The sequence below is a fragment of the Hyperoodon ampullatus genome (assembly GCF_949752795.1).
Source record: "Hyperoodon ampullatus genome assembly, chromosome: 18".
Lineage (NCBI taxonomy): Eukaryota > Metazoa > Chordata > Mammalia > Artiodactyla > Ziphiidae > Hyperoodon > Hyperoodon ampullatus.
The window spans coordinates 19,953,743-20,097,921 of record NC_136931.1 but is presented as its reverse complement, the minus strand read 5'-3'; the positions used below and the strand labels follow the sequence as shown (position 1 = coordinate 20,097,921).

General features: G+C 43.0%; 4 protein-coding genes and 2 pseudogenes across 7 annotated transcripts; 3 read left to right on the top strand and 3 right to left on the bottom strand.

The window, feature by feature from the left end:
* Nucleotides 1–14,198: 14,198 nt before the first annotated feature.
* On the bottom strand, nt 14,199–35,782 carry DYNC1LI2 (dynein cytoplasmic 1 light intermediate chain 2; the record flags this gene model as incomplete). The annotated part of the gene is made up of 13 exons (XM_079723885.1): nt 14,199–14,325; nt 15,964–16,080; nt 16,907–17,024; nt 17,429–17,470; nt 18,224–18,283; nt 18,927–19,038; nt 21,199–21,334; nt 22,551–22,644; nt 23,356–23,525; nt 28,816–29,046; nt 33,333–33,449; nt 35,472–35,545; nt 35,676–35,782. The coding sequence occupies 13 exons, from the start codon at nt 35,780–35,782 to the stop codon at nt 14,225–14,227; spliced, it is 1,479 nt and encodes a 492-aa protein (XP_079580011.1). The 3' UTR covers nt 14,199–14,224.
* A 3,716-nt stretch (nt 35,783–39,498) lies between these two features.
* TERB1 (telomere repeat binding bouquet formation protein 1) lies at nt 39,499–81,746 on the bottom strand (the record flags this gene model as incomplete). The annotated part of the gene is made up of 17 exons (XM_079722892.1): nt 39,499–39,686; nt 42,851–42,916; nt 43,665–43,814; nt 48,758–48,853; nt 49,145–49,209; nt 50,542–50,894; nt 61,342–61,499; nt 62,636–62,761; nt 64,268–64,399; nt 65,806–65,958; nt 70,383–70,505; nt 70,609–70,724; nt 70,819–70,879; nt 72,018–72,149; nt 74,327–74,455; nt 74,642–74,752; nt 81,716–81,746. The coding sequence occupies 17 exons, from the start codon at nt 81,744–81,746 to the stop codon at nt 39,499–39,501; spliced, it is 2,190 nt and encodes a 729-aa protein (XP_079579018.1).
* Nucleotides 54,501–55,025, top strand: LOC307065892 (inhibitor of growth protein 1-like; annotated as a pseudogene). The gene has a single exon. The product of its transcript is annotated as an inhibitor of growth protein 1-like (transcript).
* Nucleotides 55,497–56,022, top strand: LOC307065891 (large ribosomal subunit protein eL20-like; annotated as a pseudogene). Its single transcript has one exon. The product of its transcript is annotated as a large ribosomal subunit protein eL20-like (transcript).
* A 5,282-nt stretch (nt 81,747–87,028) lies between the features above and the next one.
* NAE1 (NEDD8 activating enzyme E1 subunit 1) lies at nt 87,029–112,309 on the bottom strand (the record flags this gene model as incomplete). 2 transcript variants are annotated; one of them, XM_079723510.1, is made up of 20 exons in its annotated part: nt 87,029–87,269; nt 89,809–89,858; nt 89,947–90,061; nt 93,260–93,352; nt 94,179–94,265; nt 95,522–95,561; nt 95,801–95,876; nt 97,901–98,034; nt 98,128–98,187; nt 100,422–100,513; nt 101,386–101,449; nt 101,846–101,908; nt 102,814–102,923; nt 104,785–104,894; nt 105,497–105,576; nt 105,831–105,902; nt 106,638–106,668; nt 108,392–108,452; nt 108,539–108,642; nt 112,257–112,309. In XM_079723510.1, 20 exons carry the CDS (start codon nt 112,307–112,309, stop codon nt 87,160–87,162), a joined length of 1,605 nt encoding a protein of 534 aa, XP_079579636.1. In that variant the 3' UTR covers nt 87,029–87,159. The 2 variants fall into 2 exon arrangements, with proteins under 2 accessions (XP_079579636.1, XP_079579637.1); XM_079723511.1 differs by lacking the exon at nt 105,831–105,902.
* A 13,898-nt stretch (nt 112,310–126,207) lies between these two features.
* On the top strand, nt 126,208–134,150 carry CA7 (carbonic anhydrase 7; the record flags this gene model as incomplete). Its single annotated transcript, XM_079722975.1, has 7 exons — nt 126,208–126,247; nt 128,731–128,928; nt 131,739–131,857; nt 132,583–132,678; nt 132,780–132,842; nt 133,370–133,525; nt 134,028–134,150. 7 exons carry the CDS (start codon nt 126,208–126,210, stop codon nt 134,148–134,150), a joined length of 795 nt encoding a protein of 264 aa, XP_079579101.1.
* Nucleotides 134,151–144,179: the final 10,029 nt, after the last annotated feature.

Below are 144,179 nucleotides of genomic sequence, written 5' to 3'. Positions count from 1 at the left end.
TGGGTCTTCGTTGCTGTGTGTGGGCTTTCCCTAGTTGCGGCGAGCGGGGGCTCCTCTTTGTTGTGGTGCGCGGGCTTCTCGTTGCGGTGGCTTGTTGCACAGCATGGGCTCTAGGTGTGCGGGCCTCAGTAGTTGTAGCATGCAGGCTTCAGTAGTTGTGGCTCGTGGGCTCTAGAGCGCAGGCTCAAACCCGTGTCCCCTGCATTGGCAGGCAGATTCTCAACCACTGCGCCACCAGGGAAGCCCGACTTTTCTTCTTTTAAAGGGCTCTGTAGGACTTCCCTGGTGGCACAGTGGTTAAGAATCCATCTGCCAATGCAGGGGAAATGGGTTCGAGCCCTGATCTGGGAAGATTCCACATGCCGCAGGGCAACTAAGCCCATGCGCCACAACTACTGAGCCTGCGCTCCTTAACAAGAGAGGCCGCGACAGTGAGAGGCCTGCGAACCGCGATGAAGAGTGGCCCCCGCTCGCCGCAACTAGAGAAAGCCCTCGCACAGAAACGAAGACCCAACACATCAAGAAAGAAAGAAAGAAAGGAAAGAAAGAAAGAAAGAAAAGAAAGAAAGAATAAAATTTTTTTAAAAAAAGAAGAAAAGTCTCAGAGCCCCCAAAAGTATATCTGTGGATGCCTAGGGGGTCCCCAGACCTATTCAGGGAAAGCCTGGGACAGCCAGAAAAGCTGTTAAGGAGTTCAGCAACCTGGTTCTTGGAGGGGGCATGGAGGCCCCCTGGATCAATGGGCACTGGAGCTAAGCGTCAAAAAACAGACAGGACTTAGGTAAGTGATCAGAGTGGGCAGGAAAGCATGATGGTAGGACACACCAAGGGTCAAGTCTGGGAAGCCAGGAGACTAGGGGAGTAAGAATGAAATACAAGCTGAGAAAAGCACAAGGAAGTCATGACAGTGGAAAGGTTTTAGGAGTTACTGTGAGTGGTCTGAATGTCACACCACCTGGCTCTTCAGTCCATATGCATGCGTAGACTCAAAGGTGGTTGGTTTGTTTTAATTAAATGTATTTATTTGGAAACAGTCTCAAAAAAAGAGTTGTAAGTGCAGAACGAAGAACTTTTTCCTCTAAACTATTTGAGAGTAAGTTGCCAACCTAATACTGTATCACCCCAAATAGTTTAGTATTTATGCTTCTGTCCTGTCCTCCTAAAGGAGGATGTTCTCCTTTACCAGAATACGACCATCAAAACCCAGAAGTTACTCATGTTGCATTACTACCATCTAACCATTGGATCCCACTCAAGTTTTGCCAAATGTCCCTGTGTCTTTGTAAGAAAATGATCCCATTGAGAATCACGTGTTACCTTTAGTTGTCATGCTTCTTTAGTCTCCTTCAGATTGGAAGAGGTCCTCACACTCGCCTTGACTTTCACAACCTTCACACTTTGGAATATTACAGCCAATTATCTTGCAGAACGTCCCTCAATTTGGCTTGTCTGATGTTTCCTCACCATTAGATTCCGCTTATACACTTTTGGCAGAAATACCCTACATGTGATGTTGTATTCTTCTCAGTACAGCCTATCAGGAGGCACAAGATTTCTGTTTGTCCTATTGCTAATGGCATTCACTTTTGGGGATTAGGCTTATGTCTCCCAGGCTTCTCCATTACTCTTTTTTCCCCCTTGTAATGAACAAACCTGGGACAAAGTGAGCAATCAAATAAGTATTGATTGTAATGGATTATAACCCATCAAAGAAATCACATCAACTGAAATTTTGATGAGGCAGGGAATGCTGTTTCTCATTAAACTTTCAATTTATTTCATTAGATCAATATAGACTCACGACTTCCTTTTCTTTTAATGGGTTGTAATCCATTACAATCTTTTTTTTTTTTTAATGCTCAAATTTTTCCTCAAATCTGGCCACTGGGCTGCTGTGTTTTTTTGACATGTCTCCATTGTTCTCTGAGCCCTTTCTTACTTTCTAACACAGACATTCCAAGCTTACTTATACTGTCCCTGGCCCAGCCCTGGAATCAGCCATTTCTCCAAGGAGCCCTGATTTATTTTATTGGAGATTGGTACCTAGAAACTGAGTCTAGGCATGAGGTGTGTTCAATGGGCCGTTGCTGCTCCTAGGTCTGAGCTCTCAGTGCAGATAGGGAATATATGTATATAAACACACACTTACACATGCACCTCTTTACATCTACATATTTTTTCTCTGTGTGTGTGTACTGAAAATCATGAGTTCACACTAATACCTCCAGCTCCAATTCAACATTCCAGTTTTCTCTTTCCATTCTTTGTAACTCCCTTCTAGGGCAGTGAGAAACCTGGCTATTGTCTTTCATACAGTAATTTGCTTGATCAATGCCTCTGTATTAATCCCTTTTCCATCTCCACCATCACCCCATCCCTGCACAGATGCCCTCCTACCACATGACCCCAAACTGGGCCACCCCTCTCTTGTGGAGGCTCTCTTCATCCAACTCAGGTTCTGACACCCCCTCTGGATGCCTTCCTCAGCCCACCCAGGCTGATAGCCTGAGTCAGGTCAGCCCTCTATGGGTTTGCTCTCTTCACCCAACTTGGGCTCTGACACCCTGTGTCCCCACCCCCCCCAACCCCTGCCCTGCACAGGAAGCTGCCCTCTTCACCCTGCTTGGGTTAACACTCCATGCCAGGCCATTCCCTCATCCCTACCCATAGCTGGGATTCTCTTCACCCAGCTCAGTTTCCAAAAACCAGCTCTGGGTCACCACAGCTCCCCACCCCACCCCACGCCACCCCAACCTATCATGTTCTGCCCACCTAAAGGGTTTAGGGCCAAATCGGTGGGGAAGAGGAAGAGCAGCACAAAGACCTCATTTTTTAATTTGGGCAGAGAAGCTGACTGTGGTGTTAGGGACAGCAGTTGGCTTGTCTGTTGCTCCCGGAAGACTACAAGCCCTGCAGGGGAGGACCCACCTGGTTCACCTATCACCAGCATCTTGAATGTCACCCACTCCTGCCCACAGTTCCTTGGAAGAGGACAGTGGTTGCTGAGGAGAGGCAGGGAGGAGGCCCCAGGAGGCCACATACCTCAACCATGTATTCGGATGCCCACGCATGCAGATAGTGGAGAGCTGCCTTGTCCAAGAAATCAGGCAGTTGCCCAGGTGATGGAGTTTATGGTGTGCTGAAAGCCTGTCTGCCCTAAAATAGCTCTTGCTCACAGTCTAAACTAGCAATTTATTTCTTCAGATTTAAGACTTGGTGTTTAGCACTCCCCGGGCTGGGGAAGGGTATGCAGATTAGGGAGCAGAAGGCAGGGAAGGAGCAGCAATGACACTTGGACTCTCAGTCCCAACTCTGCTCCTTTCTGTGCGACCTTCATAAGTAATTTCCCTCCCTGGCCTTATCTCCCCATCTTGAAAGTGGCGATTTCTAAGATCCTTTCAAACACTAAGGTCTGTCTCTCACACAATTAGTTCCGGGTTGGTTCAGTTTCAGGACTGACTGCACACCAGGCACTGTGCCGTGCACCCATCTCAATGCATCCAGCCTCCCTGTGAGGTAGGTGAGATTGTCCTCACCACTTTCCAGGTGAAGATGCTAGGATTCAGAGGTTAAGTTACTTATTTGTCACCCAAGTCCACTAGACTCGAGGTTCTCAGCTGAGACAGCCCAGGCGTCCGGGCTGGAACTGTGGGCAATGGTTTTCCCTTTTATGTTAGAGCAGTTCTAGTTCAGCTCAACGCCAGGAACTCTTCTGGTTCCAAGTGCGGGCAGACTAGCTGGTATGAAGCTGTGTTTGGTGATGCCTCCCTTAAGGACCCAGAGCCAGCAGCAGGGTGGTGTTTGCTGGCCTCCTTTGTGTCTAGGACCAAGCCACCCATGGGAGTCACTGGAGAAACCTGCTCCCAGGGGCAAAACCTCCTAGGGGTTGTCCTAGTTACGGCAAACCCACCAATTTACAGAAGCTCATTTCCCCTGGGGTAGCGAGAGGGAAGAGAAGGTGGGGACAGGAGAGAGGATACTGAGAGGCTATACACAAAGATCACCAGAGTCCAAATTCCAAGAATCATGAAAACATGGGCCTTGACCAAGCCTTAGAAACCCTGCGTGTGGATGTTCTCAAAGGGCATTCTGTGGAACCTAGAGGATGTCCAGTCACAGTCGGCTGGGAAAGCCCACACTTGAGCCCTTCTGAATACTCACACGTACGCAGTCACCCATAAAACAAATCAAAACAAAAACCTGTTTCATGTAGTTAAAACTTGAGTCTTCTAATCCTTCTTAACCACCTATATGATATGCCCAGAACACACTTTGGGAAACCTAGATTTAGGCTTCGACAAATGCGAAGAGGAATGTCAAGAGCAAGGCTGCTGGAGAGGGCCAGAGCCTGCCCAGAACCAGGGGGTGTGCTGGCGCAGCTGCTTTACTACAAAGCAAAGCCTTGCAGTTTGCTCACCTCCTGTAGCTCTGCTGTAAGAGAGAAAAGATCCTCTCAGATGGGTCTTCAGGGTGCAAAGCCACCTAACATTAATTGGAACCTCTGAAATACCTTCTCAACATGCACATATCATCTGTATACGTAGTTTAAACAATTACAGTGGTTAGTTTCCCATGTACTCCAAAGTCTAATTCCAGGCTAGCATTTGTTAGATGACTGAGTAGGTCAAAATGGATTCACAGTAAAATGGTGCCAAATATTTTAAATATCAGGGACAGATGTACCACGCCACGGCTGCTGACAGATGTACAAAGCACCCCACTCTTTAAAATAAATAACTGCCTTAAAATGGGACATAGTTAAAATCATTAAATTTTTCCCCAAATGAAATTTAAGATCTTATAATCTGAAGTTCATATCTTGTTTGTCTAGAACTTTAAAACAGTTCCATGAAGAAGCTGATTGGGTGAGGTGGGTTTGCGGGGAGGCAGGGTGAGGAAGACAGTGGAGGCTGATGATCATTTAGGAATGTTAACTCAGTTCTACACAAAAAAGTTCAATTATATGTTCTAGGAAAACATCATACAATTGAATACCTCATATCACTCTTGAGATCTATCTTGAGTTGCTTGATGAAAACAATCAAGATGGAACACAAAGTTAAACGTTCACACTACTGGAAAAAATTTTTACTTTACCCACATAGGAATTTCTTAACAAGATCAGAAACACTTGACAGGCTAGGCTCCTCGTCTGAAATGCTGCCCAAGGATGGGGAAAAGATGTCATGACCTCTCAACCCTCCCACACAGAACCCTGGCACCCAGTGATCTGGTGACCACCCCACGCCCCATTCCTAGCCTCTCAAACCCCTGCCATCTCAGCACAGTGTCTCCTCTCCCTTCAAGCTGTTGAGTCCCTCAGAGCCCAGGGAGAGGCTTCTGGGCTGTCTCAACTGCGGCCTGGCTCTCTGCACCAGTGGGGCGCAATGTCCACCCAAAGTGGGAGTTCCGGCTTCTTCCTCCTGCTCCCAACAACACTGCCACAGGCCTGTCATCTCCATCTCCCCCTAGTCAGAACTCACCATCTGCACCTCATCAACCAAGTCAGAAGGAGCATCCAGACAGCACTCTGCATCCTCGTGGCTATCTGCAGGCCTTTACAGGGTAAGGAATACAGTACTAAGTAACAAGCACTGTCCCTGCCTCCAGAAGCCAGGGCTCAGGCGTGGGATCCCATGGGAACTGCACCAGGTGAACGGTTAGAGGATGGATATCCATCCCTCCAGCCTCTATTTTCTTTAGAGATGAGATGATATTTAGACTACTAACCGTGAAATGCCACAAATGGAAAGGGTAGATTCTACAGGGGTACAAATGGGGTTGCTGGGACTTCCCTGGTGGCCCAGTGGTTAAGAATCCGCCTGCCAATGCAGGGGACTTGGGTTTGAACCCTGGTCTGGGAAGATCCCACATGCCACGGAGCAATTGAGCCCATGTGCCACAACTGCTGAGCCAGCACTCTGGAGCCCGTGAGCCACAACTACTGAGGCCCGCACGCCTGGAGGCCGTGCTCCGCAGCAAGAGAGGCCACTGCTGTGAGAAGCCCGCGCACCGCAACGAAGAGTAGCCCCCACTCGCCGCAACTAGAGAAAGCCCGCGCACAACAAAGACCCAACGCAACCAAAAATAAATAATAAATAAATAAATTTATTTAAAACAAATGGGGTTGCTGGAACAACATTAACTGAAGAGTTTCCTAGAGGTATTTTCAGGGTCAACCATCACACTGAAGACCTACCATATGCCGGGCACACGTGCACCTCCTCTAATGTTCACAATGACAGGAAAGAAATTTTATCCCCACTTTACAAAGAAAGGAGGCCTAAAAGAAGTGAAGTTCCCCAATTTTGACTGTTTTCTTGTTCTACTTCTTGATCAATTTCTCACCTGTCTAAACTGTACTTGCCTGATTCAAAAGTAATGAGACTTCCGTAGGTCAGAGAAAGCACCAGGATTGGAACCCACTGGAGCCCATGCCCTCCCCCTTACTTGTACATTCAGGAGTATTTGTACTGATGAAGGTCTACATCTCAGGCCCTGCCAAGAGCCCTTACCACAGATGACCCCCAAAGCCATTCATGCCTTAAGAGGCAGAGATTCTTCCAAGAAGGAGAGTGGCAGGCATCCCAAGCTGCCTTTCTCAACAAAGTAACTGACTGCAATCCCGTCCCCCTTTGCCTAGGTGATTGTACACCTTCCCTTTGGGTACATTCTCTGCCATTTTTCTCCCACCTAACAAGAATGGCTCCTTCATCCCCGACAGAAAGGGGAAAAGGTTGAACAGGAGCACCATGTGTGCTTAAGACCACAGATGGAAACACTTCCAATTGCTTTTATTTCCCCCCATTTGCTTTAAAAATGAGTACAATGAATACGAGCACAGCACCGCTGACTGGGCTCAAATTCTGGCTCTGACCCTGGTAGCTGCCTCGCCTATCCATCTTTAGTTTGCCTCACAGGGTCTTTATAAAGATTAAATCAATTTACATACAACATCTAGAGGAGTCACTGATTTCTCCTTGCTAATAGAGGAGATAGCAATCTCTAATATAAATATTTGCCATGACAATGTTACTGCTAGTACCATCAAATTAAGTAATCTCTAAAGTAAGTATTTATTCACAAAACTTCCTAAACTCAATTTTAAGGCAAAATATAACAAGTTAATAATTTCCACGACTGCTGATAGGTGTACAGAATGATGTGATCTTTATGGAAGGGATTTTGAAAACATCTAACAAATAGATGTTTCCTAAAAATATAACTACCACATGACCCAGCAATCCCACTCCTGGGAATATACCCGGAGAAAACCATGATTTGAAAAGATTCATGCAGCACTATTTACAATAGCCAAGACGTGGAAGCAACCTAAATGTCCATTGACAGATAAACGGATAAAAAAGATTTGGTATATATATATAGACAATAGAATACTAGTCAGTCATAAAAAAGAATAATGCCATCTGCAGCAACATGGATGGACCTAGAGATTATCATACTAAGTGAAGTAAGCCAGACAGAGAAAGACAAATACATGATATTGCTTACATGTGGGATCTTAAAAAATGATACAAATGAACTTATTTACAAACAGACTCAAAGACACAGGTTACCAGGGTGTAAGAGGGTGGGGAGGGATAAATTGGGAGACTGGGATTGACATATACACATTACTATACATAAAATAGATAAGGATCTACTGTATAGCACAGGGACTCTACTCAATATTTTGTAATGGCCTATATGAGAAAATAATCTAAAAAAGAGTGGATATATGTATATGTATAACTGATTCACTTTGCTGTACAGCAGAAAGTAACACAACATTGTAAATCAACTATACTCCAATTAAGAAAAAAAAAAAAAAAAAAAAAAAAGGGAGGACTTCCCTGGTGGTGCAGTGGTTAAGAATCCGCCTGCCAACACAGGGGACACAGGTTCGATCCCTGGTCCAGGAAGATCTCACATGCCACGGAGCAACTAAGCCCGTGTGCCACAACTACTGAGCCTGCGCTTTAGAGCCTGCGAGCCACAACTACTGAGCCCGTGTGCCACAACTACTGAAGCCCATGCACTCTAGGGCCCTCGTGCCACAACTACTGAACCCACATGCTGCAACTACTGAAGCTTGTGCGCCTAGAGCCCATGCTCTGCAACGAGAAGCCACCGCAATAAGACAACACGCACCACAACAAAGAGTAGCCCCTGCTCGCCACAACTAGAGAAGCCCGTGCGCAGCAATGAAGACCCAATGCAGCCAAAACAACAACAACAACAACAAAAAAGGGAGTATTGCAATAAAGGAAGTCACACGAAATTAAAAACAAAACAAAACAAACTACATTTACCTTTTGACAAGGAAGACCCATGGCTAGGAATTTACCCTGAAGATACATCTCCCCAAAGAAAAGCAACACATGCACAAGGTTATTCATTGCAGCATTATGTAAAAACAAAAGACTGGAAATGTCTTAAATGTCCATTTAAGAGACTGGTTGAATAAACTATGGTACATCCACATAATCAAGTACTATGCAGCCATAAACAAGATTATACAGCCATAAACAAGAATAATAAACTGAATTGATATATAAAATAACTTTTAGGCAATGTTCAGTGAAAAAGTACATATTGCATGTCCACTGAAAGGGCCTAGATGCAACAGCACCCAGTAACATTAAGCATGCCTACAGTCCAGATCTTGGTTTCTAAATACCAATCCCCACTAAAAGAAACCAGGACTCGCTGGGAAAATGGCTGATTCCAGGTCAGAGGCAGGGGATATGCAAGGTGGGCCTGGAACATCTTTTTGTGCCAGGAAGTAGGGAAATGTTCAAAGAACGATGGGGGCGAGTCAAAAGGACACAGCTATATCTGTAAGAGTCTAGTATCCAGAATATATAAAGACCTCTTACAATTATGCAGTAAGACAAATAATTTTAAAGTGGGCAAAGGATATGAATAGACACCTCTCCTAAGAAGCTATGTAAATGGCCAATAACAACATGAAAAGATGGTTAACATCATTAGTCACTAAGATACCATTTCACTCACCAGGATAACTATAGTTAAACAAACAAAAAACTCCCAGAAAACAAGTGTTAGCCAAGATATGGAGAAAGAACATTATACATTGCTAGCAGGAACATAAAATGGTTCAGTTGCTATGGAAAAGTTTGGTGATTCTCTGCTAAGATAGAATTATCATATGACCCAGCACTTCCACTTCTAGGTATCTGCCAAAAGAACATATGTTTACACAAAAACTTATATATGAATGTTCACAGCAGCCTCATTCATAATAACAATTGGAAATAACCCAAATATACATCAACAGATGAATGGATAAACTAAATATGGTTTTCCATGCAGTGGGACATAATTCAGCTACAAAAAGGAATGAAGTACTGACACAATGCTACAACATGGATGAACCTAGAAAACATGCTAAATGAAAGAAGACAGATACAAAAAGGCCACATATTGTATGATTCCACTTATGTAAAATATCCAAAATAGGCAAATCCACAGATAGAAAGATTTGTGGTTGCTAGGAATGGCGGGAGGGAAGAAATGGGACTAATAGGTATGGAGTTTCTTTTTGGGGTGATGGAAATGTTATGGAATTTGATGGTGGCAATGGGTGCACAACAGAGTGAATATACATACTAAAAACCCCTGAAATGAACATTTTAAAATGATTTTATATTGTGAATTGTATCTCAATAAAAGGGAAAAAAAGGGGCTTCCCTGGTGGCACAGTGGTTGAGAATCTGCCTGCCAATGCAGGGGACACGGGTTCGAGCCCTGGTCTGGGAAGATCCCACATGCCGCGGAGCAACTAGGCCCGTGAACCACAACTACTGAGCCTGCGCGTCTGGAGCTTGTGCTCCGCAACGAGAGGCCGCGACAGTGAGAGGCCCGCGCACCGCGATGAAGAGTGGCCCCCGCTTGCCGCAACTAGAGAAAGCCCTTGCACAGAAAGAAAGACCCAACACAGCCATAAATAAATAAATAAATAAATAAATAAATAAATAAATAAAATAAAGGAATTCCCTCAAAAAATATATTAACAAAAAAAACAGGGGAAAAAAGGACACAACTGGTTGAAAAGGCTCCCACTCATCAAATCTGGAGCAATTTGAGCATCAAAAAGAATGTTATTAGAATATAACACTTTGAATTAAAAAAACAAAACTGTAAATTCATAGTGAAAATAAGTACCCAAAAAGGGTAGAGGAAAGAAAACTCTTCTTTATAGATGAATGCCAGCTAATACATGTAGGGGAATGATGGGATAAGAATATTACCATTTAAGAACTACTAATGTGGAAACTGATTTAGGTAAGATCATCAGTGGATGTTATAAAAATGATGTGTAAAAGGTGGCTGAAATCCAGCATCTTCAATGGTATCACCCCACTTTGATAGATATGGGGGACGCTACCTTAAACAAGGCATCGAACCCAGCATCACCAATACAGGGACAACTTGATGTGCAATACTAGAACATACACAATCTCACTTATAGCATTCTTACAAAAAATGTTTAACCTAAATGAAATCATGAGGAAACAATAAGACAAATCCAGATTGTGGGATATTCTATAAGACAACTGGCCTAGACTCAGCTAATATATTTAGGGGTGAAATGCCCTGGTGTTTAAAACTTATTTTAAATGACTCAGGGGGAAAAAAGTATATGTGTGTGTATTGAGACAGATATAGGGAAGGAGAGAGGGAGGAAGAGAGGGACAGAGAAAGCAAATATGAAAAAAAGTTAGTAACTGGTGAATCTATGTAAAAGAACATGGGTATTCAATATATTCCTCTCCCAACTTTTCTGTAGGTTTACAATTTTTCAAAATAAAAAGTTGGGGAGAAAATCTGTGTAATAAATCAGCTTTAAAGAACAGAAATTCAACATGCTTAAAGTGTAATAATCAGAAACACAATTCATCTCTAATATAAAGTGTCCGATTTTCTTAAACATACTTTACTGTTGCCCATTTCAGCAGGTGAGAAGCATTATGGTACAGCTGCTCTGAAATTCCTCTATGAATCCTCAAGGCTTCTAAATTAGTTAAGTGAAAATTTCTTACCCAATTCAGATAATCAAGAACTTATCTAATAGACAAGAAAATATGTTGGACAACTCACACCCCTTGTACTTTACTTACAGCCTGGAACTCCACATATATCAAAATATGGTTTTAAAATATTCTTTAACAGAATTTCTGATAATTTCAAATGAGAGAGGTATACATTTTCAGCTACATGGTAGATACCTTATATGACTAGCAGACAATTCAGTGTATCTCCAGTGGGATGATTTATCATAAAGAAAGTCACCAAAAATTGTAAGCAGTCTGGATTTGTGTTTATTGAAGCCAGTAATTAGAGACATCTTTTCCAGCACTAGAAAGCAAGGTTCCACATGACTGCATACTGCATCTGGATAGAGCCACACCCCTGGACTAAGGCTGGTGGGAGAATAATCTGCAGTCCTAATTTTAAGTTAAAAACACCAATAAGCCTAGTATAGAGACAACAGTGAACTTTCACTTACAGCATCAACATTGTTAAGGTCATGATGTACAGAGCAGTCACTTTCAACTTTGTTAAACTAATAAAACACATCTTCAGTTTAAATACTGGTTTAAAAATGCCAATCCAAAAAAAAAAAAAGTGCAAACAAAATTAAATAATTCTAGCAGCATACCCATTGCATTTTTAGGAAAGACCAATTCATGGCCTTTATCGTGGCCTTATCTTCAAGGTTGGGCTTATTTCTTTGATTTTTCCATTTTAAAGACAAACAGCAGACGTAACCACTACAATGTACATAAATAGTCATAAAATTATCTTTAACAGTCTACCAAAAAAAACAAAAAACAAAAAAAACAAAAAGTCTACCATACAAGTGTATTCTGCAAATGAAATGAATTTTACTTTAAAAAGTAAAGGCTGTTTATTGTTTGGCCTTTGGTTCCAATGCACGAAAATCCCAAAATAACAAAAAATATGCTCCCCCCTCCCACCCCCCCCAAAAAGAACCCTGCAGCTCCCCAAAGTTGGTAGACTTTGGCAACCACTGAGCACATGACACTATACATCAGTTTCTTCTGATCCTAGGAGTATCCACTTGTTATGAGAAACTAAAGTGATCTCCAAGAAACCTTCCTTCACAAGACAGGTGTCTTAGCATTTCTTCGGTTTTAGTACATTTTATATTGACACAAAAAGTGCTTATCAGTTTAAATGATAAAAAATAAACAAAAAGTAAAGTTTTGCATTAAAATTTAAAATCACACTGTATCCCTCTTAGGCATGTGCCGTTCGAAGAATTCTTTCTTATTTCTGAGGTCACTCATTTTGTGCCCCCTGCCCCTGCCAGCTGCTATGGAGGGATTAAGTGACCCCATCATTCGTGGGGCCACAAGCTGTTTGGCATCTATTGGTCATTATACTACAACCATCATTCCAAGTCAGTTTACTGTCATTACCTGGAAAATCTGGTAACTGGAAGCCATAACACATTAAAAAAAAAAAAAAACTGAATTAAAAAGCGGGGGGAAAAGTGTATTTTCAACAATATGACTGGCACAAGAAACACATTTTTGTTTGTCAGAAAGGCAAGTAAATACTCAGCTTTCTCCTTAACAGTGTTCAGACCTTTACAGAAAAGCAACTCAAGACAGTCTTAGAGTCTTGTTATATAACATATGATATTAAGTTATGCCCAGTATGGTTAGTGGTCAGTCAAATCTGGTATGTAAAAGTAATGACATTAGGGAAGTTATGCTTAGACACAGTACAACAAACATTCATATAAAAAAAGTAAATTCCACATAAGTGAACTGTAGTTTTTCCCTTGATTTGACAACAAATGTTTTATATATTAAATTAATGGTAGTGTTTGCATTTCAATGTTCTGTGTCATGTATAAAATTAAAAGTGCCATTTTAAATCCACAGAAGTCACTTCCAGGATGATGCTGTGACATGACAATGTGCATGAATTTGCCCTAAATGGAGACACCTGAAACACTTATTTCCATAAGAAAAAAATGCTACAGTTTATGAAAAACATAAAACAAGAGAAATTTCCATTTTCAATATAAAACATTCACACTTATTTGTCCATCTGATAGCACTGATCAGACCAGGGAGCTAGGACAAAACCCTTGTGCATCAATGGAACTCCACGAAGGTTTCCAATGACCATAAGGCAGGGACTGGTGTAAGCCAATTAACTGGAGTGTATTTACATTAAAAACCTCCTTCAAACTTTCTGTAGCACACTGCATTATGGTAAAATGAGAGGTTGGTCACCCATTCTCTACTAGTAGGCCAGCCTGTGGTAGTTAAAAAAAAAAAATTTTTTTTAAAAACAAAGCAGAAGCTATTTAGAAAACACAATTCAAAGTAAACTAATTTTGTAACTGCTGACTTTAAACATACCCCACAGTGACTACCCCACGACGCACACGCGTGGAGCCCAACATCTCCCACGAGGACATGGCCTGGGCTAAGCACGTGAGTCCTGGGCAGCTGCCATCTTCCCCACCCCCATACCGGCTCCACCTGACTCAGGCATCCCCACACTTAACACATCTTTCATAAGTTAAAGATGCATTCAGAACAAGTCCAATTCCCATTTTGCTTAGTGTTTAGTTTGGAAATGCTTCTGATTTTAAGTCTTAAAAATGATTATTCGACTTCTACTGAACACACTGTATTTACTAACACTGCTCATCTCCTCCTCCTCCTCCACTTTCCGCAACATTCAGCTTCCCTACCAACACTTCTCTCATTCCTCCTTTCAGTCTTTCTCTTTCCTGGACTTTCTGCTACTTAATCTGCTTCCCAAGAACAAGTGAATCTGTTAACACGCAACTGGTCAGACTAGCTACCATCTGATCAATGACTTCCTGGTCTCATTGGCTCCACCCTGAAAGTAAGTGGGCCCTCTTTCTCTCCATCTACCTTCCCTCCCCAAGAAGCCCAGCTGCACTTGCTGCCCATCAGAGAGCCACATGCCTGAGAGTCCAAGGGTTATCCTTCACAAAGGGGTCTGACACATAACCTTCCTAAAGGTGCATTTCACACTCGGACAAGCCAATGAAGTATTTTTTTTTTTAAGTTCATCTCCCCTGCCCCAAAAAACTGATAGCATGTGCCATATCAGAAAAATCCTGGTCTTAGAGCAGATCAATATAGTTATTTGGTCATTTTACATATGCAATTTTTAAGGAGGATCAGGCTTCATTTTCTGTTGAAGAGTTTGTTACCATGGAGTCTGGTTTTCGAGTCATCCTATCCAGTTCTTCCTGAACATTTGTCAACACAGTCTTTTGTCCTTTAAAGAAAAAAAAAAAAAGCAGCAGTGATGAGAGCAGAAAAAAAAATTTTTTTAAGTAACATTTAAAATTATACAGATTTCCATAATCATTTTTGGTGATAATAACTCCAATAAGAATGAGGAAAGTCTTTTTTCATTGCAGTGGTTATAAGGAGACAGACTCTAATTCAGCCCTTCTTAATTCCAAATGCCACAGGTCTGGGCTCCCCGACTACATTACTGCCCCCTGCCTGGGGATGCCTTTGTGCCAAACACAAAGGCCTTTCTGAAAACCCTCTCACCCCTATGCACTCTCATCACCATCTTCCTAGAGGTGGTATCTGAGTTTCTGGCATGCAGCAAACGACTTTCTGTGCCTCAGACAGAACAGGTGTTTATGTTTTGTTACTAATTACAACTGACTCACATGGATATCCTGGAACACCGTATTTCAATAAGAATATAAGACTAAGGTTGGCCATTTCGATACAGCACAAAGTTGGTGCACATATTTTTTGTTGTTGAACACTAACGGGGGCCTAGGAGTGACCCCTATTTCCTCCCAGGGAGTACCAGTTTATAGCCTGGGCCAACAGATCAGACAGACTCTGAGTCTCCAAGAACTCCAGAGCACCTGAAGGCACAGGCTGACCTGACGATGGAGTGATTTCTTGAGGGTTTCCTTTGATTGGAAAACACCAATTAAGGAAAATACTGTATTAATATTCCTTATAGCCAATGGAAAATTAAAACCCTTTGGAAATGGCCTCAAGCTTTCTGGGAAAATTTGTAATTCCCAAGGAACCTGGTTCTTTTGTTTCAGAGACCTCCAAGACACAGACTTGCCCTATGTGCCCACACGGAAGAACAGATGGGTGGGCTGTCACAGAGATGTCTATGTGGGACAAGGGTGGGGAGCTTCATGGAGGAGAAAATGACGACCCTCCAGTGAGGCAGTGAGGGTTCACAGGCAGCGGACGGCAAGACTGGAGGCAGTAGAGTGAGCAAAATCCTTATAAAGCAACACAGGATATTACAGACTAAATAAAATGTCAGTGGTACACTCCAGACCATGACTTCCAACGGGCAGAACTTCTACACCCAGGCCATGTACTGGGTTGACCAAAAAGTTCGTTACGTAAGATGTTACAGAAAAACCTGAACGAACTTATTTTTTGCAGTACGCGGGCCTCTCACTGCCGTGGCCCCTCCCACTGCGGAGTACAGGCTCCGGACGCGCAGGCTCAGCGGCCATGGCTCACGGGCCCAGCCGCTCCGCGGCATGTGGGATCCTCCCGGACCAGGGCACGAACCCGTGTCCCCTGCATCGGCAGGCGGACTCTCAACCACTGCACCACCAGGGAAGCCCCCGAACGAACTTTTTGGCCAGCCTAATGTTTAGGATCTACCTCAACTCACCCAACAGTCAGTTCTTGAGAGCCTGAATATACATAAATCCCACCTTAAATGTACCAAGAAACACACATGGTAATAAGGTAATCCTACTGTAAAGTATACTGCTCAGTATAAGGTGGAAATCTGTTCAGAACATCAAGGGGTCTGCAGGTCAGTGAAAGCAGACACTCCTGTCCACCACCCAACCTTCCAGCACTCCCCGATCACAAGGGTCCTAAATCTTTGGGGGCCCTTCAGTACCTGACTTCTTGGCTGTGCCCTGTACCCCACCAGCACCAGGACTTCCAGGAGAGCCTGTTTTTTTACTCAACAGACTATTGAAGAAGCTGGCCAACACCCCTTCACTTGCTGCATTATCTAAGGAAACATTAAGAAAAAAAACATCACACAAACTGAATGACTCAATTAAACAGCAACAAACTATTTTTCAGCTTGGAATTATCCATTTGTGGTTATGATCCTCCTAGGATACTGAGCAGAGTCATTCACTATGATGCCTTATACATTGCCACTGCTAAGGCTGATTATGTGTTAGCATAATTAGTAAGTGGAAACCTGTTTAGATTTCCCACCTGTTCAGAGGCATAATAGATAACCTGTGCTCCACATCATCTCCCTGTCCATGAGGCAGTGTTTTTCAAAGTTTTATAAGCCCGTAACATTCCAAAGCTGCTGTGAAAAGCTCTCATTCAGAATAGAAGACAGTCATCGAACATGCAAGAATTAAATATAATTTTAGGATTTTACTGCAGCCAACATCTTGGGGTATTATTAAGTCACTGGGGTGAGGGCTACTTAAACCAGTAAGTAACTGAGCTTGACAAAACAAGTGACAATTCATAAATGGTAATAATATAAACCTAATAAGCAACAAAACTGAGAACTCAAATTATACATTTTAAAGTGACTTCTTATGCTGTATTCTTCTCTGAATATAGAGGCCTAACCAGGGTCTTAAACAAAGCCAGGTGCAAGGGCCACCAATTCCAACAAAGGAGCAGGCCTTGGTCTCTGCCAACCATGAACTCCCTCTCTCAGAAAGAGGAAGTGGAAAGCAGCCCTTCTTGGGAAAGAAAACAGCTCAGCTGCCTTGAGTCTCCACCTTCCAAACCCAGCTACTCAGCCCCTAAAGTAGGAATGAGGCCTAGGACTAAACCACTCTCCAAAGAGATAGGATACATACTTTTGATGTTTGGGTCCGGCTTCTTTACTGACGTGCCTGGGGAGGCACTAGGCACGCTGGCTGGCCCTCCCCGGCCCTGGGTTCTTGGAGAGCCAGAGGGTCCTCTTGCAGGGGATTCCTAAGTCCAAAACCAGCCCAAGTCACACACAGGCATAAAAATAACAGAAAGTACATATCCCAAAAATGAAGACAAGCTTCTGCAGGGTATTTGTCACAGTCTAGGGAGAAGGGTGGCAGGAATGGGAGTTTGTGCCCAGCTCAGTCCCTTTTTTAGATCCCAATTTCTCCTGAGAGAAGAGATACCAAGATAACAAAACCTGTTGACTCTAATTCCCAGAGCTGTATTACTTCATCAGACGTTTTCTGAGTTCCTACCATGTACCTGGCCCTGGGCTTTTAGGGGGACCAAATTCCCTCTGAATATACAAAAGCTCACACAAATGTAAGCTCTCACAAATAATGGTATAAAGTTTGAAGACATGACATTGGGCCTTGACCCTCTGTTTAGTTTAAGGTACTCACGGAGGCTCTCGTGGGTGTGGCTGGCTGCTTGGCAAGGAGTGACTGCAAAGAGAGGGACACACCGACCATTAACCAAGGCCTGCAGAGTGCACTGAAGGTCCGGAGAAACACTTCCAAGTATTCCACTAGAGGGCACCATTAACAACAACCAAGTCAGAGGTTCTACACTATAAATGCAAAATATTTAAATTGAGCAATTTGGTATACGGTGAACAAAAAATACTCCCAGTAACCAGTTTTGAAGCTAAAGCAGCAAGGAGAGCAGAAAAGGAGAAGCTGGCAATAAAAAACATCAACGGCCCCCTGCTGACCTGCCTGCATCATCAGGCAAACCCGTGATGTGTCTAACAACACTCTCAGTGAAACAGAAAGGTGGGACTGGGTCTGCATTCTGAACTGTCAGCTTGGGTTTACTCTCCTCACCTACAAAACGTGTATATCAGCTCACCTGCCTTCACGCACAGGGCTGTGTGGGGCTATGTGAACTAACGGAAGTGAGGTCAGGGCGTTTAGTAAACTGTCAACATGGGAAATACTATGCCAGAAAATCTACATTTGCAGACAGAACAGGTACTTAATGAGATACTAAGCCTATCATTGTAGGAGAATCTGCAAGGCAGGAAGGGTATCCTCTGAGGGGCCCCCTACCCTGTACCAATCTTAGAAATGGGAGAGAACAAGAACTGGTGGCAACCCCTTTGTCCCTGCAAGCTCTTTGTGATACCCCCACCTCATGCCAGGGTGGTGGTTTCATTCGTGAGAAGGCCTCTGCTCTGGCCTCACTGGTCTTCTTACCTGTTGCTTCATTAGGAACACCTGCTCATCCTCCGCTGCCAACTCTTTGTCGTGGACCAGCTGTGAAGTGAAGTGACACACTCATTCGTGGTCATAGACCAAGAACACCCCAAACTACTTGTCAAAATTCATGCTGAAAGGAGAATCTTGTGCTCAAGTCTCAACATGGGTTTGGGGAGTCCCTGCAGAGACTGAAGAGGTCAAGTCTTTCTAGCCTGGCAAAGACCCTGTTCCAAGACCAGCCTTGGCATATGGCCAAATGACATTTTTAAGTCTGGCAGGTTCTAAACAATACCTCCCAGATCCGGGTCTGCAGGCGATCACAGGAGCAAGTGGATTTACTCACAGTAATCCAGAGGCAGCAGTGGCAGTCCATCACACATGCTGTGCCACCCGGAGCCAATTACATAACACGATTTCATCTAAAGACTTTTTCTAAAAGGCCCTTGGATTATTTTTTTTTACCCCCCCAAATGGTTCAATGTGTGAGACTTGTTTCTTTATAAGTTTCTTTTCCCATGAAAAAACCCTACAACTACTTCTTTATTTTTTGGCAGGGAGGCCACGCTGCGCAGCTTGTGGGATCTTAGTTCCCCGACCAGGGATCGAACCCAGTCCCTCGGCAGTGAAAGCACAGAGTCCCAACCACTGGGCCGCTGGGGAATTCCCCACCTGCAACTCTTAAAGTGACTGATTTGGGTACCTTTCTCACAGGAGGTTTCACAATAAAGTCTTCATATGCATCTTCTGGCTTCACGGTTGTGAAATTTTCATGTAAAATAGCTATTTTCTTTTCATTGTCCCAGCCTGCAGGTCTAAAGGCAAAGACACAGAGACTGACTTGCTTTTCCTGGGACTGCCTTATGGAATACTCAGCACACTCTGGGTTAGAGAGGACTCCCAGCTGAGATCCTTTCCCACAAGTTCTGGTCTGCAGTTGCTGGGCCGGCTTGTAGCTTTTGGCAGACAAGCCAATATTCACTGCGAATGTAGTCCATCAGCTCAGCCTCACAGGTCCTGCTCCATACTGAGTTCATGAGGCCCAAGGCCTAAGGAGCCAGAGCGAGATCTTACTGACTATACATGCTGACCCACAGGAAGTGTTCAGAGCTTTTCCATAACTCTGCCGAGAAGAACAAGGACACAATGGGGCCCTGTTCTGACAGAGTGGAGAATACAGAGCAACACATAGGACATAGCTCAGGATAGGGCTGTTTCTCTGGGCTTTGGTATGAAGACACCCCTGTGAGCTGTTTCTCTGAGAACTCTTCTTTCTGACAACAGTTTTCTTATGGATTGGTTAATTTTACTGATGTGTGTATATGTACCCTGGAGCCAAGGGGAGTAGCAGGACCTGCACTATCCTGGGCCTCAAACCAGAGGGACACAAGGAGTTCTTGAGGATCCTATGTGGGAGCTGCCCAGCTTGACATTGCAGGGCAGGATGGCACCCAGGTTCCATTACGCTAAGCTGCAGCCTAGGGTAAGGAACAATTGTAAAATGCCCTACATGACAGTTTTATCTAGAAGCTCTAAAAGATGGCAACTGATCGTTCCCACAGGCTTCTCATTCTCTATCCAAATCCTGCTCCACAGCTCTAGAACCAAGAAGGTGCTTAGCCAGGGCTCCCCACCCCAATGGCTCCGACGACTTCACCGGCTCCCCAACAGGCAACTACCAACAGGACCAAAGGTGCAAAGGGACAGAGCATGACCAAGATACTGCCATGACTCGTGTCACCTTCAGAAGCTCTGAGCTTCTTCTCCACTCCAGACCAGCCCTGAACACATCCAGTCTCCCTGATCCTCCTTCTCCTCAGGATCACAAGTGATTTGGGCACTGACTGACTCCAAAAGCATACCACTCACTGAGAGCTTGTGGCTTTGGTGCTGGCCTGACTGCTCTAGACAACGATTCTCTAAAATCAGTCTAAGTCTCTATGTCTGCTGTCTGGGAAGAGCCCAAGTGAGGCTCTCCCTAAATGTTGAGGAGGCAGCCTATTCGGTCCCGAGAGCTCTCGGCTTTCACACCTTCAGTCTTCTCCCAGACTCTCCCGCTCTTCCACTCCTTCTGGCCTGCCTGGGACGCAGCACTCACCCTCCCAGCATCACTCCTCTGCTCGCCCTGCCACACTGCCTCTACTACCCCAGTACTGCCCTACCCCCCCCTCGCTGTGTGTGTCCCTTAAAGTGCCATGTGCAGGGACCACATCTCATTCATTTCTGCCCTCAGCATAGAACCTGGTCTCCGAGGAAGTGCTCAGTATTTGCTGAACGAACTGTAATTCTTTCTTAAGAGGATATCTAAGCCTAAAAACATGATACTAGCACAAGTCCTCTCAGAGACCACACCTTCAACATTTACTTATGCATGCACAACACCCACCATTCTCCACTGAGAGAATGACACGAATTAGGACTAACAGGTATCCAAGTCTCTGCCCAGGACAATCAGCCCCAGTGGCTCCTCAAATGTGAAACACCGGAAACACAACAGGCGTTCAGTACAGCCAAAGCCCAAGCTGATGCGGCGCGAGGGAGGGCGTAGGCAGTCATCCCTGCCAATGGATGCCAATAAACCAGATGCTTCAACAGAAAACGTCCAGGATCCTCAAAGTGCCAATTCCCTATACTGCGACTCCCTCACTCAGCCGGCATTCTACCAGAGTTGACAGTAAGTGGCAAAAATGTTTTAGCAACTTGCTCTCCATGAAGAAAGGCAGCACCCCTAACCTCACTCCACCCAGTTCCCTCAGACTGGAAGCAGAATGGCAAGTAATCTGGAAAAGAGCAGAGATGGAAAGGTGGGTGTATATATGCCCTATGAGGTCCAACTCCAAGCACGTTGCCCCAAGGTAGTAGAAAGCTGGCTGTATAAGAAAGAGACAGAGCCATCTTACTTGGAAGGATAAAATGTAAAGAGCAAATGTACCAGGAAGAGAAGCGTTTGAAAGCATCACCGATAAAGAACTCACATAAAAACTGCTTCCTTTTCCACAACTAAGGCAGGCGTGGTAAAGTGGAAACCATATGTTTTATGAACAATGTACTTATACAACAAGTCGAGGTTTTTCTCTTCCTTCACTGATGTGTAAATCAAGGCGGCTCCATCTAATCAATCTGCTTAAGGAAAACCAATTCACTGCAAGAGGAGACAAAAGCAAATACATACAAGCACAATCCTCAAAGTACTAGTCACAGGATACTCAGTTTTTGATCAACACACAATTAATATAAAGTGTTAAAATTTTAAGAACTAAAAAGGTAATAGTAGCAGAAGAAGCAGGTCAAAAGCATAAAGCATGTTGATGATAGCGGGCCACGTAGTTCATTTCTGAACATGTAAACTTGTCTTCTGACCCATCAGGTTGCGTCCCAAGCAGTCAACTTAATGGTTCTGAGGGTAGCCCAGGAAAACCCTCAGCATATCCAAGGTACACATATTCTTTCCTAGACAGATGCCCACATGTGATCAAGTTGGTCATTAAGCATATAAGAGTTGGGTACCTACATGTTATTGGCACCCTCCACTGAGCTGGACAAGCTTAAGAGCCCAAAGGAAGTAGTGGAACCCACCCTTACCCTCCCCCGCCCAGGATGTGGGATGATGGCACCAACTGCTATTGGATTTTTACAGAAACAACACTCAAAAGTCTGCTGACACAGCCTCTCTCTCACGGACAGCACAAAACATAAACATAAAGGAAACCCTGTAGCACCCAAAACACTATCATGTTGGGTAATTAACCTTTTCTATAAAAAAAGCAAAGTTTAAAAAGATTTTCAAGATATGATAAAAATAATTTGCAATAAAATTATCACATATCAGCTTTCTTCTTAATACAAAAGTCTACCAATGTACACCATTAAAAATAAAAAATAATCAAAAATAGGCACAAATTATTAAGTCTCAAATTCCAACACAGTAAACTTTTAGAAAGTAAAATGATGTATACCATGGGTCCCCAACCCCAGGTCCACAGACAGGTATTGGTCCTCGGCCTGTTAGGAACCGGGCCGCAAAGCAGGAGGTGAGCGGTGGGCGAGCGAACAAAGCTTCATCTGCCACTCCCCATCGCTCGCATTGCTGCCTAAACCCTCCCCCGCCCCCCGTGGTCCGTGGAAAAACTGTCTTCCACGAAACCGGTCCCTGGTGCCCAAAAGGTTGGGGACCACTGATGTATACAATTTCACCCTGGCAAAAAACTATTCTGGATTCAGGAAGTACTTTATCTCTTTGAAGAAGCCCCATTTGGAGGAAGCCTGGATTAGCACACATAGAGGGGAGCCTGTGCCCCTGGGCCCCAACACAGCACCCCAAGGATACACTGGAGGCAGAACCTCCGTAGGTGTGACTGGATGAAGTCAAAGTGCTCGTCCCTGTAATCATGCTCCTTCTCCAGGACACTCACCGCATCACACTGCAGGTACGACAGAAAGAGAAAGGAGTCATCTTTTTGCCTCTCTGCCTGCTAAGGATGGGAACACTGTCTTTATCAGTAATAAAGTATCATGGCTTCAAAGAAGGCAGCCATGGGACTTCCCTGGTGGTGCAGTGGTTAAGACTCCACGCTCCCAATGCAGGGGGCCCAGGTTCAATCCCATGAACATCCATGCTGCAGCTAAGAGTTCACATGCCACAACTAAGGAGCCCGCCAACCACAACTAAGATCCAGCACAACCAAAATAAATAAATAAATAAATTTTTAAAAAAAGAAGGCATCCACAGCCCAAAGTCCAAGTGTTAATTAAATAAATAGACAAGAGTGAAAAGCAACTGGTGATTCTTCTTTCATCCTGGGCCTCAGTTTCCACATCTATAAAGCAGGGATATGATGGCCCTGATCACCTCACAGTTGCTCTAAGAATCAAACAAGGTCACATCAGGAAACAGGCCCACTGGACATGGCTGTGCACTGCACACTCCACAGGGCTCCATTCTCACAGAATATGATGTGAATGGCACATGCTGCAGTTGGGCAATCTAGTGGCTCTGACTAGGATCAAAGAACTTTTGAAACCCCCCATTTTTTTGTTTGTTCTTTATTGGATTTTTTTTTTCTTAATGAATTTTATTTATTTATTTGCTGCACTGCCAAACCCAGCCAAGCGTACAATTCCCTGGCACACACCTTTGTGCACACCACCAACACTGGGATCCCCAGGTTATGAGTCAGCACGTTGTTACCAAGAGGCAGGGCAACATTTTCTTCATCAGGACCTGAGGTCAGAGGCCCTCTTCTCTGTGGGGAACCTTGACAACCTTCCTCAGGCTCAACATAGTCTTGAAAATCTTTCACAACTACAGGTGAAAAAGAAAAAGAAAATTACACACACACACACAATAAAAAATGCACATGCCAGCTTTAGAAAACTGAAGCAGGTAGTAATAAGCACAAAACATAAAGAGTTGTGACAAACTTCCTAACTGCATCTGACTTAACTGCAATATTAGGGATTTAGGGGTGGTGATACAAAATCCCAATTCTGACATTTTCAGTCAGTCTGAGCAGTATAACTTCAGAGCAGTAAAGATATTCCCCTGGTCATCTTTAATTGCATCTAACTCTTAACAATTAAACAGGTTTTTAAAAACTCCTAAGGCTTCAATAGTTCCTACTATGAAAAACAAAACAAAACACTTTTTTGGGGGCCATGCTGCAAGGCTTGCAGGATCTTAGTCCTGCTACCAGGGATTGAACCCAGGCCATGGCAGTGAAAGAGCCAAGTCCTAACCACTGGACCACCAGGGAATTCCCAACACTTTTCCTACATATTTTACATTTTCAAAATATTAGGATAGTTGAACTGTGTTACTTCAACAGACACGACCACTAGAATAGGTTACAACTTATAAAACTCCTCAGAGTTCTCATTAGAACCACCTGAATTACCAAGAACATGCTGTTTCCATACAGCTGAGGTGCGTCCGTGCTAAAGAGAGAGGCTGGACTTGCCAGCACCATCTGCATCTCCTCATCATCCTCACTCTTGTGGACTCAGTTTCATCTTTAGGAGATCCTGAGCCACATGTGTCACGGACCTATTCCTGCCTAACACAAGAAGGGGTGAGTGATATAACATCTAGTTCTTGGCACTATTTTGGCCATGGGTGCAACCCCACAGGAGGGCCTTCAAGCTGAGAGTGGTCCATGGTCTTGGTTAAGGCAAGTGAACACAAAGTCTACAGACCTGCACCTTTTCCTGAGAGCTTCAAGGTTACATGTCAGGCCAGAGAACAAGGACACGATGATTAAAGCTCCTGTGAGCCGGCAGCTCTACTATTCTACACACAACATGACTAAAGGACCAAAAGGACTTTTACTCTCATCCACAACATGCTCACTGAGAAAACACAGACAACTAGATTAAAGAGAATCTAGAGAAAAGTGCATGTACTCTTCTTCACCCACAGAACAGGTTTTAAATATTTTAAAACAGTGAGTCCTAATTTACAAAGACTTTAGGTTATTGTTATATAAGCTTCTGGAATTATCTGGGAGCACAATGTCTTTCATATAATACTGGGAAAAAACCACTGCCTAAACCCTAAAGCGCAGATATAATATTTCATCTCTACAACTTCTCTTTAATTAAGCTCATTCATATAATTTCATTGCCAATATAAATAATCTACTCATGGGACTTCCCTGGCAGTCCAGTGGTTAAGACTCCACGCTTCCAATGCAGGGGGCGCAGGTTCAATCCCTGGTCGGGGAACTAGGATCCTGCATGCCACGTGGCCAAAAACAAACAAAAAACACACAAAAACAATCTACTCAAGAGATTTTTTTTTTTTAACCATCAGTGCAGTTTATTTCTTCAGATTCAATAAATGAATACTCAAGAGATCTTTACTGCATTGCATTTTGGACAAAAACAGAGAAGGGTTTTCTGATGATTGTTGAAGGCTCTTAAGAAATCAAAGGCTCCCACATTTTCTCTTTTTTTTTTTTTAAATCTGCTTTACTTTAGCTTTATGGAGCCAAGACTGACATACAACAAACAGCGCAATGTTTAAAATGTAAATCTGATTTTTTTTTTTTTTCTTTTTGGCATGCCTCACGGCTTGCAGGATCTTAGTTCTCCGACAGGGATTGAATCCGGGCCACGGCAGTGACAGCCTGGAATCCTAACCACTAGGCCACCAGGGAACTCCCTAAATTTGGTATTTTTGACATATGAATACACCCATGAGTCAGTACCACAATCAAGACAGTGCATTTATCTATCACGCCCAGAAGTTTCCTTGTGCCTTTTGGTAATCTATCTTCCCCACCTCTCCTCAACACCATCCCTAACTCCAGGCAACCACTGATCTGCTTTTTTTAAAAATACAGATTAGTTTGCATTTTCTAGAGTTATAAATGTAATTTACATGTAATTACATTTACATATGTAATTACATTTATAATATAAATATAATTGAGAATATGTACTCTTTTTAGTCTTCCCACATTTTCTCTTTAAAAGCATTTTAACAAATCTTCAAGTCAATGAAAAATACAATGGCTTAACTGTCTGGGTAATATCTATAATTGCCTAAGGTCACGTGAGGCACTCAAACAGGCTTCCAAGACAGTGAGCATGGCAGAGCCTGGAGCAGGTTACAGGTAAGCTAAGTGACTGTGGGAAGGAAGGCAGGGGTGGGGCAGCTCCAGCAGTCTGCTCCACGAACCTCCACTACCCAGCATGCTGTATAAATTGTGCTGTATTCTACACAGGCCATGATATGAAAATGGTTGGGAAACCCTGGGCTAGGCTATTCATTCTCTGAAGGAATGACTTAATTACAGCTATCCAAAAACAGTAGGAAATGCACATGTGTTTTTAATAACTCAGCATTTTAGAAAATAAGTTGGAAGGCACAGCAAATATTCATAACAGAGGTGGTGAAAAGGAATGATAAAAACATAGTGAGGACTGCGTAATCTGGATAATAAAATGTGCATTTCCCTTAGGATACACACATACCACAGTATTAGCAGTTTCTCTCTAGGTGGTGGGATGGCCAGTATTTCACAGCAGGGGCCATCAGCCCACCAGGGGCTCCCCTTTAGCATCAGATGGGAGTGGCTATGGGAAGGAGACTGCAGAGCGCCGCCTCTTTCTCTTCTTTTCCCTCCTACCTCATTGATCACCCGTTAGTTCCACAGTTCTGAGAAGACCCAAGAGATTGCACCTAATCTTTTTCCTCTACTTGATAAGCAAGTGAAACCCCAGACACAAAGCAGGAAAGATAAGACTAACCTACAAACAAGCACCACCTTCTGGCAGCTTTAGGGGTTGTTCTGCCCTCTCCCTCAGACAAACCCTGCAGCCAAGCAGCTGCCACAGATTCAGGACCACTGAGGAACCTAATCCAGAAAGAGACTGGCTGGCCATGGAGCAGCTTTCCAAACTCAGCAGACTGGACACTGGTGTTGGATCAGAAAGCAGGTTGGGTGACAGCTCTTTGCTCATTCAATACAATACCTAGAGTCCAATTAATCTGGAAAGTGGGAGTCCTCTAAGCAAGAGGACGGCCAACCACTTTATTAAAATGTAACCTAAAACTAGCACTAACAAAGGCACTCCTTTAACGGGTAACAGAAAGGTGTGAGTACCATTCCAAACACCTCAGAGGAAAGGTGGTGAACACAAGAGAGGCTCTCAGAAGGTTAGCCAGAGCCATGAGGCACGGATGTGGTTCCAGCAATCACCAGCCGCCCTCCAGTGTCCTCTCCTCTTCCTCCTTACAACCAAACCGAGCACTGATACTTAGAACACACAGCCACACAGACTGCATTTCCTTAGGAAATGTCTCCTTAGGAAGACAGCAGGCACACACCCTTCAGCCCTTCTTTGCTTTTCCTCCATCCTGCTGCCTGCAACACAGATGTGAAAGCTGGAGCTCTGGTTGCCAAGAGGAAGAGAACCACACCCTAAAGATGACAAAGCAGTAAGCACAAAGGAGCCAGGGTCCTTGACTTGTCTTCCTCAAGATGCTTTCCAGGCCTGAACTACCTCTGGATTTCATTCACAGGAGAGAGAAATAAAACCCAGTCTTGTTTAGGCCACTGTTATTTTGGGTTTGTGTCACATGCAGCTCAATCTAATCCTAAGCAACACAAACATCAATGACTAAGACCACAAAATAAATTCAGTGTGTCATGGGAGCACAAGCTCCCCAGAAGCGGGCACCTTGTCTGCTGTATGTATCCCCAATGCCTTGAACAGATCTGGCACCAGGCAGACAGCCTCCCTGTCTGGGAAAGAAAAATATCCTTGGCTCAATCTCTTCCTTTTTTTCTGTTTTAACAAATCTTTACAAGGTTATAACTCTAGGAAAACAGGTTCAGAAACTGAAATCTCCTGTGCATTAACCCACTAGTCTGGGTACGATGGTAAATGCACAGTGAAAGGAGAACAGCTCTTCAGGCTCTGAACTATTCCCAGAAGTTGTCTTTAGGGTCTCTACTTCAGGGGAAAAATAGGCTTTATCTAGAAAGGTCAGTGTTTGAGGACAGATGCGCTGAGCTGCATAATAATCACTGCAGCATATGTGGGTGTCCCAGGAAACACACATGCACACAGCAAACTGAAGAATTCTATGTTAAACTCCCTGTTTTAGCTAATGTAGTCAGGAGCAAGTGAAGTTATGACAGGAAGACACACAGCAAGAAATCTGATTTGAAGAGCACATCAAAATTTCTGAATCCTTCTGCCAGTAAGTTTGAAGGTCCTGTGTGCCATGGTCCAGAAGCCCTCATTAATTCACTAAAGGGAATGATGTCATCCCGTGGAAATAAGCCAGGCTAAGCCAAGACTGCCCTGGCCAAGACAGCACTGCTGCTGCCACAGCTCCAGCCCCTGCCCCTCCCATTTCCCTGGCAAGTGAACAGAAGTTGATGTAACCGCACAGAAGCAACGAAAAGGAAAAAACAAGCTTCTGAACCACATTAAGGAAAAAAAAACAAAACAAAAAGAACTTCCTTTAAAGTTCTCTGTTCTCAAATGGGCTTGGATGCCCTGAGTCTTAAAATATCCTTTCATTTTAATGAAAAAAAAAAAAAAAAAAGAATTTCTGATTTCTAACTAAAATCATATTTGCTGTATCTCCAAAGGAACTAAGGTAGGAACTGAAAGATTTATCTTTTGTGGGTCTTCCTTTAAACTTGTCAACAAGAGGGTCCATAGGACCTCAATGGAAATACAGGGAAATGGACTCAAGCTGCAGAGATCCCAGTAAATCTCTACACCCACTGATACTAACTCAGCAGACCACGAGTTAACAGAACAGCAAAAAGGCTCACAGAACTGATCACATTTTGGGGGTGAGGGAAGAACCCTTATTATAAAAGAGAACCAATGAAAATAATATGGAATACTGATTTACTTTCTTCAACTGTGACAGCTGAGATAAAGACTGCTTTGAAGACTTTCTGACTACTGAATCTACAAAAGCAAATCTGAAATAAACGGTGCAAACAAAACACAAACACTCTGTAAGGGAAGCTTTGCAGCCTCTTGACACTGTGAAAAGGAAGGTGGCTGGAACCATCCAAAAAGACGAGTGAATTTTCCAATTAAGAAAATCCTGTTTTACTTACACTTCCGTTCCAGCTCCCTCATTTCTTCTGGTGGAATTTTCATTTTATCAATGTGCTCACGTAAAACACTAGCCCATTTCTGTAGAGATTCCATCATAGTCCAAGGCCTAGACATGTCTGCAACAAAAATCACCAGGGTCTCCGGCAAGAATTCAGCAGAAACTGCAAATTTCAGCAGACCTTTGTGATACAAGTCTCCATCCAGAATCCACACATTGCAGCGTGTGTGATCTAAGAAAAGAAGTGAAGCTAAGTTACTGACAATGACCATCAGCACAGCTGAAAGAGCCACACAAGGAAGAACTTAAAGGTGACAGCCACAGAATTCCACACAGAACAGAGACAGAAATCCTAACCAGAAAAGGGTCCAAGTGCTCAGTGGACAGCAACTCTTCATCAAGGTGCCTTGTGAACTGTCTAAACTATAAAATTTTTTAACAACCATAATATACTGTGTCCACATCCAAAAAGATTCCAGCAATGTCTGAGGAGTAAAGAGTGAAGGACATTTTAGCTTTCAATAAGAATCAAAAGATACTAATAGGGCTTCCCTGGTGGCGCAGTAGTTGAGAGTCCGCCTGCCGATGCAGGGGACATGGGTTCGTGCCCCAGTCCGGGGAGATCCCACATGCCGCGGAGCGGCTGGGCCCGTGAGCCATGGCCACTGACCTGCGCGTCGGGAGCCTGTGCTCCGCAACAGGAGAGGCCACAACAGTGAGAGGCCCGTGTACCGCAAAAAAAAAAAAAAAGATACTAATAAAAGCTACAAATGTTCCCTGGACGACTGTGCCATAGTCTAAATAATCCATTCTTCTAAGATATCAGCAATCTGTGAGGCAGCAAGCTGTGTCGAAGAGCCTATGGTTAAACAAGCTCTTCTTGTGTCAGGCACACTAAACAGCGTGCTCACATACTACAAAGGGTGCCAAAGAGACAGGACCTTTGTATTTAAATGCCAAGATAAACTCATTACTTATATAAACTGAGATATGAATTACGGGGTGCCTGATAATATTAAGGAACTACACTTATTTTTGATATGATAATGTTTTTTAAAATCCTAATCTTTTAGACATACATATGGAAGTAGTTACAGATAAAAAGATATAATGTCTGAAATTTGCTTTAATAATCCAATGTGGAGTGAAAAGAGAAGAGGGTGAGAGTACAGCTGAAATAAAATTGACCTAGAACTTTTAACCTGAAGGCAGGTGATAGATATATTGGGGTTCATCAAAATAGTCTATGCTTTTATGTAGTTTTGTTTTCCACAGTAAAGTTAAAAACATATACAGACAAATGTGCAAGTGCTGACATTTAATGAAGCATGTGATTCTAAAATTATATCTGGATGATCAAACTGTAGAAGATATTTCTCCAAATTAATAATATACTTTTAAAAAAATTTTAGACATCTTTTTGAGAATTTTTTTTAATAAAAGCACCATGAGGGAGAAATCCTACTATCAAAAATATCACTTCATTAACTTCTTCCCCAATAAACTGCAACTTACCCTTTAAAAACCTGTCTTCTGTTAGCTACCTTTTTTTGGGTACCATCAATTCACTAACATGCTGTGAAAAATTTTATATTCATGACTTTATTTCAACAGCACAACAAAGGTATCTACATCTAGCTATACTTTCAAAACTCTAATGCATTTCAGATAGCGGTTTTGACTTGGATTCTACAAATGCCTTCAAAAATACTGCACTGTTGGGACTTCCCTGTCGGTCCAGTGGTTAAGACTCTGTGCTCCCAACGCAGGGGACACGGGTTCGATCTCTGGTTGGGGAACTAAGCTCCTGCATGTTGCACGACGTGGCCAAAAAACAAACAAACAAACAAACAAACAAACTGTACCTGAAGTCTACAGATTTTAATGTCTGCCCCTCACCAGACATGGTTCTTTTTTTTAGCCTTTCTTCCCACCGCCCACTACATATAACTCACCCACGTGCATGGAGATTACACATACCACATGTGGCATTAAATGGATGCCCTCAACCCTTAAGGGGGAAGTCCTTTGACATGCCATGTCCTACCACAAAACAAGGACAAGCCAGAACCTATTTTCTCTACCTGGGTGATTGCCTGCAAAATGTATATTTATAACCTAGTCACACCACACAATAAAAAATACTGGGGCTAAAAGATGTTTAATTAACCACAGGTAAGGGCAACTCTTTCATCAAAGAGGAACTTGCAAGTAGGCAGCTTACAAAAATCCCATAAATGCAGAGATCTAAGTTTTTAAGGCAACCTTAAGGAATCTGAAATAAAAATTAACATGTATTTTAACTCAAAGGTAAGTGAATATAGTTACTTTGATGCTTGGCATGAAATATGTTTATGCCCCTTTGAAACAAGCAGCTATAGCAATGTCAGAGTATCTACACCATGTTTCATATACTTTCAAAAGGGTACTAGACCTACCACCTGTCTCAAGCACTCAGCTACACTTGACACATGCCACCTCTCATTCTGTCAACCTACAAATTGGTACCATTGCCCAATACTACAAATGAGGAAACTGAGGTGTAGAGTGGTTAAGTCAGTCACAACTAGTGACTACCGGAGTGGGTTCTGAACCAGTTCTGCCTGGCTCCAAAGCCCAAATTCCTTCCACAATAATCATCAAAGGGGCTTCCCTGGTGGCGCAGTGGTTGAGAGTCCGCCTGCCGATGCAGGGGACACGGGTTCGTGCCCCGGTCCGGGAAGATCCCACATGCTGCAGAGCGGCTGGGCCCGTGAGCCATGGCCGCTGAGCCTGCGCGTCCGGAGCCTGTGCTCCACAACGGGAGAGGCCACAACAGTGAGAGGCCTGCATACCGCAAAAAAAAAAAATCATCAAAGACAGGAAGCAAAACACTCAGACATATGAGGCCCTCTAGCCCAGCTCAGTGACCCCTGAGTCCCAACCCTACCTACACAAACTCCGGTGGGCCTAGGTGGGCACTGGAAAGCCTCTGCTCTCCTTACACAAGGAGAGCCCTTAGCACCAGGTCTACCTCCTACCTTTCTTTCACATCCTTCAGAGAATGTTCAGTATGGCAAAGGAAGCCGGGGAAGAAGGAGCAGGAATAAAATCTTGGGGTTCTAAGGTGACTACTAAGTTAAGATTAAAGGGTTTTTCCCCTCTATTTAAATGATTCTTGGAGCTCGAAGAATTAAGGTGCAAGGAAGGACCTGGGTTCAGCTTCTTCATTTTAGCAATAAGGAAATGGGGGACCAGAGGTGGTGGGATTTGCCCCCTTATATAATCACCCCTACATCATGGTCCTTACTGTACAAATGGGTAAACGCAATTTGAAGAAAGTAATTTAATGAAGATATTTCATCCTTAGGTTACACGGTAACTTTTCTACAAATAAAAAAAGCTAGGCATTAATTATTATTTACTTTAGAGCCATTCAAGACCTAACACAAAGCCTAAAAGTTTACAAAGGAGGTATTACTGACTAGTGGTAACCAAAAACCATTATTCCAATCCAACTCATAATCGTACTTATCACAATTTAAAATGATATCTAATCCTTATAATAGAGCTTACCATGCACTTTTTTTTTTTTTTTTTACCATGCACTTTTAACCATCCCAATTACCCAGAAGGTAGAAAACGATTATTATCCACGTTCTAGACATGAGAAATTAAGAGAACATTATTACCTCTGGGCCTCTATTCTCTCCACTGGGGGAAAAAACAAAACAAAAACCCACAAGCAATCAGCATTTCTACACTGTCACAAAAAGACTCAAGACTCTCTTGTGAATATCTGTTAAGCTTTTATACTCTAAACCACATCAATTTCAGATTATCCACTAAAACCATGCAGAGTAACAATGGTGCCCAGATCAGTCTGCCAAGTGTTTCTCTCATAGAAAAGTCCAAAGCACTTAAAAACTTCTTAGTTTCTTTTTTTTAAATTAAATTTTATCTGTCTATCTATCTATCTATCTATCTATCTATGGCCCTGTTGGGTCTTCATTGCTGCGCGCGGGCTTTCTCTAGTTGTGGCGAGCAGGCGGCTGCTCTTCGTTGCGGTGCACTGGCTTCTCATTGCGGTGGCTTCTCCTGTTGCAGAGCACGGGCTTTAGAGGCTCAGGCTTCAGTAGTTGTGGCGCACGGGCTTAGTTGCTCCGCGGCATGTGGGAGCTTCCCGGACCAGGGCTCGAACCCGTGTCCCCTGCGTTGGCAGGTGGATTCTTAACCACTGAGCCACCAGGGAAGTCCAAAAACTTCTCAGTTTCTTACTTTTATGTGCATTTGAAACTTTGCCCTCAGTCTCTCCTTTTAAGTAAGGGCTACCCAGAGCAGCAGGTAACAGGGCCATTCCCCATTTTGCTAACATACTCTGTAAAGAAAAATAGGTAAAGTCCTACAAAGAGATACACTTCATCTATTCCCCTGCGACTAATTCTCTTAGACCTAAAGAGAAAATTGAGAATGCCTGGGCATGTTGCAGGAGTGGCAACCGAGGAGTCAGAGACTTGCATGGATCAATGCTTCACTCACCATCTCGGTCCTCGTCGTGGACACTGAGGTAGAGATACTCTAGGCCTCTTCCTTTTTTGCCATGCTCAGCTCCTTGAAGTTTAGTCATGAGGGTTGTTTTACCAGAACCATCTTCACCTATAAGTGATGCACGTAAGAAGACAAAGCGTACCACTTATTCTAGGCAAGGATGGGGAGTCTGGACATTCACACAAGGAACTTTCATGTAGAGCTTGCTATTGAGGTCTCACCTGTATTCATAAACAAAGCAGGACCTGCTGTAAGAGTGGTCAGGGTGGGGAGAGGTGATAAAGGCGGCAATTTCCAAGATCTAAAATGACAATCTACTGCAGTCATCCTTACCTCACAAGGAAAGGAAGAAGGCAGGCCCGCAGGCCCTACCTATAATTTATAAGACACGCATCTGGAAAAGTGAAAGTAAAAGGTGGGGCTAGTTTCTCACAAAATAAACTTTTACCACAAGGAAAGCAAGAAATCTTCAGAATATAATTAACCTTAAAGCCTACGGACTCTGAACTGAAACAGTCTGATCCTGCCTCATAATCATAAAGAATGAAGCTGTTATTCACCTTTGATTTTAGTACATTTCTTTCATAAGCACCCTGAAGGCTAGGAAACTATGGGCTATGAAAATAATTACAGACCTAAGCAAAACTCTTAAGCACTATTTTCGTAATTACCAAGCGACTCCTCATCCCCCTCTACCCAGCTAACAACTCTCCCTCCCCACAAAAGAAACCTTAAACATCAGAAAGAGCCACCACCAAAAAACACTACTAAGCACCCCTGGGATTTAGTAATATGGAATTACAGAACATGAGAACTGAAAGGCATCCCACAGGTCAAAGTCCTCCTTTCCACCCTCAATGCCACTACCTTACTCAGGCCCTCCACGTCCCATGTGGACATGGTGAGCACTCAGCCTGACTTCAGTACCTGCTCATTTTGAGCCACCTGCCACTCTGCTGCCAGCATCCCCTTTCTAAACACAGATCTGGTGCCCTCGATCCCCCAGTTCGCAAAGACCTCTAAGGGTCTTCTGTTCTCTGTTGCAGTGGTCATCAACTAAAGACCAGCCACTCCCCTCAAAAACAGTGGGAAAACCACCCTCACAGTGATTCCCGTGAGAATCAGAGGACGGAGGTAAAATAAAAGGCCCTTGAGAATTGGGTGCCTTCAGGAAAAAGCATCGACTCTTCAGCCTTCCCCCCATCTGCCTCAAACTTACCTCATCAGACACGTTCCACAAGGAGGCTGTGGTGGCTTCCAACACCCCCCCCCCGCCTTGTCACCTCTGTGTTCCTGCAAACACGAACCCTCTGGGCCCCTGCACGTTAACACCTACCCTTCAAAACACCTAACTCCAAACAACATCAAGCCATATGACGTGCCCCCAATCATCTGTCTATACCCAACATGGTGTAGTGCAATCACCAACACATCTATCTCTGTCTCACTAAACTGACATTCTTGTGTAGTGTCTGAGGGGTGTCTGTGCTGTCTCAGCGCCCAACCGACAGTAAACGACCCACTCAACAAATGGCTCTCCTGTATGAATGAACCCAGCCAAACTCCCTTACTTGTATGAGGAAAGGAGACCACAGACGCTGAGGGCCTAACCCAGGTAACCCAGCAGTGAAGGCTAAAATAATGTAGGAAAAGTCCCCGGGGAGGACTCCAAGGCCTGCTGTCCTTTGCAGCGCCCCTCCCACCATGCACCGCTCATCAAGATAGAGAAATGGCTCCTGTGGCATCTCCCCACAGCCCGACGACCCCCAGTCACCTCGTTCGCCCGCCTCCTCCGCTAACCTTATCTACTCCCTCCCCTCTCTACGCCCGCAGTTCGGTGAACTTCGTGGCTATGAGCGCAGGAAGTCAGGGACATTTAAAGCAAAGCTGATGTTGCGGCCAAAAGACTAAGGAATGTGCCGACGAGCACTTGCCAGCATCCCTGGGCTCTCGAAAAGGGGCAACGTCCTGACCTCGGCCGTGGTGGACTTGGCCACTCTCAGGCTGTCCAGCCAGGGTCTCCAGGCCCTTCCGGGCAGGCGGCAGGGGAGAGGAAGGCTGGCACCAGTGAGAAGGCGCCCGCCTCGCCCACCCCAGCTCCCCGGGCAACGCCCCGCCACCGGCGCTCACCGAAAACCAGGATGTTCTTGCCGGACGGCAGCTTGGACCTGGCGCGGGTGGACACCTCGCTCAGGATCGAGGACCTGTGGGGACAATGGCACAGCGGTCGGCCCCGGGGCCAGCCTGAACCTGACTGGCCCGCGACGGCCCGTTAGTCTGTCCGACAGTCCGGCCCGGCCCGGCCAGCCCAGCCCGGCCGCCTCGCGGTCTCACCATAGGCTCTGGCCCTCCTCCTCCTCAGTGGTCAGGTCGCCGGCGGCCGCCACCGCGGGCCCGTTAGGGCCCAGCAGCAGCTTCTTCTCCACCCCCACCGGCGCCATCTTGCCAACTGCAGCCACAAAGAGGGCCCTCCCCCGGGCCCGCCGAGGACCCGCGAGGACCCCGCCGGCCCGCCCGCGCCTGCCGCGCCCCCACCTGCCCGCCCCGCAGGGTCCGCGCCGCCCGCCGCGCTCCACCGGGCTTGCGATGTCCTCGGGCTCCCGCAGGGTCGTGAGGGCAACTTGGTGGCGGGAGGTGGGCGGCGGTCAGGCGGCCGCCGGGGCAGCCCTGCTCGGGGAGGCGGCGGCGCGAGCGGGAGCCACCCGGGTGGAGGGCGCGCTAGCGGCCTCTGCCGGTCGAGGGGCGCAAAGACACCCGTTCCCGGTCCTCCGTCAGCTGGCTGCTCCAGCTGCGCCGTCTGGGGCCGAGGCAATCGACGGACTGCAGCGAAAAGCTCAGGCCTTGGAATGAGTTCAGTACAGGATATCTCACTGAATCTTATCTAACTCTTTTACAGGTGAGGAACCTGAAGCTCAGAAATCTTGAGAAACCTGACCAAGGACCCAGTGCTTTCTGGCTATCTTCTGATAGCATCCCGGTACTTCCAATTTTATCGATCTTAACCTATTCTATCATGAACTTTGCTTAATCCTAATCGAACCACGAATTGAAAGACCGGCCTTAAACTAGACCCCCAAATCCTCACAAATATGCTGCTTTTCACCTCCTCCTTCCTTGACCCTATTAAGACCACGAGGTAGTGATCTTTACTGTAGTGAGTAATTCGCTTGATTTTACTTATTAACAGGTGTTTGGTTTTTTTTTAATGATATTTTCTGGGAGCCAGCATTTGACACCAGAAATAGGAGGCTTTAATTTCCTTTCTTCAGGAAAAAAGAAAGAAAAAGAGAAAGGAAGGAAGGGAGGGAGGGAAAGAAAGGAAGGAAGGAAGGAAGGAAGGAAGAAAGAAAGAGATATGAAGGGGAAAGGGACAGGGGAGAGAAGGGGAAGGAAGAGGGTAATGGAAGAAAAGGAAAGAAAAAATACACTTCACCTATCGAGTTTCACTTTAGGTCTGGCTGCTACCTGAGGGCTCTTGCTAGCCTCTGCGGAAGCAAAGGCATTTTACAAGGCATTTCTAAATATCACAAGAAAGTAGGATATGTCAGAAAAGCAACCATGCATGTGGGATTCAGATGAGTAGGATTCTGATCCTGGCTCTGCCAGAATTTTGGCAGCATGAATTACAGATCCAACAAATGGGCATATCATCTGCCAACCTGAATGTAAGGTTCAAACAAGACAATGGGAGTGAAAACCTATTAAGAATTATACCCTGGAAGTCTAGGAAGAGCAGGAAAAGTGCTGTAAGTCATAAAAAGGTAAGCAGTGTCTGAATTTTCACAGGACAAAAGATGGAGTTGAAAACTACAGGCCAGTGCACTTCATCAGCCCTAGGTGAAATTCTCTGATGTGACCAGTTGGAAAAGGAAAAGATAGCACCAGATTTACACAATTTCTATTTTGCAGAAATAGCAGGTAGGAGGATGCTGCAGACCTGGAAAATTCAGATTTCAACGGGGCATTTGCCAATGCACATCATAGACAAGAAAGTGAAATGTAGGCTGGATGATAGTGTTGAGGCTTGTTAAAGACCAGGCCCAGAGGGGGCTGATGAGCAAGGACCACCAGAGGAGGCTGCTAGGGACCCGCCCCAATCTGCCCTGACCCAGCCAATTCAGGGTGCCATCCATGACTTGGATGAGAATGCAGCAGCACACTCATAGAAGCTGTGGATGACCTGAAGCAGGAAGGGAGGCCTAACACACTGGATGACAAACTGAGTACAGCCTAATTCTAACAAGATTAAATTTAACAGGGGCCACTGAAGTCCTGTAGTGGAGTTAAAAATAAATGTGTAAGAACAAGATAGGAATTAATAAAAGTTGTAAGTCTTAACTATATCAACTATAATCGGAGAGTTGGTCATGTAGAATGCCAAGGAGTATCTTAGGTAAGGTCCATAAAACCTCTTTGGTCCTAGCAAAGAAGCTGATCCCCCTACTCTGCCAGTCAGGCCACATTTCTTTCTGGACACAGTTTATAAACAAAAAGGTATCCAGTGCTCAGTGACTAAGCTCACAAGGGGACATGACACTGTTCAGCTGAAACAGGAAGTAGCTGAGGCTCATCAGCATGAAGGATAAAGGATGTAGAGGGGAAAGTGATAGATATCTATCTGTAACTCTCTCAAGGGCTGGGATGTGGAAAAGAGATTCAACTTTTGTGGTTCTGCAGGAGGTACTCCAGAAAAGTATATTTCATTTTAGCATAACAAAGAACTGACCATCAATTATCACCCTGTGAAATAGTAAATTCCAGGTTTCTGAGGATATATGCAAAACTAAAGATAGCCAATGTCCAGATCGTTGTACAGCAGTTTATGCCTCCGGCAGGGAACTATAACTGAAGTCAGCCCCAACTCCAAGGGTCTGACATTATTGAAATCCCTTTTTATTCCCTGTTGAACTGGCCAGGTCTGAGTCCCTAAAGTCAAACAGTCCTCTAATATGTGATCATTCTTTGGCTTTCCTTTTGATGTGTATTCACTTACTTTATTACCAAATTCCATTTGAGGGAAAAAAGCAGTTCACATTAACCAAAAGTGAGCCAAGGGTTAGGATAAAATTTCAAGGTTTCAGAAGGCAGTATAGGTTATTTTAAATATAGTGTCAGTGACTGACACAAAACAGTGTCCCAGCTACAGTATGTCATACTCTTGGGGATGCTCTGTAAGCAGTATTTGATTTCCTGTTACATAGATAATTTCCAATCAATCAAAAAAAAAACCTATTGCCAGTAAGGCTGAGGAAACAGACAAAATATTTTCCCCTTTGACCTAAAACAACATTCATACATCTTGAGAAATATGCATCAAAATAACCCAGCAGACCATTTAAATCATCCCCATAGTGCTTAGGAAATACTGACAGATAATGGACTAGAGTCATTCACACTTTAAATGATGCAAAGAATTTTCTTAATTGTAAATTATTCTCATGCTTAAAATTTTTCTGCTTATTAACCCTCTGGAATTTTCACTGTGGATCAGAATAAAAGATATTTAATAAAAATTCTGCTTTATCTAAGTAGACATAGTCATGATCTGAAAGGGTGAAAGAATACATGCTTATAGGGAAATACCCTTTGGTATTTATATGAATGACATGAAGCAGTGACCCAATGAGTACATAAGCACAACTGAGCTTTCATGCCCTGACACTTGATCACTTTGCCATAGCAACAGCATTTTAGGTATAATGGAGGATGCATCAGCATGATGGAATATAAAAAGAGTAAGAAAAATAGAAGTTTGAGATCTAATAGTTTGGTTTCCAACTAGAAGAAAACTAACTTAAAAGCAAACGATAAAAAGTTGTTTTAAACAATTTTTGTTGTTGTTGTTATTGTTGTTGTTTTGGCCGTGCTGCGAAGCATCTGGGATCTTAGTTCCCTGACCAGGGATCAAACCCATGTCCCCTGCATTGGAAGTGTGGATTCTTAACCACTGGATCACCAGGGAAATCCAAAAGTGTATTTGTTTTATAAATTATTTAAATAGTTTGATGAGCTACAGCATCACAAAAAGTAATTAAAACAGTATCCCCATTGCCACATTTCCTGTCTCATAAGAGTTTATAAGAATATTTTAAATTTTGTATTTTCAACACACTGTATTTTAAGATATCAAACTAAAAACTGACAAGTCTTCTTCCAATCAAGGAGTCACACACTTGGGGCGTTTGATCAGCTTGTGGTATTTTTGAGCAAGGTCCACAGCCTTCCGTCCTTGCTGAAAGGGGAAAGACCACAAAATTAAATTCCAGTGATTTCCCATTTTCTTAGCTCCATTGAAAAGGTAATTTACTTCTTCTTCAGTAAAGTTTTTACGAATTCTTCTTTTTTCTGTAATTAATGAGAATTGTAGAATACATTAGTACTTGCTGAAAAAAGAGTTCTTGAGACCCAAATAAATACTTAACTTATTCTAAGGATATGGATTACACAGTGAGAAAACTTCATGCCTGGACTACTCATCATATAGAAATCCACTTCAATTAACACAAAACAAAACTGAGTGCTTACTATTAAACTAGATGCTATCACTGTGATCTCTTCAATAATTGTAACAATCCTATTGCAATAATATTCGCAAAATCCTTCAATCAAGAAACACAAAATTTTATAAACATATGATTGTTAATTCTCTCAACATTCCTGTGAGGACAGTTAACAAACAGCTTACCTATCTTACAGATACAGTCTTCCCAAAGGGCTCCATAACTTCATAGAATAGAATCCGCGTCCCCTGCGTTGGAAGGCGGATTCTTAACCACCGGACCACCGGGGAAGTCCCTTAAGCTTTTTAATTCACTGTTAATTCACATTATCACTGTGGGTAGATACAGATGAGGAAGAGTTTTTGTATTTCCAATTAATGCTGCTATTTACTTTAGTAGGACCTTGAATAGCTATGCCGGGACAACCTTCGAAAATCTTGCCTTTGCATGTCATGACTGTTAGTCCATCTCTCCTCAGATAGGAGCCATAGTTCAGATCTTTTAAAGCAGGAGGGAAAAATCTTACCAGCAGAAGGCCAAGAAATCAATGAAAATAATGTCTAAATATTACTTAATGGTATTCCTTAGAATGCAGGCTCCGTGAAGACTGGAACTTTTGTCTGTTTTACTCCCCATGTGTCCCCAGTGCCTAAGACAGTGTCTGACACATAGTAGGTGATCAATAAATATTTGTTGACAGAAAAATGTTACTACCAGTAAAAACTGTTTTAAAACTTATCAATGAAGATTACGTCTTACTTGGGCCTACTGGAAAACTGCCGTTATCTGAGAAATAGATGATTTCAACTTCACTTGCTAAATGATTTGAACTCATTATAATCAGGACCAGATGGGTTATTATAACATTCAAAATATTGGGTCCTGGGGTTGTTAATGTAGAGCCAATCCCCACTTTTCCCCTGCAGTTGCCATCTCACTGACTTCTACACTTAAATTAGCATCTGTGCCAAATACCTCAAAGGTTACCACAGCAGCATAGTTGGCAGACTAGAAGGAAACAGCTCTCTACACCACAAGACTCTCTTCTGTGACTTCTTTAGTGCTCCTCCTAATACTGATAGGGCATTAGAAAAAAGCAGGGAAAAATAGGCAAGAGGGCTCAGTCCTAGAGACTGTTATTTTTCAAACCCTCTCAAGATATCAATCCATCCTAAGAGAGCCTTGCCCCCAAGGCTCTTTAAATACTTAGATGCTGCAAATGGTCCCTTCTCAAAAGAAGAGTCTCAAATTTGAGTGTAACCTATAACCAAATGAAAGGTGATGAATGTCTCTAGTATGAAAGGGAAATTTATTAAGAGGGGGAAAAATGGCAGTACATCAAATATTCCTGGCCTGCTTGTAAAAGAGATGTAAGACCAATCTAATCACTACCTCCTCAAGATGCCTTTTTAAATTTGAAAAAAGCAGGCCAACTTATTAACTATTGGATTTTAGCTAAGCAACTCGAACCTACAAAAAAGATGTAGGTATTTACGAGCTGAAAGTGACTTAACAGTATTTAGGATCCCTCTGTATAATCAATATATAACCATAATTATGTATATTTCATGATGCTCTGCAAATGATTTTACTATGAAAAATGATTATAGAATACTTTTAGTTGTTATACATTTGCTTTTAAGACATGTTGCTCAAGAAATTCTATTAGTGGGCTTCCCTGGTGGCGCAGTGGTTGAGAGTCCGCCTGCCGATGCAGGGGACACGCGTTCGTGCCCCAGTCCGGAAAGATCCCACATGCCGCGGAGCGGCTGGGCCCGTGAGCCATGGCCGCTGAGCCTGCGCGTCCGGAGCCTGTGCTCCACAACGGGAGAGGCCACAACAGTGAGAGGTCCGCGTACCGCAAAAAAAAAAAAAAAAAAAAAGAAATTCTATTATTAATTTGATGCCAACTCCTTGTCAAAAAGATTTCCAACTGCAACGTTTCTATGGAAAAATACCCTTTTTCTAACAGTTTCTACAGAAAATATTAACTTCAAAAAGTGGGCTACCCTGTAGTGGTACTGCGCTTAATTTTAATTTGTATGCAGAAATTTTAACCTAGAAAAAGACCTAGTTATAAAAAGTAAATTTGAAATTTCTTTCAAGGTTTTGGCAGTGAAAATGGCCAAACAAAAGTATGTGGCAAAATGTTTCCTGGATGGATCAAGTCCAAATGTCTTCACAATAAATAACAGGATGGCTCTACAGATATTACTAATTTCAAGGTGACTTTGACAAGGAGTGTACTCAACTGCTTAGTCTTACTCTGCACATACTAACTCCATGTGAACAGAAGATAATGGTAATGTTCTTTAAGTCTTGTGATAAATTTGAAATGGTGATAAACCTGAAATGGTGATTAACCCTGTAGTTAAAGAAAAACTCCTGTAAATTAACTCATAGTTTAGAAGTATTTTAATTTTTAAACAGGGCTCTAAGGTTTATACTATTTGTCTCTTCAATTTTGATTGTTCAAAGTGCTACAGATGTGAACCAAAATCTTCTGCAAAATTTGTCTGAAGCACTTGTGCACAGGAGAATAATTTTGCTCTTAAAACAGAAAAGTGATCCAGAGGATAGAAAAGGGAGAAAGACAGGCTTGCATTTGAATCTAAGTTCTGCCATTTGCCAACTCATTGGCAAATTTCAGCTATTTTCCTACTGCTATGCAACCTAAAAGAAAACAAATTAAAGTGGGAATAAAATAATAGCTTATCTTACGTTATTATATGAAATACAGCAAATAACATGTATAAAACATCTAACACATAGGAGGTTCTTAATAAATGTTAGTTTTCTCCTGCCCCTTCCCCAGCTGGAAAGTAACGGATGAGCAAGCAACATGAAAAAGGGAAGAGGGAAGCCTCTTTTGTCAGGAAGTATGACCCTCATCAGAAGCAAGGGTTATCATTTAAAAGCCATTAATGATGTGACTGAGAACAATCATTCAGCTGTTCTTTTTCAGGAATATATGAAATTTATATTTATTTTTTAATTAAATATATTCACTTATTCCTCCAGGGGTAGTAGATTCATTATTGAGTTTTTGTCTTCTACGTGGGGTCAGCAGAATTTCTGAAAAATACAGAAAACATTTAGTGTACTTAGAGTATCAGTCTGAGTAGTATCACATCAATTCCATTAGTATGAGATTCCCTTTTTCCCCCTTTTAATGGGAATCCTTAGGTGGATTAGGAAGAATTTTTAAATTACTAGAGACTAAATCTACTCCATGGGAACATTTTAAATCACAGTTGCTCAGAGACAGATTTTCTTTTCAACATTATTTTACCCTTTATCTTTTAATATACTTAATGTTCTAGATCATAGTTCAGAAGGTATGGTTATAATTATAGTTTTGGTTTTTTTTAACATCTTTATTGGAGTATAATTGCTTTACATTGTTGTGTTAGTCACTGCTGTATAACAAAGTGAATCAGCTATACGTATACGTATATCCCCATATCTCCTCCCTCTTGCGTCTCCCTCCCACCCTCCCTATCCCACCCCTCTAAGTGGTCACAAAGCACCGAGCTGATCTTCCTATGCTATGCCGCTGCTTCCCACTAGCTATCTATTTTATATTTGGTAGTGTACATATGTCCATGCCGCTCGCTCACTTCGTTCCAACTTACCCTTCCCCCTCCCCGTGTCCTCAAGTCCATTCTCTATGTCTGCGTCTTTATTCCTGTCCTGCCCCTAGGTTCTTCAGAACCTTTTTTTTTTTTTTTAGATTCTATATACATGTGTGTTAGCATATGGTATTTGTTTTTCTCTTTCTGACTTACTGTAATTACAGTTTTAAAATTGCTGAATTAATTACTTTTGTTACAGATAAGTGACTTCCTTAGTTCACTTTTATATCTGTCTTCAGCTTCCACAATGACTTTGTGACGATCACATTGGTACAGGCAAGAGTGTAAGAGCTTGCTAAAAGTTCGGCTATTCAGGGATTTTCCTACTGCTATGCAACCTAAAAGAAAACAAATTTAAGTGATGTATAGATGTTACAAAAAATCCAATAACAAATTTATGAAAGCAAATATCTTTATGATGGTAACTGAAGTGAAATCAGCAAATTAACTATAAATACATCAAGAAACTCCAAGTCATGTCATGTGAGAGAGTAAAGACAACAAATATAATACAATGAAATAAGTGTTGCCATAGCAGTGTGAACAGAGTTATGGTGATATAGAAAAGCAGCATCTACCTTGGCCTAATTCTGAGCAGGAGTCACTATCAGGGAAGATATCCAAAGGAAGTGACCCTTATGCCCAGTCGTCTTCTTTTTCTTTTAGTGTTTTACTATGGAACATTTCAAACACACAAGAATAAAGAGAAAAGTATAATTACCCACCACGTATCCATCATCCAGCTTCAACAATTATTAACTCATGGCCAGTCATATTTCACCTTCCCCCACCTACTCAGCTCTGCCCCCCATGTACACACTGGATTATGAAGGCTGCAATGTGCATTCTAGTATCATTTCATCTGTAAATACTTCATATGCATTCTTAACAGATAAGAACTCTTTTTTTAAAAATCACTTACTTTGTTTTATTTTTTTAAATGGCAAAACCACTATACACCTAAGAAAATTATGCTTAATACAATCTAATATCCAGTCAGTGTTCAAATTTCCCCATCATTTCAAAACTTTCTCTTTACAGTTGGTTTATTTGAATCATGATCCAAACAAGGTCCGCCATTACATTCAGCTGATATGTCTCTTGAGTTTCTTTTAATCTACGAATTCCCCTCTCTTCCTCTTTGTCATTTACTTGTTGTAGACCCTGGGTCATTTGTAATGTGCAGTTTCCCAAAGGCTGGGTTTTGCTGATTACAACCTAGTTGCATCCTTTAAAATATTCCTGAGTGCCCAAGAAACTAGTAATTAGATCTAGATGATTGATCAGATTCAGGTTCAATTGTTTTTAGTAGAACTCCTCACAGGTAGTATTGTGTACTTCTTACTGCATCACATTAACAGGAACATAAAGTCTGACTATCTCTCTTTTTATGATATTAAGATTGATCAGTAGGTTCAGGTAATGTTAGCCACATCCATCCATTATAAAGTTCTCTATCCACCTGTCACCTACAGGAAAAGTTAGCCAGGCAGAAAGTTGGCAAGGATGAGGACATTTCAAGTACAAAGAACACGTGCAAAAGCACAGAAGAGTAAAAAAGCATAGTGTGTTCAGAGAATCACAGGTACTGTGTGTGGCTGGAGTATAAGGTATGAGAGAACTGTGGGAGAAAAGTTGAGGTTGGTAAGGGATGCAAGGGGCCAGGTCAAAAATGGTCTTGAAAGTCATCTTAAGGATTTTTAACTACTATCTTCAAGTCAATGGGAAGAACTGAAGGATATTTATTAAGCAGGGAAATGACAAGATTTGTCTACAGAAAGCTCAACTGAAGGTAAGAGGATCAGTTGAGGGGTAACTTAAACAGTCCAGATAAATGAGGGGATTCTGAAACACAGCATTTGCAGGGAGAATGCAGAGATTTCTGAGGTAAAATTGGTGAATAATGAGCTGTCGGGGTAAGGGAGACGTTTAGGACAATTCGATTGTAATGGATCGAATGGCAAAGTTTGGAATAAGCATGGCACATTTCTGGTGGACTTAAACAGAACAAATTGCAGTAAAATTTAACAAGTGGAAGCAGGACAAAGTTCCACACAATTCTAAAAGCCAGGCAGAGAGTTCGATTTAGTGAGTTACAGAGAAGCACTGAGGGTTCTTTAGCATGGTGACATGATACAAAGCACATATGAGGAAGAGAAGTTAATAGCAATACACGTTACTTGGGGGTTGGTGAGACTTGAGACTGAAAGACTGCTAGTAATTTAGGCATGAAGGAAAAGGGGCCTGTGTGGGAAAGAAAGAAAGAACCAAATATGATAGACTAGAAATAGGGGATGTAAGGAGAAAAGATAGTTATAGATGATTCAAGGTTTGAAATCTGGGGGGCCAGAAGAATAATGGCAACACTAATAAAAATGGAGTGGCTGGAGGGGGGCAGTTTAAGAGGGAGAAAGATGTTTTGTTTTGAATACATTAAGCTTGAAATAACAAAATATTAAAGTGAGTATGTCCTAGGTACAGCTGGAAATGCAAGAATGAGGCTATAACCCGAGGTAGAAGTGCAGTGTGGAGATACAGATTTGAAAATCATTGGTAAAATGATAGATGATGCCACAAAAGTAAATGCTGCAGCAGAGTTGAGTAGACTATATATTGGGGGGAGTATCTGTAGAAATTTGGCAGGAAGATAAGATAAAGGAATAAAGGTGATAAAATGGAGAGCTTTATAAACTGTAAACTTCATGAAGTGAGGACTGAGTTCTATTCATCTCTGATTCCAGTGCCTGCTGCAGAATAAGCACTCCCTAAGTGTCTGCAAAATGAATGGTCACTGAGGGAGCAAAGCAACTAGGAAGGAACTATCTCAAACAAACTAAGGGATGAAAGGGAGTTAACAGTTATAGAGCATCCATTCTCCAAACTGGAATATTTTTGACCAGAGGTTCCCAACTGTCTTGCTCTGTGGCATCTTTAACATCTTGGTGATTGGGACTTCCCTGGTGGCGCAGTGCTTAAGAATCCGCCTGCCAATGCAGAAGACTCGGGTTCGATCCCTGGTCCAGGAAGATCCCACATGCTGTGGAGCAACTAAGCCCGTGCACCACAACTACTGAGCCCACATGCCGCAACTACTGAAGCCCCTGCACCTAGAGTGCGTGCTCTGCAGCAAGAGAAGCCCGCGCACCGCAACAAAGAGTAGCCCCCACTCACTGCAACTAGAGAAAGCCCACGCGCAACAATGAAGACCCAACACAGCCAAAAAAATATTAAAAAAAAAAAAAAGATCTTGGTGATTTTTTCACAGCACCCTTAGGCCAAAAGAAATACCAAATGTTCTGTTAGGTCCAAAACAACTCAATACGTATTTATGTTCTAACAACTTGGTAGCCATTTAAAAAAATAATAGACCTAAATTTGAAATATATATATATTTGTATTTCATTCTTATTAATTACAATTACTTCCTAATGGGATTTGTGCAACAATTGGGTACAGAACAAGTTCTCAAAACTTGTAATCAGACTGGACACTGCCACCCTCATTTCCTGTTCCACACTGATTTTCACGTGGTGCTTGCTTTTTAAAAATCACAACAACTGGGACTTCCCTGGTGGTGCAATGGTTAAGAATCTGTCTGCCAATGCAGGGGACACGGGTTCGAACCCTGGCCTGGGAAGATCCCACATGCCACAGAGCAACTAAGCCCGTGTGCCACAACTACTGAGCCTGTGCTCTAGAGCCCACGTGCCACAACTACTGATGCCCACAACAAGAGAAGCCACCGCAATAAGCCTGTGCACCACAACGAAGAGTAGCCCCCGCTCGCCACAACTACAGAAAGCCTGCGTGCAGCAACAAAGACCCAACGCAGCCAAAAATAAATAAATTAATTAATTAAAAAAAATCACAACAACCACTGAAAACCCAGCTCCACAAAGACGTGACATCATCAAAAGAGATGTAGTACAATCTAATGGTGAAACTGTGAACTACTTTGAGCTAGTAGTTTACATGGTGTCCAGAAGATGTTGACCATTTTGTGTTTCACTTATAAAATTTTAAATATTGTGTAGTGCCCATGTGAGTTCACTGCAGAGCCCCAGGGAGCTCGGGTGGACAGTTTGGGAACTATGGTTTTCAAATGAGAGGAGAGGATTTCAAGGAATGGTAGTTGACAGTGCAGAGATACTAAAGACAATAAGAATCTTTTAAAAAGTCATGGTTTGGGGTTAAAAAAGAAGTTTCAGGTAACCTTTAACATTAAAGTTTAGTAGAATGGCAATAAAAGAAGCTAGACTGCAGGGAGTTAAGAAGGGAAAGAATATGCTGAAAGAGAAGGGAACAAGAGCAGGAATCTGGTAATAGATGGTGGAAGAAAGAATAGATGAATACTTGAAGGGATAGCAAATCACACAAAGTATTTGGGTATTTTTTAAGATGAGGAGAAATGAACATAGTTTAAGTTGGGACAAATGGAGTTAATGAATAGAAAGGGACTAAAGAGAAAGCCTACACAAGTATTATTATAAAATGGGGAGAAAACATAGATGGGATTTGGATTATAGCTAGATATCAGTTTTAGAGTAAAAGAGATAAACCCTTCATCTAAGACAGAAGAATAGTAATATTTTGAGCCTAATGTGGAATAGCCTCAGTTTTCTCCAAAGAGCAGGGTGCAACAGTAAGAGTAAACAAAGAGCAAATACTGGGATATGAAGGAGAAGAAAGGATGGAATAAGCACTGTGGAATTCTGGATTATTCATAATCCAGAATATATACCTATTTATTGGCTCTCTGAAAATATAAAAAATGTTTACCTTACTCGGTAAAGTTAAACTTATAGATGGTGACAGAAAGAGAATAATAAAGTAATTTTTTAAGAGTATTAGCTGCTGAACCGGTTTGCAGGGCAGAAATTGAGACACAGATGTAGAGAACAAACCTATGGACACAAAGGGGGGAAGCGCTGGAGGGGGGTGGTGGTGCTGTGATGAACTGGGAGATTGGGATTGACATATATACACTAATATGTATAAAATGGATAACTAATAAGAACCTGCTGTATAAAAAAATAAATAAAATAAAATTCAAAAAAAGAAAAAAGAGTATTAGCTGCATTGATTCATATGAGCAAATATTGGGAACACAGACTAATGCAGATAGAAGGTATTAATTTGAGTGTTTTATGAGACCCCAGATTGTTATTTCTCCAAAGGGAATGAACTTTAAATCACACAGGTAGAACTATTACAAATTCTAGTTAATTAATATCATATAAAGCTTTAATTATGAAACAACTACAATTAAAAAAATATTTACCTGAGCATCTATACTTCAATATTTTGGAACAATTGTCTGTTGCTAGAAAACCAATGACTTCTTTATTTATTATATCTGAACATAATGTAAATGGATCTGGGGGAAAAAATTGCAAAATGAAAGATATTTTGATTAGTGAAAAGGACCTGATGTTTATAAGATTTATTAATTCTCAAGAGTTTCATAAACTGTAGCCCAGTACTACACTTCCAGTCATCCTAGTGGATATACAGAAAGGATATCAATAAAAGGTGACTGAGGCATTTAGACCAGAAAGAGAGTCAAAGCCATGGCTTATATGTTAGAGGGAAGATATTACTTTTAGCCATATTAATCACCTAAATATGTTTTCTTGAACAATCAAAGAAGAAACATTTTTAGTCATACCTGTTACTGGTAACTGCTGCTTTGTGTTTTTGGCAATAGGAGTTGGATGTTTAAAAATATGGTCACTAAAAGAAAATAGACACCAGATTAATAAAAGTAAACATATTGTTTGGTGTGTGAACAAATCTTTCTGTAAGCAGTAGTGTGATTCTGATGTTTGACAGGCAGAAAGAGCTGGAGTCAGGATCTACCAAAATCTACCAAATTCTGCCAAAGTATGGTATGCAATGGTTATAGCCTTGTTTCTAAAAGTGGAGTTAACTACTATATATAATAAAAAATAGATAAACAATAAGGACCTATAGTATAGAACAGGGAACTTTATTCAATATCTTGTAATAATGTATAATGGAAAAGAATCTGATAAAGTATATATATGTGTGTATGTGTGTATGTGTGTGTGTATAAATATATATATATATATAACTGAATCACTTTGCTGTACACCTGAAACATTGTAAATCAACTCTACTTCAATTAAAAAAAAAAAGTGGAGTTAAACAAGACCTCAGAGGTCAATAATACTGATGCCAGCAGAAACATGGAAGAAAAAGTTATAAAAGAGGAAAACAGGAAGGAAGGAGGGCAAAAAAGAGGAAATAACAAATTCATTGGGCCAGAGGGCAAGAAGGTTGGCCCAAGAGCATATCCCACTACTTCCCAATTCTATATCCCTGAGAAATCGGGTTAAAATTACATGAAGAACAGTTTTGAAAAGGAAAAAGGGGGTGTGATGATGTAATCCATCTGTCGAACACTTAGTTTACCCTGCAGCACCCCCAGAACACAGCACCATTCTCTTCAGTTTCCCTCCTAGCCCAGTAACTATCAGAAGAGCAGAACACAAGAAAGGCTTTAGGAAGAAAAGCTGCAGTTCCAGGTCCAGCCCCACAGGCTACCCATGAGCGAGAAAGGACATATACTGGAGGTGAGGTACAGGAAACAAATGAAAAGACAAGCCTAAACCAGATTTTCATCACACCTTACTCCCTTTTATCAAGTTAAACTTACAAACTGGCTTTTGCTAAATTGTTGATGGATTATCAATACGTGCATTGTTATTTCAGCCACAGAGGTTCAGTTTAAGTTTTCTGAGTATCCCTTCTAAAATTCAAATCTGATCGTGTCACTCAATTTAAAATCGTCAGCAGCTCCCTACACTCTATAAGTTATAACAGAAAATCTTGAGTAGTATTACATGCAAGGCCCTAGATGAACTGGCCCATACTGGCCCATCCAAACTCCTTTCCCAACATTTCCTACATTAGCTTCCTCCTAAAACCATGCTTATCATTTCTATATCCCAGTGTTTAAGAGTATGGCACATAGTACTACACACACACACACACACACAAATGCTGAATAAATAAAAGTTAGAAACAATTATTAAACTATACCTTGATTGAGAAACAAAATTCTTTTTTTCAAAGGTTGTTTCTTCACGTAAGTTTTGATTGCAGTTTGAATTGGCTTTACATAAAGTCTTATTTTGCCCACTCTCCCTATAACAAGCATTAACTGGATTTGCACTCTTTAACAGGCTCTTCATTTGATCATCATCATTTGTACATGCTTTAGACATGACTTCATGGGACTTATAACTCTGAAGCTTTCTAGACTGGCTTTTATCCCTATCTTCTGCTTTGGGACCTCCACCACTGCTATCTGCATGGAGGTGTTTCAATGTATTTTGAATATTTATGTTCATAGATGAAACATAATCCTCATATTTTTCTCTTTGTACTCTTTCCTGTAATGTAAAAATAAGTAAATAATTTCAGAATAATCATTTGCTTTATAATTCAATTTACACTCCCTTTAAATAATGCAGAAAAAGTTTATGATTGTCAATAGAATATACATTATAAAGGGGGTGGTTTACATTAGGAAGGAAGGGGAGAATATTCATTAAGTGATTTGGGGCCATTGGGTAGTCAACTGGGGAAAAAGATAAACTGAATACATATCTCACAATATATATAAAAATTAAGTAAAAATTAACTAAATATTTAAATATAAAAAAATGAAATTGTATATGTTCTAAAAGAAACCATGATGTTTCAATATTCTCAATGGGAGGAATACCTTTCCAAGTATTACAAAAAATCAATAAATCATAAAAGAAAAACCTATATTTTACCACATAAAAAAAGTTTTTTAAGTTCTGCTAGAGATGGAGAATATTGGGGGGTGGGGACCCAGAGGAAAAAAGGGCCAAAAGCAAAATCAAATACAAATCAAAACAGCTAGAAAGAATATGTATGTCATATCTTGAGCTACAGTAGAATTTTTCTAGTAACATTTATAAAAAGCTACTACAATGAACTATGAAAAAGATCAGTAACAGTGTAGAAACATAGGCAAAGGAGATGAACAGTTCACAAGAAAGGAAATATAAATAACTAGCTCTTACACATATGAAAAAGGCTCCATCTCACTTTAATAAGAGAAATAGACATTAAAGGTAAATGAGATATCTTTCTTTATTTTATTTTTTTTACTTTTTGGCCCCACCGCACAGCATGTGGGATCTTAGTTCCCCGACCAGGGATCGAACCCGCGCCCCCTGCATTGGAAGTCCGGAGTCTTAACCACTGGACCGCCAGGGAAGTCCCATAGGCATCTTTCTTCATCTATGACATTGGCAAAGATCAAAAGGGTATAGGGAAACATTCTGTACATTATGGGGGAGAGTGTAAACTGGTACACCTCTATGGAGAAACAATTTGACAGTATCTTTCATAATAAAAACTGAGGGACTTCCCTGGTGGCACAGTGGTTAAGAATCCGCCTGCCAATGCAGGGGACACCGGCTTGATCCCTGGTCTGAGAAGATCCCACATGCCACGGAGCAACTAAGCCTGTGTGCCACAACTATTGAGCCTGAGCTCTAGAGCCCATGAGCCACAACTACTGAAGTCCGTGCGCTCTAGGGCCCACGTGCCATAACTACTAAGCCCACGTGCTACAACTACTGAAGCCCACGCACCTAGAGCCCGTGCTCTGCAACAAGAGAAACCACCAAAATGAGAAGCCCACGCACTGCAAAGAAGAGTAGCCCCCGCTGGCCACAACTAGAGCAAGAAAAGCCCACATGCAGCAATGAAGACCCAATGCAGCACAAAACAAACAAACAAACTAAAAAAACACTGTGTATTTCTTTTTTAAAAATCCTATAGATATACTTTTACATGTGCAAAATGTTAATGTTATTAACTGCAGTATGGTTTGTAATAGCTAAAAGTTGGAACCTGAAAGTTCATCTCAAGGGGAACTAGCATATCCATCAGTGGAATACTCTGCAAGTGTAAGATATATAGGTAGACAGATAGATAGGGCTTCCAGGTAAAGACGATGACTTTAACACCCATATTTATTTTTGTTCCTTCCAAAAAAACAATTAGAACAACAGTTCTTAAAAAGGCATAGGTGGACTTCCCTGGTGGCGCAGCAACGAAGACCCAACACAGCTAAAAATAAATAAATAAACAAATTTATTTAAATAAATAAATAAATAATAAAAAGGCATAGGGATTTCCTTGGTGGCACAGTGGTTAAGAATCCGCCTGCCAATGCAGGGGACATGGGTTTGAACCCTGGTCTGGGAAGATCCCACACACCGCGGAGCAACTAAGCCCATGTGCCACAACTACTGAGGCTGCGCTCTAGAGCCCGTGAGCCACAACTACTGAGCCCGCGTGCGCCTAGAGCCCGTGCTCTACGACAAGAGAAGCCACCGCAATGAGAAGCCCACGCACCGTAATGAAGAGTAGTTCCCACCTGCCGCAACTAGAGAAAAGTCCGTGTGCAGCAATGAAGACCCAATGCAGCCAAAAAAAAAAAAAAAAGGCATAAACCCACAAGGAGAAGCATAAATTCCACAAGGAGAAATGGAAGAAGATACAAATGCAACAAAATTTTGGAATTGAAAAGCAGATAGGTGAATGACAGCCTATTTAGCAGACTTGATAAAGTTGAATTTAAATAAATAAAGCAGGGCTTCCCTGGTGGCGCACTGGTTAGGAATCCGCCTGCCAATGCAGGGGACACAGGTTCGAGCCCTGGTCTGGGAAGATCGCACATGCCACGGAGCAACTAAGCCCGTGCGCCACAACTACTGAAGCCCACGCGCCTAGAGCCTGTGCTCCACAACAAGAGAAGCAACCGCAATGAGAAGCCTGCACACTGCAACGAAGAGTAGCCCCTGCTCACTGCAACTAGAGAAAGCCCACACGCAGCAACGAAGACCCAACACAGCCAAAAATAAATAAATTTATTAAAAATAAATCAAAATAAAGCAGACTTGAAAGCTGACAATGGGAAAAGCCAAGGAACTAAAATATGCTGCCAAACTCTCAAAAGACTTAGGAACTGGAGGTAGGGTGAAAGTGGGGTTAAAAACAGGAAGGTTGGATGAAAGTTCAAGTAGTTGGATTGCTAGATCCTGACCCCCACATACACACACTCAGCAGGCAGCTGATGGACACCAGAGGGTCCACTCCCTCCCCAAAGATGCAAGTTTAATCTCTGAGGGGGATAAAACAGTCTCTACACTGGAGGACACCAAGCAAAGCTGAAGGCAGAATACTATCACAAAACAAAGACTAAGAAAATATTTACATACTGAATACTAAGACTCCCAAGCTCCTTTTCTCCATTTTGACTCCAGAATATTGGTTCATGATTTCTAGGCAGGAGATTAGACATTGGAGTTTCTCCAAAAAATGACCCAAGTTAATTCTACAAGAATCCAGAGTCAAAATATTTCCAGGAAAGGGGGCAGCGGGCGGTGCACGCCCCTTCCCGCGCTCGCTCCGCCCGGGCCCTGGCCCCGGTGGCGGGGGACGCACCCGCAGGCCCGCCCGCGCCCTCCATGGGCCTGAGGCCGCAGAGCGCCGGTCCGGCCCGCCAGGTGCCGGTCCCGGGCCCAGGCGGTGTGACTCGCAGATGTAGCGGTGCAGGGTAGGCCAGAGGGGCGGCACCGGCAGGCGGGAGCCTTGCATTTGCAGCGCTGGGCTCCAAGGGATCGCGGGCCGGAGGAAGCAGAAAGCCGCGCAGAGTCACCGGGGACCTCGGTGAACCACGTTGAGCCTCCCAACGGGGAGCAGATCCACCTGGTGAACTAGGTGGAGGACTATCTGGACTCCATCGAGTCTCTGCCTTTCGATCTGCAGAGAAACATCTCTCTCATGCAGGAGATAACCCGAAATACCAAGAAATCCTGCAGGAACTGAATTATGAGAAGTTCAAGCAGGAGATGGACGGCGCCCAGTGGAGGAGAGTGCTGCACTGCATTCAGAGGGCCCTGATTCGGAGCCAGGAGCTGGGTGACGAGAAGATCCAGATCGTGAGTCAGATGGTGGAGCTGGTGGAGAACCGGGCCAGACAGGTGGACAGTCACGTGGAACTCTTTGAGGCACAGCAAGAGGTCAATGACACCACTGGCCACAGCAAAGCTGGCCAGGATAAGTCAAAAAATGAGACAATCACGCAGGCAGAAAAGCCCAACAACAAGTGGTCCCAGAGACAGCACAACAACGCAGCTAATAATCACGACCATGATTACATCACCTCCGGAATGCCTAAGGAAAAGAAGGCAAAGGCCTCCAAGAAGAAGAAACGCTCCAAGGCCAAAGCCGTGAGGGAAGCATCCCCTGCAGACCTTCCCATTGACCCAAACGAACTGTCTGTGCAATCAGGTCTCCTATGGAGAGATGACCGGCTGTGACAATGACGAGTGCCCCGAGTGGTTCCACTTCTGCGTGGGGCTGAACCATAAACCCAAGGGCAAGTGGTACTGCCCCAAATGTTGAGGGGAGAACGAGAAGACCATGGACAAGGCCCTGGAGAATCCAAAAAGGAGCAGGCCTACAACAGGTAGTGGCAGGCCTGGCTGGACTGAGGCGAGCAGGACAAGCCGTGTATTTATTGCATGGCCACCTGGGTGGGTGCAGGGACTGTACATGTAGCCTTTTAAAGACTGTTGCAAGAGGAGCTCTTTCTCTCGTAGGGACACCGGAGCTCTCTTTGCTTTTCTGCTGGTGCACATATGTAACAAGACAGTGGTCTGTGGATCAGCATTTTAGGAACTGCAAATATAGGTTTGAGTTAAACACTCAAAAAAAAAAAATTTCCAGGAAGGCTTTTTGCATATGACTCTTACATATTAGTAGCAACCAAAGATCACCAGAAATCTGAAGAAAGCTAGAGACCAGGAAAGAAAGAAACAAGCAAACATCAACAACCAAAGAACACCTGTGAGGAGTAAGATAAAATATGGATTAGAAAAAAAAAACTTTAAAAATGAGAATTGTGCCTTTTCATAGGAGGCATAGAGTGCACACAGAGCGCCATGAAGGCCTCAGGCATACTTCGAGAGTACAAGGTGGTGGGGCGCTGCTGCCCACCCCCAAATGCTGCATGCTACCCCTCTATCACATGAGAATCTTTGCGCCTAATCATGTTGTTTCCAAGTCTCACTTCTGGTACTTTGTGTCTCAGCTGAAGAAGATGAAGAAGTCTTCAGGGAAAACTGTCTACTGTGTACGAGTGTTAGAGAATCTCCCCCTTCAGGTGAAGAACTCTAGCATCTGGCTGCACTATGACTCTCGCAGTGGCACCCATAACATGTACCAGGAGTACCGGGACCTGACTGCAGCAGGTGCCATCACCCAGTGCTACCGAGACATGGGTGCCCAGCCTCGTACCTAGGCCCAACTCTATCCAGATCAGGAAGGTGGAGGAGATGGCAGCCAGCAAGTGCCACCAACCAGCAGTCAACCACTTCTACAACTCCAAGATCACCACTGCCCCACCGGGTCCTGTTTCACCAGCACAAGCCACGCTTCACCACCAAGAGGCCCAACACCTTGTTTTAGATGCAGGGCCTCCCCATCCCCAGGTGTGCCCAATAAACTCTTTGGGAAAACCAGGAGAAAAAATTAGAATTGTCATTGATATATTTAAAAGAAGAATGCCTGTTAAGTCTTAAGTCCATGAAATGAGAATAAGATAATGCAAAGGAGTAAAAAAGAGGCTTTGGTAACTAAAAATATAATAGCAGAAGTGAAAAACTCAATAGGTTAGTTTAAAAAGTAAATATGAGAACATTTCCCAGAATGTAGAACGAAAAAAGAGAAGAAAATAAGAGAGAAATGATAAGAAGGAAGACCAGCTCAAGAAGTCCAACAAATAAATAATAGGAGTTTCAGAAAACAAGGAAAGAGAAAACAGGGAAGCAATCACCACAGTATAATGCTATAAACTTTCCCAGAACTGAAGGACATAAGTCAACAGATTGAAAGGGCCCACTATGTGTATAACACAATGAATGAAAGGAGACTGACACCAATGTACCACACTGTAAAATTTTAAAACAGTGGGGATAAAGATTATATAAGCTTCCAGAAGGAGAACACAGGTCACATCAAAGGATCAGAATGGCTTTGGACCTCAAGAGTAACACTGGAAACTACAAGACCGTGGAGCAACACATTTAATATACTGAGGTGATTTCCAATCTAGAATATTTTGTCCAACCAAACTATCAATTAATTCTGAAGGCAAAATAAAATTATTTTCATATTAACAAGGTCTCAAAAAAATTACATCCTATGTACCCTTTTTCAGAAAGCTACAGAAGAATGTAGCCCATCAAAATGGGAAACTAAACCAAAAAAGAGAGAATGACACAGAATCCAGGAAATCAGAAATCAAGGAAAGATACAAAGAGAATCATTAAGATGATGGTAAGGGAGTATCCCAGGGTAACAGTTGTATACATGACATAAAGGATGTACCAGTTCTTAATTTATTGCTCCTCAACTCCAAACCTATCCTCCTTTGTCCTGCATTGTAAAACTTAAACTAGACTCTATAGACCACTATTCTAGGGCTAGCCAGTGTTAGCCAGTGTTAGACTCTGACATCAGAATGTGCTAGACGGGCAATACAAGGATGGAAGAAAAAGAAGGGACTTTTTCTTCTTTTGGTGCCGTATTGTTTTGAGTGGTGACAAGTGGAGGCAGACTTGTACTCTAGGAAATGTTAAAAGAGGTTCATAATTTCTGGGACTTCCTTGGAGGTCCAGTGGTTAAGACTCCATGCTTCCACTGCAGGCGGCATGGGTTCGATCCCTGGTGGGGGAACTAAGATCCTGCATGTCGCACAGTGTGGCCCAATAGAAAAAAAAAAAAAAGAGGTTCATAATTTCTTTAAAATATAATTGTCCGGTGATTCTGCTCTTAGGTATTTATCGAAGAGAAATGAAAATGTACATTACAGGCACAGAAGTGTACACCAACGTTCACATAACATTATTCCTAGTAGCCAAGACCTAGAAGCAACCCAAATGTGTATCAGTTGGTGAATGGATACACAAGTTGTGGTGTGTCCATACTATGGAATATTACTCAGCAGTAAAAAGGAACAAAATATTAATAAAACAACATTGGTGAATCTAAAAAACATTATATATTAAGTGAAATAAATCAAACACAAAATATTATATATGATTCCATTTAAATGAAATTATAGAAACGGAAACTAACGACAGAAAGCAGATCAGTGAATTGCCTAGGCCTGAGGATGGGGAATGGGACTGTCTATAAAGGGACACAAGGAAACATTTTAGGGTGAGTGGACTGTTCTATATCTTGACTGTCCTAATAGTTACACAACTGTATAAAATTATCATAACTCGGGGACTTCCCTGACAGTCCAGTGGTTAAGACTTTACCTTCCAGTGCAGGGGGTATGGGTTTGATCCCTGGTTGGGAAGCTAAGATCCCATATGCCTCACAGCCAAAAAACCAAAACATAAAACAGAAGCAATATTGTAACAAATTCAATAAAGACTTTAAAAATGGTCCACATCAAAAAAAAAAAAAAGAAATAGAAATATGAACAGAACGATCACAAGTAACGAAATTGAAACTGTGATTTAAAATCTTGCAACAAGCTGGGCTTCCCTGGTGGCGCAGTGGTTGAGAATCTGCCTGCCAATGCAGGGGACACGGGTTCGAGCCCTGGTCTGGGAGGATCCCACATGCCGCGGAGCAACTAGGCCCGTTGGCCACAACTACTGAGCCTGCGCGTCTGGAGCCTGTGCTCCTGCAACAAGAGAGGCCGCAATAGTGAGAGGCCTGCGCACCGCGATGAAGAGTGGCCCCCACTTGCCACAACTAGAGAAAGCCCTCGCACAGAAACGAAGACCTAACACAGCAAAAATAAATAAATAAATTAATAAACTCCTACCAACAACATCTTCTTAAAATCTTGCAACAAGCAAAAGTCCAGGACCAGATGGCTTCACAGATGAATTCTATCAAACATTTAGAGAAGATCTAACACCCATCCTTCTCAAACTCTTCCAAAAAATTTCAGAGGAAGGAACACTCCCAAACTCATTCTATGAGGCCACCATCACCCTGATACCAAAACTAGACAAAGATACTACAAAAAAAGAAAATTACAGACCAATATCACTGATGAATATAGATGCAAAAATCCTCAACAAAATACTAGCAAACAGAATCCAACAACACATTCCAAGGATCATACACCATGATCAAGTGGGATTTACCCCAGGGATGCAAGGATTCTTCAATATACGCAAATCAATCAATGTGATACACCATATTAACAAATTGAAGAAGAAAAACCATATGATCATCTCAATAGATGCAGAAAAAGCTTTTGACAAAATTCAACACCATTTATGATAAAAACTCTCCAGAAAGTGGGCATAGAGGGAACCTACCTCAACATAATAAAGGCCATATACGACAAATGCACAGCAAACATCATTCTCAATGGTGAAAACTGAAAGCATTGCCTCTAAGATCAGGAACAAGACAAAAGGAATACAATTGGAAAAGAAGAAGTAAAACTGTCACTGTTTGCAGATGACATGATACTATATATAGAGAATCCTAAATATGCCACCAGAAAACTACTAGACCTAATCAATAAATCTGGTAAAGTTGCAGGATACAAAATTAATGCACAGAAATCTCTTGCACTCCTATACACTAATGATGAAAAATCTGAAAGAGAAATTAAGGAAACACTTCCATTTACCACTGCAACAAAAAGAATAAAATACCTAGGAATAAACCTACCTAGGAAGACAAAGGACCTGTATGCAGAAAACTATAAGACAGTGATGAAAGAAATTAAAGATGATACAAACAGGTGGAGAGATATATCATGTTCTTGGATTGGAAGAATCAACATGGTGAAAATGACTCTACTACCCAAAGCAATCTACAGATTCAATGCAATCCCTATCAAATTACCAATGGCATTTTTTACAGAACTAGAACAAAAAATCTTAAAATTTGTATGGAGACACAAAAGACCCCAAATAGCCAAAGCAGTCTTGAGGGAAAAAAATGGAGCTGGAGGAATCAGACTCCCTGACTTCAGACTATACAACAAAGCTACAGTAATCAAGACAATATGATACTGGCACAAAAACAGAAATATAGATCAATGGAACAGGATAGAAAGCCCAGAGATAAACCCATGCACCTATGGTCAACTAATCCATGACAAAGGAGGCAAGGATATACAATGGGGAAAAGACAGTCTCTTCAATAAGTGGTGCTGGGAAAACTGGACAGCTACACGTAAATGAATGAAATTAGAACACTCCCTAACACCATACACAAAAATAAGCTCAAAATGGATTAAAGACCTAAATGTAAGACTGGACACTATAAAACCCTTAGAGGGAAACATAGGAAGAACACTCTTTGACATAAATCACAGCAAGATCTTTTTTGATCCACCTCCTAGAGTACTGGAAATAAAAACAAAAATAAACAAATGGGACCCAATGAAACTTAAAAGCTTTTGCAAAGCAAAGGAAACTACAAACAAGATGAAAAGACAACCCTCAGAATGGGAGAAAATATTTTCAAATGAATCAATGAACAAAGGATTAATCTCCAAAATATATAAACACCTCATGCAGCTCAGTATTAAAAAACCAAACAGCCCAATCCAAAAATGGGCAGAAGACCTAAATAGACATTTCTCCAAAGACATACAGATGGCCAAGAAGCACATGAAAAGCTGCTCAACATCACTAATTATTAGAGAAATGCAAATCAAAATGACAATAAGGTATCACCTCACACCAGTTAGAATGGGCATCATCAGAAAATCTACAAACAACAAATGCTGGAGAGGGTGTGGAGAAGAGGGAACCCTCTTGCACTGTTGGTGGGAATGTAAATTGATACAGCCACTATGGAGAACAGTATGGAGGTTCCTTAAAAAACTAAAAATAGAATTACCATATGACCCAGCAATCCCACTACTGGGCATATACCCAGAGAAAACCATAATTCAAAAAGACACATGTACCCCAGTGTTCATTGCAGCACTATTTACAATAGCCAGGTCATGGAAGCAACCTAAATGCCCATCGACAGACGAATGGATAAAGAAGATGTGGCACATATATACAATGGAATATTACTCAGCCATAAAAAGGAACGAAATTGGGTCATTTGTAGAGATGTGGATGGACCTAGAGACTGTCATACAGAGTGAAGTAAGTCAGAAAGAGAAAAACAAATATCATGTATTAATGCATATATGTGGAACCTAGAAAAATGGTACAGATGAACCGGTTTGCAGGACAGAAATAGAGACACAGTTGTAGAGAACAAACGTATGGACACCAAGGGGGGAAAGTGGCGGGGGTGCGGTGGTGGTGGGATGAATTGGGAGATTGGGATTGACATGTATACACCAATATGTATAAAATGGATAACTAATAAGAACCTGCTGTATAAAAAAATAAAAAATAAAAAAAGAACCTGCTATATAAAAAAATAAATAAAATTCTAAAATTCAAAATAAATAAATAAAACTTAAAAGATTATCTCTTGGGCTTCCCTGGTGGCGCAGTGGTTGAGAGTCCGCCTGCCAGTGCAGGGGACACTGGTTCATGCCCCGGTCTGGGAAGATCCCACATGCCACGGAGCAGCTGGGCCCATGAGCCAAGGATGCTGAGCCTTGCATCCGGAGCCTGTGCTCCGCAATGGGAGAGGCCACAACAGTGAGAGGCCCACGTACCGCAAAAAAAAAAAGTAACTTGGCAAGAAAAATATTTTACCCTACAACCTGCATTATTAAAAAATATTTGAATAAAGTTCTACATTCTTTGAAACAAAGAAGCCAACCTCATTTCCTTCTGTTTCAAGCTGTTCTATTCTGTGTAGAATTTCCTTGGCTTTCTTCCAGTAATCTTCAAGATTCTTCTCTTTCATATTTATGTCCTTTAATTGTTCTTCATTTTCATCAAAAGAATATTCTCCTAGACTTAGAGATAACTTCTCAGCTTTATAATATGGGAAAAATAGTGAGTTTTTCCATTACTAGAAATGTTATTTTAACACTTTAAATAAGGACAAACTCATACCCCATACCCCCTTCTCTAAATTTTGCACATCCAAACCATCTTAACTGCCTAAGTGGTACTGAAAATAAGTGGAAAGCAAGTGCTTGGCAGAGGCTGAGGACACAAAAAGTCATAAATTAGATTTTACTCTTCAGAATTATAGAGAAAAGAAAATAGCAAGAAAACATGTTATGCTAGGCATATAAACACCCTCAGGTTTATGGCTACTGGTTTTAAAGTAGTTTTTTTTTTTAAAATAGTTTCCATAAAGTGGTTCCTTCCTATATTCTTTTAAATTCTCTTTTTACATAATGTGGCAGCAGTTTTCTTCCAAAAGACCAAAATCCTTTTCATGGCCACTTCCTCTATGCTTCAGCCATCAATTCCTTCAATGCACCAGGCTCCCTCCCCTCACAGGACATTTGTGCCTCACTGTTGCGTATGCCTGAGACACTGGACCATAACAAACTCCCTTCTTTTCACCTAATTAACTCTCTACATTCAGATCTCAGCTGAAGAATCACTTCCTCCCAAAGCCTTTTCTGCTCCAAGTCTAGGTCACAGTCCCTGTTACAGGTTAAGATCTGTGCTCCATCCATTCTTAACCTGTATGTTAATTTATAATAACACATTCATTTTTGGGATTATTCAATTACTACCTATTTCTCTAGTTACACTAAGCTCTGTAAACACATAGACTGTTGTATCTTATCACTGTATCCCTAATGCCTAGCACAGTGCCTGGCAAATAAGAGACACTCAAACATTTTTTAAATAAATAAATGAAGGTACTTTATGTTATGATTTAATCATAAGTCACTTGTAGCCCTCAAATTTAAGTCCTACAGCTAAATCTGTCCACACTGCATTAAATAAGTCAATTATCTATACTGTTGTTCTCTTCCATATAAGTTTTTTACACACTGTAGTACTCTAGTTGTCACGTCAAAATTATATAATCTGCTTTTCAAATGTAAGGAGAGCTTGGGAGCTAAAGGGGCTTGGTTCATCAAAGCAGATATAATTCTCTTGCATAAACTTTGGCTGGTATTTTTTTAAAGTAATAGTAAACTTACTAATTTTTTTGCAGTTGTGAAGCACAAAAGTGGCAGCTTTGTTTAGTTCCTCGTTCTGAGATTCAGTTAAGACTTGTATCATGAGTGGAAGCCCATTGCTTTTAAAAAGGTCATACTGATTTTCCTCTGGAAAACACATCAAAGATTAAAGCAGAAGATAGTTACTTTATTTATTTATTTGTTTGTTTGTTTGCCGCACTGCACGGCTTGCAGGATCTTAGTTCCCCGACCAGAGATTGAACCCCGGCCCCGGCAGTGAAAGCAGAGAGTCCTAGCCACTGGACCGCCAGGGAATTCCCAATAGTTATTTTATCTTAAACTATATGCATGAGGTCATAATTCTTCCCTGTGATAATTATGAACATAGTTCAAATTTTAAAATACAGAAAAACAAAGTTTCAAAGGTATTTTCAATTTAGAAAATAATCTACTTATATAAGATACCTAAGTCTCATAAGTGATAATCTCTGAAACACAGCCACGGAGCAGTGTCACACCTCATAAGAGTAAAGAAACTGCCCTCACTTGGTTTAAAAAAAGGTTTTGTTGTCAATTATACATCAATAAAAAAATAAAAATTAAATTAAAAATTTTAAAGGTATAGTGAATACTAAATTATACAGAGGTGAAGAGAAAGTATAGAGAAATAAATGAATGGAGAGAATGGAAAATGAAGGAAGAGAGAGCAGAAGAAGCAAGAGAATAAAAAGAGGGAAGTAGAAAAGTGGGAGGAGGAGAGAGAGGAGATTGGAGGAAGAGAGAAAGGAGAGAGGAAAGTGGATTTCCCTGGTGGCGCAGTGGTTAAGAATCTGCCTGCCAATGCAGGGGACACGGGTTCAAGCCCTGGTCTGGGAAGATGGCACATGCCACGGAGCAACTAAGCCCGCGCGCCACAACTACTGAAGCCCGTGTGCCTAGAGCCCGTGGATAAGCATGAGATAGAGAAGCCACCGCAACAGAGAAGCCATCTCAACAAGAGAAGCTACTGCAATGAGAAGCCCATGCACCGCAACAAAGAGTAGCCCCCTCTTGCTGCAATTAGAGAAACCCCACGTGCAGCAATGAAGACCCAATGCAAAGATAAAATAAATAAATTTATTTTTTAAAAAAAGAAAGAAAGTGAAGAGGGTTGGAAAGGAGGAGAGTGGAAAGAGGAAGAATGGCAGGAAAGTGGAGAGAAGGAGAAAATGGAAGGGGAAGAGAAAAAAGAGAGAGAGGAGAGAATGATAAGTAGAGAAAGAAAGATAGAACTTTCTAAGGTTTTCAAGAAGGAAAAACAGGATCGTATCTGTGCAGCAGTGTGAAGAGTGGATTGAAAAATGGAGATAGAAGGAAGAGGACACAGGGAGGAATCTATTGCAATAACATTGGTGAAAGATGTTGAGGAGCTGAGGGCTTAAACGGGGAAAATAGCACTGGAATTGAGCAGAAGGGGATAAGGAGGGGTAAACAGAAGTAGAGCCACAGGTCTTAGGGACTGACTGAATACCATGGCTGAAGAAGGATGAGGAGCAAAATGACTGGTTTGGGGACTAGGAGAAAGGCAATACTTTTAAGCTGGGTGGGTGGGGAGGAATAGTGTAATTCTACTCCACTGTTTTAATAAACACACTAAATAAATCCAATACTTACCACAATCCTCTGTACAATGACCAACAGTAAGTATGATACTAAATTTTTCTCCTGAATCCAGACTTTCATGAAGCAGTAATGCCAGAAGTTTTGAAACAATGTGGTACTTGGATAGTACTACCCCAAAAGTAGCTAAAAAAGGAAAAAAAGAACAAGTACAAACTTAAAACGTATAGCTATACATACAGTATCTTCCAGATATTACATTATACTATTTTTCAGATCTTATCCTGGGAGAATGACATTATATATATACATAATATCTAAAATTCACATCTCATATAGCATCTAATATATATGTATATATATGTGTGACTATAAACAAATTCATTGTAATAAAATGGTGGCTTATATAGCCCTCATTAATTCCTCTTCCTATACTAAAGCAAGTTTTTTGAAGAATGCTTTCTTCTAAGTTGTCCTGAATAATGTTGTGAATATGAAGTAATAATACTACCTTCCTAAAATCTACTTACTCTCACCTTACATTCCTCATCTTATCTAGATTGACAGTAAAGACTTTCCTATGAAATCAATTCCTGCCTGTCATTGAAATACACTATTAACTGGCCACGGTTCTACTGACGTTAATGATGCAGTGACATACCTGAAGCTATACTGAGATGTGAAAAATTCAAGAAGTCCACCAATTTAAGCTACACTTCTCACGGTTTTGTTCTTCATGTGTATGTGTGGTGTGTTTTTTTTTTTTTTAACAGCGTTCAGAGTCTAACTACTGACAGCAACAAAAAGGTTGTGAATTCCTCAGCAGACTACATCTTAATAATTTTTGTATCTCTAGAGCTCACATAGAGCCCGGCACATAGCAGGCCCTAAATAACTGATTTTTTAAAAAAATGATCTATTTTTTTCAGTTATTTGTGAATCAAGAGTTACAGAGATTTATAGACTATCATTCCTCAGTATCTGTACATGTGAGAAGCAGCCATGAGTTCAAGTCTGGTTCTGTTACTCACTGGTTACAGTACGGTAAGTCTATCTCACACTTATCAGATAGAGGCATACCTTAATTCTTTATCTCACTTTTTAAAATCTATAAATTGGGCTTTCCATTCCCTATGTCTCCAAAATGTCCCTTGATTTCTCATCTAAACTTTTTTTTTTTATCACAAGTTGCCAACAGTACTTTACTTTTTCTTTTCAACATCCTGTTCTGCAGCTTCCTTGGCCCTTTTTGCCCGGATGCCAAAGAGCCGGGCGTTGGCACAGGCCATGCAGAGTAAACTTTTTCATTTAATGCAGCTTTTTAAGTGAAACAAAGGTTTAGGACTGACAGACTCTTATCTTGATTCTATCATCAAACCTGAAGTCAGAAGACCTAGATTTGAATTCTTAGGGAAGTCATAACCTCCATGAGAAAATAAGGAGTTGGACTAGATAATTTCTAAGTTTCTCTCCCACTTATGAGAAACTGGAAGTCCAATCCATGCTAGCGTTCAATCTATCATTTCAACATTCACCACGCTGAATTGAAGCAAAATGCAATTGCAGAAAAATTACTAAGCGTTTTCACTCACGATTATCAGCAATACATGCATCCACTGTCTTTGTCACCACCACTGCAAGCTTAGCACTGGAAAGGGTCTTGTGTGAATCAGATTCCAACTGCACAAGAACTTGAGACAATACATCCAGTCCACCCACAGATATAAAGTATTTCTGCACATATGCTTAAGGAATAAAGTAGCAGAACTATTATACTTCAAACAAGTATATGGTTTCATTAAATTAATTTGTACTAAATATAACATTGAGTTTTTAAAATACTTACTAAAAATCCCAAAATGAAAAATCTAATCTTTACCTGTGCATATACATAATCACAAGATTGATTTTATTTACTTACATAAGAAACTCACTTTGACATAGTACAACTACATGTATAGTACAGTACTTCTTTCTTGTATGTTAGATATCTTGTTTCATTTAGCAAGAACTGGTATATTTTGCAAGAATGACATTATTAAATTCAAGTCCTTCAAGAGCTATAAAGAATAGATTCATTCATTTAGCTTGGTATTACAATTAGCAAGCTGACTACTTTCTGAATTCCAACATAACTCATTCCTCAAATCTGAATCAACAAAGGGCAAAGTAAATTAACTGTTTCAAAAAAACCACATATTTCATCCATCTTATTTAAGCCTAATTCTTTTACTTCTTGGAGCATAAAAGTATAACATATTGTTGAGAGTCATAACAACTATTCCAAGCAAAGATTGGATGACAGATACATTTTTTAAAAGACTTTAGTCTTTTGTTCCCCTGTAGGAAATGATTCTGATGGCAAAGTACCCCACAGGTCTGTGCATTCAACAGCCCCTATCCCAGCAATGGGCATATAACAAATGCATATATGGGCTACTGATTATAATTCTGTCAAAAACCTTCCCAGTCTACCCTAGTATCACAAATTGAGCCAGGATGATTTAAACACAAAAATTACTTTTTGTATTGTTCAATAAAACACAAAAATCTTAATCTAAAAAAATCATGTTCAAAAATTTCTACATCAGAACAGAACTGTTAGGAAATGTTATTTAAGGATAAGCAAACATTTTCAATATTATGGAGACTCCAAAATAGGCTTCTTTACCACAAAGTATTTTCATTAAAAAAATCTTTAAAAAAGTATCTTAAAATTCTTAGATGAAATTGGGCACTATATTACCACAAAGATTTTCAGTTATAGCCTATGTAATGAAAATTCAGGCTTATAAGCACAAGAACATCCTAGTCTACACCTGTACACTGAATATTTCAAATTACCTCTAATCTATTTCATGTCAGTTTGCTGAGAGTAATAAGGTCCTATAAGTAGGACACAGCAGTATTACTCATCTAAGTTGGTACTTAAAGAAAGAGGAAATGTCAAAGCATCATGGAAATAGATTTCAATTTTTGAAATTATAGAGATATGTTCCTTTGCATATGATACATGACTACTTGCTTTAAACATCTGAATATAGATACACACCAGCAACGTGTGAGAAGGTTCTAGTTGTTCCACATCCTCATCAATATTTAATATCACTAGCCTTTCTACTTTTAGCCATGCTAGTGGGTGTATAGGGCTATCTCCTTGGGGTTTTCCTGGGTACAAGTTCTTTATCAGATGTACATTTCACAAATATTTTCTCCCAGTCTATGGCTTGCCTTTTCACCTTAACAGGATCTTTTGAAGAGTAAAAGATTTTAATTTCAGTGCAGTCCAATTTATAATCTTTTCTTTAGTGGCTCATGCTTTTTGTGTCCTAAGAAATCTGTCTACTCCCAAATTATAAAGATTTGCTCCTATGTTTTTGTCTAGACTTTTTATAGTTTTAGTTCTTACATTGAGGTGTAGGGATCATTTCAAGTTAATTTGTATATACTGTGTAAGGTAAGGGTTGAGCTTCATATTTCACAGATTGATAAATACTTTTTCCAGCACCATTTGTTTCTACCTTTTCCAACACAGAGTTACTGTGGCACCTTTATAGAAAATCAACATTCGTAGAAAATCAATCATATATATATATGTCTACTTCTAGGTTCTCTACTTCTTCCATTGATCTATGTCTACACTTACACCAATGCTACACTCTTGATTACTGTACAGTAAGTATTGAAATCAGGTAATATAAACCCTACAATTTTGTCCTTTTTCAAAATAATTTTGACTATCCTAGCCCCTTTGCATTTCCATGTAAATTTTAGAATCAGCTTGTCAATTTCTGCAGAAAAGCCCGTTGAAATTTTGATGGGGAGTGCCAAGAATCTAGCGATGAATTTGAGAAGTGACATTATAACAATATTGAATCTTACAATCCATGAATATGATATCTCTCCCATTAATTTAAGGTTTTCTTTATTTCAGCAATGTTTTATAGTTTTCAGCATATAGACATAGCAGATGAAATCATTAAATGTACCCCTAAGTATTTTGGGTTTTTTATATTATTGTAAATGACAGTTACTTTAAGTTCCCAAGTGTTGCTAGTATTTCTGTATATGACCTTGTATCCTACAACCTTGCTAAAATCACTTATTAGTTCTGTAGCTTTTTGTAGATTCTTCAGACAATCATGTCATCTATGAATAAATACTATATTTTCTTCTTCCTTTTCAATCTCTATGCCTTTTATTTCATTTTTGTGCCTTACTGCACTGACTTGGATGTCCAGTCAAATAATGAGAGTGGCCATCCTTGTCTTTTTTCCAATCTTAGGGGGAAAGCATTAAGTCTTTCACCATTTAAGTATGTTAGCTGTAGTACTTTGTAGAAGCCCTTCATCACATTGAGGAGGTTCCCTTCTATTCCTGGCTTACCAAAATCTTTCGTCGTGAATGTATGTTGAATTATGTAAAAAGCTTTTCCTGCATCTTTGGAGATCATATAGTTTTTCTTTTCTAGTCTATGTATATGGTGAATTTCCTAATGTTAAACCAATCTTGCATGCCTAAAGTGAGTGCCACTTCGTCAGAATATATTATCCTTTCTATATATTGCTGGATTGATTTGTTAATATTTTGTTATGGATGTTTGCATCTATGATCATAAAGGATATTGGCCTATAGTTTTCTTGTAATGTCTTTTTCAAGTTTTAGTATGGAAATAATGCTGCCCTTAAAAGTTTGTTGGGAAGTGTTTCTTCTACTTGTATTTCCTGGAATAATTTATGTAGAATTTTTTTTCCTTAAATGTTTGGTAGAATGCAACAGTGAAGCCTTTTTTCTTTTTTATTTTATTTATTTTTGGCTGCGTTTGGTCTTCATTGCTGCGTGTAGGCTTTCTCTAGTTGTGGTGAGTGGGGGCTACTCTTTGTTGCAGTGCGTGGGTTTCTCATTGTGGTGGCTTCTCTTGTTGTGGAGCACAAGTTCTAGGCACGTGGGCTTCAGTAGTTGTGGCATGCAGGCTCATAGTTGTGGCTTGCAGGCTCATAGTTGTGGCTCGTGGGCTCTAGAGCACAGGCTTCAGTAGTTGTGGTGCACGGGCTTAGTTGCTCTGAGGCATGTGGGATCTTCCCGGACCAGGCCTCAAATCCATGTCCCCTGCATTGGCAGGTGGATTCTTAACCACTGTGCCACCAGGGAAGCCCCAGTGAAGGCTTTATGACCTGGAATTTCCTCTGTGTTAAGGTTTTAAACTACAAATTCAGTTTCACTATTAGATATAGGAATATTCAGTTTATCTATTTCTTCTTGAGTGAGCTTTTGTAGTTTGTGTCTTTCAAAGAATTTGTCCAGTTCATTTAAGTTATCAAATTTAATGGCATAAAGTTGTTTCTACTATTCCTTTGTTATCCTGTTAATATCTGTTAAGATATAGTGATGTCATCTCTCATTCCTTATAATTTGGGCCTTCTATTTCGTGGTTAGTCTGGATAAAGGATCCATTTTAGTGATCTTTTTAAAGAACTAGCTTTTGGTTTAATTGATTACTCTGTTCTTTTTCTATTTCATTGATTGCTAAACTTCTCTTTGTTATTTCCTTTGTTATGCTTACTTCGAGTTTAACTCGCTCTGTTTTCTAGTTTCTTAGGTGGAAACTAATATAATTGATTTGAGACCTTCCTTCTTTCCTATGCAAGCCTTATTGCTATAAATTTCCATCTAAATACTGATTTTGCAGCATCCCACTGTTTAATTTTGTGTTTTCATTACCATTAAGTTAAAAACATTTCTAATTTCCTTTATGATTTATTTTGTGATTCACAGGTTTGTATTTTTATTTTGATGTGGGTTTTTTTAGTACTCTGTTGCTTAATTTCTAGATATTAGGGACTTTTCTAGATGTTTTACTTTTATTAATTTCTAATTTAATTCTGTGTGGTCAGAGAACACTCTCTGTGGGTTTTTACAGTTTTGCCGTGCAGGTGTTCTGTTTTGTGAGGATATGTGGGAAGATTCAAAACTATGCTGCCACCACCATCTTCCCATATCTTCTTAACAATATCTATTTTTAAGATTTTCTATGTATAAGATAACTTATACAATAGTATAAATGGATCCAAAATGACACAACTTACTGGAATTCATTAATTCAAAAGGTTTTTGTTATGCTTTAAAATATGTTTTTTCAAGTATAACCCAGAGAATAATGAATACTTACTGTTATTTGCAAGAGTGAGTCCAATAAATGAGCAAATAGGGCGAATTATCTCAGGTTTCATGCAATTTATTAGCCAGTCATTAGCATGTGGAAAAAGTGAAGAGCAAAGCATTTGATTTTCATCTGAAAGGAGAAAAAGGCAATCATATTTTAATATACTTGGAAAATATCAGTTTTTTATTTGTTTTTATCTTTATTTTTATATGTAAATATTTGAGATAATTACCATTTTGAGGATTGTTGACACAGACACACAGAGTACTACACACTGAAGACCACAACTGATAACTCTGGAAAACATTTTCATCTGACAAATTCAACTCATGTTTTGAAAGAACTGTCCTATTAGGTTAAATAGAAAAGGAAGTAATTAATACAAATGTGTTAAGGTCTTAAGGAATCAATAATTAATAACAAGAAATGTATATTTACTTACTTGAACAACTGTGATAGAACTGAAATACACCCTGTTTCTCTCACAAGCGTCTGTCCAGTCCCTTAAAAAAATAGCCATATATTACATGAATATGACTTCTGTTTAGAAAATAATTTTGTAGAAATGGAGAACAACATTTAAGTAGTATTTTTTTAAGTAGTTTTTTTTTTTTTTTTTTTTTTTGCGGTACGTGGGCCTCTCACTGTTGTGGCCTCTCCTGTTGCAGAGCAACAGGCTCCGGACGTGCAGGCTCAGCGGCCACGGCTCACGGGCTCAGCCGCTCCGCGGCATGTGGGATCTTCCTGGACCGGGGCACGAACCTGTGTCCCCTGCATCGGCAGGCAGACTCTCAACCACTAAGCCACCAGGGAAGCCCAGTAGTATTTTTAATAAATAACTTTCAGTCACTTTAAAGTATTATAAAGCACAATACAGAATTATAATAGGTAAAAATCTGTAATCAAGATTATTACGGAAAATACATTACTTACGCTTAGAGAATGATAGTATTCAAATTTCCTCTAAAAATTGCAAAACACTTATTTTGCATGGTTCTGTGTTACAATACCAAAATATGCTCCAAAATAGAAAAAAAAATAATTCAAAACATAAAAATAGAAAAAATAAAATCTAGAAGCATTTAAAATGCATATAAAATTTCTAACAATTTGAAGATTTAAATAAGCAATGTTAAAAAAATAACCTTAGCCTGGGCAATAAGTATACAGGAACACTCTATACACTACCCTTGCAACTTTTCTGTAAATCTAAGATTGTTCCAAACTAAAAACTAAAACAACAACAACAAAAACAAAGTAAAACTTTAGCCAAGAGCTACATGAAATTTAACGCCATTGCTGACTGATAAAATGACCTTAAATACAATGATAATTAAATGGCCAATTCAGTGGAAAATCAACCAAACTAATTCATTAAATGCTTCTCTTTTGCTTTTAAATCTGTTTCTTTTCAATGTTAATTAAATAATGCAAATCACTTTAGTAGTTTTTAAAACACTAAATTAATAAATATCAAACAAATGCATGCTATTAATTCTCTTTTCTTTAAAGCCGTAGTTCTCAGAAGTTAGTAAGATTAAAAAAGGAACTGACATAAAGACTAGAATAAAAGGACTAACAATGACTGTTCCAATATATTATTTTTTAAAATATTTCCATAACATAAGAGAATGTACTTACTATTATTTGAAACTAGAACCAAAATAACATAGACAGACATTCTTTTCAAATTTGTGTTTGAATCATTGTTAGATAAGAACCAATTTAAGTCTTCAAACAATTCTGAAGTGCACAAAGTCTGCTGACAGTAAACTGAAATATGAAAATATAATTTTAATTTCTATGTATTAGCACAGACAAGATTTAAAATATGCTGAACAAAATATAAAATTGCCATATGGACAATTCTCAACCAGATCTCATTTCACTGACATTTATTAGTCATACAGCAAATTCTGACAAACTTATATGCTTACTCAATTAACAGACAAAAGACGCAATATTTTAATCAGAAGTACTTGATCTAGGTTCTAAAACATGTATTGCAATCTCATAGAATTTCCAATAAAAGCCTAACTGAACAAAAATTTAAAATAAAACATGACCAAAAAATTGAGGATAAGTAACAAAACATAGCCAAAGAAAAATTTAAGAAAATTCAGAAATCTGCTTTAGAAAAGAGGGACAAATGATACTTGTGGTATTTTTAAAGACTTTTCTAGATATAAAAATATCTTTCCCAAAGACAAAAATGATACCTACACAACAAGAGAGGTTTTTTGGTGATAATCATGCAATAAGCAGAATTTTAAAAAAATAATTTGAACACATATATCCAGTGTCTAGAACAGCTTTTAGACACTCTCAAAGGGAAAGGCAATGTCTTATTTATCCCCAATGCCTAGCACACAGCTTGGTTCTCAACAAGTGGTGAAGAAATATTTAATGGTTGAAAATATAAGAATATAAAGTTATTTGACAAACTGATAGTTTAGATTTAACCTCATTTCAGGTATGCTACAGAAAAATGTTTTTGTCGGCCATACAGAAAGCATATTTATCCACATATATGATGGCTGTAAGTTATCTTCATATTTTGATTCAAGTACCTGAATATATAGATAATAAACAGAATAGAAAAACTAGAAATAGACTCATTAAGTGATAATGGTAGCATCTCAAATCAATGTGAAAAAGATCTACTTTTTTTTTTTTTTTTTTTGCGGTACGCGGGCCTCTCACCGCTGTGGCCTCTCCCTCTATGGGGCACAGGCTCCGGACGCACAGGCTCAGCAGCCATGGCTCACAGGCCCAGCCGCTCCGCGGCACGCGGGATCCTCTCAGACTGGGGCACGAACCCGCGTCCCCTGCATCGGCAGGCAGACTCCCAACCACTGCGCCACCAGGGAAGCCCAGATCTACTTTTATTAAGCAGTGTTGGGATAGCTGGATTGCCATATTTAAAAAAAGATAAAACTGGAACCATTCATCACACCATATCCCAGGAAAATTAAAAAAGAATAAAACATGTATAACTAAAAAATAAAATCACACAAGTACCAAAAGAAAACATGGGTGGATTCCCCTATAATCTGGGAGTATGGAAAATTTTCCTATGATTCAAAATCCAAAAGCAAAAAAGAGAAAGAATGATGAATTTTATTTTTATAAAAATAAAAAACATTCGTATGGCCAAAAAAAAAAAAAAAAAAAGATAAGCGTAGTAAAAGACAAAGTAAAAAAAAATGTTTCCAACTAATGGCAAGAAAAATTGTGAAAGATTTTGAAATGGATGATAACAATTACTGAATGTCCTGTCTAGCACACCCTTCTAGATTATTTGTGTCTTCTACTGTCTTTGGGCTAATTTATAACTCTGTAAATTGTAGAAAACTGATATTAATGCAAGTTATTCTTGTCCACAGAAATGCAAAACATTTCGACCGGTAGAACATAATTGATTTTTGACCTGCAGACACCCAGTTATGTGCCTATTCCTAAATTTCAGCTTTCCCAAATGCCTATAGTATTGTTAGTTAGTTAGTTAGTTTGTTTGTTTGTTTTTTGCGGTACGCGGGCCTCTCACTGTTGTGGCCTCTCCCGTTGCAGAGCACAGGCTCTGGACGCGCAGGCCCAGCAGCCATGGCTCACGGGCCCAGCCGCTCCGCGGCATGTGGGATCCTCCCGGACCGGGGCACGAACCCATGTCCCCTGCATCGGCAGGCGGACTCTCAACCACTGTGCCACCAGGGAAGCCCTATAGTATTGTTTTTTGCCATTATTTTTGAAACAGTTGTAACATTTTACTCGTTTCCTCATTAGTTAATAAGATAAATAAAATCTTTGGTATGCATTAATTTAAATAAAATACCTGGAAAAAACTATCCAGACATGTAAAAAAGGAATTGAATTCTAAAATTATTTTTAGTAGTTTGTTAAAGTATAACACAATGATTAAAGGATAGTGAAATAAAGTTTTCATATTTTACCATTTTGTTCTGCAACAGCTCCTAATGTATATAATGCTGCTTCTTTTACCATACTATGTTCACTTGACTTTGCAAGATTTTTTACAAACATCAAACCACCAATTTCCCGCAAATAAAGACCTGCATTTCCTGTAGAGTGTACAGACAAAACAAAGAATATTTATTATAATTATTATTTTAAGGACAATAAATCACATGAACCTAGTAACATAATATGTACAGTAACTGAGTAGAAGAGAAAGAACTATGCATATTTCATATATCACAATACTAAACAACTAGAATCACAAATAAAAATTCACTATCATGTCTTACTGTTTTGTTGGCAAATTGAATGAATAGTGACCAGAGCTTCCTTTTGCGAAAAAGCATTGTCCATTTGATACTTCAGACACTCCAATAATAAGTTCAGGTCAGTCTTCATTTCTAAAGAACAACAATTTCATTATTTTAAACCAAACATTTCCTTTCAAAAACTAACCATTTAAATTTCACCCTCTAAATACATATCTTTGTATTTGCTTTTTAAATAATATGTATTACTTTTTAAAATCTAATAAGCAGGGGCTTCCCTGGTGGCGCAGTGGTTGAGAATCTGCCTGCCAATGCAGGGGACACGGGTTCAAGCCCTGGTCTGGGAAGATCCCACATGCCGCGGAGCAACTAGGCCCGTGAGCCACAACTACTAAGCCTGCGCGCCTGAAGCTTGTGCTCCGCAACAAGAGAGGCCGCGACAGTGAGAGGCCCGCACACTGCAATGAAGAGTGGCCCATGCTCGCTGCAACTAGAGAAAGCCCACGCACAGAAATGAAGACCCAACACAGCAAAAAATAAATAAATAAATAAAATTTGAAAAAAATCTAATAAGCAATAAAGATATGTAAAAGAAAGATGTTCCTTCGATAATATAACTTGAAATGAACTTCTTATAATTATTTGATTTTCCCTTTGCATGAAATATATGAAAAGAAAATCCAAATATTATTCTCTTTAATTAAAGCCACATTGGTTTAAATATCTGCTATTTAGAATGAACTGAATGGAAATGAAAATACACCATATTAGGGGCCTCCCTGGTGGCACAGTGGTTAAGAATCCGCCTGCCAATGCAGGGGACACGGGTTCGATCCCTGGCTCAGGAAGATCCCACATGCCACGAAGCAACGAAGCCCGTGAGCCACAACTACTGAGCCTGCTCTCCAGAGCCCGCGAGCCACAACTCCTGAAGCCTGGGAGCCTAGAGCCCATGCTCTGCAACAAGAGAAGCCACCACAATGAGAAGCCCACGCACCGCAACAAAGAGTAGCCCCTACTCGCCGCAACTAGAGAAAGCCCGTGCACAGCAACAAAGACCCAACGCAGCCAAAAATAAATACAATAAATAAATTTTAAAAATACCTTTAAAATAAAAATAGTGTTTTCTGAAGTGAAGATAAGCCACAAATGGAGAAAATCCTTGTAAAGCACATATCTGATAAAAACATATCTGGAAAACATATAGACCTTTCAAAATTCAACGAGAGCAAACCACCCAATAAAACAATGAGCAAAAGATTTTTTTTTTTTTTTTTTTTGCGGTACGCGGGCCTCTCACTGCTGTGGCCTCTCCCATTGCGGAGCACAGGCTCCGGATGCGCAGGCTCAGCGGCCATGGCTCACGGGCCTAGCCGCTCCGCGGCATGTGGGATCTTCCTGGACCGGGGCACGAACCCGTGTCCCCTGCATCGGCAGGTGGACTCTCAACCACTGCGCCACCAGGGAAGCCCTGAGCAAAAGATTTGAACAGACAAAAAAAGATACACAGATAGCAAATAAGCACATGAAAAGCTGCTCAACATCATTAATCATTAGGAAAATGCAAATTAAAACCGCAAGGAGACATTATTACATGCCCACTAGAATGACTAAAATTTAAAAGACTGACCACAACATATTTTGACAAGGATACAAAGGAACTATAACTCTCATATACTGCTGGTGGACACATAAAATAGTACAACCACTTTGAAAGTTTAGCAGTTTCATAAATTGTTAAACACCTAAAATTTGATGCAGTCATTCTACTCCTAAGCACTTACTCAAAATAAAAGGAGAGATATGTACATATAAAGACTTGTAAACAAATGTTCATGGTGACATTATATGTAATAACCAAAAATTGTAAACAACTGAAATGTCCATCAGCAGATGAATGGATAAAGAAGTTGTGGTATAACCATACAATGGAATACTATTTAGCGATAAAAAGGAATTAACTATTCATACATACAACCACATGGATAAATCTCAAAATACTTATGGTGAGTGAAATAAACTACACACAAAAAAGAGTATACGATAGTATACTGTACAATTCCATATATTGAAAAAACACAAACTAGTCTACAGTAACGGAAGGCACATCCGTGGTTGCTTGGGGAAAGGAGGTCCAGGAAGGGACAGAAGGGAGGTATTACAAAGGGACATGAGGCTATGTTCACTATACTGATTGTGCTGATGTTTACACAATGCTGGCTATATACACATGTTAAATTTATCAAAATACAAAGTTTAAATATTTACTTACAACTAAAAGGAAACAATAGACAATCATTTTCCTATAAAATTCTTTACAATAGCCTTTAAACAATTTCTTCTCTTGGTTTTAAGGATTTAAATAAAATTGTACATAGATTTTGACATAATGCTTGAATTAATATTTAAAGTTTTCAAAGCTATAGGATGAAGGGAGGAAAAAAATACAGAGAAGCACACTAAAAAAAACCAACTAAGATCTATTGTGAATCAATTAGTCTTCCTCTTGACAGAAATTCAACTGGCAATTTGGTTCAATGAAATAATTCATGACTCAATTTGTTAGTAAAATATCATAGTACAAAGGTTATCACTGAGTTGTCTTGGAGTAACAGCAAACTTTAATTGATCATGTTCTACATTAATAAAAACCATAAGAAGGTTAGTGTGATTGTCCGGATATCAATAAGCCATTCATCATCAATAACATACCAAAGAGGATTTTTGATGGGGCATGGTGATTTTCAACTCTAGGCACAAAAACTTTTTATGTACTTTTCTTAATTCCTTCTGTACTTCTTTTTCATACTTTAATATTTCCTATCATAATCCCTCCCTTCCCAGACAAAGCACCTACTGATATCTACAACTGGGTTTTTATCTCCTCCAGGCTATGCAAGCTAGCTCCTTCAATAATTCCTGAAGAAAATAAACAAGCAAACAAAAACTGAAGTGTTTACAATACCAAAACCACAAGCAATAAAAGAAAATTCAATAAATTGGACTTAAAACTGAAAATTCTGAGCTTCAAAAGGTATCATTAAGAATGTAAAAAGAGGGCTTCCCTGGTGGTGCAGTGGTTGAGAGTCCACCTGCCGATGCAGGGAACACGGGTTCGTGCCCCGGTCCAGGAAGATCCCACATGCCGTGGAGCGGCTGGGCCCGTGAGCCATGGCCGCTGAGCCTGCGCGTCCGGAGCCTGTGCTCCACAACAGGAGAGGCCACAACAGTGAGAGGCCGGGGTACCGCAAAAAAAAAAAAAAAAAGAAAGAAAAAGAAAGAATGTAAAAAGACAACTCAAAGACTGAAAGAAAATATCAGCAAATCAGATATATCCAATAAGGGGCTTGTGTTCAGAATACATAAGGAACTCCTAAAACTCAACAGTAAAAGACAAGCCAATTAAAAAGCATGCAAAGGATTTAAATAGACATTTCTCCAAAGAACATATACAAATGGTCAATAAGTGTATGAAAAGATGCTCAATATCATTAGTTCTTAGGGAAGTGCAAACTAAAGCCACAACTAAATACCACTTTACAACCACTAGGATGGCTATAATCAAAAATAGTCTAACATTCTGACCAAGGATTTGGAGAAATTGGAACCCTTATACATTGCTGTGGGAATGTAAAATGGTACAGCTGCTTTGGTAAACAGTCTAGCAGTTCCTCAAAAGGTTAAACATAAATTTACCATAGATTCAGCAATTCCACTCCTGGGTATATACCCAAAAGAAATAAAAACATATGTCTACCCCAAAACTTATACATGGATATTCATAGCAGCGCTATTCGTAATAGCCAAACAGTGGAGGCCCAAATATCCATCAACTCTTGAATGGATAAATAAAATATGATATATCCATTCAATGGAATTATTCCACAAAAAAGAGGAATGAAGATACTGAGACAACATGGATGATCCTTGAAAACATTATGCTAAGTGAAAGAAGCTAGTCAAAGAGGCCCACATATTATATGATTCCATTTATATAAAATGTCCTGAATAGGCAAATTTAGAGACATAAAACACATTAGTGGTTGTCTAGGTTAACAGGGGTGTGTGTGGGGGGATGTGACTGCTAACGGGTACAGGTTTCTTTGAGGGTGATGAAAATGTTCTAAAATTGATTGTGGTGATGGTTGTACAACACTGTGAATATATGAAAACAAGTAAACTGTATATTTTAAATGAGTAAATTATGTGGTATGTCAATTACATCTTAATAAATTTATAGGTATACATATATATTTTTTTAAAATTACTGGTATGCTCTGCAGTTGACCTAATGACTGAAGTGGCCCCAATCACAGTTCTTTTGGGTGATTGATATGGATGCTGGGAAACAGACAGTCTCTCTCCTTTGCAAGTCTCAAACTGTATGTAAATTTGGCTATTCACTTCCAAGGCCAAATCTGGACCCTTGTCAATAGTCAGAACAGCTCTACCACTGATATTTTCAACTCCATTATTTCACTTTCTGAATATTACTCCTAATTCTTTCAACTGGCTTACTTCCTTATTCTTTTTTTTTTTTTTTTTTTTTGCGGTATGTGGGCCTTTCACTGTTGTGGCCTCTCCCATTGCGGGACACAGGCTCCGGATGTGCAGGCTCAACGGCCATGGCTCACGGGCCCAGACGCTCCGCGGCATGTGGGATCTTCCCGGACTGGGGCATGAACCCGTGTCCCCTGCATCGGCACGCGGACTCTCAACCACTGCGCCACCAGGGAAGCCCATGGCTTACTTCCTTATTCTTATATTTACTCCTTGACCCCTACGATTTCTACTTCCTTTACTCGTGTTCTCAGAGACTTGGTTTCATTTCCTTCCCTCTTCATCCCAGATCCCATGATTCATCACCTCAACCATTATCTTGCTAGGATTTCTTTGACCCCTTCTCCTACCAAACATGTTTTATAATCCTAATTGTGACTCAAAACAGTTTCTTTTCTCTGCTCTTTCAGCTCAAATTTGGGCACTGCTAAACGGAAAAAAGAAAAAAATTAAGCAGTTATGCCATTGCAAATATTTGGTATGCATTCCAGGTTACACCCCCCAACTCTACTCAGCAACCCCATCCATGGTCAGCTCCATCTCCAATTCCCTTCTGTTGTTTCTCCCATTTTCCTCAATGGCTACTCCAAATCTTCAGCTCTCTTCAAACCTCATCTCTTTCTCTTCCACTTCATGTTTTAATTTCGGGCCCCCCAGAAGTAGACCATGAAACAAAAATTTGAGTGCAAGTACTTTTTTGAAAAGATGAAACAGAAAGGGAAGGTAGACACAAGCAACCCCACCAGGAAACTCTGGGAGCTAGGGTAGAGCCATGTGTCTCAGAGTCATCCCAGTCAAAGTGTGAAGAGTATTTATCTATCAGCTCCCTTCAGTTGTTTAGGGCTGATTCCAGAGAATAAGCCATTAATTATTTGTCATCTCTGGCTCTGCCTTGCTCTCTGGGCAAAGCAGCTTATAAATGCTATAATAAACTCTCAGTCAAAAAGACACAGATGTTAGGCTTTCACAGAATTCCCAGAACACTTTCCACAACACAGAATTCCTACAAAAATATCTGCAGCCACACCCATTCTTACCTCTTCCTCTACAATATCACACCAGGATCCAGCTCCCATCCTGTTCATGGTTAACACATTCACCTGTGCTTTGGGATCCTGCAGTGACTACAACTACAGTTGGCCCATGAACAACACGGGGATTAAGGGCACCGACCGTCCACTCAGTTGAAAACCCACATATAATTTGTAATCCGCCCTCCACATTTGTGGTTCCACATCCTCATATTCAACCAACCTCAGATCATGTAGTACTATCAAAAAAAAATCTGAATATAAGTGGACCCACACAGTTCAAACCCATGTTGTTCAAGGTTCAACTGTACTATAGTTTTTTTCTTGCCCAGAATGATTTCCCTCTTCCTTCTTGTGGTTCCTTTGGAGAACACTTCCTCACAACTCTGAGTTTCCCAGTTGTATGAACTGATACGTTTCCTTCTTTTTCTTGAACTAGTTTGAGTTGTATTTCTCTCGCATACAACTCAAAAGGCACTATTACAGGCCTATGACCTTCTTTAAAATATATTCCTTTAACAAATCTTTATTGAATGTCTACTATGCATCCACTCTGTATCAGATAGGGATTCTAATTCCAAGGAACTCACAATCTGGTGATAGAGACAGAAGAGGATGTAAGTAATTCCCATAGTGTGATAAATGATCTGAGAGGAGCATCTCCAGCAATTATCCCGTCTTTCCAGTTTCTTCAATTTCTCCCTCTCCATAATCCCCATTCCCTCTTCACATATTCTCTTATCTCTATACCTCTTATAAGACTCCTTAACATTACATCCTCCCTCTAGTTAATGCCATATATCTTCAGACAAGCTTTTAAGAAGAATAAGCTATTCATACGGTCTCCAGACTATTTCCCACCCAGACCTCAATATACTTCAATCTGGCTGAAATCTATTAAATTTACTATTAATAAAACAAAAGATCTCCTAAATGAAAAATCCAGTGGATACTTCAGTCTTCATCTGTGATACTTAACACTGAGGCTCTTGGGTAATCTTTCTCAAAGCATTCTCCTAAGGCTGATTTCCAAAATACCACATTCCTGACCTTTCTGAAATGTTTTTCTCGGTCTTTTTTTGAGGGTCCTCTTACTCAGCCAAACCCTGATGTGATGGGGTCCATTAGGGAATACTATTCCCCATCCTTTTCTATTTTAATATTTCCTCTCTGGTTAACCTCCTTTATGCCCATGAATTAAATTTCCATTTTTCTGAGGACAGCTCTGAAATTTGATGGTGGTCCTCTCAGGTTTCCACTGTTCTTATGTATACCTCCATTAAATCAGCTATCGTATGGTATTCTAATTATCAACATGCCATCTCCCATTAGAATGTCTGTTTCCTGAAATCAGTGTGACAGGCACAGAGTAGATGCTTAATAAATATTCATGTAAATTGCTGAATAATTCTTTCACTTCCTGGAGCCTGTCACATAATCTGCAGTATATCCCACAAATACACTATAAAACAAATTCCAGATATATGATCCACAAATTTCTCACCTTGTATTTTCTTTGTGTCCTCACTTTCCATGCTTGTCTGCTTTCTTTTACCTTATATTTCGTCTATAAGATAAAGGTATTTTCTCAATTTAAATCAATTTTGAGAATTCCAGAATTACATATGCAAAGGGGTAGGAAAAGAATAGTTTTCTCAAACCAGAAGAGCAAAGATTGAATCTGAAACTTATTAGGTGTGTGGTATTAGGTATGCTTAAGTTCTCTGAGGCTCAGTTTCCTCATCTGTAAAATATAAATTTCCAACTTCATAGAGTTGTTACAAGAATTAAATTTGAAAACATACATAAATGCACCTCGCACGCACGTACTACAGGCATTCAACACATTTTATTAAACAAACACACGAATGATTGGTTGACTAGATCTAGCTGCTCCACTTCTGGTTCTCCTTCCTTATTTTCTTTTCTGTAAATTTTTATCCTATGATTTCAGATTGGGCACTCCTCCATGAATCAGAGGTTTAAAACACAAATACGCACACACTCTTTAGATGTGCATTTCTCTTCACCAACTTAGCTTAATACTAAAATTTTTTCTAACAACTCATGGTTATTTTCAAGCTTAAACCTCTGTTTATATTCATTAGATGAATTTTAAAAATAACTGGCAACCCTAATATGGTCTCTCACATTCTTTAAAATGCTAAACTGATTTTTTAGAAAAATACATCAGAGTCCAATTAATTTCTTAGAGCAATAAATCAGGACTCACAGAACTCTAAAATTCTTATTTACTAAAGCACTGGGTGGTTAAAGAGAGATAGTTAATTATCCTTTCTATCTTTCATTTTAACTCTCAAACTGAAAATTCCCAAACAAAAAATTTAATGATAAATATGAGAATCTTTTATAAAGTACTATACAAATATTTACTAGTTTTGTCATTTTTTTAACCTAAATATTCCATTTAAAAAGGAATGGGTAGGTACATCATAGTATATCCACAGGATAGGATATTGTTACAAGAATATTGACATTTACTTGAAATGTTTGACAGTATGGAAAAATGCTTATGTTACCATGTAATCAAAAGAGCAAGACTCAAAATTTTATCTACAGTATGACCCCAATTATGTAGAGACAAACATAAAATAAAACTAGATGGAAAAGAGCAACATATTAACACTTGTTGTCTTTAGCTGGTAGTGTTTTATTTCACTGTTTTTCATTTTTCACAAGTTTTATAATAGAAGCTTCTAATGTTCAGCAAGCCCAATGATAGGCCAGGCTCTATAAACCCCTATAAACCTTATAAATACTATCTTTTTAGTCTTTACAACAACCATGCAAGGGAGCTATAAGGATGAAGATAGATGAGGAGAAAGTAAACAATTTGCTCAAGTTCAAACAGCTAGTAAGTGCCAGAGCTAGAGTGGGAACCAAGAAAATCTGAGGCAAGGGCTACACTCTTATCCTGTTATACTGCCTCCTACATATAATTTGGAGACATATTATAAACAGACATACTATATATAAATGAAAATTTACAGGAAAATTTACATCCTTTTTTAAAGGTTGCATTATCTTTGAGCAAATGGGTTAGGATTTGGAAAAAGACTAGATTAAAAAACAGCCTGTTTTAAAAAAAACACGTATCACACATGGAGGTTTTTGCTTTGTGAGGGAGTTTAAGGACTATTTCCTTAGTTTTAATTAGTCAATCTATTCTGCTTTTTAATATAATTTTCATATTTAAAGAGGGATATAAGTTTTAAATTGAAGCTGACAACACAAACTTCCTTCTGTTCCCCTTTGTCTGTCTTTCTTATATTGTTTTCTAATAAATGGTTACTTTGCACAGTAAAATAAGATAAAGTTTGTCAAATATCTAGTAGCATTAATACAAGTCATCTATTTACCTGCTACATGCTTAAAAACATCCACAGCAAAGGACAAGTTATAACTTCCAAGGGAGGGATAACTATAAAATTATATTTAAAAGTATAAAATATAGTATAATCCCAAGAACAAAATCATCTGCCCAATAAAGCATATTATTAAGTATTTTCAGTAACTTAGTGAATAGATGCAGACTGCCATGAACAAGATTTCAAAATTATTTACTGTATTCTCACAGGGGGAAAGGGGGATTTTTTTCCCAGGTAACAGGAAGAAACTATCCTACTTACAGTTTGCACTCAATCAATTCCCCAAAACACTACTGTTAAATTCAAATTTAAGCAAGAAAATGAGGTGAACATTCCTCTTTTACGTGGCCTAGAAAATGTTAACATGAAAAGCTTTTTGAAATCTAAATAGCACCCTCAAAATATCAGAAAGATAAATGACATCTTTCTGTGCATAAGGCTGGCAGGGCTGAAAATCCCACCATATCTGCCACCACTAAGTTGTTGACAGTGGATCCCCAGCTTAGGCTCATACCAAGTGGAAACTTTCCCCTAAAGTAGGAGAGGCAAGGGAGAAACGGCCAAGATGCAAGTAATGTAACGTAAACTTTGTTACAATAGTTTAGATAGAGAAAAAACAGTCAATCAGGTCCAGAAACAGGCTGAGGGTACCAGGAGCCATTTCACTACAACATCAACACTCCCGGCCTCAGGAGACTGGAGCAGCCGTTCCGCATTCATCCTCATCACCTCATCCCAGTTTCCACAGGTAACCGATAGACATCTTGCCCAGGAGAGAAGACTAACTCTACCCTGTTTCGTCAATTTGCGCTCATTAACACCACGGCCTGGCTCACCTAAAGAGCTGGAGGAACTCCTTTTGAAGAGCATAGGTGGTCCCTCGGGCCCTTCCCTCTTAGACCAGGGTTCTCCAACTCCTGCAGGGACGTGGCCGCTGGTTAGCGACCCGAGGCCGGCTCCTCCACAGGCGATTCACCGGCAGGGCAGCGGGTGGGTCTGAATATCAGTCCCGTTAACGTGCCCTCCCCCTCAGGTGATGCGGAACAGAGGTTCCCACCTCCGATCTGAGAAACAACTGCCCCAGCTGCGCCCACCCCCTTCATACATCAGAACTACCTGGGGAGGCGCCCGAGGATTCTGAAGTACAATCGGCCAGGCTCTAGCCGCCTAAGTGGTACGTGACAATTCTTTTTCCCTGTGCGGGACTCAGCCCGGGGCGACCGCCTCCTCAGAAATGCCCCATCCCGCCTCATCACCCCATCCCCTCATGTGGGTCGGTTAAGAAGGTTAGAGCGGGGCGTTCTGCATCCCAGACCTTCCACAGGAGGCGACGGGCGGGTTCCGAGGCGGGGCTGAGGCAGGACCGAACGCGCAGGGAGTGGAGGCCGTGTTCTTTACCCTTAAGTCGCAGCGCCCTGGGATTCGCCCTTTCTCCCTTGCCGCCCGCCGAACACGACGCCCGACCTGGTTTCCCGCCGAGAGGACCGGGCGCACTTCGGTGGGGCGGGACTTCCGGCCGCCCCGCCCCCACGTGGAGTCTCTCGCCGGCCACTGCTCACCCATATTCCAGAGGGCTGCGGATAGCAAGTGTGCGCCTGTTTAAGTAGTGGAAAGTCACTATATGAAGGGGAAATCCTCTAATCTCACTGCTCCCTGTGTAAAGGGTTTTCTTTGCTCAGAGGGGCGTTCGCCCGAAGGAGTTAGGAGAACGGGCTCTGGGGTCGCTGAGGCCGGCGTCGTGGCCTCGGGTAGCTGTGCGCAGGCGTGGGGAGGAGGCCGTCTGAGCCCCAAGCGCTGCCATCATTAATCTTTTACAACCTTCCCTCCCCTTTGTATCCTGTTCTTGTTTTCTGATAAAACTATACATCTGAAATATTTGTCTTTTAAAAATTGTATTTAAAAATATATTTTTTAAATTTATTTTTATTTTTGGCCGTGTGCGGGCTCTCTGTAGTTGTAGCTACTCTTCGTTGCGGTGCGTGGGCTTCTCACTGCAGTGTCTTCTTGTTGCAGAGCGCGGGCTCTAGGCGCACAGGCTTCAGTAGTTGTGGCACACGGGCTCAGTAGTTGTGGCTTGCGGGCTCTAGAGCACAGGCTCAGTAGCTTGTGGCACACGGGCTTAGTTGCTCTGCAGCATGTGGGATCTTCCTGGACCAGGGCTCAAACCCATGTCCCCTTCATTGGCAGGTAGATTCTTAACCACTGCGCCACCAGGGAAGCCCCTTTTTTTTTAACATCTTTATTGGAGTATAATTGCTTTACAATGTTCTGTTAGTTGCTGCTGTAAAACAAAGTGAATCAGCTATATGTATACATATATCCCCATATCCCCTCCCTCTTGCGTCTCCCTCCCACCCTCCCTATCCTATCCCTTTAGGTGGACACAAAGCACCAGCTGATCTCCCTGTGCTATGCAGCTGCTTCCCACTAGCTATTTTACATTTGGTATTGTATGTATGTCTATGCCACTCTCACTTCCTCCCAGCTTACCCTTCCCCCTCCCCGTGTCCTCAAGTCCATTCTCTACGTCTGTGTCTTTATTCCTGTCCTGCCCCTAGGTTCTTCAGAACCTTTTAAGGTTCCGTATTTATGTGTTAGCATACAGTATTTGTTTCTCTCTTTCTGACTTACTTTACTCTGTATGACAGTCTCTAGGTCCATCCACCTCACTACAAATAACAATTTCATTTCTTTTTATGGCTGAGTAATATTCCATTGTATATATGTGCCACATCTTCTTTATCCATTCATCTGTTGATGGACACTTAGGTTGCTTCCATGTCCTGGGGGAAGCCCCTTTTAAACTGTATTTTAACAAACAGTGATGGTATTAAGATGTCCACAGCTAAAATCTGCACGTGCCTTAAATTCATTATTTAAGATTATAAGAAAAAAATATTTTAAGCTATTTCTAATGTAACACAAGACCTTTTAAAAAAAATTTTCAATTTATTTTTGGCTGCATTGGGTCTTCATTGCTGTGTGGGGGCTTTTCTCTAGTTGTGGAGAGCAGGGGCTACTCTTCATTGTGGTGGTGGGCTGTGTGGGCTTCTCATTGCGGTGGCTTCTCTTGTTGCAGAGCACAGGCTCTAGGCGCGTGGGCTTCAGTAGTTGTGGCACATGGGCTCAGTAGTTGTCGCTCACAAGCTCTAGAGTGCAGGCTCAATAGTTGTGGCGCATGGGCTTAGTTGCTCCACGGCATGTGGGATCTTCCCAGACCAGGGATCGAACCCATGTCCCCTGCATTGGCAGACGGATTCTTATCCACTGCACCACCAAGGAAGTCCATACAAGACATTTCTATGTTAAGTAACTTTGAAATAGCAAGCCAGAAATAATGAACTCAGTTAGAAATGGATAGCTTTTATTCTCTGAGAAAACTGTTTCCTTCCTCCCTCCACCTCAGCTCCCCAAAGAACAAGACTACATTATTATAAATGAGAAAAATGTTTATTAAGGAAACAACTTAACAGTTCTCCCTTAGCAGAACTTTACAAACTGGAACACAACCTGACAGCAATTACAGTTTCAATCATTAACACACTATAGGGTACTTATTCTACAACTGGAAAGTTGCTGAAGTTTGTGACATGCCACTATAAATGTAAGTATTATTAAAAATTACAAATTGTTTGGTGATTACTTTGATAACCTCTTGAGCAGCAGCTCCTGCAAGGAAAAAGGAGAAAAGCAAATCTTTGAAAAAGGTAAATTTAAAGAGTTCTATAAAAATATTCAATTCTGTAAAGAAAACCTTTCCTTTCCAAAGCCAAAGATGTTTAAACGTAATCCAAAACAGACATAACTTACTGAGTTATATCAAAACAAAGGACTACAATTTTTTATAACTATGTTATTAAAGGAAATAAAAATTTTGTTCTATACATTCACACCCTGGCATATTATGCCACAGTTTAAAAGAAAAAAGTATTTTTAATTATGGTGGTTTAAAAAGACTGGCAAAGGGCTTCCCTGGTGGCGCAGTGGTTGAGAGTCCGCCTGCCGATGCAGGGGACACGGGTTCATGCCCCGGTCCGGGAGGAGCCCACATGCCGCGGAGTGGCTGGGCCTGTGAGCCATGGCCGCTGAGCCTGTGCGTCCGGAGCCTGTGCTCCGCGGCGGGAGAGGCCACAGCGGTGAGAGGCCCGTGTACCGCAAAAAAAAAAAAAAAAAGACTGGCAAAATATATTAAGCAAGAAAAAGTCAAAACAATAGTATGGATGACTGCACTTTTTTCAAGGCTAAATATAGGCAGAAAGGATTCTCAAAGGTTACCCTTCTGTTGCATTTGAATTTTACCCTGTGCATGTTTTATAATAAAAAGTGGGGGGGCTTCCCTGGTGGTGCAGTGGTTGAGAGTCCGTCTGCCGATGCAGGGGACGTGGGTTCGTGCCCTGGTCCGGGAGGATCCCGCATGCCGTGAAGCGGCTGGGCCCGTGAGCCATGGCCGCTGGGCCTGTGTGTCCGGAGCCTGTGCTCCGCAACGGGAGAGGCCACAGCAGTGAGAGGCCCGCGTACCGCAAAAAAAAAAAAAAAAAAAGAAAGGGGGTAAAGGGGCTTCCCTCGTGGTGCAGTGGTTAAGAATCCGCCTGCCAATGCAGGGGACACGGGTTCGAGCCCTGGTACATGAAGATCTCACATGCCGCGAAGCAACTAAGCCCGTGTGCCACAACTACTGAGCCTGCTCTCCAGAGCCCGCGAGCCACACTCCAGAAGCCCAGGCGCCTAGAGCCCATGCTCTACAACAGGAGAAGCCACCACAATGAGAAGCCCGCACACCGCAACTAGAGAAAGCCCGCGTGCAGCAACAAAGACCCAATGCAGCAAAAAATAAATTAATTAATTAAATAAATTTTTTTAAAAAGGGAGGGTAAAGGAATATCTGTAATTTGGAAAGGATCTATATTAGATACCCAGACTGCTATACTCAGTAACAGTCTGAGTACAGAGTAACAGTAACAAGTTTTAAAGTTACTATTCAAAACAAAACAACAGAAAAGAAAAAAAAAAAAATACCAAGAAAACAATTTTTCATCTTTTATAATCTGAAGCTTCTACTTTCACATTCACTGATTCAATAAAATTTGAGACTCTACTATGTACCAGACACTGTCCTAGGCACTAGGGATACAGCAGGGAACAAAAGACAAAAATCCTTATCCTTATGGATCTTACTTTTCAGTAGTGAGGGAGAGAGAATTTACAAATAAGTAAAACGTCAAGTGACTAAGTGCTAAGGAGAAAAAGCAAGGAAGGGGGATATGATGCAAGAGGAGGAACTGTTTTAAATCAATCAGGGATGGCCTCACAGGGGAAGGTAATATTTTTAAAAAGACCTGAAAGAAATGACTTGTGCAGAATGATTATAGAATGCACATGTTATAGACCGAATGCATGTCCCCCAAAATTCAAATGTTAAAGCCTTAACCCCCAACGTTACCGTATTTGGAGATGGAGTTGAAGTCTTTGGGAGGTAATTAGGTAATTGAGGTCACGGGGGTGGGGCCCTCATGACGGGATTAGTATACTTATAAGAAGAGACACCAGAGAGGCTCCTCACCTTCCTGCACAAAGAAGAGGTTATGGCACATAGCAAGACTGTGACTGCCTACAAGCCACGAAGAAACCAGAAACCAACTATGCTGGCCCTGACCTCAAACTTCCAGGCTCCAAGGAGTTTTATTTAAGAGATGGTATTGTTGAGTTGGGTCCTGAAGAACAGGTAGATTTTAGGCATGCAGGCAACAGGGAGACGTAAGGCAAATGGGCCCAGAGTGGGGTAAAGATTCAAGGAGCGGGAAATCAAAGGGCATGTCTAGGGGAAAAGCAAGTAACTTGAAAAAACCAAGGCCAGAAAGGCTGGGTAAAACCAGAACACAGAATGTTTTAAATGTCAAATGAAAGACTCTGGATTTATTTTCCGAGGACTACTGTAGTGTATATGTGTGTACTGCCAGGTCAGAGGGTTAGTGAGAGACACAATCAGAGCTATGCTTTAGAAAGATTAATTACTCTTCAGGAGTTTAAAATGGACAGCAATAGGAGAGACGGAAAGCAGGGAGACCAGTTTGGGGGCTACCAAAATAATCTAAACTCAATATTAACATTGTGCTTTACTGACCTCCCTAGTTAAAACAGCTGGGAAAACAAAACTTCATAACTGTACTATATAACAACAGGTGACAGTCTTCTCATCTCTGGAACTCACCCCCTAAGAATGCAGCAATGGTGTGTGGTTCAGCAGCTCCGTATCGGCAACTACAGGAAAGGATGGAGACATGAACATAGATTATTAGCCTTATGACAGGACAGTATTGTCTCTTGCATTCCCTAAAAAAATACTCACAATTCATGGACATAATCATCTTTCACTATTATGGATAATCCATATTCCTGAAGGAAGCCAGTGAGACAAGACTTCAACTTGCCTATATCTTCTTCAACTTGATAGTTAGATACCCCTAAAATATATATATGCAAATTAATTTTCATTAAAATAAATATGTGACTCAAAATTATTGGCTATCTCCTTTATTTAATCCAGTTTTAGGTGTTCTAGTTAAAACATTAAGGTGTAAAACTGAAATAAGAACAAAAATAATGGAAAGTATGAGACTAATATTTGCAACTATCACAAATTTGTAACAATCAAAGAAACCGTCTAAAATCTATTAAAAATTTGAGTTTGACAAATCTGCTTTGTTCAGTGCTCCTTACCCAGTATCTAGAAGAGTATCTGACACGTAGTGGTGCTCAATAATTATTTGATAGAACTGAATGAAGGAGAAAGTAATGTCCTATTTATACCCTTTATAAAACTTATAGCGTTTATTACCCATTTCCAGGAGATTAAATGACACATATAAAACTATAATAATAGTTGAGAGTCCGCCTGCCGATGCAGGGGACACAGGTTTGTGCCCCGGTCTGGGAAGATCCCACATGCCGCGGAGCGGCTGGGCCCGTGAGCCATGGCCGCTGGGCCTGTGTGTCTGGAGCCTGTGCTCCACAACGGGAGAGGCCACAACAGTGAGAGGCCTGCGTACCGCAAAAACAACAACAATAAAAAACTATAATAATAGGAGCATTAATAGATGCTGGACATTGTTCTAAACACCATCTAAAATATTAATTCATTTAATCCTTACAGCAACCCTATGAAGTAGGCACTATTATTATCTTCATTTTACAGATAAGGAAACTGAGGCACAGACAGATTAAGTTATTTGCCTGAGTTACTTAGCTCATAAGTAGCAAAACTGTGATATGAGCCCAGGCAGTTCTTAATGATTAAACTATGATGTCTCCAAAGGTAAGCTATCATTATTATTACTACTGGAAGGAAAAATGTAATTGCCATAATATCCAGGTATTACTAAACCCCTCTAGTTTATTTTATTTTTTAACCTCTCTAGTTTAAAAACTATCATCGGGACTTCCCTGGTGGCGCAGTGGTTAAGAATCCACCTGCCAACGCAGGGGACATGGGTTTGAGCCCTGGTCTGGGAAGATCCCACATGCCGCGGAGCAACTAAGCCCATGCGCCACAGCTACTGAGCCTGCGCTCTACAGCCTGCGAGCCACAACTACTAAGTCCTCATGCCACAACTACTGAAGCCTGCACACCTAGAGCCCGTGCTCTGCAACAAGAGAAGCCACCACAATGAGAAGCCTGAGCACCGCAACGAAGAGTAGCCCCCACTCGCCACAACTAGAGAAAGCCCGTGTGCAGTAACGAAGACCCAACGCAGCCAAAAATAAAAATAAACTAATTAATAAAAAAAAGACCTATCATCACTCCTTCTCAAAATAGTAGCATCTACCCTTTATTGAGTACTTAAAAAAAGCTAAGCAGTATGTTAAGTGATTTTTATACATCACGTATCTAACCCTTACAATCTAATAGAGTAGTTATTATTATCACCTTTCCATACCGAGAGAACTTGAGACTTGGAGGGAAATAGTGACTCACCCAAGATCAAGAGATAATAAGTGACAGAACTTGGATTTGGACCTAGGTTTAACTCCAAAGCCTGTGCTCTATGTAACAGCTAATCTCCCATGATGGCTCCCCAATGAACACCTCTTTGTGCCCTTGTGTGGTCCCCCTTCCGCTCTTAATCTAATGTGACCCTGTGAAGCCAACAGAACATGACATAAGTGATGCTGTGACTTCCAAGGCCAAGTCATAAAAAGCCTTGTACCTTCCACCTGGGTCTTTTGGAATGTTAACTCTGGGGAAGGCAGCCACTATGTAAGAAATCTAGGACTCCCATGCTAAAAGGAAGCTCCAAGTAGCCATGTGGAGAGAGAGGCCTGACCAGCACCGGCCCACTCCCCCCACAGCAGTTCCGGATATCCCAACTAAAGTGCCACACACGTGAGTGAGCATGTCTTCTTGGATGACTCCAGCCCCAGGCGTCATGCAACTGCATGAGATCCCCTTCCCCCAGTGAGAACTGCCTAACTGGGTCCAGCCAATCCACAAAGTAACGAGACAGAAAAATTGATTGTTTTAAACTACTAGATTTGAGGATGGTTGATTATGCAAGAGATAACCAAAAATACATTCCAAGCAAACAATACAAATAAAGCAATACATATTTGGTGTTTATTCCTTTTCCTTTTCTGGTAAGCTTGCTCATTAAGATTATAACTCGGTGGGTATACTACATCAGTTGGGGCAACAGGTTTTATGACACACCCAGAATGTGCTGCTCTGCAATAATCCTGCACAATTAAAATTACAATCTTAATAAAGATATCCTGGGCAACTGAAGACCTTTGAGCATATGCCAATTCCCCAATTACTACATTAACAGATAACAAAAAATAGATACTGAGCAAAGAAACATCTTCAGAGTTCTGAGCTCGGAAATCACAGGCATACTTCTTGTGGCTTTCTCATTCCACTAAATCAAACTCAGTGTGAGTCTTAGAAGTAAACTGTACAAACTGACAGGAAAAAATTTTATCCTATATGCAATCAACCAACAGCCCCCTGTGTTGAATCAAACACTACTTGCAACTGGTTACACTTAAAAAACAAATGGTATTTCCTGAGACGAACCAGGTGTAAATTGTTTACAGTATGACTTCAAGCATCACTACTGCAAACACGCCAAGAATCCTTTAAGATTTCATTCTATTTAAGTATTTATTTAAGATTTTATTGGGGACTTCCCTGGTGGCACAATGGTTAAGAATCTGCCTGCCAATGCAGGGGTCATGGGTTCAAGCCCTGGTCCGGGGAGATCCCACATGCCGTGGAGCAACTAAGCCCATGTGCCACAACTACTGAGCCGTGTGCCACAACTACTGAAACCCACGTGCCTAGAGCCCGTGCTCTGCAACACAGACAAGCCACTGCAATGAGAAGCCCGCACACCACAAAAAAAGTAGCCCCCGCTCACCGGAACTAGAGAAAGCCTGCATGCAGCAACAAAGACCCACCCAACGCAGACAAAAATAAATTAATTAATTAAAAAAAAAAAAGATTTTATTGGGAATTCCCTGGTGGTCCAGTGGTTAGGACTTGGAGCTTTCACTGCTGTGGCCTGGGTTCAATCCCTGGTCAGGGAACTAAGATCTCACAAGCCATGCTGTGTGGCCAAAACACAAGATTTTATTGTATTTGATAATTTGATTGCTATTCTTACCTGGATATCTACCATGTTGTTTATGAAATCTATCAACAGCCCGTAACATTAAGTATAATACTATCTCATTATCTGGATTGTCCATGCTGGAAACTGAAAGGAAAAAAATTTCAGTATAATTTGTGTAATTCATGCCATAAAAACAAGGAAGAACTGAATTTACTATATACTCAAGTTTCAGAATACAAGGGAATTCTATCATAAAATTTAAATATTTTGTGACAATAAAATAGAAAATGATAAATAATTATAAAATAAAGGGAGATATGTTACTGAGATAAAACCCAATGGTCTTAGACTATTAGCTCTGGTCACATAACCTCTACTAAGGTAGTATTATGCTGACTTTAGCTCTTCTACATATCACACAACTTACTCAGTGACCTAAATAGGATTTTATGTATGTATATATTAAGTTTTATATTTGAAATTATGACTTCTTGGACAGGTTTATAGAATAAAATTTAGAGTATAAATATTTACATTATCCTTTATGTTATCACCATACAGTCTACTATACATTGTTATACACAAAATATTTATATCCTTAGAATTAATTAATAACCTAGCATCAAAAAGTTATTACTGGGGCTTCCCTGGTGGCGCAGTGGTTGAGAGTCTGCCTGTCAATGCAGGGGACACGGGTTCGAGCCCTGGTCTGGGAGGATCCCACATGCCACGGAGCAACTGCGCCTGTGAGCCACAACTACTGAGCCTGCGCATCTGGAGCCTGTGCTCCGCAACAAGAGAGGCCGCAACAGTGAGAGGCCTGCACACCGCGATGAAGAGTGGCCCCCGCTCGCCGCAACTAGAGAAAGCCCTCGCACAGAAACGAAGACCCAATACAGCCAAAAATAAATAAATTAATTAATTTTAAAAAGAAAAAACCTCACTTAAAAAAAAAAAGGTTATTACTTACTAATTTCATCCTTGTTAATTGTATGCAAGCCATATTCTTCAGCTAAGGATCGACATCTCACCACTCGAAGAAATGCAGAATTGCTGCCTAAACACAGAAAAGACATTATGGAAGTAAATGGTTAAGATACATGACTATCCCGATTAAGAACAGGAAATTCTGTGTATCCTCTTTACAGACATGGAAGTATGAAGAAAAGGTTCTAATAGTTAGCAGAGATGGCACCAGAACACAAGTTATCTTAAATTCATGTCCTTGGGATTACAACCAGTTCAGCACTGATTACATAGGTGATGGCACTTCTCTGAGCCTCAGTTTTCACTTGTAAAATGGAGATATATTGTTTACCTTTGAGTTGTTCTGTGGATCAAAAGTGTAACTGTGTACAGTACATACCAAGCAGAATGCCTGATAGGGCTCAATGAACAGTAGTTTTTATCATTATTATGGACAAGCAGTACTGAAGGAGAATGTTATACATATTGTGCTCTGAGAATATGTAAGGCTTTAAAAACAAAAAACAAAAAACTTTGTATTATGGAAATTTTCAAACATATCCCAATAGAGACCAGAATAATAAAGTCTCAAATACCCAACACATCCAGCTTTTAATCTGGTATCATATAATCTAGTAGCACAAACACTAATGCATAAACACAGGGTAAGATTAGTAGTGGAACAAAACATTGAAACTAAGCCTAAACAAACATGTTGAAGAGTCTTAAAATGAATAATTTGGATAAATAATTTTAAGGATGGGTAACATACAAAATATAGACTTTTGCAGAAACTAGGGGTCATAGCTATAGGGAGAAATCCTCAGATGGCATGTAAAACAGATTTTATTACTCTTAAGCTAACTCTTGAATTCTCTGGGCCTACTCAGGAGTTATCAAGAAGACCCCAGGAGCCTAGCCACTCTGAAACTAGATGGCAAAATTCTTAATTCTATCACAGTCATTTAACACTGATCAAAGTTAGTATTTAAACCAATACTGTCAATGTACATGTGACTCAAGACTTCACACCCAAAGTCTTCAGATAAAACTTTCCCAAGTTATTTAAAATGAGTAAGCTGAAAATAATTCTGTATTACTGATAATTTTCAATTAATTGATCTTCATGTCTTTTTAGCATTAGATAAAGATGCTCTACCTCTGACCAGTCTTAGAATACCCTCTCCATTTATTATGAGAAAAAAAAACCTTACGCAATAATTACCTATGTCAATACCACTGAGACCATGGAAAATTTTTAATTTCAACCATTTAAAATTGCTGGGAACATTTCCCATGGCACATTTTTATCAAACAAAATAAGGAAATTAAGTCAAGGTGACTTACAGAGTAATTTTAATTCTTTCTCTGAAATGGACTCTGGTGCCTGTAAAGAGATAAATGCAGATTTTGCTCCAGTATAAAAGCAGATTAACAGAGGGTACAGCACAAAGCCCATCACTATGACAGGCCTTCTCATTAGCAGGCAAGTGAGGACCCCTCTAAAGAAGCTTTGAGCCAGTGCCACACCTTCTCTCTAAGCCTTTTCTGGCTGGAGTTACATGATGCAATCAGGCCTATATGGAGCTGTACTGTCCATCAAAGGCAGTGTGCCCGGCAGCTTACCTGGCCTATAGACTGAAGCAATTTGGCAACGTGATTACCCACAGCAGCAGCATCTTTCTTTGCTTTTTCGCGGTAACTGGAAAAGAACAACAAAAAGCTACTATTAACGAATATTTAAATTAACAAATTTGGGGACTTCCCTGGTGGCGCAGTGGTTAAGAATCCGCCTGTCAGTGCAGGGGACACGGGTTCGAGCCCTGGGCCGGGAAGATCCCACATGCCGTGGAGCAACTAAGCCCATGTGCCACAACTACTGAGCCTGAGCTCTAGAGCCCATGAGCCACAACTACTGAGCCCACATGCCACAACTACTGAAGCCCGCATGCCTAGAGCCCATGTTCCGCAACAAGAGAAGCCACGGCAATGAGAAGACTGTGCACCACAACGAAGAGTAGTCCCCACTCGGCACAACTGGAGAAAGCCCGTGCGCAGCAACAAAGACCCAACGCAGGCAAATATAAATAAATAAATAATAAATTACCAAATTTAAATATCACCATGAATCAAACAAAAAATGTCTTTCCCTTTCATGAAAAAATACTGATCTGAAAATACATGAAATGTGACAATGCCATGGAAATGCTACCAGCACCTCTTAGTGGTTGGTGACGGATTCTTGGACTGCACTAATAACCTAGGCTCCCTCAATAATTAACAGCACCTAACTTAAAAACTGCCCTTCTAGAGAGATCCATGATCCATGCTTCTCTGACAGAGGACCTAACAAAATATGTTACAAAGGAACACAATCTCCTTGGAGTCAAGTCCAAGGAAAGTTAAATACTTCAGAACTGTCCATCTACAAATTCATGTAAAACTTTTAAGTCTATTTACATTTTCACCCTCTAGAGATGATCAGTGTTAAGCTGACTACCTCTGATATGAGGTCATAATTCTTTTGTCCTCAACTGACTTTTCCCAAGTTTTAGGTAGATGAACTTTTAGGCTAGGGCAATAAAGATGTGTTAGAGAATGACTGAGATGAAGAGTACAATCTGTCTAGGGAACAGAGACCTTCTCTGTGTTGTCATTATCTGGTCCCTAAAGAAACAAGGCCAGTGGCCCTGGATTCATCAGCACCATGCCCAAAGTACACAAGGGTAATATCCATTGAGACCTGTCCTTATGACAATCTACCTGGGTGATAGTGATAACTGGATAGCAGGTGTCTATCTATAGTCATGAACTCTTTAAATTATGAAAATTAATGACAAAAAATTCATCAAAACTAAAGACTTCAAAGTTTTAAATTACAGATAAAAGAGAGTACAGGGCCATGGTTAAGAGTATACAGGTGAGTTTCATAGATTCAAATCTTGGTTTTGCCATTTCCCAGTTGTCAGACCCTGAAAAAATTACCTCTTCTATGTCATAGTTTTCTCACCTGTAAAACTGGGACAATAATAGTATCTCTCTCATAGGGCTATTGTGAATATTAAATTAGTTAATACATAGAACAGTTGATAGCATAGAGTTAAGTGCTCAAATGTTAGGTTTTATCTTAAAATATGAAAAACAAAATCTGACCCTTCAGGGGGTACGTGGGAACTCTATACTTTCTGCCCAATTTTGCTGTGAACTTAAACTATTCTTAAAAATAAAATATATTAAAAAAAAATCTTCCCCCTAAGTTTTTTAGCTTATTTTTATAAATTTATTTATTTTTGGCTGCATTGGGTCTTCGTTGTTGCACGTGGGCTTTCTCTAGTTGTGGCGAGTGGAGGCTACTCTTCGTTGTGGTGCGCGGGCTTCTCATTGCAGTGGCTTCTCTTGTGGAGCACGGGCTCTAGGCGTGCAGGCTTCCGTAGCTGTGGTTCGCAGGCTCTAGAGCACAGGCTCAGTAGTTGCGGCGCACGGGCTTCGTTACTCCACGGCATGTGGAATCTTCCCGGACCAGGGATAGAACCTGTGTCCCCGCATTGGCAGGGGGATTCTTAACCACTACGCCCCTAGGGAAGTCCCTTAGATTATTTTTAAAGTGATAAGATTATAACAGGTTTCCATTTGATTTCTGATTTCTGGTAGACTGATAAAATATGTTCATCTCTAATATAAACAGACTGATTTTTCTACTACATAGTTTGAAAACAGGTGACTTACACATTTTGAAGTTTTATATATTTGGCTGAATCTGCAATCATATCAGGAATTGTGCCTCGAACAGGTAAATTTCCTTGACCCTCTTTGGCCACAAATTCCTTTAAGGCACGAGCTAAAATCCAAAATGCCGGAGTCTAAAAGAAGCAAAAAAAATTAATATTAAGTGACATCTGAATTTGACCCAAAGGTTAAGGTGGCACTATTTTTACTTTTTTTGTTATTGTTACCTGTTTGGTGATATTTATGCAGTGATCATCATTAAATATATCTTCAATACTGCTTGGGATCTAACAAAGGAACATGAAACATTTACTTATACTAAGAATTAATGTAAGTTCATGTTTATTTTCACTGCCCACTTTAACTTCCACTGCAATTTTCCAAACAAGTTCAAATACAAACTTAGACTTTTATTCAGAATCACCACCAGATGGAGATTCGTTGGGGAAAGAGCGAATGGAAGAAAGTCCCCTCCTGCCCACTGCTGTTAGCATTAAAGACTGACCTATTCTCTTACATCATAAGTAGAGTAAAGAAGGAGCCTAAGTAAATCTTTTTATAGTCATATTTGAAGACAGAACAAAGATAACAGACATTAATACCAAGCTAGATTTGTAGTCCTTCATGTTTTTCCATCTTGTCAAAAATCTGAAACCCTTACACCCTAATTAGTGACTGCTGAAAGAGACAACCACTCTGACAGAAACGAGGTCGTTAAATTAAGGACGTTTAATGTTAGCAAGAACATCATACAGTAATAAAAACTATAGAAACCTTAGGCTTTGATTCTACCGTTGCGTGAAAAAAAGAACTTTCTTACTGGTAATTCCTAACTGCTCTCTCTGCTTCCACTCCCAGTCCCCTACAGTCTTTTGACCTCACAAGAGCCAGAATAATTTTTTTAGAAATATAAATCAGGTCACTCCATTCCCCTGCTCAAAACACTCTAGTGGCCTGCAGTGCCTTTATGATCAGGCCCTTTCTGCCTCTCCAAACTTAAATCCCTCCCACCTCTTTCCCCCTTGTTTACTTCATTCCAATCACAGTGGCTTTCATACTGATCCTTGAACAAATGCCAAGCATCATCCCACTTCTGGGCCTTTGTACATGTGCTTCCTTGGCCTGAAAAGCTCTTCCTCCAGACCTCTGCATGACACTTCACTTAGGCTTCTGCTTAAACACATCTCTTTGAGAGTCTCCCTGGCCCCTCCTGATCCCAGGCCTCCTCTCCATCATGCTCTACCCCTCTGTTCTACTCTAATTTTGTTCACAGCACCTGGCACATTTGTCTGTTTGCTTAGTTCACTGTCCCCCAACCATGAGAAGCTTGTTTTTTTTAATTGGGGTAAATTTTACATTCAGCAAAATGTACAAATCTTTTTTTTTTTTTTTGTGGTACGCGGGCCTCTCACTGTTGTGGCCTCTCCCGTTGCGGAGCACAGGCTCTGGACGTGCAGGCTCAGCAGCCATGGCTCACAGGCCCAGCCACTCCGCGGCATGTGGGATCCTCCCAGACCGGGGCACAAACCCGTGTCCCCTGCATCGGCAGGCGGACTCTCAACCACTGCGCCACCAGGGAAGCCCCAAATGTACAAATCTTAAATGTACAATTCAATGTTTTTTGATAACGATACACACACTTCTAACCATCACCCCAACTGAGACACAGAAAATTTTCAACACCCCAGAAAACTGTGTGATTCACAGAGCACACACTTTTAAGCACTCAGCAACACTACCTCATTGTCTCCAAAAAGTATGTAATGACACCTTGAGTGCGTTCCTAACTTGAAGGGTAGCACTTTTTCCTGTTTTAAATTATAAGAAAATTCTGGGAATTCCCTGGTGGTCCAGTGGTTAGGACTCCACACTGCTAACTGTTAGGCCCTCACTGCTGAGGGCCCAGGTTCAATCCCTGTCAGGGAACTAAGATCCCACAATCTGTGTGGTGCAGCCAAAAAAAAGATTAAAAAAATTATAAGAAAATTCTAATTTATACTACCAGTTGTATTATTCCAAAGTTCCCCAAAAAACTCACTGGCCAGAATTTAAAAACAAAACAACAACAAAACAAAGGGCATCTACACTAGGTTATCCTCCAAGTAACTTTTAAGGTATACAATGTCTTTAAGAACATCTTCCAATATATCCAAATAATTACTGTCAAAAGCAAAGCAGGGTAAGATTTAACTTTTCAGGCAACACTATTTTGGAACAGCAAAATACCACCTTCATTATATAATTCCTACCCCCAAACACTTATTATTCACAAATCATGTACTTCACACAATTAATTTATATAAATCACTGTATCAAATTATATGCTGAAGCACTGAGATCCATTTTAACAAGGACAATACAGAATCTTATTAAAAGAATATTCAAGCTGTATTACAGATATTAATTTCTAACCAACTCTACAATTTGAGAAATATTCAATTAAAATTAAAATCAACTATTTCACGTATGAGGACTTCAGAAAACACCTTTCATTTGTGAATACCTCATCAGCTCTTAATACCTGAGTTGTATTTAGTGCTGTGTTCACATTTTTAATAGCTTCTTCAAAATTCTCTTCATCTTCCGGAGCCCCATTTTCATTCTTTAGAATTCCTATTAAAATAGAAATTGATTAGCAAACAACAACCCTTTTCTTTTCACTCTTTCTCTCCCCCCAGCATTATGGAGATAACCTTGTCAGATTCTGAAGGGAGGATTGGATACTGAACCTTAAGAAGAAATATGGCTAATCACTAGTCATTCTTTTTTTTTTTTTTTTTTTTTTGCGGTACGCGGGCCTCTCACTGTTGTGGCCTCTCCCCTTGCGGAGCACAGGCTCTGGACGCGCAGGCTCAGAGGCCATGGCTCACGGGCCTAGCCGCTCCGCGGCATGTGGGATCTTCCCGGACCGGGGCACGAACTCGTGTCCCCTGCATCGGCAGGCAGACTCTCAACCACTGCTCCACCAAGGAAGCCCACTAGTCATTCTTAAAACTACACAAGGAGTGGCTCCTTAACCTCCCAAGGAAAATAAAATAAAAGCTCATGATGGGGGCTTCCCTGCTGGCGCAGTCGTTAAGAATCCGCCTGCCAATGCTGGGAACACCGGTTCAAGCCCTGGCCCAGGAATATCCCACATGCCGCGGAGCAACTAAGCCCGTGCGCCAAAACTACTGAGCCTGCACTCTAGAGCCCACGAGCCACAACTACTGAAGCCCACGTGCCTAGAGCCCGTGCTCCTCAACAAGAGAAGCCACCGCAATGAGAAGCCCACGCACCGAAGCGAAGAGTAGCCCCCGTTCACCGCAAGTAAAGAAAGCCCATGTGCAACAACAAAGACCCAATGCAGCCAAAAAAACAAAACAAACAAACAAAAAAACTCATGATGGCATCATCTGACAAAGGTGTTGACAGAAATCCAATAAACATTAGCTTCAAGCAATATGCTTTTCAAACTTTATACATTTAATCACATCCCATATTACCTTGTCTAATCAAATCTCTGAAGTCTTCTTTTTCTTTATACGTTTTAGGTATTCGTCCATTTGTCTAAATTGGGTTAAAAAAAATTTTAATCTAGTTGTAAAAACTCAAAATATGGAAACTGAAAGTCCAGTTTCCCCCTATCCATATGAGATTTCATCAGCAAATCTATACCTCAGTGAAATCAGCTGACTTGAAAGAAAACAGAAACTGTGGGCCATTTCTCTACATTCATTCCCCACTGCCAGTTTCAGAATGACATTTGTTCAAATTTCATTTTGTTAATAAAAATGTCAGTATCAAAAGAGAAACTGCTAGATTTAAACTAGCAGTTTAAATCAGCTGCCCTATAACCATATAAGGAAAAAAAATCAATGTCCCACCCCCTCCAATGAAATTCTTTATAATAAACTGAAAAAATACAGTCATATATGGAATTTCTTTTTTCAAGAAAGGACATACTTCACTATACCACTGTGCTAAATATTTAGCTATGATCACAATCCATGGAGTGTGGCTATGGTCCTAAAAATAAAAGAATCAAAGGAAATATCAGTATCAGTTAACATTAATTAGTTAACATTTATTTTTCACTATACCATATCATTTTCAACAAATTCAACAATATTTATTAAATTCAATTATTCAACAATGTTTACATCTCTCAGTATATGTGGAATAATGAATGAAGGAAAATGAACTGGGTTAACAAAAATTGCTTTACAAAGATTTTGAAGGCAGTGTCCAATTTATTTCTAATAAGGCAGGTATATACTATGATTGTCCCCATTTTACCATTAAGAAAACTGTCTCAGGGACTGCCACCCAAAAACAAAGCTCAAGTATCTTGATTTCAGATACCAATCCAAAACTAAGGAAAAGGGATCCTTTCTGTGTTTTCTGATGAACAAAATACCTGCACTTAATTAATGGGTAGTCAGAAAAAAAAAAAAAAATATATATATATATATATATGCCTTAAATTACATGGCCTGTTATAAATATCATTATTTCTATAATGAAATATGCAGTTGCCTTGGTAATTCTCAAACACTAAAAATAAGTTTTAAGAGGAGTCAATTTCAACAAACACCACCCCAAATTCAAACTGTTTTAAAAAGTACATCTATTTGTTTAGGAAAGAGCCATGAAGAGGGCTTCTGGGATATGTTAATGTCCAATTTCTTGACCTGGGTGTTGATTACACAGATATGTTCAGTTAATGTACTTTTCTTCAATAAAAAAGTTTTTAAATTTTGGGGAAAGATAGATTTATTTAAAACAAATTAGGTACAATGTTGTTACTATGTGACCTGGATGACAGGACTATGGAGGTTTATAGTATTTCCTCACTTTGTAATTCAAAAACCTTAGGTTAAAAACAAAGTTTTAAGTATACCTATAAATGGAAGGTCACACACACTACCAACCTTTTTTTCCATATGATCCAAATCATAAGACTGAAAATGTTCTCTCAGTTCAGGAAATGGCTTATCCAGTCGCAGATCCTCTAACGCATTATCTGGATGAGATTCTATTACTGTGAAACAAATAATCCCAAAAGATAAACTTACTTCTTTAGCAATACTGCTGGCAGTACATACATTATAGGAACTTAGGAAATCTGTAATTTTTTTTTTTTTTTTTGCAGTACGTGGGCCTCTCACTGTTGTGGCCTCTCCCGTTGCGGAGCACAGGCTCTGGACATGCAGGCTCAGCGGCCATGGCTCACGGGCCCAGCCGCTCCGCAGCATGTGGGATCTTCCTGGACCGGGGCACAAACCCGAGTCCCCTGCATCGGCAGGCGGACTCTCAACCACTGTGCCACCAGGGAAGCCCAGCAATCTGTAATTTTTAAATGGGCATAGGGCCTACAGGTTTTTTTCATTGTTTTGTTCATTATTGAGTTAAATTTACATATACATATAAATTTGTATTTTACTAAATGCACAAATTTTAAGTGGACTATAGTTTTAATAAAAGTAAAACCAAGATTCCTTTAGTGAAGAATTTTGTTATTACAATTGGAAAAGATCAAAATAGGTAAAATTTGTGTTCCGACAGCACCCAACAACCTACCCTTCCTCCACCTGTGGTCTTCAACAGACAGCATCACCATCTACCGAGACCTCTTCCCTAGAAATGTGATGGTCTTCCCTGACTTCGAGCTTCCTTGGCCCAGTATCAGTCACTCCCCACATCCTGATGTCACTTCATACACAGCTCTCCACATAGGGGAGCATGGGAAAGTGTGTAATTTCAGTGAGTGTTTAGAGCTAGGCTCCATTCTGTCACTTGCTAGCTGTGTGACCTTAGGTAAATAACTTAATCTCTCTATGCCTCAGCATCCTTATCTGTAAAAAGCAGATAAAACAGTATCTGCCTTACAAGGATTTTGGAAAGATTAAATGAAATAATCCACATAAAGGCAGGCACACAGCCAGCAATGTTAACCTTCATCACTGTCTACCCCCTCTTCCCTATCCTTATAACATCTGCCCTCAGCCAGGGGCTCTCTCTCTGGCTCTTTCTCTCACCTAGACCACTGAAAATCTCCTAAAAGCAACCCTGGTCTCCAATCTTTGCCCCTTCAAATCCATTCATTCTCCACCGGGTTTCAGAGTGACCAGTTTAAAACAAAATGTTTACCTTGTCACTTTCCTACTTACAACTCTTAAATGACCCATCACCACTGCCAAAAACTTATCCTCAAATACCACTCCTTAGCTGCCCAGGCAGATACCACTTTTCAGTGATGCTACCAATGCCAATGACTGTCATTACACTAGCAGAGTACCTGGCTCAGAGCAATGCAGGAGTACTGAATGAAAACTTTATGATGATTTAAGATTAAAATTTTCTAAATAAAGGGACTTGAACTGATGCAAGCCTGCCTATAGGTGAGTTCAGTCTCCTATAAACACTGTTTCCTTGGAACAGTAGTTAGGTAAATGCCTTGCTTGCTGTGTGCAACTACACCTGAACTGGGGACGCCTAATGCCTGTATGAGAATGGAATAGAAAACTGGTGGGGGAAAAGGTGGCATATCCTTTCTGTGTCAGTGTAACCCACATACCTTGGCTCTTACCTGTAACAGACATACATGCCCTATGTAGGTTAGGAGGCAAAAAAAGCTAGGTATTTGCATAGCTGCTGGGCCTCCTAATAAGATGAAGCAGCTGCACCTGTTGTATCTCCTGCTTTGTATCCTTCTATAGTGCTAAGTAAAGGAAATACAAAGATTAAAGCCTACTGATTCTGACTGCCACTTTGAACGTATAACCAGAGTTGAGCTGCTACAAATTTACTCTGTGATTTAAAATTGACTTTCTAAATTGTCAAGTTCCTAAAATTATAGCTAAAGCAACCAATAGGAAGCCCCATATGTGCAACAATTTTACCTGGATGTTCTTTTATAATGATCCTCATATAACCAACTAGTCCATATGTCCTACAGATCAAAAGAGGGATTTGGGAATTCCAGAGGACATCTGCTAAACGTAGTAATATACTGTAAAAGAAGTCACAAAGGATAAGAACATAAGCAAATGGAAACATGCCAAATGTGAAAATGCTTTAAAATAAAGCAACTTTCTTACTAAATAATAAATGCAAAGATATATCTATTGCATTTATATAAACAGCATATTTACCTAAACATATTACATATTTACATAAGCAATTCCACAAGGTTGCAGTGTCAAAGAAAGTATGTCTTTTGGACTAGAGAGATATGAAAACCTAGTCCTTTGTATTAGGGAGAATGCTACTGAAAGACATCTCCTAAACATTTCCATAATAAAGAAGAAAATATTTATAAAACTTTTGTATACAGCGCCAAGCACTCCCTATAATTAATTCTAACTAGTTTTTTTTTCACTAAAAAAATAACCAATGTTCAATTTAACTGTTCTAAATATATTTTTTTTAAAGTTTCACATCTCAGTATTTTTCTCTTCCCTATCTTTTTAGTGCTGGAGATCTATAAGCACTTCTAATTAAAGGTTTCTGTGGAGTTTAAGAATTTTAAAGACCACAGACTCTGCAGAGAAAACAAAACTATGCAAATCTAATAAGAGATTAAAATAAAAACAAATTAACTTAAAAATTTACCTTTCAGGAAGCTGAGTTGCAATCACAATGGTAAACCTACAGAAAAATGAAGGATCATTGTCTAGAAGGTTTTCTGGACTCTAAATAGGACAGGGGAAAGAAAATCCAACAATTTGACAATCATATTAAAGATGACAGAAACAGTTAAGCTACTTTAGAACAAGTGAGGTAAATGCTAGACTCCAATGTTAAAATAATTCAACTCTCAACATAAATATACAAAGATTCAAAATTCTGAATTACTAAATTTAGGGCTCTGAATTACTAAAAAATTAAATTTCTGACCAAAAATAATAATATGTGTGTGTATATATATATATATATCTATATATACCTCTTCCACAAAATTCCCAGAGACATCGTTATTTAATTCTTGTAAGAATTCCATGGCGGCTTGAGCTCGTTTCTTTTTAAAAACAAAACATTTTACTTGAATTAGAAAAAAATTTGGTTAAAATGTAACCCCTAATTTACAGATCAGGCAAAAACACTGTAAAACAACCCAAATTCCATGCATAGATATGACAACTCTGCTTTTCATAGTGTTTAAACTGGGACTAAACCAGAGTATTACTTAAAACAGAGCTAAACCATCATTATTCAGAATTCTTAAATGCTTACATGACTTGCACTCTACTTTTCTGATTAGGCAAATGACCAGAAAACCCTGGGGAGCAGGCAGGGAGATTCTGAGTCAAGTTGAGACTTACTCTAACCTCCCACATTTACAGTCCTGCACAGAGAGGTCAGTCATTAAAGAACAGTCATTTCTATTCAGAATACTATACTAAGTTGACCCATATGGTTTTGTAAGATTTTTAATATGAAATACAAAAATAAGACACATTCTGACTAACTCTTGGTAAAAAAAAATCTTCTTTACCAAAATACTCCAACCTCTGAACATTAACATCACTGAATATTTAGCTTTAATACAGGATAATAAAAACACGAACAGTACTTCTAAGTTCTTAAACTACCAAGCATATAAAGATTTACGAGATCAGAAAAAAATGAGATAATTAGCTTTTTTCTCAGAGGAATAAGCTCTTTTAAAGTAAAGCTTTTCAAACAATCGAAACATAGTGGCATCACTAGATGTTCAAATACAACTATATTCTATAACAAACTGATTTTTTACCTTGCCAATACTGCTTCTCTGAAGGAAAAAACTAAAACAGAATAAAAACAAATTTAATGGCTTCTCTGACTATAAAGGAAAGGTTATTTGTAATACCAGGTGCATTTCATTCATAGTTTAAAACAAACTATATTTTAATTTCAGACTGTAACAGCCTTCCTGGAGGAAGAAAGCTGGATGAAACTTGTAACCAAAGACAGGCTAATAAATCAATGTTTCCCAAAGAATGTACCACAGAACATGAATTTCACAAAATGCTCTGAGAGAAAAGGGTTCCCGGGCTTTAAAAAGTTTGGGAAACACCATATGTTATATTCTCTCTTGGAAATTCATAATATATGTAATACGCATGATATTAAAGTCTTACACTAAAGAAATATTTAGTTTCATTTGACCCATTTCCCAAACTCATTTGACCATGGAATCCATTTGCCCATTTAACAGCTACTGACCACACTTGGGAAATGCTGCATTGAACAGTCTGCTTTTGCGGGTAACTATAACAGATTTATTCAGGCTTCCTCCCACACATACCCTTGTTGTGCCCCAAGGTCCAGATCTGAGTCTGCTGATCAGAGTCAGGGTACCTTTGGAGCACAAGCTCAGCAGCTCCACAAGAGAAAGAAACCTCATTCTTACTATACCCTGTTCTAACCAACCAAGTAAGCAAAGATAAAAGGACTTTTTCTTTATAGATACCAATAAAAGGGTGTTGTGGTAGTGAAACTTGTATTACCACCCAGAGAAAAGATAACAAAGCTCAATATGAACCAAATTCTGATTTCTTCTATTTACTCATTGTTGTTGTTTACTGACAAATATAATGAGAGATCCCAGACTCCAAGTCCCTGAAAAGGCAAGCATGAAATCCAAATTGGGGAATGCTCTGAAAGTCTAAATATGATCATCTTTCAAGAATGATATGCAGGCCATCTTTAAAACAGCATTTTTAGGGCTTCCCTGGTGGCGCAGTGGTTAAGAATCCACCTGTCCACCTGCCAATGCAGGGGACACGGGTTTGAGCCCTGGCGCGGGAAGATCCCACATGCCGCAGAGCAACTAAGCCCGTGCACCACAACTACTGAGCCTGCGCTCTAGAGCCCGCATGCCGCAACTAGTGGAGCCCACGTGCCTAGAGCCCATGCTGCGCAACCAGAGAAGCCACCGCAATGAGAAGCCTGCACACCGCAACAAAGAGTAACGCCTGCTCGCTGCAACTAGAGAAAACCTGCGCACGGTAAAGAAGACCCAACACAGCCTAAAAAATAAAATAAATAAATTTATAAAAAAACCAAAACGAACAGCATTTCTACAGACAGTGTATTGTAGAAAGAGATATACCTGGACTAAGCTTAGAAGACACCACAAACAAAAGGTAGCTTTTACTATCTTATAATCCAAAAATACAATTATTGTTAATTATATACTAACATCTAGGAATCAATATAAGGACTCAGGAAGGATCCAGATTTCACAAATAAGGTAATAATGACTACCCTTTTTCATTAATAACAACAATAAAGACAGTAATGACAGGTATCTTTTACTAAAGGCCTATTTGCCAGACACTGTGCTAGCACTTTACCTATATTAACTCACTTCATCCTTGCCATGATCCTAAGCATAGGGACTATTTCCACCTGGAAGTTAAGTCACCCTGATTGAGGAGCTGAAGCTGGGATTCAGGCCTTGCTCTCCCATGACAATGCACTGCCTTCCCTAACATGCAGGTATTTGAAAAGAATAGAACATACTTATTTCCAGCATCTTCTCCGCTGACCTGATTTCCATCAATAATTGTAAATGAACCAATACCTGGGAGACAAAACAAGAGTCAGTCAAGAATATATATTTCTAGCTCAAAACCTTAAAGAAGTAAATTTACAACAAAACTATAATACCTGGTAGTACCAAGTTTTTAAGAATTTCAGTTCCTGTAGCTGTTGCATTTATTAGGCAAACATGAGCAGATTCTAAAGCCTCTTGCCCATGATCACCCCACAACCTACAAAAGAATACACAAATTTAACATTTTAAAAGCTTTCATGAAAATACAACTTTATTTGAATCATCATCTTTGATCTTTAAAGTGTTCTTGGGCTTCCCTGGTGGCGCAGTGGTTGAGAGTCCGCCTGCCGATGCAGGGGACGTGGGTTCGTGCCCCGATCTGGGAAGATCCCACATGCCGCGGAGTGGCTGGGCCCGTGAGCCATGGCCGCTGAGCCTGCGCGTCCGGAGCCTGCGCTCCGCAACGGGAGAGGCCACAACGGTGAGAGGCCCGCGTACCGCAAAAAAAAAAAAAAAAAAAAAAAAAAAAAGTGTTCTTGTATAGAATAACTGATGTGACAACCATGGCAAATATGTGAGACAGGAACAGCAGGAGGTGTTACGGGGATTATATAGCTGACTAACCTGAGACTCAAACAGGTTGATGCCTGGCATGGTTTAAGGGGGGGTTAAATCAGAACTAAAAATTTGGTCTTCCAGCTCCTAGTCCATTACTCTTTTCAAGCCAGATAACTTACAGAACAGAAAGTCTTTGTAGTCATTAACATTAGAGAAGAAACTTAGATTTATTTATTTATTATTATTATTCTTTTTTTTGGCCGTGTCACGTGGCGTGTGGGCCATGTGGGATCGTGGTTCTCCTCCCAGGGACTGAAACTGCGCCCCCTGCAGTGGAAGTGCGGAATCTTAACCACTGGACCGCCAGGAAAGTCCCGAGAAGTACCTTAGATTTAAAACCTATTATTCTCTATTTCATTTCTCCTTAAGTTATAGGGATCCAGAATATTTAAGATCTTGACATAGGACTTATCACCATGACATCTGCAAAAGTAAGATAAGCTTTACCAAGAAAACTGAATTATCATCTGAAAAGCCTTCACACTGACTTCAATAAGAGTGCTTTAAAATGTAATTCCCAATGAACATTCTAATAGCATGATTAATAAATGCATACATTAGCAAACAGAAAGATGTAATAAGGATTAGAAATATATGTTATAACCTGAAATATATGTTATATCCTGTCACACCAGCATATCATCAACATGGCAAGGTACATGATCAAATAAGCATCATGACAGCTGATCCAACCTGGTTACCTTCGCCCAGAAAGCCTATTAACTAATGTATCTTTTCTTGTCAGTATAGGAACTAGTATAGGGGGAGCCCAAATCATTAGAAAAATTTCATAGCCTGGAGGACTGATAGGCTTTAAGGTGCCTTCCCTGTCACCTGATCTAAAGCAGATTCCCTCTTTTTATGTGGCCCATATGTCCTCCAGAGCATATCACAATTGTAACTGCCTCATTTGGGTTTTTTTAAAAAATTAATCTATTTTATTTATTTTTGGCTGTGCTTGGTCTTCGTTGCAGTGCGGTGGCTTCTCTTGTTGCAGAGCACGGGCTCTAGGCACGCAGGCTTCAGTAGTTGTGGCTCGTGGGCTCCAGAGTGCAGGCTCAGTAGTTGTGGCGCACGGGCTTAGTTACTCCGCAGCATGTGGGATCTTCCCAGACCAGGGATCGAACCCGTGTCCCCTGCATTGGCAGGCAGATTCTTAACCACTGCGCCACCAGGGAAGCCCTCATTTGGTCTTTTATTTGCTGAACACCCATCTCTCCATTCCACTCTAAGCTTCATAAGGGTCCGGACCACTCCCTCTGTTCACCACTGGAACCCCAATGCCCGATACAGTGCCCTGCCCAGGATAAGTGATCACTGAATAGCTGTCAAATGCATGGAGGAATAGCCTAGAAGAACCAGACAGACTGGAAATGTCTGTTTTTTCTGTGAAAGTAGGGCACACAGAAGACACCTGACATATTTGGTTGATGGATACCCGGGTAGTTGGAAAGTAAGCCTAAAAGAATACTAGTGCATCTCTAGGTAATATATTTCAAGAAACGGCCCAAACACGAAATCAATCCTCTCTATTCTCTTGCTGGCCTAAGGAAAGCAGGGCCTGTTGACTGCTAGCTGGCTGAACAGCTTTGCTGCTTTGCTTGTAACTGCTTCCCTCTGACACTTCAAAGCCAATAAACAGTTCTCACGATGAAAGGTAAAGTTTGGTCCTTAAATGGACTGGACTCAGCAAAAATTCTTTTTTGTCACAGTCACTTAGTAATCTAAAATATCTTCTCACGGGCTTCCCTGGTGGCGCAGTGGTTGAGAGTCCGCCTGCCGATGCAGGGGACACGGGTTCGTGCCCAGGTCTGGGAAGATCCCACATGCCGCGGAGCGGCTAGGCTTGTGAGCCATGGCCGCTGAGCCTGCGCATCCGGAGCCTGTGCTCCGCAACGGGAGAGGTCACAACAGTGAGAGGCCCGCGTACCGCAAAATAAATAAATAAATAAATAAATATCTTCTCAGCTCTGCATGTATGGTTACATCTACATTCAAAACACAAGGATCTCCAAGAATTTACAAGAGAACACAAGTTGGTTACAAGGGCTCTGTCACCTTGCTTCTTTCCCCAGAAGCTCAGGAGCAGATAGTACCAGCTCTGAAAAAGCCAGAAGGACCTGAGTTTACATCCTGGTTCAAATACATGGGAAACTGGGCAGGTTACCGAACTTCTCTAAGACTCAGTTTCCCCATCTATAAAGCAGAGAGAATATCTACCTTCAAGGCTGCTCTCAGAATTGAGTGCATAAAGCCCCTAACACAGCACTAAGCTGTAGGTACATACAAATGGCTTCCAGTCCTTAGGGACACACTGTAACTTCTGGCTTGGGGGCTCCAGAAAGGAAGGGAGCCAAACATTTGTGTTATTTCTGCTGCCTTAACACACAGAAGATGATCAATAAATAAGGAATGGGGAGTGTTAGGAGAAGAGGCATGGGAGAGGAAGTAGTCAAGAACCAGCCCAATGGCTTAGACCTGCAGTGTCCATTAAGGTAGCCATTAGCCACATGTGGCTATTGGGCACTAGAAATAAGGCTAGTCCAAACTGAGATGTGCTAGAAGTGTAAAGTGCTGGATTTCAAGGACAGAATGGAAAAAAATGTTAAATATCTCTAATAACTTTTTATACTGATTATGCGTTGAAATGGTAATACTTTGGATATACTGGGTTAAATAAAATAAACTACATTATTAAAATTATTTTCACCTGTTTATTTTTCCTTTCTTTTTTTTTTTTCCTTTCTTAATGTGGCTACCAAAATATATATATATAACTACACAGGTGGTTTACATGAGACTAGCATTATATTTCTAGTGGACAGCTCCGGCTTAGAACAATACCTAACACTCGGTGCTGCTCTCTGCGGGCGGGATGGGGTATTCCCGATCCCCTCATTCTGCAAAACGAGAAGCCTGAGCACAGCGAGATGGAACTGGCAGCCGCCCCGGTGACCCGGCTGACGCTGGGACGGTGCACCTCGACCTGCACACCGCGTGGCGAGCGGGCGGGCGCGCCCCTCGGGGAAGGCGAGTCCCGGCCCTCGAGAAGCACCGCCGGCCCCAGGCCGGAACCCTGAGCGCCGGCCGCACGGCCCGGCCCAGCCCGGTGGGAGGCCTGAGGGAGGCCCAACCACGCCGCCCGCCCGTTTAGCCCCGGCCCGGACGCACAGGAACCCGCTGGCCCGCCCGACTCGGTGAGCCCTGGCTTACCTCAGCTGCCGGTCGTACTTCTGCTCCTTAAGCAGCTTCCCCGGCTGCGCCATGGCCGCGCCCGCCGCGCGGAGAACCGCCGGGCCACTACCGAGAACAGCCACCACCTCCACGAGCGCGCAGGCGCACTAAGCCCCCCTTCGCTGCAGCTGCCTCCTGCGCGCTGCCCGCAGGGGGCGCCGCCACTGCACTGCGCACGCGTCGCCTGTACGCCAGGCGTGTGCAGCCAAAGCTCAGACTCGGGCTGGTAATCTAGTCCTCCCCAATGCACCAGCCCCTCTAGTCCGCCAGTCCGAGACTATGTACGCAGTAGCTGTGGGGAACTCGAGCTTTGGAATCAGGCAGATTTAGATTTTAACCACTTACTGGTTGTGAGATCTGCTCTTTACCGCTCATATCCTCAGTTTGTTCCTCTGTGCAATGGGGATAAATGAGTCTCCTTCACAGAGTTCTATTAGTCTTAAATGAGATTTTGAATACACAGAAAAAGACTCACAAAAAATCATGTCTGAATAATAACTTTCATTATTATGATCATTATTATTCACCCATTTCTTCCATCCTGTCATTCAACAAGCTCACACTAGGGCAGGTTTCCAATCACAAAGCTAGCTGCTCCTGGATGCAGATGCAAAGAGGAATAAGTCTGGGGCTCTGTTCTAGGGGAGTCCATTGTCCCAAGACAGGAGAGGGACAGTAAACGAGTACTCACTAGACAATGTGAAGCTGGGGAGCTGAGAGGTGGGCAGAGGAACCCCACCCACTCCCCCTCTCCAGGAATGTTTCACGTGGTGTGGGCAAGGTAGAATGTTTTAAGCAGAAAGAACAGCAGGTGTCATCCCTGGGAGGCAGAGAAGGCATGACAGGCTGAGGCACTAAAGTTTGGTGTGGTGTGGAGTTAGGTGAAGGGTAGGGAGTGGTCAGGGGAAGTTTGAGGGACAGCCGGGGCCAGGTCACGAGGACTGAGAAGAGAACATAAAAGCAAGGTGGAATTTAAAGCCCTCCACTTCCTGAAAAGAAACATCCCTTTGGGGATGGGTGCCAAAGAAGGGGATTACCCCATGAGGAAGGGGGAGAGAAAGGAGAGTGGAGGGACATGAGGATCCCTTCCTCTCTATCTCCCAGACTCTACAGGCATCTTCAGGTTAATAATTACCTGAAATAAGGTGAAAATGGGCACAGATCTCCACCCCAACCCACCCTGGAATGGGAACAGGGGAAGGGGCACAGTTTGACAGTAATGATGCAGCGATGATGGATGTAATTCCCCCTAGGTGTTGTCTCCAGGATCAGGTGGGGGCACACCCACTCATGACTGCCCTTGACCCCTACATAGCACCCATGGAACACAACTGATGGGAAACAGAGGCATGAGACTCTCCCAGTTTGTCATGTGCTTATGCTGTCACGTGTCCTCCAATTGGACAGGTGAAATATAAGGGATAATAAAATACAACCACGGAATGTGGGAAGGTCAAAAGGCGACAGGTGAGGATTCAGTGCAATCATGGACTGCATGAATGAAAACATCCCCAAATTTGGCAGAGGGGAGTCATACTGCCTATGAAGAAATATAAGATTTTGAAAAAGATTTGTGTTGGTGGTGTACCGTAAAAAAGATACTTCAGTGTATTATTTTCCTAAAGTGGCTGTAACAAAGTACCACAGACTGGTACAAACTATAGAAATTCATTGTTTCACAGTTCTGAAAGCTGGAAGTCCAAAATTAAAGTGTGCGCAGTACACTCCCTCTGAAGCTTAAAGGGAAGAATCTGTCCTGGCCTTCCTAGCTTCTGGTGGTTTGCTAGTAATTCTTGGCTTACAGCTGTATGTAGCACTTCAGTCTCTGCCTGCATCATCATAGACATTCTCCCCTCATGTCTCTGTATTTCTTCTCTTCTTATAAGTCACATTGGATCAGGGCCCGCCCTAATGACCTCATCTTAACTTGATTATATCTACAAAAACCATATTTCCAAATAAGATTACATTCGAAGGTCCTGGGGGTTAGGACTTCAACAACTTTTGGGTGATCTAATTCAACCCATAACAGCACGTAAAGGTGCCTGTGATGGAGCCATGGCGGTTGACCAGACACAAACCCTGCCATCTGGGAACTCAGGGCACCTCACAAGTTCTTCCTATTATAGAAGAAAGGGAATCAAAGGTATCAGACCAGGAAACAAAGGCTGCATTCATTTAGACCATTGGTTTTCTAAATGAGGCCCTGGACCAGAAGCATCAGTATCACCTGGGAACTTGTTAGAAGTGCAAATTCTCAGGCCCCATTCCAGACCTGCTGAAACAGAAACTCTGGAGTGAGGCCTGGGAAACTTTTAAGAAGCCCTCCTGGTGATTCTGATGCATGCTCAAGTTTGAGAACCACCAACCTAGGCCAATCTCCCACTGAACAGGTGGGAAAACTGAGCCCCCAAATCCCTATACCACCCCTGTTTACTGAGTACTCATACGCCAGGCAGGCCCTTGACATGCATCACCATTCTGTGCTCATTGTACTCACCCAATGCAACAGATACTACTGCTTACCCCATTTAATACCCAAGAGAGCAGACACTTGGAGAGGTGAGTAAAATTCCAAATTCTCACAGCTATTAAAAGGTGGCACAGGGATTAGAAACAAACACCCCTACAGATCTAGCCAGACCCAGCTTAGGTCTATTATTTTACCCATCCTGGTTGGTCTCAGCTGGAGGAGAAAGGATACTTGGGCTTCCAGGAAGTCTGGGGCTACCTCTGCCATGGAAGAGGTTATAATCTGTGGGAAACCATCCAGGAAGAATGAATCACAACCTAGGACACACTCCCAGGCCTTAGCCACTAGCCCTCCCTACCTGACCTTACCTATCCCAGCCCTTCTCATCCTGGTGCTCATTGGCCAATCTCTTGCCTCTTTCCCCCACCCCTCGCCTGAGAAAACTGTGGGTCTGTAACATTCACAGTTGTATCACCCATGCCTGGCTCAGCCCTTCACATCTAATAAGTCTTCAATAAATGCTTTGAACAAAAGAATAAATTTCTCAAACTATTTCCACCATACCTTCTACATTTTAAAATGCCTTACCCACAAGGTGTACCTCATCTTATTTGGTTATACCACTTTCCCAGGGAAATCATCAGACACACACACAAAGATGTATAAATAAGGATGTCTGCTGCAGTGCATTTACAATAGTGAAAACTGGAAATAATCCACATACTAGAGCACTGTAAAATTATTAAGTGTCAAGTTCTCCAAGACTGACGACACAGGGAAATGCTTATCATAGGGCATGAAGTGAAAAAAAAAAAACTGGTCACAAAGCTCCACATATGATTCTGTTTGTCTTTTAAGTACTACTAATACATATTGAAAAAGCCTGGCAGTATGGTCACTACAATGTTAACAGTGGTGATTCTTGGGTGGTAATATGACCAGTGATTTTAATTTTCTTTACTATGCTTTTCTGATCCTCCCAAATTTTCTACAATAAATAGGTGCCACTACTATAACTGGAAAAGGAATGTTTGGTTTAAATGTGCCCAAACAAGCTAAGGAGAAGGGGAAAGAACAGAGGTCTGAGAGTACATACTTGGTTCCAGGACACTCACAGATATCACCTCACCTGACCATCCTATTAGCCCTCTTGATTCTCTATTCCCATCTGATAGATCCGAAAACAGGCTCAGGACTTCCCTGGTGGTGCAGTGCTTGAAAATCCGCCTGCCAATGCAGGGGACACGGGTTCGATCCCTAGTCCGGGAAGATCCCACATGCCGCGGAGAAACTAAGCCCGTGCACCACACACAACTACTGAGCCTGTGCTCTGTAGCCCGCGAGCCACAACTACTGAAGCCCGCGTACCTAGATCCCGTGCTCCACAACGAGAGAAGCCACTGCAATGCAAAGCCCATGCACCCCAATGAAGAGTAGCTCCTGCTCTCCACGGCTAGAGAAAGCCCACACGCAGCAATGAAGACCCAATGCAGCCAAAAAAAAAAAAAAAAACCCACAATAAGCTGTAATTTTGATCTTAGAGTCTCTAGGTCTTCGGTCTGGCCCGTTGGTCCTGTGCACAACACACAGTGAAGAGCAGGCATGATTCTGCCTGTTGGTGCAGCACTGGACAACCGTTGTCTCAACCAATGTTCACAGGGATCCCATGAGGTGGTCAGGGCCCGGATGATGCCCTAATCACCTCATTGTTATAGAGAAGAGAGACTTGTAACTTTGAGAGGGGAAGTGAGATCTGGTCAAGTTCGCAATGAATGAGGTGTGGCTGTGCAATCTGCTCCTGCCCTCCTTCCCCAGCCCTTCCTCATGGCTCACACATCCCTACCCTCCCTCTCCACCAGAAACAGCAAAATCCAGGAGGCCACTGATGCCAGTGAGACCAAAGAGTAAACTCCAGAGCAGTGAAATCAATTCAGCTTTAAAGACAGCACGTAATTGAGACAGGAGGTGCCTGAACGGGGGCACAGTCTTTCCCAAGTTGACCTGAGTGGGCTGCAGGGAAACTGGAGCTTCACCTGAGACAGGCAGACTCCATCGGCTCCTCTTACCTACCTGAGTTCCCAGTTCTCCAGCACCCAGAGAAAATTGCCAAAGACAGGATACAGGAAGGAAAAAATTGGATCAACTTTTATTTGGTTGTTAAAGAGGCAATACTTTAATTCTTTCAAAAGGAGTAGGCAGTAAAGAGTGTCCCTCGGACTTCCGGGTAAGATGGCGGAAGAGTAAGACGCGGAGATCACCTTCCTCCTCACGGATACACCAGAAATACAGCTACACGTGGAACAACTCCTACAGAACACCTACTGAACGCTGGCAGAAGACCCCAGACCTCCCAAAAGGCAAGAAACTCCCCACATACCTGGGTAGGGCAAAGCGGAGAGATTCCCGCACAGAGGATCGGTGCCGAGCGGCACTCACCAGCCCGAGAGGCTTGTCTGCTCGCCCGCCGGGGCGGGCGGCGCTGGAAGCTGAGGCTCGGGCTTCGGTCAGAGCGCAGGGAGAGGACTGGGGCTGGCGGCGAGAACTCAGCCTGAAGGGGGCTAATGTGCCACAGCTAGCCGGGAGGGAGTCCGGGAAAACTCTGGAGCTGCCGAACAGGCAAGAGACTTGTTCTTCCCTCTTGGTTTCCTGCTGCGCGAGGAGAGGGGATTAAGAGCGCTGCTTAAAGGGGCTCCACAGACGGGCGCGAGTCGCGACTGAAAGCGCGGAGCCCAGTGACGGGCGTGGGACGCTGGGGCTGCTGCTGCCGCCGCCAAGAAGCCCGTGTGCGAGCGCAGGTCACTGTCCACACCGCCCTTCCGGGAGCCTGAGCAGCCCGCCACTGCCGGGGTCCCGGGATCCAGGGGCGGCTTCCCTGGGAGAACGCACGGCGCGCCTCGGGCTGGTGCAACGTCACGCCGACCTCTGCCGCTGCAGGCTCGCCCCGCACTCCGTGCCCCTCCCTCCCGCCCGGCCTGAGTGAGCCAGAGTTCCCGAAGAGGCTGCTCCTTTAACCCTTTCCTGTCTGAGCGAAGAACAGACGCCCTCCGGCGACCTACACGCAGAGGCGGGGCCAAATCCAAAGCTGAGACCCGGGAGCTGTGAGAACAAAGAAGAGAAAGGGAAACCTCTCCCAGCAGCCTCAGAAGCAGCGGATTAAAGCTCCACAATCAACTTGATGTACCCTGCATCTGTGGAATACATGAATAGACAACAACTCATCCCAAATTGAGGAGCCAGGAGTCAGTACTGTGCCTCTGAGGTGGGAGAGCCAACTTCAGGACACTGGTCCACAAGAGACCTCCCAGCTCCACATAATATCAAACGGCGAAAATCTTCCAGAGATCTCCATCTCAACACCAGCACCCAGCTTCACTCAACGACCAGCAAGCTACAGTGCTGGACACCCTATGCCAAACAACTAGCAAGACAGGAACACAACGCCACCCATTAGCAGAGAGGTGGCCTAAAATCATAAAAAGTCTGCAGACACCCCAAAACATACCACCAGACGTGGACCTGCCCACCAGAAAGACAAGATCCAGCCTCATCCACCAGAACACAGGCACTAGTCCCCTCGACCAGGAAGCCTACACAACCCACTAAACCAACCTTAGCCACTGGGGACAGACACCAAAAACAACAGGAACTACGAACCTGCAGCCGGCAAAAAGGAGACCCCAAACACAGTAACATAAGCAAAATGAGAAGACAGAAAAACACACAGCAGGAGAAGGAGCAAGATAAAAACCCACCAGACCTAACAAATGAAGAGGTAATAGGCAGTCTATCTGAAAAAGAATTCAGAATAATGATAGTAAAGATGATCCAAAATCTTGGAAATAGAATAGACAAAATGCAAGAAACAGTTAACAAGGACCTAGTAGAACTAAAGATGAATCAAGCATCGATTAAAAACACAATAAATGAAATGAAAAATACTCTAGATGGGATCAATAGCAGAATAACTGAGGCAGAAGAACGGATAAGTGAGGTGGAAGATAAAATAGTGGAAATAACAAATGCAGAGCAAAATAAAGAAAAAAGAATGAAAAGAACAGAGGACAATATCAGAGACCTCTGGGACAACATTAAACGCACCAACATTCGAATTATAGGGGTTCCAGAAGAAGAAGAGAAAAAGAAAGGGACTGAGAAAATATTTGAAGAGATTATAGTTGAAAACTTCCCTAATATGGGAAAGGAAATAGTTAATCAAGTCCAGGAGGCACAGAGAGTCCCATACAGAATAAATCCAAGAAGAAATACGCCAAGACACATATTAATCAAACTGTCAAAAATTAAACACAAAGAAATCATATTAAAAGCAGCAAGGCAAAAACAACAAATAACACACAAGGGAATCCCCATCAGGATAACAGCTGATCTCTCAGCAGAAACTCTACAAGCCAGAAGGGAGTGGCAGGACATAATTAAAGTGATGAAGGAGAAAAACCTGCAACCAAGATTACTCTACCCAGCAAGGATCTCATTCAGATTTGATGGAGAAATTAAAACATTTACAGACAAGCAAAAGCTGAGAGAGTTCAGCACCACCAAACCAGCTTTACAACAAATGCTAAAGGAACTTCTCTAGGCAAGAAACACAACAGAAGGAAAAGACCTACAATAACGAACCCAAAACAATTAAGAAAATGGGAATAGGAACATACATATCGATAATTACCTTAAATGTAAATGGACTAAACGCTCCCACCAAAAGACACAGATTGGCTGAATGGATACAAAAACAAGACCCATATATATGCTGTCTACAAGAGACCCACTTCAGACCTAGAGACACATACAGACTGAAAGTAAGGGGATGGAAAAAGATATTCCATGCAAATGGAAACCAAAAGAAAGCTGGAGTAGCAATTCTCATATCAGACAAAATAGACTTTAAAATAAAGACTACTAGAAGAGACAAAGAAGGACACTACATAATGATCAAGGGATCGATCCAAGAAGAAGATATAACAATTGTAAATATTTATGCACCCAACATAGGAGCACCTCAATACATAAGGCAAACACTAACAGCCATAAAAGGAGAAATCGACAGTAACACAATCATAGTAGGGGACTTTAACACCCCACTTTCACCAATGGACAGATCATCCAAAATGAAAATAAATAAGGAAACACAAGCTTTAAATGATACATTAAACAAGATGGACTTAATTGATATTTATAGGACATTCCATCCAAAAACAACAGAATACACATTTTTCTCAAGTGTTCATGGAACATTCTCCAGGATAGATCATATCTTGGGTCACAAATCAAGCCTTGGTAAATTTAAGAAAATTGAAATTGTATCAAGTATCTTTTCCGACCACAATGCTATGAGACTAGATATCAATTACAGGAAAAGAGCTATAAAAAATACAAACACATGGAGGCTAAACAATACATTACTTAATAACGAAGTGATCACTGAAGAAATCAAAGAGGAAATAAAAAAATACCTAGAAACAAATGACAATGGAGACACGACGACCCAAAACCTATGGGATGCAGCAAAAGCAGTTCTAAGAGGGAAGTTTATAGCAATACAATCCCACCTTAAGAAACAGGAAATATCTCGACTAAACAACCTAACCTTGCACCTAAAGCAATTAGAGAAAGAAGAACAAAAACATCCCAAAGTTAGCAGAAGGAAAGAAATCATAAAAATCAGATCAGAAATAAATGAAAAAGAAATGAAGGAAACAATAGCAAAGATCAATAAAACTAAAAGCTGGTTCTTTGAGAAGATAAACAAAATTGATAAACCATTAGCCAGACTCATCAAGAAAAAAAGGGAGAAGACTCAAATCAATAGAATTAGAAATGAAAAAGGAGAAGTAACAACTGACACTGCAGAAATACAAAAGATCGTGAGAGATTACTATAAGCAACTCTATGCCAATAAAATGGACAACCTGGAAGAAATGGACAAATTCTTAGAAATGCACAACCTGCCAAGACTGAATCAGGAAGAAATAGAACATATGAACAGACCAATCACAAGCACTGAAATTGAAACTGTGATAAAAAATCTTCCAACAAACAAAAGCCCAGGACCAGATGGCTTCACAGGCGAATTCTATCAAGCATTTAGAGAAGAGCTAACGCCTATCCTTCTCAAACTCTTCCAAAATATAGCAGAGGGAGGAACACTCCCAAACTCATTCTACGAGGCCACCATCACCTTGATACCAAAACCAGACAAGGATGTCACAAAGAAAGAAAACTACAGGCCAATATCACTGATGAACATAGATGCAAAAATCCTCAACAAAATACTAGCAAACAGAATCCAACAGCACATTAAAAGGATCATACACCATGATCAAGTGGGGTTTATCCCAGGAATGCAAGGATTCTTCAATATACGCAAATCAATCAACGTGATACACCATATTAACAAATTGAAGGAGAAAAACCATATGATCATCTCAATAGATGCAGAGAAAGCTTTCGACAAAATTCAACACCCATTCATGATAAAAACCCTGCAGAAAGTAGGCATAGAGGGAACTTTCCTCAACATAATAAAGGCCATATATGACAAACCCACAGCCAGCATCGTCCTCAATGGTGAAAAACTGAAACCATTTCCACTAAGATCAGGAACAAGACAAGGTTGCCCACTCTCACCACTCTTATTCAACATAGTTTTGGAAGTTTTAGCCACAGCAATCAGAGAAGAAAAGCAAATAAAAGGAATCCAAATTGGAAAAGAAGAAGTAAAGCTGTCACTGTTTGCAGATGACATGATACTATACATAGAGAATCCTAAAGATGCTACCAGAAAACTACTAGAGCTAATCAATGAATTTGGTAAAATTGCAGGATACAAAATTAATGCACAGAAATCTCTGGCATTCCTATATACTAATGATGAAAAATCTGAAAGTGAAATCAAGGAAACACTCCCATTTACCATTGCAACAAAAAGAATAAAATATCTAGGAATAAACCTACCTAAGGAGACAAAAGACCTGTATGCAGAAAATTATAAGACACTGATGAAAGAAATTAAAGATGATACAAATAGATGGAGAGATGTACCATGTTCTTGGATTGGAAGAATCAACATTGTGAAAATGACTCTACTACCCAAAGCAATCTACAGATTCAATGCAATCCCTATCAAAATACCACTGGCATTTTTCACAGAACTAGAACAAAAAATTTCACAATTTGTATGGAAACACAAAAGACCCCGAATAGCCAAAGCAATCTTGAGAACGAAAAATGGAGCTGGAGGAATCAGGCTCCCTGACTTCAGACTATACTACAAAGCTGCAGTAATCAAGACAGTATGGTACTGGCACAAAAACAGAAAGATAGATCAATGGAACAGGATAGAAAGCCCAGAGATAAACCCACGGACATATGGTCACCTTATCTTTGATAAAGGAGGCAGGAATGTACAGTGGAGAAAGGACAGTCTCTTCAATAAGTGGTGTTGGGAAAACTGGACAGGGACATGTAAAAGTATGAGATTCGATCACTCCCTAACACCATACACAAAAATAAGCTCAAAATGGATTAAAGACCTAAATGTAAGGCCAGACACTATCAAACTCTTAGAGGACAACATAGGCAGAACACTCTATGACATAAATCACAGCAAGATCCTTTTTGACCCACCTCCTAGAGAAATGGAAATAAAGACAAAAATAAACACATGGGACCTAATGAAACTTAAAAGCTTTTGCACAGCAAAGGAAACCATAAACAAGACCAAAAGACAACCCTCAGAATGGGAGAAAATATTTGCAAATGAAGCAACTGACAAAGGATTAATCTCCAAAATTTATAAGCAGCTCATGCAGCTCAATAACAAAAAAACAAACAACCCAATCCAAAAATGGGCAGAAGACCTAAATAGACATTTCTCCACAGAAGATACACAGACTGCCAACAAACACATGAAAGGATGCTCAACATCTTTACTAATTAGAGAAATGCAAATCAAAACTACAATGAGATATCATCTCACACCAGTCAGAATGGCCATCATCAAAAAATCTAGAAACAATAAATGCTGGAGAGGGTGTGGAAAAAAGGGAACACTCTTGCACTGCTGGTGGGAATGTGAATTGGTACAGCCACTATGGAGAACGGTATGGAGGTTCCTTAAAAAACTACAAATAGAACTACCATATGACCCTGCAATCCCACTACTGGGCATATACCCTGAGAAAACCATAATTCAAAAAGAGACATGTACCAAAATGTTCATAGCAGCCCTATTTACAATAGCCCGGAGATGGAAACAACCTAAGTGTCCATCATCGGATGAATGGGTAAAGAAGATGTGGCACATACATACAATGGAATATTACTCAGCCATAAAAAGAAATGAAATTGAACTATTTGTAATGAGGTGGATGGACCTAGAGTCTGTCATACAGAGTGAAGTAAGTCAGAAAGAGAAAGACAAATACTGTATGCTGACACATATATATGGAATTTAAGAAAAAAAATGGTCATGAAGAACATAGGGGTAAGACAGGAATAAAGACACAGACCTACTAGAGAATGGACTTGAGGATATGGGGAGGGGGAAGGGTAAGCTGTGACAAAGTGAAAGAGCGGCATGGACATATATACACTACCAAACGTAAGGTAGATAGCTAGTGGGAAGCAGCCGCATAGCACAGGGAGATCAGCTCGGTGCTTTGTGACCGCCTGGAGGGGTGGGATAGGGAGGGTGGGAGGGAGACGCAAAAGGGAGGGGATATGGGAACATATGTATACATATAACTGATTAAATTTGTGATAAAGCAAAAAAAAAAAAAAAAAAAAAAGAAATATCCCTAGAATTTTAACAACAAAACAAATACTGTAAATTATTTAAGGCAAATGTATCATGATATGTAGTCATATCAAACGGACTTCTCTGCTCTTCAGTACAATAAACCACAGAATGTTAAACTTTAAAAAAAAAAAAAAAAAAAAAAAAAAAAACAATACATGGTACTGGATGACATGTTTATAGCATGGCTAATAAAGATGATTTGAAATAGCCAAAAAAAAAAAAAAAAAAAAAAAAAAAAAAACAATACATGGTACTGGATGACATGTTTATAGCATGGCTAATAAAGATGATTTGAAATAGCCAAAAAAAAAAAAAAAAAAAAAAAAAAAAGAGTGTCCCTCCCACCCCCATTCCGCACCCTCCCCCACCCTTCAGGGCTCCCAGTCTCCACCCTGGAGGCAAACACTCTCCCTAGCTTCTCTTAAAGTCATTGTGAAGAGAGTCTTGCATATATACACAAATGACAATCAAATTTAAAATCCACTTCCTCCCCTCTCCTGATGATTTTAGACATGCTGAATAAGGGACTCAGCAGCCCTGGGTTTTCATTCTTGCTCAGTTCCTCACTGTACAGCCTAACTCAACTTCTCTCAGCCTTGCTTTCCTCATCTGTAAAGTGGGGTTGCTGTGCGGATGAAACTGGATTCAAAACTAAGTAATTCTAACTTTTTTAGCACTATAAATAAACATGGAAGTGTCTTCTGGGTCACAGTGAGGGGGAAGTAGGTCAATGAAGTAGACACATTTGGGCCCATCCCCAGGCCCTGAAAGTGTTGCAACTCCCCCAGGAGAAGAGTGGCTGGCTCTTCTGGGAGATGAACAGAGGCTGCAGTCCTCACTCTGAAGCTGGTCTTTGTCTTCTTGGTCTAAAGATGACATTTCTGGTTTGGAGACCTGGGGCCTTGACAAGGTTGCATTCCCTGTCACATGCCAGACTTGGGGGCCACCCCCTACATGTTTATTATGATGCCCCGCCCCCCTGCCCTAGGGTCAGATTTCTATTAAGGGCCCCTTCCAGCTCTTGGGTCAGGAAGGAGCATCTAGGCAGTGTTGGGAAGTCACTGACTGACCTTGGCCCAGCCAACCAGTTGTCCCTTGATCTCCACAACTCTACTTGGGGACCTGAGGGGTTCAGGGCCTGGGAGAGGGAAACCAAGACAGCCACACAGATATAGGGGAGCCTGGCAGACAAGATGGCAGACTCCTTCACAAGGTCAGCCAACAACAGGGCCTGAAATAGTCTCCTCTAGTAGAGGTCAGACCAGCAGACATTCCACAAATGGCCCTTCAACTCTGGTCGGGTACAAGCCCCTGGGTGGGATCAGTTGTCTGTCCTTCTATCCACTCATCTGTTTGTCTTCCCAAAACTGCCTGCTGTGGCCTAGCCAGAGACAAGCCCTATCCTTGGCATAAGGCCACATCCTCAGATGAGCCGGATTGGGCCAGCTGGAGCCAGTGGGTGGAAGACAGAGGACATCCCAGGTGGAGGGCACAGCAAGGACCAGGCCTTGTGGGTGGGAAAATGTTGGGCCAAGGCAGATACTGAGATTGAGTGCAGGGTGGAGGCCCTGAGCTCCCAGCAGGCATGCCAAAGGTCATGGAGAGGCAAGGAAAGGAGGGACAAACAGCGGGCTCTAGAGGAATAGGCAAAGAGACCCGGACAGAGGAGGAAGCCAGGAAGAGGAGAGGGTGGAGGCAAGGCCTCAGACTTAGTTCCATGGGAAAGCCAGCTGGTGTCTGTGGGTCTGTCTTAATGCCCAGTGGTTAAAGCCCAAACTCCCCACTCCCCCTTTGAGGCTCCGGTTCTGCCTGAGCCTCCTCCTAGCCCAGGGCTCCCAGATCCCCACAACCACAGGACCCCTTTGCCCCCAGCACCAAGGGGAAGTACTAAAGAGCACAAGAGCCTAGGAGTGAGACAAACTAAGAGTAAATCCCTCATTCTCTGGCTAGATGACCTCAGGCAAGTCACTTCACCTCTCTGGGCCTCAGTCTCCTGTTCTGGCTAATGGAAGGACCACCCATTGCTGTAGGGAAGCTGAGAGGGTTAGATGACAGGAAGGAGCCAAAGCTTGGCCCAGAACCTGCCAGTGTCTGGCAAACAGGGGAAGCTCCAGTTCTGGACACCTGCTGGTCAGTGCAATCTGCAGTTTAAAAGGGTCCCAGTCCAAGAGGACTCAGGGCCCAGAGCCCAGGTCTCCGGTGGCGGGATTTACTGCCCAGTGACAAGCCTGGGGAATAGATGGGATGTGGAGAAACAGAGGCCGCCCTCAGCATTGGCCGTTTCTCCAGCCTCAGAGCCTGTACACGTGCTGGAGGGAAGGAAGGAGAGTGCTCCGGCCAGGGCCAGGGTGGGGTTGGGGCTGGGGTTTAGGTCCCCTTGACCGCCCCCCACCCACCCCCCGCATCTCGCATCTCAACTCAACTGGCTCAACTGGCCTGAGGGCGGGTGGGCGAGGGCGGGGCAGGGCCGGCCCCTCTCGCCCTGCTGGGGGGGTGGGGGGCGGGTCGCCTGGGAACTGCTCCTCCCGCCTGCCGCCGCTTTAAGAGGCTGCTCCGCGGCAGCGAGCGGGGCCGGAGCCGCAGTCCGAGCGAGCAGAACTGAGCCGAGCCGGCAGGTGCACGGCTGCGGGGACGGCAACAGCATGACCGGCCACCACGGCTGGGGCTACGGCCACAACGACGGTAGGCGCAGACCCCGGCCGGCCCCCACCCGCTGGGACTCGCTCCTGACCCTCGCGCCCAGCCGGGTTTGCGGGACCCTCAAGCCCCCTATCCTCTAGGCGGGACCGGGATCCCTCTCCCATCCGTCCCCCAGAACCCGGCCCACCCGCCCGGCCCGAGCCCTGGCTCCCCCCGCACCTGGCGCAAAGTCCGCGCAGCCCCTGACGGCCCCGCTCGCTCTGACCCGGGCCGGGACACTCACTCATCGCCGGAGTGCGCAGCGGGTGAAGGTAGCCCAGGGCAGCGGGGGGCGGTCCCGGCGGAGCGCTGTGCGCGGTGTCTGTGCGGGGAGCGCGCACGCATGTGTGCCGGGACCTCCGGCGAGCTGGGCTCCCCGTGGGCAAGGGCGCGGTGTCCTGCGCAGAGTTTCCCCGTCGAAGCGTCCGAGCTTTCGAGTCGGCAGGTATGTGAAGAAAGGGAGCATCTGGGGGCTCACGGATGTGTCTGGGTGTCTGCCTCGGGCAGGGTGTTTGAGCACGTCCAGGTGTGAGGCATGGTAGCCCGTGGCCCACACCAGCCTCCTGGTCTGACCGGGAGAATAGCTCCTCGGTCCTGCCTCAGTTCCTTAAGATGCAGAGGAAGGGAGAAGAGGCAGACGGTGAGAGCCAGAAGGCTTGAGTGTGGGACTGGGGCAAGTCAGTTCCTTTTGGGCTATTTCTTACCAAACTGGGGTCGCGGTGTGGGACAGGGTTTCTTGCTTTTCCCGAGATGAACAATGAGGAGCCAAGATCCAGGCTGCCAGGACGAAACCCAGGCAAGGCAGGTGGGAGTGGGGAGAAGCGGAAGTGCTGGTGGGAGGAACACCCCCCTCCCACTCATCTGAGGAGAGACAGGCACTCTGTGAGGGTGGGCGGGGGTCCTAGGCTACAAAGTCTGGGGGTTTGGAGGTTACAATGGGCCAGAAGGAGTTAGGGAGGTGCTGTGGTGTCTATGCCCCCTCTGGGACCCCAAGCACACAGGAGAATATTTTCGAGGGGAGAACCCCAAATCTGGACATGCAAAAGCTAGAAAGAGACTTTCAGAAAAAGGCAACAGAGACCAGCAGAGATGTAGAGAGAGTCAGAGAAGGGGCGGGTTGACACGACCCAACAGAAGATCCTCTTGCCCCCCAGCACCTGCTCCCAGCCAGCTTCAGGGTGCTTCCCCCTGACTCCAGCCTTCTTGCTGGTCCTGCCCACCAGCACTGTGTCCCGTATCCCAACAGGCCTGCCCCATAGCTGGCCACCCTGAAGCTGCTGCCCCTCGTCCAGTCCTGGGCCATCCAGTCTAGTTGCGATGAGGGAGGGAAAGACAGGATGGAGGTGCCGGCATGCAGCATGCTCACAGGACTTCAAAAATAACCCAGTGGGTCTGGGCCATGATTCTGAGTCATCCACTGGGGACACAGCTTTGTCGGCACCTGCTGCTGTTTTCTCAGGAAAACTTAAGAAGCCAAAAACGGGGAGAAGCACCAGCCGGCAATAGCTCTAAAAATAGGCTGCATCTCAGGATGTTCCCCGGGGAGATGCCGAGCCTCTCGGCTGCAGATGGAGTCTCTGGGAGGCAGGTGGTGGGTGCTCGTGGGTGTGCATGCAGGTGTGTGCGCGTGTGTGTGCGTGTGTGTATGTGTGTGCACGAGCATGTGTTTTGCTGTAGTCTCTTAGTGCAGGCCTGGGTTTGCAACAGGGGATAGCTGTGTGTGAGGGTGCATATGTGTGTGTCAGAGGTAGTTGGCAGGGCTGTGTGTTTGTACACATGTGTTACTGGTCCTGATGGCTCTGGGTGCGGTGAGCTCAGGTCACTGTGCATATATGTGTGCGCACGTGAAAATCTCCCTGGACCTGCACATGGCTGGGGAAGGCAGCTGGGGGCAATGCATGCACACACTGTGTATTTATACCAGTGCCCAAGTGTGTGCGCGAGTGGCCCTCAGTTCCTTCATCTGTGAAATGGGGATCATGCTCGTTTCTACTTCACGAGGCTGGTATGAGGAGCAAATTCATGTCACAGAGCCAAAGCGAGGTTGATGTGAACTTTTGTTATCATTTTCACAAACACCAACTCGAACTTGGCCAAAGTGCAGGAAGAGGCCAGATACCTGGTAGGGTCAGGTCAGAGAGTTTGGGAGCCCGGGGACCTCTCTAAGCAATACTGCCTGTTGGGGAGGACCCACTACCCCAAACTGCCCCTGAGCCTGTAGCTTTTTTGTGCTCCCTTCCATGCATTACCTCTCTGGGCCTCCTATCAGCTCTGGGTGGAGAGTTTTAGTGAGGCCATTTCATGGACAAGGAAATGGAGGCTGAGAGGGGAAGTGGCAGAGCTGGGATTGGAGCTCCAGACTTCATGGCTCCAAAGCAGGGGCTAATCTCTGAAAGGACAGCATGGAGACCATCCCCTACAGGTGCCCTCAGTCTGCAGCCCAGAGATTCAGGCTGGCCTGAGTCCTTGCCCTCTCCCGTCTGCAGGCCCCTCACACTGGCACAAGCTGTATCCCATTGCCCAGGGAGACCGCCAGTCCCCAATCGATATCGTATCCAGCCAGGCTGTGTACTCGCCCAGCCTGAAGCCACTGGAGCTTTCCTATGAGTCCTGCACGTCCCTCAGCATCGCCAACAATGGCCACTCTGTCCAAGTGGACTTCAATGACAGTGATGACCGAACTGGTAAGTGGCCCTGCCAGACCCTGGTACCCTTCCCCCTGGGATCCTAACCTGTTTCAGGCAGGCTCAGGAGGGGCAGCATGCTGTGGTAGGGAAGGAAGGCTCCACTTCTCACCAGCTGTGAAGCCTTAGGCTGAGCCTCAGTCTCCTGATGCATACGATGGGAGCATTAAGACCCTATTTTCCTCCCTAGGATCATAGGAGAAATGAAAAACTGAAGTGATGTTTGTAGTGCTGGCACATAGCAGATGCTCAAGAAATGCTAATTCTCTTTCTTCTCTTTCAGTTAGTGCTTTAGGTCAGGTTTGTTTTCACTCCCTGCCCCATCACTGAGCTGCTGTGTGGCCTAAGGCCAAACCCTCCTCTCTGTGTGATCTGGCCAAGCCCAGCAGAGAGAGAACAGAGCTAAAATGTTCTGTGTGCCAGACCCCTTGCTAAGGTCACAGGCAGTTCTTTTATTCTTCTCAAGACCCTACCTCTAAGATGGGCAAGTAGAGACTCACTGAGCTGGGGAGGGCCAGAACCAGCCTGGTCCCACTCCAAAGGTCTTTTCTCCAACCCACCTACAGCCTCAAGATCCCAACCGTCCTGGACCAAAGAGAGGCAAGTGGGAACTTGTAGCAGCTCCTTCCAAGGTCTCTTTGCCCTGGGATTAGAGTTCCAGTTCCTTCATGATAAATTCTTGGACAGAAGCCTCGGGAGTGCTCCTTAGTAAAGGGATTTTTGTCCTTATGACCAGGCCTGTGAGGGATGAAGTGGGGTAAGGAGGGAACCTGCTAAAGTTTCTTATGTAAGGAAGTGACTGGTACTTTGCCCCTCTGTCGCCTCCCCCAACCCCCCATACGCACAATGAAAGCACTCAGGGAAACTTAAGTTTCAAATAGAAAATCAAAGGGCAGAGAAGAGGAGGAAAGCCAGAGAGGAATGATCTTATTTGCTTAACGCTGAGTTCCCTGGTAGGCTAGGGAAAAGGGGAAAGAAGATCAGTTATAGTTCTTGTTGCAGAAGGTAGGAAATCCAACAGGTCCTCAGATGAGAGACACAGCATTCTTGGTACTGAATTCTAAGAAAAGCCTCCCACCCAGAACTTTGGGGAGGGACATGGAACTCTTGATGACCTTAGATCACAGTTTATGAAGGAGCAGTTTTCAAATGGTTGGATCTTCTAAATAGCCTTCAGAGGGCACTGAGGGCTCAATTCAGACATCAATAGCTCAGTGAAGGCCACTCTTGGCAGGGGAAGGCCCAAGGAAACATTCCTCTGAACCACTGATCCAGGGGCTCACTTTCTGGCCTGGTTTGTGTTCCCTCCCCTATCAGAATGCCCAGGCCTGAGGGGTAGGGGACCAGTGGGAAGAAAGTAGGCTTGGGAGTGAGACAGTTGGGTCTCTGCCACTCCCCAGCTGTGTGACCTTGGGCAGGATACCTACCTTTCTGAGCCTCAGTCCCACGTCTGGCCAAGAGGGTAACAGGTAACAATGTGTCCCCCTCTAGGTCACTGTGGGGATTAATGTCTGCAGACTGCTGAACACATAGGAAGTACACAGTGAATGGCAGTGTGTTCTATGGTCAGGATGGAGAGAGGAGGCTAAGGGAGCAAAGCTCAAGGTTTAGGGAGGCAGTTCACTCCCTAAGAGACTGCACTGTGGAGTCCCAGGTGGGTCATGCTCAGAAGAGTGGGCCCTCCCAGTCCATATCAGGGAGCTCAGCCTGCAGGTCTAGCTACTCCTGCCTCCCCAGGATGGAGCAGCCTGACTGGGCCCTGGCCCACAGCCGTCACCCCCAGGCTCAGTCAACCACCCAGCATTGCCATGGACAGGCCCTGCTTCTCAGATGAGGCAGGACAGCAAGAAGGGGCCTCTGGGCTGTCCCATGGTCCTCCTCCTTGAAGGGCCAACAGGGGGCAAGGCCCTGCCCTGGTCACCAGTCCTGGAGGGGCCTAGTGGAACTCTGAGCCCAGGGTGTCACCTGATCCAGGAGCTCACATTCTGGCCTGGCTGGGGCTCCCTCCACAGCCAGATCTCTTTCAGCTGGAAATTCAATCAGTCCCAGGAGGCCTTGTGAGTGGCCCCAGCTCACCAGGTATCAGAGTGGGAAATTCACAAAACCAGCATAAGTGGGGCCTGCCAAAGAGGGCATGAAGGAGGGACATTGGAGGTACCTGGGCCTGACCATCAGAGTGGGGACCCTTAGGAGCTGGCCTCTAGACATCAGGTCCTGGGGAGCCTCCAGGTTCTGGGGAGGCAGCACGGCCTGGTGATTAGGGCCTTGGGCTCTGAACTTATATGAAGTAGATGCAGGCTTATATCCTAGCTCAGTGCCTTGCTGTGTGACCTTGGGCAAATGCCTTGCCCTCTCTGTGCCTCAGTTCCTCCTTTATAAAATAGAAATAATAATAGGTTTTGTCTTTCATGAGCTACTATGAGGACTAAAGAAAAGAATCTTTCCGACCCAGCCCTGGGTCAGGGCTGCAGACATGGGAGGTCCATTGTTAGTGATAATCGGGGCCTGAGAGGCAAAGTCCCAGCTTCCACTCGAAACTGGGCAAGAGTGGGGAGGATCCAGATGGAGAGATATACCCACTCAGTGTACCGACTCCTCTGTCACCTACAGGGCTCCAGGATTTCTGCCCTGGCCCAGCTAAGGGCATAGGGAACTGGGCAGGGACTGATCCAAATCCACTTAGAGCAAGGAATGTTGCAAATGAAAAGTTTATCCCTCTCCTGAGCACTGCCCTGATATTGGCACTGCTGCCTGCGGGCGGTGTGGGCTCTCTCACAGCAATTGCTACACGCACCCCCTTCTCCCCGCAGTGGTGACTGGGGGCCCCCTGGATGGGCCCTACCGGCTCAAGCAGCTCCATTTCCACTGGGGCAAGAAGCACAGTGAGGGCTCAGAGCACACGGTGGATGGCAAGTCATTCCCCAGCGAAGTAAGACCCTCCTCTACCTGAATCCCTTTACCACTTGGGGAAGGAGTTGGGGACTGGGGAGTCAGGGTCTTGACAGGTGCCTGGTGTGGGGCACTGGAGAGAGTGAAGTCACTCGGGGACCTTTGGGAGAGACGCCCGTCACCTGAAGTTCAGGTCTTCCACCTGAACTCTGCCTACTGTCGTCCCCATCTGTGTGTCCAGAAGGAATTTTATGACGGACAAATCCAGTCCCACCACAGCCTTACTAACAACCCTTCAAGGAGTAAGCCTGGCATTCAAGGCCCTGCATGAACTGGCCTTGCCTGGCCTCATTTCCCTTGACCTCTTCCCATACTGACCTGCATGTGATGAATCCCCTGCCCACACCTGGCTCTTTCATATCTCCAGGCTGCTGTTCTCTCTGCCTGGAATACCTTGCCCCAAGAGTTCCATCCGATAACCCCCTTCTTATTCTTTGGGCTCAGCTACAGGCTTCACTTCCTCAGGGAGGTGTCACAGTGGATAGTCATTATCTGTTTCACTGTTCACGGAGGGCAGGGCCTGATCTCTTTGGTCCCTTGGGCCTCAGGAAAGGGTCAGGCCCAGAACAGGGTAAATGCTATCTGTGGCCTGCCCCTCCTGCAGAGGGGCCAGGAGTCCGGTGGGAGTGAGGGAAGCCTGGCTCTCAGCTCCCATGGCCCCTGGGAGGCACTAAGCACTGGCCTGGCCTGTCGTTGCCCCTGTAGCTGCACCTGGTTCATTGGAATGCCAAGAAGTACAGCACCTTTGGGGAGGCGGCCTCAGCACCCGATGGCCTGGCTGTGGTTGGTGTCTTCCTGGAGGTGAGGGGGTTACCTGGGCCCAGAAGGCCGTGGGAGGCCTGGTACCACCCCTAGTTCCAGAACACAGTGAGATCTGGGCTCACACTACTTCTCCCTGACAGACGGGGGACGAGCACCCCAGCATGAACCGTCTGACAGATGCACTCTACATGGTTCGGTTTAAGGTGAGACCAGGGGTCCATGCTCTTGATCCACAGCAGCCTGGTGGGGAGGAAGGAAGAGGCTAGATCATGGAGTGGGCCCAGCCACTCCTCCATCCTGGCAGCAAACCCTGGCAGAGGTGAAGGGTGCAGGTCAGCACCTGTGGTGCCCTGCAACTGACTCCTCGTCATCAGGGTCCATGGCCCCACTGAATGCCCAGCGTGAAGTCTGGTTGGGCATAGGATTGATAAGATGCCTGTCACATTAATGGTACTCTGACCAGCAGCACCATTAAGTTCCGTTGAAGGCAAGGGAGAGAACATGGTGCCCAAAGAGCTTTAGGAACCACAGCTTTGACATACAAGGGAATGGGTGGAGAGGGCCGGCCAGGCTGGAAAATAGCCCCTGGGATCACAGACATTTGGCCACAATTTTCATCAATGGGCCAAGGAGAAGCCTAAATCCTATTGACAGAAATGGGTGGGGAGGGTGTTGGTCTCATCCTGTTGGGAGGTCTTTGCTGACTCCTGGGTTCCCCACCCTGCCCCAGGACACCAAGGCCCAGTTCAGCTGCTTCAACCCCAAGTACCTCCTGCCTGCCAGCCAGCACTACTGGACCTACCCTGGCTCCCTGACAACACCCCCACTGAGCGAGAGCGTCACCTGGATTGTGCTCCGGGAGCCCATCAGCATCTCTGAGAGGCAGGTGAGCCCTCCCAGAGTACCAGATGGAAGGATGCGACAGTCAGGCACACCTGGGCAGTGTGACTCTCCCAACCAGCAGCCCACAGCCTGTGGTCCCACCATCAAGGCTCCCATCTTTCGCTAATAAATGTTTAGATTCTTGGGTGGGAGTCAGCTTGGTTGTTAGTTATTAGGACCTGGACACAGACTAGAAGGGGAGATCCCTGGATCCTGGGACCACCCCTAGTGTGCTAGAATCTGAATGCTGCATTTGCTGATGATTCTTAGCTAGATGGGAACTGGAACTAGGCGGAGCAGGGTCCAGGTTCAGAGGCTCTTTAGTGAGTAAGTAACTGAGGTTGGGTTCCCAAAGAGGAAATGAGTGGGGAGAAGGAGGGACAAGCCCTAGGGGCGACAGGAGAGAGGGGCAGAACTGGCTGGGCAGGGTAAGCCGGATGTTGTGTCTGGGATCAGAGAGGACCACAGCGCCCCCATTCTGCCCTGAGTATCTCTTCTGCCTTAAGATGGAGAAATTCCGGAGCCTGCTTTTCACCTCAGAGGACGATGAGAGGATCCACATGGTGAACAACTTCCGGCCGCCTCAGCCACTGAAGGGCCGTGTGGTCAAGGCCTCCTTCAGGGCCTGAGCTGCCTACCTGCCCAGCCGGCCACTGAAGCACCATCTTCCCAAGGGCTTCCATGTCAGCAGACACCAAACCATCCAAGGCTCCCTGCCTAGGGCTGCTGTGGACCCCACTTCAGCTGACTTGCTCCTTGGCCACGCTGGAGGCTTCTCGATGGGACCCTCAAGTCAGGGGACACCTTTCAGTTGCCCTGGGGACAGGAAGGACAGGAGCTGAGCATGGTCTGAGCCTAAGGCTGCCTCTGCTCTCCAACACCCAAAGGCCCCTGGGAACCTCCTCTTGTCTTCCCCACTGGCAATGGCAGCAGCCCCACCCTGAGCTCACACTGTGATGGATGAGACCAAACTCTGCAGGGCAGGCAGCTGGCATTGCCAGAAAGACTCAAGCAATAATTAGAAGTGGGCAGAGCTGCCCTCTCGGTGTTACCTCTTCTGCAGGCCTCCGCCATGCACGCACCTCACTGCCAGGCCATTAAAATCAGGACCCAGCCTGCTGGAGGTGACATGGCCTTCTCCGTCCAGCCACCTGCTGCCATAGGCAGGCACTGGCTACAGCTTATGTAGTATCTCCCTTCATCCCCTCCCAGCCACCAAAGCCACCTACATGACAATCCATCCATGCACTGATTAATAAATTCATTCATTCATGCAACAAATACTCGTTGAGTGCCTGTGTTCTGTCAAGTGCTGTTCCAGGCACCAGGGAGGCCACGGTGATGAGTCAAGCACAGGATGTTGAGAGGGCCGTGGGCACCGAAGAGGTGAGGGTGACACAGATGGCGGGGCAGGGGCCATGGGGGCAGAGAAAAGGGAGAGCCTACTTCCCCCACCCTGAGCTCACACTGTGATGTCCTCATCTGGTGAAGAAATTAAATTCCAACCAGTATTCCAAGGCAGAGAGAAGGGAACAGCATGTTTGAGCTCAGGGAAGAGCAGGTGTGCCAGCTCCCCGGTGAGAGCCCAGGGTGTTTGTGGAACAGAGAAGAACGAGGGCTGGAGCCCTGGGGGAGGGCCTGGGACTCTCTCCCAAGGCTAATGGGAGTCAGGAAGGATCTGGAGTAGAGGAGGGGGAGGGGCAGACGCGCAAAGGCTGGGAGACCCCTGTGGAGTGGGGGTGGGCAGGCAGGACCGGCAGCAGGGGAAGGTGGTGGCCAGCGGCCAGGAGAAAGAATACAGGGTGGTGGAGGCCGGAGCAGGGGGCTGGAGGAGAGAGACTTAGGCCGTGGAGCCCAAAGATAGCATTTGGCTCTCTGTGAGGGTGGAGGGGAGTGCAGGGTGCGTCCCTGGGCGGAGAGAGAGGACAGGAAAGCCTGGGCAGCAGCAGACCAGGATGGACACACAGCGTTTGTGGGGCCCTGAGAGGAGAGCTAGGAAGCGCTGGGTGTTGGGGTCTGAGCCGAGGAGAGAGGTGGAGGGTAGAGGGGGCTGCTTTGGAGCATCCTCGCTCAGGGTGGTGGGTGAGGCTGAGGGGAGGGAGGGGGAGGGTGCTCAGTGAGAGAAGGGACCGAGGATCTAGCACAGAACCAGCGCACGGCCCTGAGGAGGATCTGCTGAGAGGGAAAGCCACAGAGTGGTGTCTGAGATACCTAGGTGAGAGAGTTTGGAAAGGGGCATTGGGGGCTGCTGAGGAGTCTGAGGCAGGGCTGGGGCTGGGGTGAGGCAAGTGATCTCTTAGGGTGCAAAATTTAAGGAGGCACACACCCTCAGGCCCCGACCCTGCATTTGTATGACGCTGAGGGTGCGTGTCTCCTTAAATGTGCACCGTAAGTGCCTCGCTGGACTCACCCTAGTCCCAGCCCAAGTCCAGAAGGTTTAGAGACCCAGCCATCACTGTGCCCCATGAGCCAGGACAGGGCAGATGGTGGACAGTGAGGGGTCTGAGGAGTGAGGGCAAGTAAAACCGGGACAGCAAATGTATACGTGTGGTTGTGAAGGGGAAGAAAGCGATTGCTGAGGGGGCACAGGGTCGAGGCTTTGGGAAAGACGGGCTGGTGGTGTGTCTGAACATCCTTGGGAAGGAGGCCAAGCTGCAGGTACCAGTGGGGCTGGGGGCGCATCGGTCTACTCATTTTGGCCACAGCTCCTGTCATTGTCACTATACCAGAAGGGCACTCCAGGGTCATGGGATACTTCTGGGTTTTGGGTGAGGCCACGAGGAGAGGATAGAATTAGGCCTTAGACTTCTAGCTTCTGAGACCAGGGAGGCAGGTAAGGGAGAGGCTTACTCTGTTGACTCCCCCCTTCCATTCTCATGCTCAGGGCAAACCTGTCCCTAAAGTGCCGTTGGGGCACAAGAGGGGCAGGGCCCCTCAGCACGTGCTGCTCCAGCACAGGGCCAGACACAGTTTCAGCCCGGCTGGCACCCCTGGCCCAATCTGGGGGCCATTTGCTCTCTCCATGTTTCAGGAGATGGTGAAAAGGATAGTGTCTGGAAGACAGTGTTTGCTCAGCCTGGGGGCAGGTGGCCGCAGGGAAGTAACGTTAGTAATGCTGCCCCTGAAGGCAGGTAAAGGGCCTGGGGCAGATGTTTGACTCTCTCCCTATGATCTAAGAACTGTCATCACCCCCATGTTACAGATGAGGAAGATGAGGCTGGGGGAGGTTAAATAGGCAAGTGGCCAAGCAAAATTTGAAGCTGGATCTGTCTGCTAACTCTCCTGCTCTACACCAGAGCACTGAGCTTAGTGGTGACCAAATAGGCCTAATACGACTGGCCCTTCCAGGGATCTTAGCACCCCACCGCCACCTCCCAGGGATGGTGGCACCACAGTCCTGGCGCTGCAGAGGACTTGAGAAATGGGAGCCGATTTTAAAATAATTATCCCAAGGCTGCCAAGATTCCTCATTCCTTACATCCTTCCACTTAATTCATTTATTATTATTTTTTAAATTTTATTTATTTATTATCTTTGACTGCGTTGGGTCTTCGTTGCTACGCATGGGCTTTCTCTAGTTGCAGCAAGTGGGGGCCACTCTTCGCTGCAGTGCGCAGGCCTCTCGTTGCGGTGGCTTCTCTTGTTGTGGAGCACGGGCCCCAGGCATGTGGGCTTCATTAGCTGCGGCACATGGGCTCAGTAGTTGTGGCTCACGGGCTCTAGAGCGCAGGCTCAGTAGTTGTGGCTCATGGGCTTAGTTGCTTCGCAGCATGTGGGATCTTCCAGGGCCAGGGCTCGAACCCGTGTCCCCCGCATTGGCAGGCGGATTCTTAACCACTGCGCCACCCGGGAAGCCCTGGGGGCTAAATTTTTGAAATCCAGTGAGTATTTCACACTCACTGCACATCTCAACTCAAATTAGCCACATTTCAAGCGCCCAAGAACACATGTGGCCAGTGGCTACCATATTGGATAGCATAGCCCAAAACAGATGTCACTCTCTGCAAGGCCATCTGCTAGCAAGGGGTCCAAGCAGGCCCTCTGGCCGGGCCCAGAGCCAGACAACGCGATGGCAGGAATGAGTCAGATCTGCTCCAAGCCTCTGTCCTCGACAAGGGCATTCTCAGAACATTTGATACCACTTGGCTCCCTCTGTCAGGGCCTCCCTCCTCCAGGAAACCTCCCGAACTCCCCACCTTCCTCCAGCCTGGCTGGCCCTGTCCCAGGCCACCCTGCAGGACCTTTGCTGTTCCACTGGGAAAAAGGCCAAGACCCTCAGGAAGGAACTGATCACAAGAGACTCTCAAGAGTTGGGGGGAAGTGGTAGTGTCCCTGAGAAGGATCCTGGCTTGGTTGAGGAGACGATTAATCTGGGAGGTCTTCCTGGAAGAGGGGCCCAGAGCAAAGTCGTTGGCATCCCAGCGGAGGCACAAAGGCCTCAGCAGCAGTGAACACTTACCAGACAGAGAGGAGGGAGGCCTGGCTCTTGCTCAGCATGTATTGACAAAGAGGAGATGTGTGGTTGGGGACACTGGGGTCCCCAGGCTCTGGAGGCTTCAAATGCCAGGCAGGAGTTTGCCCTTACATCCAGGGACCATGAGGAGCCACTGGAAGGCTACAGCAGGGGCTAAAAGCCTCCCAGATTGGAGGAAGAAAACTCTCCCTGAGGCTCAGAAAGCGCTGGGCATCTTGGCCTGAATTCACCTTCTAACTCGGGGCTCAAGTGCAAATGTTGTCAGGTGCAGTTCATAAGCTCCTCCTGCTGCCCCTCCCTGGCCCCGCTGAATGGACTCACGCCCGTGCCCTGGCAGTTCCTGGTTTGGCAGTCTGTGAGTCTAATCTAAATCCCTCCAGCTGCAACCCAAATGCTGTCTTCGGGGGCATGTGAGGGTGAGCTGGTGGCTCTTTATTCCCACTGAGCTGCCCTCCTGGGAGAGGCATTGCAGGGCAGGCATGGGGACACAGGCGTCCCGGGCTCAGCTGGGCCCCCATGTGTCTCTCGGGTCTTCAAAAGGGGGCTCTTTCTCCTGCTCCTCCTCTCTCAGCTCCTGCTCTGAGTGACAAGTTGTTGGATGCTCTGGGCACAGGTGTCTCACTGCCCTGTCTCTCCGGTTGCCCAGCCTCTGGGGGAACTGGGGGATGGTGAATCCTTGCTGCTGCTGCTTCTCCTGAGTGTTCAGGAGTAGAATTTGGGGGTATACCTTTTTCAGCCAGAGGATCCATGTCAGGGCTCAATAAATTGCTCAAGGGGCTTCCCTGGTGGCGCAGTGGTTGAGGGTCCGCCTGCCGATGCAGGGGACACGGGTTCGTGCCCCGGTCCGGGAAGATCCCACATGCCATGGAGCGGCTGGGCCTGTGAGCCATGGCCGCTGAGCCTGCGCGTCCGGAGCCTGTGCTCCGCAACGGGAGAGGCCACAACAGTGAGAGGCCTACTTAGTACAAAAAAAAAAAAAAAAAAAAAAGTTGCTCAGGGAATCCCAGAGCATCCAGGCCTAGAGGATTCCTGGTCTGACCCCACTCTACAGATAGAACGACTGAGGCCCAGACGCAGAACAGAGTCTGCTGAAATAAGTTGGTGGGAGAGGTAGGATTTATGACCCCTGGTCCTGTGCTCTTCACCCATCACGAGAGCCTAATGTAGCAGAAAGGCCCCTGCACCGAATTACTCCCTGCTTGCCTATCTTGGAGCCTGAAATCCTGCTTTTTGAGCTTCAGTGCTCACAGTTGAGAATGGTTCTCTGATGAAAGGCAAGTGGCCCTGGAAGGGGCACACAGAAACACCTTTTGGGGGAATGACTTTATCACCTCCTTTTCAGTCTGCTCTGTGATCTCTTCTCTTGGCCTTGGTTTCCCCATCTGTAAAATGTGTTAATGGGAGGCCCAAGGGGCCTAAGGTAGGACTTGAGGGAGGAGAGAAAGCAGATTTCCCAGAGGGAGAGTCAGGCTGTGACCGAGTGGGGGGCAGACAGCTCTGGATCTCAGGATGCAGGTGATCCCATGTGCCCCCTAAACTGAAAGGGGACATAGTGCTGGGGCCAAACTGCAGGGACAGATGACCAGAAGAGCCTCCCATGACCCCCAGGACCTTGCCCATCAATGTGATGGGAGAATACCTGGGATGAATTTCCTCTCAGCCCAATGTAATGGGAGCTCAGAGCTAGATTCGACTGATTTACGGAAAATAAAGGCATTTAATGTGTTTACCCAAGTCCATGAACTATGACCCCTGCAATACGAGGTCTGTACTTTAGGAGAAGTCAGTGTTTGGAAATGGTCTCTCATAGGAGAGAAGAGCTCAAATGGTATAATTTCAGGCAGGGGCAGGTGGGCTGAAAAGATATTTTGGGGGCAGCCAAGCCTTCAAAGCCTTGGCCCCAGCACTAAATCCAGAAGCCTGTGGTTTCTGGGGGCAGCAGAGGGGACTGGGGGGCCCCTTACCTCGTGCAGCTCAGATCGGCCAGGTACAGAGTTGCTCACACGCGTCCTTTGACCCTGGGCTGGGGGTGGAAGGCTGAGCACCAACCTGGCTGCTTTAGCTGGCGCCAGTGGCAGTTCCGGCAACTCTGGGATCTGGGGTCAGGGCACAGCAGCCAGTTCTACAGTCTTTGGGGCACGTGCCTTGATCCCAGTGCCCCCTGAGGTCAGAGGTCATGCTGAGGAAAGAAAGTCAGGTGTTAGGCAGCTGGCAAGAGCTACCAACCCCAGCCAACTTCACTAAGCCTTGCTGTAAGTTAAGACGCTTAGAGATGGGCCCTCAGCACCCACACAAGACCTTGCCACCATGTCAGGAAATGCCAGGCTTTACTTCCTTCTTTTTCTGTCCCTCTTCACACTGACACCCAGGAGAACTGGGGTTGTGGCCGTGGGAACAGAAAAAGGAAGAGCCAACGTTTAGGGTTCCACCACCAGACCTGGAGCTCCTAAATCCCAACGTTTTACTATAGCATATTTTAAGATTTATGGAAAAGTTGAAAAAATACAATGAATAGCCATAGACTGGCCACCTAGGCTCCCCATTTTATCACTTTTGCTCTCTCCCACTCTCTCTTCATATATACGTTTTTTTTAACTCTGAAAATAAGTTGCAGCCATGATACCCTTTCACCTCTAAATACTTCAGTGGTTTTTCCTAAAAACAAAGACATTCTCTTACATAACCACAGTACAAGAATCAAAATCAGGAAATTAACATTGTTACATTGCTATTATCTAATCAATGCACCTTATTCAGATTTTGCTCACTGTCCCCATAACGTCTTTGTAAAACCCCAAAATTCCCAGACCATGCATTGCATTCAGTTGTCCAGTCCCTTAAGTCTCCTTTTCTCTAGACAGTTCCTCAGTGTGTCTTTATCTTTCACAACCTTGATATGGTTGGAGAGCACAGGCCAGTGATGTAGTAGGATGTCCCTCAGTTGGGTCTGTCAGGTGTTTTCTCTTGAAGAGACTCGGGTTATGTACTTTTTGTGGGAATATCACAAAACAATCCCATGTTGTCTTCAGCACATGATATTGATTTGTCCCATTACTGGTGATGTTAACTTTGTTTTTTGTTGTTATTTTTAAATGGAAGCATAACATATGTACAGAAAACTACATATAGCCAATGAACTTTCACAATCTGAACCCACAGGTGCAACCAGCACCCAGATCAGCAAAAGCATGTTTCCAGCACTCCATACCCCCCAAGTCCTCATTACGTTCCTACCTCCCCAAAGTAACCACTGTCCTGAATTTTTTTTTTTTTTTTTTTGCTGTACGCGGGCCTCTCACTGTTGTGGCCTCTCCCGTTGCGGAGAACAGGCTCCGGATGCGCAGGCTCAGCAGCCGTGGCTCACGGGCCCAGCCACTCCGCGGCATGTGGGATCTTCCTGGACCGGGGCACGAACCCGCGTCCCCTGCATCGACAGGCGGACTCTCAACCACTGCGCCACCAGGGAAGCCCTGTCCTGACTTTTAATAGCATAAATTACATTTGTCTGGTTTCGAACTTCAACTAAATGAAAGTATTTATTTCAGAAACATCCTTGGTTTCTGGATTTTTTGCTCATAGTATGTTTGTGAGATTCTCAGAGCCTCCTTTTTATAATAATAAACGCCATACCTCCCATTATGAGCCTACAATGAAAATTGAAGAAAATATAACTTATCTCTACACATAATTTCAAAAAATCAGTGTAACACTTTAGTTGTAATATAAAGGACAGTCATTTATAATGCATAATAAGATATATTTATATATACAAATAATATAATTTTCAATAAAGTGATATGTGTGGCAGTATGTAAATGCTGGGGCACAAGGATGTAATGAAGTCTTCCTGTGTTTGCGCCCATACTCAGAAGCCCCATAACATGGCAGCTACGAATGCATTCCAGACGGAGGAGCATGAGTATTGTTGCCATCATGGTGAGACTTTCCTATTTGGTGAACAACTCCTGGTAAAATACCAAATGACACAAAATATGATAATTTGCTATGTATTAAACCTGTGCAGGCATTACTTTGTACTTCCAAATAAAATGGAACAAGGTTGTAGACTCCAATGGAGATAAACAGATTCTTCACCTTCTGAACATCCAGGTGAGATGTTTGAAGGTGGGGCAGGACTCACACAATCCTTTGCTGTGTGAATCTATCCTGTAGGACTCCTAGCACCCTGACCACCCCAAATGCCAGGCTCTCCTCAGCCATGTGATAACTGACCTCAGATTCTCCAAATGCTTTCTGAGGTGGTACCACAAGTCTAGGGGACAAATGGGGAGGTCATCTGGGGGTCAGAGAACCACAGAGGGGGCACCTGGGGGGGCGTAGGGTAGAAGGTTGGGCGTGACCTGAAGGAGGAGGGGGCATGGAAGAGAGCACTGATGGGGTTTCTAAGGTGGGGCCTCCCCATGGCCAGCTCCTGGGTAGCAGGCTGGTCTCTGGGCATGGAGGATCGGGGACCCTATGTGGACCTTGCTACCCATCCAACTCCTCCCTCAGAGGATGCCACCAGGACCTACTTTCCTGGGCCCTGCATGGACATCTGCTCAACTGCTCTGGATCTCTCAGGACGTGCACCCCCCAACAGACATGGGGGCCCCATCATCTGTAGCTCCTCTGGGGACCTCTCTGGGCTGAAAAGCCAGTTAAGCCAAACACCAAAAGGATTATAGGACCCTCACCTGTGTAATCAGATATAAAAACAATATAATATGATACTAAACTGACAGGTAACTATAAAGAAGTTAAACATAGTTCTGATTTCTCCCATTATGCTTTTATTTTAATAAAATAATAAATAAAAAATTATTTTAAAGCACCTTCCTTTGGTGACCCTGAGAACATGCTCCGTGAGCCTGCGGTGTGACCAACCAGTGAACACAATCCAAGGACTGACTCATTTAATTAAACCCAATACCTTTTGAGGTGGGCACCATTCTTATTCCCATTTGGCAGATGAGATATTGAGGATAAGACTGATTAAGACACTTGCTCTGGGTCACAGAGCGGGAGTTGCTGGGCTCAGCATTGGCCAACATTCAGAGCCAAGCCTGAGCCACCACTCTCTAAGCCCCTTAAAAGGCATTCAGGGCTTCCCTGGTGGCGCAGTGGTTGAGAGTCCGCCTGCCGATGCAGGGGACACGGGTTCGTGCCCCGGTCTGGGAGGATCCCACATGCCGCGGAGCGGCTGGGCCCGTGAGCCATGGCCGCTGAGCCTGCGCGTCCGGAGCCTGTGCTCCGCAATGGGAGAGGCCACAACAGTGAGAGGCCCGCGTACCGCAAAAAAAAAAAAAAAAAAAAAGGCATTCAGCCTCTCCACCACTGACTGTCAGTTCCTGGCACTAAGCGCTGTGGAGGGATGTATACACACACACACACACACACACACACTCAGGTGCTTCCCGCAGTGTGTTTACGCCTTACGCCCCCTGGTGGCCATGTGTAGCTTGGTCTTTGGTCCATCCCAGCCAGTGATCACTAGCAGGGGCCCAGCCCTGCTGCGCTGGGAAACAACCTTGCCCAGCAGGTTACTGCTTGTCAAAATATTTAAAATATGTTTTGCTGTTGTTTGTGCTCCTGCTTCACTAGCATCCTAAGCTCTTGCTTCCTCTGCTGCCCAGGGGCTCCAGCACTGGGTGGAGTAGGCAGCTGGTCAGTGCCACCGAGACCACTGGGCTACTGGGGAGAGGGCATGCATGAAAGTCTGAGACAGTGGTCCCACTGTTCCCCAAAGGTATGGAGGATAGAGGAGGGCATTCCAGGCAGGGGAACAACAGGGACAAAGGCCTGGAGGTAGTTACATGGAACTGAAGGTGAGCATGGAAAAAAGCTGAATTAAATTTGACCCAGTCTCCAGCAGAGTCTGGGGGCGGGGGTGCCCTGATTACAGTGACACGTCCTAGTTCTTTAGACAGAAATATTTCTGGAGCCAAGAAAAGGAGGACAGCTCTGTTTCAACACCCCACATACTGTCCCCTGCCCCCATTCTGTAGTCACAACACACCTGGGTGGGGGACACCCCGACAACATACATGGGAATGGCTGCCCCCATTCAGCAGATGGAGAAACAGAGGCTCTAAATTCACCCGAGGCCCCTTGCCCAAGTCATGTATCCAGTCAATGGCAGAGCTGGGGTTCTCGTGTCTGCCCAACCCTAGGCCCAGCCTCTGAA